General features: G+C 35.6%; 1 protein-coding gene and 1 pseudogene across 1 annotated transcript; both read right to left on the bottom strand.

The window, feature by feature from the left end:
- Positions 1 to 15,987: 15,987 nt before the first annotated feature.
- On the bottom strand, positions 15,988 to 16,620 carry LOC148954747 (ras-related protein Rab-8B pseudogene; annotated as a pseudogene).
- A 20,411-nt stretch (positions 16,621 to 37,031) lies between these two features.
- On the bottom strand, positions 37,032 to 105,019 carry LOC148954746 (mitochondrial uncoupling protein 4-like). Its single transcript, XM_089086498.1, has 9 exons — positions 104,945 to 105,019; positions 103,540 to 103,636; positions 94,544 to 94,626; positions 81,125 to 81,312; positions 65,998 to 66,120; positions 54,051 to 54,248; positions 48,954 to 49,058; positions 47,174 to 47,398; positions 37,032 to 37,297 (listed from the first exon to the last, which is right to left on the bottom strand). Exons 1-8 carry the CDS (start codon positions 105,017 to 105,019, stop codon positions 47,224 to 47,226), a joined length of 1,044 nt encoding a protein of 347 aa, XP_088942624.1. The 3' UTR covers positions 37,032 to 37,297; positions 47,174 to 47,223.
- Between the last annotated feature and the right edge of the window lie 17,103 nt (positions 105,020 to 122,122).

Here is a 122,122-nt window from a genome sequence, read left to right as displayed (position 1 = left end):
ATTTTGGAGGGAAAACCAAAAATACTCAGAATCTAAAATAAATGGGATCTGCCTCAAGGGCAAGGCTCAGAGGCCCCTCCTTCCCCCATGTCTGAGGGCAGGTGAGGGGGGCGTCAATTTTTGAGGGAAAATCAAAATGCTCAGAATCGAAAATAAAGCGTGATCTGCCTGAAGGGGAAGGCTCAGCGGCCCCTTCTTCCTCCATTTCTGAGGGCAGGGGAGGGGGGGGGTCAATTTTGGAGGGAAAACCAAAAATACTCAGAATTGAAAATAAACGGGATCTGCCTCAAGGGGAAGGTTCAGAGGCCCCTCCTTCCCCCATTTCTGAGGGCATGGGAGGGGGGGGTCAATTTTGGAGGGAAAACAAAAATGCTCAGAATCGAAGAAAATTTCCATTCGTCTTAGTTTTTTTTAACGATGCTCCTTATTTCTAGTTGAAAATGCTTATTTTTTAATTTAATTGGGAATGAAAAGTCAAACTCTAACATAAAGAACAAGATATTTTGGAGGGGGTAGCTAACTTCATATACAGCATAATTTCCATTCGTCTTAGTTTTTAACGATGCTCCTTATTTCTAGTTTAAAATGCTTATTTTTAATTTAATTGGGAATGAAAAGTCAAAGTCTAACATAAGGAACAAGGTATTTCGGAGGGGGTAGCTAACTTCATATGCGGCATAATTTCTATTCTTATTATTTTTTAACGATGCTCCTTATTTCTAGTTGAAAATTCTTATTTTTAATTTAATTGGGATAAAAAGTCAAAGTCTAACATAAAAAACAAGGTATTTCGGAGGGGGTAGCTCACTTCATATACGGGATAATTTCCATTCGTCTTAGTTTTTAACGATGCTCCTTATTTCTAGTTGAAAAAGCTTATTTTTTAATTTAATTGGGGATGAAAAGTCAAAGTCTAACATATAGAACAAGGTATTTCGGAGGGGGTAGCCAACTTCATACACGGGATAATTTCCATTCGTCTTAGTTTTTAACGATGCTCCTTATTACTAGTTGAAAATGCTTATTTTTTTAATTTAATTGGGAATGAAAAGTCAAAGTGCCAGAATGGTTGAAATCCACTAGCTCAGAAGTGGGGTCTCAGTCCACCAGCCAGAATGGTAGAAATACACTAGCTCCGAAGTGGGGTCTTAGTCCAGCATCCTGAATTGTGGAAATCCACAAGATCAGGCTTGTGGTCACATACGACAATACGTTAGGGTTAACCTTGACTAGCTCTTTCTTGTTGTCATATTCAAACTGAATGAATGGTGGAAATCCACTAGCTCAGTATTGGGGTCTAAGTCTACCAGCCTGAATGGTTGAAATCCACTAGTTCAGTATTGGGGTCTCAGTCCACCAGCCTGAATGGTGGAAATTCACTAGCTCAGAATTGGGGTCTTAGTCCACCAGCCTGAATGGTGGAAATTCACTAGCTCAGAATTGGTGTCTTAGTCCACCAGCCTGAATGGTTGAAATTCACTAGCTCAGAATTTTTGTCTTAGTCAATGTTCAAATTGGAGCGTTGGGGTCCGACTATCTGGGATTTATTTGTCAAGACCTGAATGCTAAGCGATGGACATGAGCTCGATTGGGACCCCATTGTGAAAATGGAAAACAAAAAACAAAAAATATATTGTTGGTATGTGTGTAGAGCATGGCATGGTTACCGCTAGGGCAACAGTCTAACCGTTGACGGTTTTAGGTATCCGTGAATAAGTTCTAAGGCGAGAGTGGAAGCTGGGACAAATTTTCGGAGGTGCCCACCTCACCTGCCCAGAGTCTCAGGCAAGTGACCCTAAATTTGAAAAAGTGGAAATTGGCTCAGATTTTCTAAACTGAGCTGAGACAATGAATAGATACTATAGGGAAAGTGATTGGAGACGCTGGGTATCTATGAATAAGTGCTAAACTGAGAGAGGAATTTGGGACAATATTTGGGGGCACCCACCCGCCCAAAGTCTCCGGCAGGTGACCCAAAAATTTAAAAAACACACAGAGACGACAGACACAAAGAGACGAATCACACACAGAGAGGACAAACACACAGAAACGACACATAGAGACGACACATGCACAGAGACGAAACACAGACACACAGAGTCAACACACACAGAGAGACTAGACACACACACAGAAATTAGAAACACACATAGAGACGACACACACAAAGAGACGTCACACACACACAGATACGAAACACACATAGAGACGACACACACATAGAGACAACACACACACACACAGAGACAACATCCACACACAGACGACACACACACACAGAGACGACACACACAAAGTCACTACTTACACATAGAGACGACACACACACAGCGACGACAAACACACAGAGACCACACACATAGAGAGACGACACACACAGAGACGACACACTCAAAGTGACGACTTACACATAGAGACGACACACATACACAAAGACGACAAACACACAGAGACGACAGACACACAGAGACGAATCAAACACAGAGAGGACAAACACACAGAAACGACACATAGAGAGGACACAGGCCCAGAGACGATGCACACACACAGAGTCAACACACACAGAGAGACGAGACACACACAAAGAAATGACAAACACACATAGAGACTACACACACAAAGAGACGTCACACACACACACAGATACGAAACACACATAGAGACGACACACACATAGAGCCAACACACACACACAGAGACAACATCCACACAGAGACGACACACACACACAGAGACGACACACTCAAAGTGACGACTTACACAAAGAGACGACTCACACACAGAGAGGACACCCACACAGAGAAGACAAACACACTGAGAGACGACGCACACACAGAGACGACACACTCAAAGTGATGACTTACACATAGAGACGACACACACACAGAGACGATAAACACACAGACACGACGCACATAGAGAGACGACACGCACACAGAGACGACAAACACACAGAGACAACACACACAAATATACGACACACACAAAGAGACGACACACGCACAGAGAGTACAAACACACAGAAACGACACACACACACAGAGACGACACACACATAGAGACAACACAGACATAGAGATGACAGACACACAGATACGAAACACCCACAAAGACGACACACACACACAGAGTCCACTCACACACAGAGAGGACAAGCACACAGATACGACAGACACAAAGAGACGAATCACACACAGAGAGGACAAACACACAGAAACGACACATAGAGACACATGCACAGAGACGATACACACACAGAGTCAACACACACAGAGAGATGAGACACACAAACACAGAAATGACAAACACACATAGAGAGGACACACACAAAGAGACGTCACAGACACAGATACTAAACACACATAGAGACGACAGACACATAGATACAACACACACACACACAGACGACACACACACACAGAGACGACACACACACAGAGACGACAAACTCAATTTGACGACTTACACATAGAGACGACACACACACAGAGACGACAAGCACACAGAAACGACACACACACACACATACACAGAGACGACACACACATAGAGACAACATAGACACAGAGACGACACACACACAGAGACGACAACACATAGAGAGACGAAACGCACACAGTTACGACAAACACACAGAGACAACACACACACAGATACGAAACACCCACAGAGACGACACATGCACAGAGACGACACACACACACATGCATGTGTCGTCTTTATGTGTGTTTCGTATCTGTGTGTGTGTGTGTTCTCTCTGTGTGCGTGTTGTCTTGAGTGTCCTTACTAAAAAAAACTACTGTATTAAAAAAAAAAAATTGATCATACGACCTAAATTATTTCATCAGATACGACATGTCTCGTCTCTCTGTGTGTGTTGACTCTGTGTGTGTGTATCGTCTCTGTGCATGTGTCGTCTCTTTGTGTCGTTTCTGTGTGTTTGTGCGCTGGGTGTGTAATTCGTGTGTTTGTGTCTGTCGTCTCTGTGTGTTTGTCCTCTCTGTGTGTGAGTGGACTCTGTGTGTGTGTCGTCTCTGTGCATGTGTCGTAACTGTGCGTGTGTTGACTCTGTGTTTGTTGTCTTTGTGTGTGTGTGTGTGTGCGTCTCTATGTGAGTGTGCCGTCTCTGTTTTTGTGTCTTCTCTGTATGTTTATCGTCTCTATGTTTGTGTCGCCTCTGTGTATGTGTCGTCTCTATGTGTGTTTCGTCTCTGTGTGTGTGTCGTCTCTGTGTCTGTGTTGTCTCTATGTGTGTGTTTCGTCTCTCTGTGTGTGTCATTTCTGTGTGTTTGTTCTCTCTGTGTTTGAGTCGTCTCTTTGTGTCCGTAGCCTCTGTATGTTTGTCCTCTCTGTGTGTGAGTTGGCTCTGTGTGTGTGTCGTCTCTGTGCGTGTCTCGTTTCTTTGTGTGTTACGTATCTCTGTGTATGTGTGTATCGTTTCTTTGTGAGTGTGTCGTCTCTGTGTGTTTGTCATCTCTGTGTGTCTGTGTGTCGTCTCTCTATGTGTCTCGTCTCTGTGTGTTTTGTCGTCTCTGTGTGTGTGTGTGTGTGTCGTCTCTATGTGTAAGTCGTCACTTTGAGTATGTCGTCTATGTGTGTGTGTCGTCTCTGTATGGGTGTCGTCTCTGTGTGTGTTGTCTCTATTCATTTGTCGTCTCTATGTGTGTTTCGTATCTGTGTGTGTGTGTTCTCTCTGTGTGCGTGTTGTCTTGAGTGTCCTTACGAAAGAAAACTACTGTATTAAAAAATAAATAAATTAAATTGATCATAAGACCTAAATTATTTCGTCAGATAAGCCATGTCTCGTCTCTCTGTGTGTGTTGACTCTGTGTGTGTGTATCGTCTCTGTCCATGTGTCGTCCTTATATTTCGTTTCTGTGTGTTTGTCCTCTCTGTGTGTGATTCGTCTCTGTGTGTTTGTCCTCTCTCTGTGTGAGTGGACTCTGTGTGTGTGTCGTCTCTGTGGATGTGAGGTCTCTGTGGGTGTTTCGTATCTGAGTGTGTGTTGTCTCTGTGTGTCTGTCGTCTCTTTGTGCGTGTCGTCTATCTATTTGGTATCGTCTCTGTGTGTGTGTCGTCTCTGTGTATGTGTTGTCTCTCTGTGTGTGTCTTCTCTGTGTATGTGTGTGTGTGTGTGTGTCAGTTCTGTGTGTTTGTCGTCTCTGTGCATCTGTCGTCTCTCTGTGTTAGTCGTCACTTTTAGTGTGTCGTCTCTGAGTGTGTGTCTTCTCTGTGTGTGTTTGTGTCGTCTCTGTGTGGGTGTTGTCTCTGTGTGTGTGTGTTGTCTCTATGCGTGTGTCGTCTCTATGTGTGTTTCGTATCTGTGTGTGTGTGACGTCTCTTTGTGTGTGTCGTCTCTATGTGTGTTTGTCATTTCTGTGTGTGTGTGTCTCGTCTCTCTGTGTGTGTTGACTCTGTGTGTGTGTTTCGTCTCTGTGCATGTGTCGTCTCTATGTGTCGTTTCTGTGTGTTTGTCCTCTCTGTGTGTGATTCTTCTCTTTGTGTCTGTCGTCTCTGTGTGTTTGTCCTCTCTGTGTGTGAGTGGACTCTGTGTGTGTGTGTCGTCTCTGTGGGTGTTTCGTATCTGTGTGTCTGTCATCTCTATGTCTGTGTTGTCTCTATGTGTGTGTCGTCTCTGTGTGTTTGTGTCGTTTCTGTGTGTTTGTCCTCTCTGTGCGTGTGTCATCTCTTTGTGTGTTTCGTATCTGTGTGTGTTGTCTCTGTGTGTTTGTCGTCTCTGTGTGCGTGTTGTCTCTCTATGTGTGTCCTCTCTGTGTGTTTGTCGTCTCTGTGTGTGTGTCGTCTCTATTTGTAAGTCGTCTCTTTGTGTGTGTCGTCTCTGTGTTTGTGTTTTTTCTCTCTTTGTTTTTCATCTCTGTGTATTTGTCATCTATATGTGTGGGTCTTCTCTATGTGTAAGTCGTCACTTTGAGTGTGTCGTCTCTGTGTCGTCTGTGTGTCGTCTCTGTGTGGATGTTGTCTCTGTGTGTGTTTGTGTTGTCTCTATGTGTGTGTCGTCTCTATGTGTGTTTCGTATCTGTGTGTGTGTGACGTCTCTTTGTGTGTGTCGTCTCTATGTGTGTTTTGTCATTTCTGTGTGTGTGTCTCGTCTCTCTGTGTGTGTTGACTCTGTGTGTGTGTATCGTCTCTGGGCATGTGTCCTCTCTATGTGTCGTTTCTGTGTGTTTGTCCTCTCTGTGTTTGATTCGTCTCTCTGTGTGTGTCGTCTCTGTGTGTTTGTCGTCTCTGTGTGTGTGTCGTCTCTATGTGTAAGTAGTCACTTTGAGTGTGTCGTATCTCTATGTGTGTCGTCTCTGTGTGTTTGTCGTCTCTGTGTGTGTGTCGTCTCTATGTGTAAGTCGTCACTTTGTGTGTGTCGTCTCTGTGTGTTTGTGTGTCGTCTGTGTGTGGATGTTGTCTCTGTGTGTGTGTGTGTTGTCTCTATGTGTGTGTTGTCTCTATGTGTGTTTGTCATTTCTGTGTGTGTGTCTCATCTCTCTGTGTGTGTTGACTCTGTGTGTGTGTATCGTCTCTGTGCATGTGTCGTCTCTATGTGTCGTTTCTGTGTTTGCCCTCTCTGTGTGTGATTCGTCTCTTTGTGTCTGTCGTCTCTGTGTGTTTTTTAAATTTTTGGGTCACCTGCCGGAGACTCTGGGCGGGTGGGCGCCCCCAAATATTGTCCCAAATTCCTCTCTCAATTTAGCACTTGTTCACGGATGCCCAGTGTCTCCAATCACTTTCCCAATAGTATCTATTCATTGTCTCAGCTCAGTTGTGAAAATCTGAGCCAATTTCCACTTTTTCAAATTTAGGGTCACTTGCCTGAGACTCTGGGCAGGTGAGGTGGGCACCTCCAAAAATTTGTCCCAACTTCCACTCTCGCCTTAGAGCTTATTCACGGATACCTAAAACCGTCAACGGTTAGACTGTTGCCCTAGCGGTAACCATGCCATGCTCTACACACATACCAACAATATATTTTTTGTTTTTTGTTTTCCATTTTCACAATGGGGTACCAATCAAGCTCATGTCCATCGCTTAGCATTCAGGTCTTGACAAATAAAGCCCAGATAGTCGGACCCCAACGCTCCAATCTGAACACTGACTAAGACCCCAATTCTGAGATAGTAGATTTCCACCATTCAGGCTGGTGGACTAAGACCTCACTTGTGAGCTAGTGGATTTCCACCATTCAGGCTGGTGGACTAAGACCCCAATACTGAGCTAGTATATTTCCACCATTCAGTCTGGTGGACAAAGACAGCACTACTGAGCTTGTGAATTTTCACCATTATGGATGGTGGACTCAGACCCCACTTCTGAGCTAGTGGATCTCAACCATTCAGGCTGGTGGACTAAGACCTCACTTCTGAGCTAGTGAATTTCAACCATTCTGGCTGGTGGACTGAGACCCCACTTCTGAGCTAGTGGATTTCAACCATTCTGGCACTTTGACTTTTCATTCCCAATTAAATTAAGAAAATAAGCATTTTCAACAAGAAATAAGGAGCATCGTTAAAAAAAACTAAGACGAATGGAAATTATCTTCGATTCTGAGCATTTTTGTTTCCCCTCCAAAATTGACCCCCCCTCCCCTACCCTCAGAAATGGGGGAAGGAGGGGCCGCTGAGCCTTCCCCTTGAGGTAGATCACGCTTTATTTTCGATTCTGAGCATTTTGATTTTCCCTCCAAAATTGACCCCCCCCCCTCCCCTGCCCGCAGACAAGGGGGACCGCAGGGCCGCTGAGCCTTCCCCGGGAGGCAGATCCCAGTTATTTTCGATTCTGATTATTTTTTGTTTTCCCTCCGAAATTGACCCCCACCTCACCTACCCTCAGAAATGGGGGAAGGAGGGGCCGCTGAGTCTTCCCCTTGAGGCAGATTACGGTTTATTTTCGTTTCTGAGCATTTTGTCTTTCCCTCCAAAATTGACCCCCCCCTCCCCTGCCCTCAGAAATGGGGGAAGGAGGGGCCTCTGAGCCTTGCCCTTGAGGCAGATCCCATTTATTTTCGATTCTGAGTATTTTTGGTTTTCCCTCAAAAATTGACCCCCCCCTCAACTGCCCTCAGAAATGGGGGAACGAAGGGCCTCTGAGCCTTCCCCTTGAGGCAGATCCCATTTATTTTTGATTCTGAGTATTTTTGGTTTTCCCTCCAAAATTGACCCCCCCCCCCCTGATCTCAGAAATGGGGGAACGAAGGGCCTCTGAGCCTTGCCCTTAAGGCAGATCCCATTTATTTTCGATTCTGAGTTTTTTTGTTTTCCCCTCAAAAATTGACCCCCCCCCTCCCCTGCCCTCAGAAATGGGGGAACGACGGGCCGCTGAGCCTTGCCCTTGAGGCAGATCCCGTTTATTTTCGATTCTGAGTATTTTTGGTTTTCCCTCCAAAATTGACCCCCCCCCCTCCCCTCCCCTCAGAAATTGGGGTACGAAGGGCCTCTGAGCCTTCCCCATGAGGCAGATCTCGTTTATTTTCGATTCTGAGTATTTTTGGTTTTCCCTCCAAAATTGACCCCCCCCCTCCCCTGCCCTCAGAAATGGGGAACGAAGGGAACGTTAGACTATTTTAAATTGACAACACTGTCCAAACATCACATGTGTATTATACAGTACACAATCACCCCATCTCCCCCAAAACACTTTTCAGTCATCTCTTGTTAAATTTTTTTATTTCTAAACTATTTTAAATTGACAACACATTGAAATATTTGCAAATTGGGTGTTTGACAGCTTTCCCTAAAAAACCATTCCTAAATACGCAATTTGACTATTTTTTTGCAATGTTTAGGAAGATGTGGGGAATCCCCACTCGTAATTGCTAATCACCTTAAACTTTTTTCTCCATCGTCAAATACATGCCCCAAAAATATTTTATTCGGAAATTTCATGTTAAAAAATTATGTTATTGCTAATCACCCCTTTTTTCCAAATGTCAATCAACGCCAAGGAACGTAATTTCCCCGAACACATCAAACTGTTTCCAAGGCAGATTATTTTTCTAAAATGTTCACGCGTAAGTGGAATGTCTCAGGCATGGGTTGCCAAATAACCAGTCTGGTAATCTGCCATGGAAAGGTGCCATGGAATGTGGAATTCCTATACACGCAAGCAAATAACATGGAGATTGCTATACACGCAAGCAAAGTATAAGTTAACATACTACTGGCGCAATATTACAAAGAATTTCTTATTACCAATCCAATGAGTCCCCTCCGAAGTATATACGACCACCCATTCTATAAAAACCATAGATACCCCCAGGTCATAACTTAGATCTCTTGCCATGAGAGCTGTGGGGGTGGGGTATCTCCCTCAAGGCATAGTTTCCGGACGCTTCAACTAAAATTAACAAAATTGCTGTCTCCAAATGTTGACTGGATGCCTTTGGGGAAATAATGAGCATGGAGGGGGGGGGGTCTGGTTTCTCTCAAATCACTTTTGACTCTTAAAAAGGGCAATATAACTTACAATCTTAAATCAAATGAACACCAAATGCGCCTCAGAGATTTATGCAACCACCATTCCATAAAGACTGCCCCCAGGGCATGACTTACAACCCTTTCCCCAGGGCACTGAGGGGTTGTGTCAACCCTAAAGGCATTTTTATATCTTCTTATATGTTATATATAAAATTCTTACATATAAAAAAAACCTTATCCCCCCGGGTATAACTTACAGACCTTTCCCTGAGGGCTCTGGGGGAGGGGAGTTGTCATCCTCAAAGACATAATTTCCAGACCTTTCAACTATGTCAAACATAGTGGTAATATCAATATTTTAGTCGTAAGCTTCTTGGAAAAGATGGACCTCGGGGAGGGGCATTTGCCCTCCAATCACTTTTGGCTATTAAAAAGGGCACTAGCCCTCTCAATTTCCAATTGAATGAGCCCTTTTTGAAGTTTTATGATAAAACCTTCTAAGAAAAAACTTATATTCCCCCAGGACATAACTTACAATCCTTGCCCTGAGGACTTTGGGGGGGGGGGGGGTTGTCTTCCTCAAAGACATCATTTCTGGATCTTTTAACAATGTTGAACAAAATGGATGTCTTGAAATTTTGATTGGATGTGTTTGGGAAAATAGTGGGTATTATTATGGAAGGCCACCACTATTGTAATTGGGTATGGTAATATCCTCTTACGGTATACCCTGTTCTATGGTATGGTAGCGTATTCGAACGATCAAAAGGGCAGAACTCTGGGCCAAGGGGTGCCAAAACCTGGTCACCACTAATATCTTTAGCCATCTCTTTGGAGGAAAAACGGACCGCTCTGTCAATATACTAATTACGGTATTTCTCGCGAACTCTTTTCCTACCCGACCTGGGTTTGGAGAAAATAATCTTACGCGGTTGTAGAAAATACATTACTTGTATTCTTCCAACGGTCACTCCAACAAAACATAAATTTATATGCCCTGGGATCATATAAGTTTTTATTGAAATCTTTGTTGTAGAAACTTGAAAAAGGGCTCATTCGATTGGAAATTCAAAGGGCTAGTGCCCTTTTTAATAGTCTCGAAAGGGATTTGAGGGCAACTAGGCCCCCGCTTTCGCCCACCTTTTCCCCAAACACATCCAATAAAAAATTTTAGATAGCCATTTTATTCAACGTAGTTCAAAGTTTTGAAAATTAGGTCTTTAAGGATGACAGCCCCTGCAAACCCCACAGCCCTCCGGGAGAGGGTAGTAAGTTATGCCTTGGGGGCATATAAGGTTTTTATAGAAAACGATGTTGTAGAAACTTTAAAAAGGGCTCATTCAATTGGAAATTGAAAGGGCTAGTGTCCTTTTAATATTCGAAAGTGATTGAAGGGCAACTAACCCTCTCACGCCCACCATTTCCCCAAACACATCAAATCAAAATTTTGAGATATCCATTTTGTTCAAAGTAGTCAAAAGCTCTGGTAATTAGGTCTTAGGATGATAACCCCATCTGAGCCCTCAGTGCAAGGGTTATAAGTTATGCCATTGGGGCATACAAGGTTTACATAGAAAGTTGTTGTAGAAATTTCTAAAAGGGCTCATTTGATTGGAAATTGAAATTGCACTTTTTAATAGTCGAAAGTGAGTGGAGAGTAATTAACCCCTCTCTCATGCCCACCATTTCCCTAAGCATATTCAATCAAAGTTTAGATAAGATAAGTCTTATTCTTCATTAGATACACATACAATATTACATGTTATTATTCCCCCAAAGGCTCATTGGCCTGTACAAAGGGGGAAGACACATGAATTGCTTCCTCAGAGATGAAAAACAAAAGAAAATTTAAAATGATCACTTACTCACATACGAAGGAGAAGAAAATATAGATAAAATGAAAACTATAGAAAAAATAGAAGAAATAAGCTAAATTAATTAATTAGATTAAAGAGACTAAAAAAAATAATAAATAAATAAAATTAAAACATAAATAAAAATAACTTCTACGAAGCCAAAGAATTTTTAGCAATTTTTTTAAACAAACCGAATGAGTGGCACCCTTGAGCTGATTCAGGCAACTTATTCCAAACAATATGACACGCCATTAGAGGATTAAAATCTGACCTTATGCAAGGAGTAAATGGAACTTGAACAGGATTTGTCATATTACGAAGATTATAATTATTTTGATCAGAGGTAAAAGATAGCGGAACACTTAGGGGCCGGGAGAGGTCACCATGAAGCTGAGCAAAAGTAAAACATGCACATGAAAGAATACATAGTGACTCAATATCAAGTAATGGTATAACTAATGAACGATTAGTTTCCTGTATGAAGTTTATACCTCTATTGTAAACCTTAGTAAGTGGTTTTAACAGTGAAGGAAAAGTTGACATCCACACAATTGGACAGTAAGAAACGCAAGATTGGATCAAGCAGTGAAAAAGTATTTTCAAAATTGATCCTGGAAAAGTATGTCTAAGTTTCCTTAAAATACCGAGACTCCTGCATATCTTCATTTTAATAAAATCAATTAATTATTCCATTTGTCTGGTGAATTTTTGATAACTGGGGATAAACCTGAGAAACCCGTGAAAAAATAGAAAAACTGGACTTAAAAAAATTTAGAGTAAGACAATTAGCATCAAGCCATAAAATCACTCTTTCAAACAAATTTTCCAAATTCAATCGAAGCTCGGATTCGCAGTTTCCCAAAGTGCCAAGTGTGCTGTCATCAACAAAACAAACAAGGACATCAGAAGAAGGCGAACTATAGTTGCCAGTATGGGCAAGGGAAGGCTTAGGATGACAAAGTCTACAGCAATTAATAAAATTCTGCTTTTTTACAACATAATAAAGATCATTTACATAAATCAAAAATAGCATAGGCCCTAAAACTGATCTCTGGGGGACACCAAAATTGACTTGCGAGGGTGACCGGAAAAGTGGATCAATAGAAATTAACCTATCATTCAAATAAGGCTGAAACCAAGAAAATACACTTCCCCTTATACTAAAATGATACAACTTTGATAGAAGAATTTTATGGGTTAAGAAATCTAATGCCTTACGAATATCCAGGAATACAGCAGCCGGAATCAATCTCGAATCTGACGCAGAATGCACAAAATTTAAATAGGTCCTACAAGCCTGTTCAATGGAGTACTTCATTCGGAAACCAAATTAAAAATCCTGAAGAAAAATTTTAGATTTTAAGAAAGTAAGGAGACGAGAAAGCATAGCCTTTTCAAATATTTTACTAAATACTGATAAAATTGAAATTGGTCGATAGTTTGCCGGATCATTTCTTGGTCCACCGAGCACTTATATGTTTATATGCTCAACTCTAAAAACAGAATCTCTAAACAGAGTTTCAACGCAGACTCTCAAAAGAGACTCTAAAAGCAGACTCTCAAAGCAGACTGAAATAAAATCCCCGCTTCTGAACAAAAAAAACTTTGCGTAGGGGTGGACCATAGATTGGCCCTGGCCAATCCTATAAATGACAGATTTAAAACCAAACACTTTTTTAGCCCCACTGACTTTCAATGGCCAAGCCCAGGAAGATAGAAATATATTTTAGCTTGAAGGTTTACTGATTACAAAACTACTAGCTTAGGAACGGGACTTCGACTTGTCCTTGAAAATTATATTATAGACAAATCTAAGCAAATGTAATTACGAAAAGGAAAACAGGTCATCTATCTGAAAAAGGAAAGAAAGAGGGGTGAAAACCAAACAGTGGGCGTGGGAGGGAGGGGGGTAGTTGCCCTTCAATGATTTTCGACCATTAAAAAGGTCACTAGCCCTCTCAATTTTCAATTGAATGAGCCGTTTTTGAATTTAATGCGACAACTCATTCTGTACAAAGTGCCCTGGTCTAAGAGAAACAAAAAAAAAACAAATAAACAAAGTGCCAGCATCGCTCTTTACTTAGGCAGCACAGTTGCGCTGCTTATGATTCCAGTTACAATGAGCTAGCGTTCGTTCTTAATTATAAAATTTTTTTAAAAGATGATTTTATTATATTAACAATTAGTTACTATATGCAATATTATATGAACAATTAGTTACTATAGTTCCGATCGATAAGGAATCGAAACTATACCAATCCCTTATGAAGTTAAAAATGAAATCCCATTTTGTTCTTCCTGTGCAAGATGATGTTAATAACATTTGTTGCTCAAGTGCCATACGAAATTGCAATTTTTCGAAAAAATTGATTTTATTTAATAAATTATTTTTGTTAATTGCAAAATGTTTCTAAATATAGCAATTTCCTTTAAACTGAGCCATTAAACAGCTCTCTATGTTGTTTCAGTGCACCACTGGCTAAGGACGGAAAAACAATCGCTAAGGGCTGAAAAACGGAAAAAAATATGTCTTCGATGCAGAATATCGTGGTTGCAGCCATTTTTATTCATTTACAAACCAATGAATTTTCTTATTGTTCAAGCCAAGGGAGTGTAATCTTCCTGTGTATGGGAACGGACCTGGCGGTTCTTATATTGTGCTTTTTGTTTTGATCTGAAAATACTAACGTTTCTTACTAGGTTGCCAGCTAGTGCTGCAACCCTGATTACTATGGAACATGTTCATCTCTTACTAGGTAGCGGCCAGCTTTTAGAGTTTGTTCTTTACTATGATAATTGCAATGAGCTATATTGATCCTTTATGTAAAGTTTCCCAAATAGGAGTTTCGGAAAAGGTCATTCTAATAGTATACTTTATGTTTTGATCTCACATTACTATTGGCTATAGTTTGTCCTTTAATTGATAATAGCTAACATCATAATATTCCATTTACTTTTACGCCATGTAGGGTTACGACCTATGATTATGACGTCATACTCCAATCTTGTGCATGAAAATACAGTTTTTCATAAGAAATTGATTCTATTTTTAAAATTATTTTTGTTAATTACGAAAGTTTTATAACGTAGATAATTTCGGAGACCCAACTGCCTTTCCTTGATGATAAATAAAAATTCAAATAGAGAGAAAATCCTTCTGATAGACAGTATTTCACAAACAGTGATAAAATTTCACAAAAATACTAAATATTTTGGTCACATATGCAGTGACTGTCATAGTAGTAAAACTCTACTGATGATGGTCACTGCATATGGGACCGAAATATTTAGTATTTTTGTGAAATTTTATCAATGTTTTTGAAACATCTGTCAATTAAAAGGATTTTATCCCTTTTCGAACTTTTATTTATCATAAAGGCTTATAAATTCATTAATTTAATTTCAAATGAGCCATTAAACAGCTCTCTATGATATTCCAGTGCCCTGCTAGCAGCGGAAAAAAAATATAAAAAAATGCCGTCGATGCAGAATATCGTAGTTCAAGCATATTTTCTTGTTTTTCAAGCCAACATATTTTCTTTGTTGTTCAAGCAAAGGGACAGTTAAGTTTCCTATATAGGGGTTTTGAACAAGGCGGTTCTAAAAGTGTACTTGATTCTGGTCTGATTTTAGTTTTAGGCTTTTATGGGCTATTTTATCTTTTACTATTGGGCGTGATGGTCTCTTACTAGGTTTCTCGCTAACGCTGCAACCCGAATTTTATGTAGTCCTGTATATGGTTTTCAACCATGCTGATTCCAATGGAGCAATTTCGATCTGACACCGACTTCAAGGGATTTTGTTAAAAACTTTTATTATTTTAGACTAACGGAAATAACAGTTACCACTTCTGAATCGGCGTCAAATGGCGATTTTTCTCATTTGACAATTTTTTCCAAATTGCCTATTTTTAACTTTTGGTCATTATGGGCTGTGGTTAATCTAATTAACTCGCTCAGTTGAAACCATAATACCGACTAGGCAATGTATTCTAACACCCAATTATATCCTAACGATATAACGTCGTAACATACTGACGTCATCACAGCTAGCCTCATAATATAGCGTTTAGTTTTTACGTCATATATGATTCTGTCCTATGATTGTGACCAAATTTGCTATTTTGTATATGAAAATGTAGTTTTTTTGTTAAAATATCGATTTGATTCAATTTTTGTTTTTTGAATTATTAAAGGCACTAGATATGGTAATTTTCTTTTAAAATCAACCAATATACAGCTCTCTACGATGTTCCATTGCCCAGCTACCTGGGGAGAAGGAAAGGGAAAGAAAAGACCTTCCCGTCGATGCAAAATACTGTGGTTTCAGCCACTTTCCTTGTTTTTGAGTCAGATGATTTCCCTAGTTGTTCAAGCCTGGGGTTTGTAAGTTTCCTTTATAATGATTTTGGACAATGAATTTGTAATGGTCTACTTTGTGTGCGGTTATGGGCTGTTTTTTTTCCTAGTATAGGACGGGATCTTTTCTTACTTGGTTGCCACTATCGCTGCAACCCTGATGACATAATTTGGATGAACAGAATGGGAAGTACTCTGTGGTGGCACAGTCGATTGATCTCTGCTTGGGAATACGTAGTCTGGAGTTTGGTCCTACAGGACCTGAAATTGTAAGGACATCAGTACCTCCAAATAACCAAATAAGACGAAGAAGTATGATATTATAGCTTCTTAAGATACATAACCATATAGCTAAAGAATAGTACATTTTGACCACCAGCCTGTAGTCAATCCTTTTGGCTGATTACTAGGAAGTTGCCTAGTAGTCTGGCAATATTGTAATTGGCAAACATTTAATCTCTGCGTTTTTGTATCTATTTTGGAGCTAATGTCCCTAGTCAAAGTAAGAAAAGCATCTTCAACGTTTGTAGATGCTTTGGCTGAAGTTTCTATAAATTTCACTCCTTTTTCAGTTGCTAATTCCCTTCCACTCTCCTTAGTCACCTCTCTTTGCTCGTCCATATCACATTTATTTCCTATAATTATTTTTTCAGTGTCGTAAGAGTTATGTTCAGTGATGCACTTGATCCAGTAAGCGATATTTTTGAAACTCTTTTTATTTGCGATATCGTAGACAAACATTATACCATGCACGCCCCTGTAATATTTGTGCGCCATTGACCAGAACCGTTCCTGGCCAGCAGTATCCCAGATTTGTAGTTTAATTTTTTTGCCATCAATTTCTATCATTTTTACTTTGAAATCGATGCCTAAAGTTTCTCGATATGAGAAACTAAAACAATCGTCTGAAAATCTCTGCAATAGACTTGTTTTCCCTACGCTATAGTCACCTATCAGAAGTATTTTGAATAAGTGATCATACATTTTATTTCTGTTTTAATGATTGTCTGGAAGTTCTTTGACCTACTTTATTCCATGTTTTACAACGGGATAGACAACATGTTTTTATGGTTAAATCTCAGAGAAAGAGACAGATTACTTTTAAAAAATATTGCTATTGAGAATTTTTTGCTATTTTTACTTGCTTAAATTTTTTAGTCGCTCAAAACTTGACATCAAAACATCTAAATGGCGATTCCAATAACACAGGTTTTATTTTAGATCGCTCAATCACTTTCGGGGTTCAAGATGTTTTTCGAAACTCCCATAAATCTGTTTTCCCAGTTAGCCAATACCATTAAGATCAATTGCAATAAGAGATACCATTCTAGAGTAAAATGAAGGCAACCATGATAAGCTTCATAAATATCGCGATTCGCTAATTGAGAAGTGATGTATTTTAAATCTCATTTTTAAAAAGTAATTACATGAAAATAATCTCTCTTTTTCTCTTTGGCAATCTAATAATACAAAGGAAGGTGTTAACCTCCAATTTGGTGACCTTTTATTCCCTTTTTTATGAGTCTCCTTTCGTGACTTGCATTATGCCACAGTAGAGTGCCTCCAATTCCATCCAACAAATTTACGTTATTTTATAAATCTATAATGTTCTTCTATTTAATATTCTGTAACAGTGCATCTTTTAAAAACAAAAATGAATGCCAGACTCCTAAGCAACTTCCTGGCAATCAGCCAAAAAGATTGAGCACTAACTGGTAGTCAAGATCATCTCCAAATGCAACTCGGTCTCCAATTATGTCACGTTTTGCAGATGATAGTTTCTTCGCAATCCATCTGCGGCCAGACGAAAAGCAGGATCTTCACAATTGAGACGAGAAGAGATCTAAAAAAAGGTTGTGAAGGAAATTGAACCTTCAAGGGAGGGACTAAAAAGTTAAATCTTATGTACAGATTGGGGTGCATGGGAGAGCAGGCACAGTTGTTCTGGCCTTAACTGTAGTCACACGGTGGCATCACTAAGGCAACTTGAGGATGCAATGAGGTGTTAAAGTTAGCAATTTTATCTAGAACAGGTATAGACCCCAACCTCAAGGATATCAAGTGTCCCCATTTAAGGGTACTAAGTAAAGAACGATATTGCCTTCAGTTGCTATCCAGTTGCTATCAGGTGAACATCTAAAGCAGATTAAATATATAACGGAAACTAAGGATTATAAGTTGACGGAATTTAAATTATATTGTGAAAGTTATTGGAATTTATTCGAACTTGACATTTCACATGTGCAGAATTCCAGCTGCTAACATATTGATTGCGACTATGTGTTTGATTGATTAAGCCCTTGCTTGGGGTGCCTAGTGTTTATGACGAGTGGATTTACGATTTTCTAAGTGGCACTTCGGATTGTTTTTTTCTATTTGAAATTTGGATTATTTGGAACAGTTTTTATGAAGAGGGGTGAAAGGCGTGCCCAAATTAACGGTGGCTTAGCAAATTGCACGTAACGGACTCATGTGAATAAAAAAATTGGTCCTTAATGAGGTAAGCAGATAATTAAATTTAATTTTGTTGTCTGGAAATAATGATGGGACGTAAAAGAAAGCAACCTCGTAATATTGGTGATGATACAGAAAACACTCGGAGGGGAGAAGGGGAATAGGATCTCAACGTTACTGCTAGTAGCACTGATTCTACAAATAAATTCATGATTTCAGCAGTTGCGGAGAGTCTAAATACTGTTATCAGTTTGGTAACAGAAAATGGAAAAAATTCTTTAGAAAATAGGATTAAGGGAATTGAAGATAAAGTGGCAAATTTGGAGATATCACATGCGGGATTTGCAAGGCAGCTGACTGAAAATGATGAGCGAGTGAGGCAGCTTCAGCAAGTCAAAGAATCTCTAAAGAATCAAGTAAAAATAATTTCTGATGGTTGTATAGCTCAGAGTAAAGAGTCAAATAATTTGAGTATGAGATTGGCCAGGCTGGAGTTTGATAAACTGGAAAAGAATATTATTGTATGGAATGTCTCTTGTGAATCTGAAAAAAAGGCGAAGGATATCTTCAAAAGTATTCTTACGGAAAGACTCGAAATGGCTCCAGTCCCACCATTCAAGGTAACCCAAGTGAGTGAGCAACAGAAATTTATTCGTGTTTAAGTATCTGATAAATAATCGAAAATTGATATTTTGAAAAACGCCAAGAAATTAAATGGTAAAGCAGTGTCGTTGTTCCGTGATATTTACCTCAGTGATGGTGTCCCAGCTGAAGTTTGCAAAGCAAGAAATTATTTGTTGATTAAAAGGGTGAAACTACGCAAATTCGGAATAGACGCTTGGATCTCGAAAACTTTTCCGCCTGTGTTACTTTTCAATCGCCCCAACGAAACACGTGCTAAATACTCACCAGACGATTTGATTCCTGAACTTGATTATGCACCGAATAATCAATCATTTCGTAACCAACATAGCGGCAATTAGTGAAGCTTACGAGGAAAAATAATTGTTCGAATGCATGTTCCCATTGATTAAGAGGTAGCTGGTGATTAATTGGTGATAAAAATAAATTTTGGCGGGAAATTGAAGGAGTTCATGGTTGGTTCATATAGTTCATAGTTGATTGTTTGTAGCGTAGAAGAAATGTAAATATTAGAAGGCACCCAATATGCAAGGTGTACCCTTTTGAGTCATTGTTGTTGTTGTTGTTTTTTTTTGTTTTGTTTTTTAATATTTCTTTCTTCTTTTTCTGCTGTTGTTATTTCTTTGTATTACTATAATTATTGTTGTTGTTATTGTCATTGCGCAGCATGTAATAAATTTATATTTAGAGTGTATTGAATTTTTTCTCCTGCGGAGTCGTATTCAAATTTGTTTATTTAGCTTTGATGTTGGATGAAAGATTGGAGTCTCCTCCAGGACAAATTAACGTATTGGGGCTGGAAAATAAGAAGGTAAATTTTGAAAACAGGTATAATAAAATTTTTGATGGAAGTGGTCGGCCTTGTAGTTAATATAGGTTGGAGTTTAAAGATTCTAAATATTTATTTGTAAACCAAATGCAGATGGCATGTAGTAATGTTTCGGGTAAATTTAATGTGTTCCATTAGAATTGCCAAGGATTGAATTCAAGTTTAAATTTTATAAATGAAATTTCCAGTTTATCTCTTTTTCAGGTAATTGGACTGACTGAAACTTGGTTAAATGATTATAATTCGGAACTTTACATATTTCAGGTTATAATCTTTACACGAAAAATCGTCAACTTCGCAGACACAGGGGACTTGCACCGTATACACGTTCTGACATACGGGCAAGTGTCCGAGATGATATTTTAATATATAAAGGAATGTGTTTTGAGTCTTATATTTTGCAGTTAGAGCTGTCTGGACGTTGTGGTTATGTTCTGATTGCATATAGGCCACCGTCAGGATCTCTTATTGAGTTTTATGAATTAGTTGAAGAACAATTGGAAAAGATCCCACATCGAAGTCCTATTTTTATAATGGAAGATTTTAACATTGATCTATTGGATAATGGATCAAATACAGACCGATTTTTAAACTTGATGATTTCATTTGGTTATATCCCTGCTATTAATATTAGTACTCGTGTTACGAGGACGTCATCAAAATGTCTGGATAATATATTTTCAAATTATATGTCGGGTGGTCCAAGTGTTCTTATAATTGATACTTCTGATCATTTTGGTGTATTTGCAAGTTACTCGGTATTTGTTGATAATAAAAATTTCACAAAGAAGAGCAGTCTCAAGCTGAGAATGTTACTCGATAAAGATGCACATCTGAAATGTAGAAATGAGCTAGCCAATAAGGATTGGAATACAGAGTTTTCAATCTCTGCGGATATTGACTCTAAGTTCAGAGTCTTTTACCAAATTATTAAGCGATCCCTGGAAAAATGCTCTAAGAATATTAAAAACAATAGAGGAAAGCCTTCAAAGAAGCCTTGGATTACTCCGAGTTTATTGAGATCGATAAATAAGAAGATTAATTTGTATGAGAAAAAGGTACGTCATCCCTGCGATATAAATGAGCAAATTTACATGAGTTATCGTAATGCCCTAAACAGACTCCTGCGAAGGGCTATACAAGATTATTATTAAATAGAATTTGAAAAAGCATCTGGAAATCCGTTGAAAACATGGATTGTGATAAGAAGCACTTTAGGACAATCATTTGGAGGAATCCCTCAGGAAATATTCCGTAAAGATGGAACCAATCTTAAAAATCCAGAGGAAATTTGTGAAGAATTTGCTAACCATTTCTCGACAGTTGGATGGAGAGTGAAAGAGTCGATTATATGCAAACCAGGTGACCAGGCTTTTCAAAAATAACATAAAAATGAGATGGAAAAATCTTTAAATATAATACCAGTTAAAGAATATGAAGTTAGAAACATTGTTTATTGTATTAAAGGTACCGCTTCTGGCTCTGATATTGTTTCAATTAGAGTAATAAAAATACTTTGGGATGTGATTGCTCAAACTTTTGTTTCATTAATTAATCAGTGTCTAAAAGAGGGAGTGTTTCCGAGTTGTTTTAAATCAGCGAAAGTAATACCAATACATAAAGGAGGGAATACTGGTGATGTTGAAAATTATAGACCAATTTCGATTTTACCCATTATGTCTAGGATACTAGAAAAATGCTTTTCGGTCAGAATTTATCAATATCTGGAAGACCAGAGAATATTTACTCCTACACAATTTGGATTCCGTCAAGATCGCACTACTGAGCAAGCAAACATATATTTGACTAGCATTATTACTATGGCGCTGGATAATGGGTATAAAATGGCAACTGTATTTTAGATATTGTAAAGGCTTTTGATACGGTCAGTCATGATATTCTGTTAATGAAGTGTGAAATTTATGGGATTAGGGGTCCAGCTCTTTCGTTTTTATGTTCTTTTTTGTCTTCTAGAAAACAATTTGTTCAAAATGGTAATATGAGTTCTCATGAAAACTGTATTGAGTGTGGAGTTCCACAGGGTTCGGTACTTGGACCCTTATTATTTTTAATTTTTGTGAATGATCTTCCACAGTCTGTTAGTAAACTGGAAACAAGAATGAGTGGGATTGACAAAAAGAATAGTGCGGCTACAGTGCCTATGTCTGCTGATGATACTTCTTTAGTGGTGATCGCAAAGTGTACGATTGCTACTTGAAAGTGCACGAGAATCGGTAAATAAGGTTTAAAGATGGGTGAGAGTGAATCAGCTGAACGTGAAACCCTCTAAGAGTTATTTTCTTATATTTTCGAGGACATCGAATTATTATCCATGGATACAGCATATAGCATATGAAGATGGTATGATTGCTCGTCAAAAGGCAGTAAAGTATCTTGGCATTATTATAGATGAGACTCTCAGTTTCCGATCCCATATTGAGACTTTATCCCGGATTCTGTCGCGTAATTTGGGGATGATTCGTAAACTTAAATATATGTTTCCAATTAGTATACTTAGGCTTCTCTATTTTTCGTTAATCCATCCCTATATTTTGTATTGTTCTTCTGTATACATGGGTACATTTTCTTCAATTGTTAGTCCTGCGCCAATTATCCAAAACAAGTCTATTAGAGTATTATCAGGAAAATCAGAAAGAGAATCGGTTCGATAAGTCTATAGGGATCTTAGGATATTGCCAGCGGCGGGTCTTCATCATTTTTATATATTAGTGTTTATGTATAGATACAATATGAAGCAGCTGCCGGAGTGCTTTAACGGTTGGTTTTACAGCCGATGGAATATACGTAACAAAAATACTAGGGGTAAAAATGATTATTATACTCCACCTATAGTGTCTGCCAGGTCCACGTTTTCTTTTGTTATAAAGGGTATAAATTTATGCAATAATTTGGATAATGATATGAAGAAACTAAAAAATTTTAGTGGTTTTAAAGCAAAATTCAAAGAAAAATTATTAAGTAAGTATGAATTCTAGTTTTGTTTCTTTTGGAGGTGACTTGATTTGATTTGACTTAAGTTAAGTTGTCATTGCTTGTTGGTTTATGAGTGCGATCTCATAACTTGCATATGGGATTTCTTTACTCTCACTATACTATTATTATTATTCTTTATTTATTTTTTTCTCTCTTTTCTTTTCTCTCTTTTTATCTTTATTTCTTATCATATTGTATTTGAATGATGATACATGTATGTATTATTTATTTTTTTACCTGTTTCACCCCACGTCAACCGTTTGGTTTTGGGTGAATCATATTGATTTTTGTATTTAAACTTTTTGTTAATTAAAACTATCACTATCACTATCACTATCACTATGTATTCTTTTTTCGCTTAGCCCCTTCGTGTAGAAGGGTATGAGAAAAGTAGGCGAGGGCGAATTCAATCAGAAAGTAAAAGTTGTAGTGCCCCTTTTAAGAGTCAAAAGTAACTGGATAAAAGTAAGAGGCAATTTTTCAAAACACATGCACTTTTTGATGTCTTTCGCGCATTATTATCGATATGATGTCATGAACATCATGCTGTATTCTAGTAAAAATAGTGGTTCGCTCTTTACAGACCCAGGATTTAGCCAAAATCATGCTTGCCACAGTAGGGGCAACCTAGTGGAGAACGGGCCACAGCCCATAGTAACCAAAAATTCAAAATGCTTTTTGAAAAGAAGACTATCAGGTGAGGAAGAATTGAACTTTGAAGCTGATCCGAGAAGGGTAATTATTATTTGGATTAATCTGAATGATAAGTTTATTGCAAAAACAAATTTATGGGAATTTTTAAAGATAACTTGAAAACGGTCGAAAATGGTGTCGGATCAAAACGAAAACTGTATTAGAATTGTCATTGTCAAAAACTCCTTAAAAGAAAGTTACAGCTCCCAATTTCAAACCGCAAGAAAATCATTTTATTGCATGGATAGCACTGATGTGTCCACTTTTTTTTTCTTTTCCTTTAATTCTTGCTTTTCATTCTTCATCTCTAGCAGGGCATTGGAACAGCATAGAGAGCTGTGTAAGTGCTCATTTGAAATAAAGTTACAACATCTAGTGCCTTTTGTAATTAACAAAAGATAATATCACAATAAGATTCAATTTTTGTCAAAAAAAAACACATCTTCATATATAAGATGATATAAAACACGGGAAAGATATATATAACCCACATATCTTTAGAAAAGTTGCTTCTCTGGGATATGTAGTCATATTTGACCGACTCTGCTGTCTGATTCCCTGGGATTTGTTCTTTAGTAGATCCAGGTAAGAAAAAAGACGAAGGTTTTTTCCTGTGTGTGATGTATGGTTCCGAAACCCACCCCCCTCCCCAAACAAAGAAACTCCCAAGTGATAACGATGTTGAGAACTTTGAACTTTCTCTATTTTTTCACGTTTACTGTAGGAAGCGAGGTTAATAGTTGATTTGGTTTTGAAACAAGAGTTAAGCAACATTGTGTCCTATCCTCATTTACATGGATTACTTTAGTAGATTCTACGTTAAGAAATGGGATTCTGCCCCCAGGATTTTAACGAAATTACGCCACTGTTTCAAACAGTTCGTGGTAACTAATGTATAGTAAAAGCGACTCGTCTCATTAGTAACCGACACTCTAAAAAACGAAGTTTTGATACCAAAAGATACATCAAAAGAATCGGATTTTTATCCTGATTTTAAATTTATCTTTAGCCTAAGGAATGGGAGATGGCACCAAAAGGAATGGCACCAAGTGGGAAGATAAAACTCTCCTAGATTAAGATTATGCAGAAATATCTGATTGTTGTAGATAAATGTTATCGGAAGGAGTTAATATAGAGGGTTCCAGGGGCTAAGAACGCAGGAACAGGTCTGGAAATCAATATTATGAGGACTAAGTCACTTAAATTAGGAAATGTGAGAGTGAGTCTTTAACTTGTCTTAGTTAAGCAGGGTTGTATCCTATCCTCATTTATACGGGTTACTTTGGTAGATTCTGCCTTAAGGAATGGGATTATGTCCCCAGGATTTTGTCAAATTACGCCACTGTTCTACCCTAAGGAATAGAAGTTGGCACCAAAGGGAACGGCATCAAGCTGGAAACTAAAAATCTCTTAAATCTTGTCCCAGAAACTTGTTTCTCTCTCTTAGAACTTGTTCCTGAAGCATGAACACAAGCTAAAACTAATCGGATTATTTCTTCCAGTTATAAGCATAAACTATTACGAAACTGTGGAAGATTGAATTGCCCTGGCTAGCCCAAAGAACGCTGCTTGAAAAAACAATTTCGGATAATAATTTTCGACTGATTGTAATTGCTGAAAGTGGGCCCTGAGTAATATCTCGATATTACGAATTACGGGCCCTTGCCAGTAAGTCTTGTTTCATGATTTTTAAGTCTATTTTGGAATTGTGCGGCATTGTTGTTGAATAATTCAGAGATGAATGCATCACTTACAAAAGAACATTTTGACCGGTGAATGGATGAATTAACTGCTACGATTTCGATGCTACCATAAGAAAATAAGGTTTTGAAGACAGAAAATAAACTGTCAAAATCACAACTGATTAAGGTGAAATCATCTGCAGTTCAAGTGGATTTACATACATGGAGAAATAAAATTCTGCTTCACGGGATCGATACACCAAAATGGATCCGAGAATCTTCGTGATACAGTACAGAATTTCTTCGGAATGAAACTTGGAATTGCGGATCCTGATCAGACAGGTATTCCCGTCTTGTATAGAGTAAACAAAATCCACTATGTCTGATGCTGGTGATGGCCCTAGTATGCCAAGCGGCCGGAAAAAAACAGCGGAGCCTATTTTCGTTCGGTCAATAATTATGATCGCTTGATGATTCTTAAAGATTGTGATAAACTAAAAAGAACAGGCTACAGCGTGTCAACTGACTTATCTGCCAAACTAGGAAAACGAAAAAAGGAAAAATGGGCGCTTGGTTACCAAAAAATGCAAAGGGAACAGAGAAGGTAAGCGAGGCTCGTGTGGTCGAGCGTAACGTGAAAGATTCAAAAAGCTCACTGCAGTGGGTTAAATACGATGATGACTGTTCTGATCAGCTAAAACTATTTGTCAAAAATGAATAAGAGCAAGTTGATTCCGATCAGTAGTTTTTGTCACTTTTTGTCCGATATTTATTTTTTCTCTATGTAATATCACGTGATGTTTTTTGAAATATTGTTGAAGCCAAGACAGTAATTCTATTCTCAATTTGTATGGCGGAGAACGATGTAAAACATAACTTTTTGGTCTCTTTTTTGCTGCATTTTTGTTCAATGTTTTCCACTTTTTGTACATGTTTTCAAAATTCAAGGTATTTAATTTGTTTTGTTTTTCTCCTTTCAGTGTTCCAAGAAGTTTAATCAAAGAAGAAAAAAAAGTGTTCCAACAAGATCAAAGAAGTTCAATTGGGCATGTTCATTGTTTTTGACTCCTCGCTCTTCTGGAATGCTCACGACGGACCGCCGATTGCAGTAAATAAGTCATGACTCGTCCTTCAGCTTCGTCCCGAGAGGTATCAGAGATCTTGACATAGATAGATTAAAGAATTTAGAAAATATTACGTAAATCTTATTTATTGAGGCTTAACGAATCTTAGTCTTAATTTTGATCAAGAAATTGGTGGAGAAAATGATTTCTATATGTTTGATGATAATAATTTTCGTAGAAGTACATACGAAATTTCTAATTTAATAACTAAGAGGTCTCCTGATTCTTTGTTTTTGGTAATTCATCTGAATTGCCAAAGATTATGTTCCTCAATCATATTTCTCTTCTTTGTGGACTGAGGGAGGTTGATCGGATATATCGACCAAGATATTAGGCAGATTTTCTAGTTTTTGCTGGCTAAAGACATATCCTTGTTTATAAGATCTACGCTTTTTTTTGTTTAATCACATAAAAGCCCCCCAGTTACACCGACGGTAAGAATGAATTTATCAAACAGTTCGTGGTAACGAACTGTAAGTAAGGAGCGACCCGGCTCAATAGTAACCGAAACTCTAAAAAACAGAATTTTGATACCAATAGATACATCAAAAGAATCAGATTTTAATTCTGATTTCAAATATATAAGTTTCATCAAGTTTTGTCGTACCCATAAAAAGTTAAGTGCCTGAGAGAATTTGCCTTATTTTAGAAAAAAGGGAGAAAGACCCCCTAAAAGTTATAGAACCTTAATGAAAATCACACCATCATATTCAGCGTATCAGAGAACCGTACTGTAGAGGTTTCAAGCACCTATCTACAAAAATGTGCAATTTTGCATTTTTTGCCAGAAGAAAGATCACGGATGCATGTTTTTTCTTTTCTTTTTTTTTTCAGGGGTAATCGTATCGACCCAGTGGTCCTAAAATATCGTAGGAGGGTTCAATGGAACGGAAATTAAAAGATCTAGTGCCCTTTTTAAGTGACCAAAAAAATGGAGGGCAACTAGGCCCCCTCCCACGCTCATTTTTTACCCGAAGTCACCCGACCAAAATTTTGAGATAGCCACTTTGTTCAGCATGGTCGAAAATACGATAACTATGTCTTTTAGGATGAATTAATCCCCCAAAGTCCCTGGGGGGGCTGAAAACTTTACCCAATGTTATCATATAGTATTGGGAAGTATACAGGCGTTTTCAGGGGGGATTTATTTCTGGTAGATGGGGGGTGGATGGGTCAAGGGTTACATGGGAGGATTTTTCCATGAAGGAATTTTTCATGGGGGAAGGGGCATTGCTATGAAGGGGGCGTCGGATTTCCCAGCATTATTAAAGAAAAAGATCAGAAATTAAATAAAAATAGAACAAGTTTTTTAACTGAAAATAATGAGCAACATCAAAACTTAAAACGAACAGAAAATATTACGTATATGATTGGGTTCACCCCTAGTCAATACCTCGCTCTTTAAGCCAAAGATTTTTTAGTACTTTCATAAGAGCTATTTATTCTAATTAACAGCCTTTGTGATTAAGGGGTCATTTTTAAAAAATTGGAACAAAATTCGAACTTTATCTTAAAGAGCAAGGTATTGACTAGGGGCGAACCCCCTAGTAAAAGTATTAAAAATCAATGAATATAGAAGTTCGTTACGTAAGGTAATTCGTAAGTTACGTATATATATCACTAATAAAAACATTCCTAATTAAAATTCAACAAGTTTCGAGAAAGCCATTTAACCAAAAAAAAGTAAAATTAATATGCAAATTTTGTTTTAATTATTCATGTACGGTGAGCCAAAATCAAAACCTGCATTAATTCGAAAACATTCAAAAATTAAATAAAAAAACAAGTTTTTTTTTAAGTGAAAGTAAGGAAAGACGTTAAAACTTAAAACGAACAGAAATTATTCCGTATATGAAAGGGGCTGTGCCCTCCTCAACGCCTCGCTCTTTACGCTAAAGTTTGACTTTCTCACAACTCTATTTTTTTAAACAGTAAAAAAACTTTAGCGTAAAGAACGAGGCGTTGAGGAGGGGACAGCTCCTTTCATATACGGAATAATTTCTGTTCGTTTTAAGTTTTAACGTCTTTCCTTACTTTCAGTTAAAAAAAAAGCTTGTTTTTTTATTTGATTTCTACCTAGAGTCGACATGCCGACAGCTCAGACCAGATGTTATAGGCCTATATGAAACATTCATTACACATAAACCAAAAGCCTTTTGGATATTTCAGGTTACACTAGCCATTTTCTTCACAGAAAACAGATGAAAAGGGGTGGTATAGTAATATATATTCACGACACACACGGTTCAAACTAGCATGACCTTACATGGAATATTGAAGGAAATTTTTGAGTCTTTTTTCCTAGAGCTGTGGCTGTCCCCAAATAAAACAGTTATTGTGGGTGCAATTTACCGTCTCCGTCGGGGTCAACGCCACAGTTTATGGAACATATGGCTCAAGCCCTGGAGCTAGCAGGGTGAAAAAAATGAACTTATTTTCATGGGAGATTTTAATATTAACCTCAGTACTCCACTAACGACCAAAGCAGTAGATTCACTAAATAATAAGGCAGGTTCAAGCCTATACCCTGCTGGATTACGATCCTGACACGGATTACTGAGAGTACACATACACTTATCGACGACATATTCAGCTCCCTGAGTCTGCGGCCACCCGAAATACATGAAAACAATGGAAGTGAGTCCTGTAACACCTGGTGATCTTGAATTACTCGTAAAAAATTTGAAGGGCTCTTCTGCTTCTGGATTCGACCTTGTCCACACAAAGGCACTGAAAGCAATACTGACGACCATTGCTGAGCCTCTAACTTACCTTGTAAATCTTTCATTAGATAAATGATTTTTTCCTGAAGTGTTAACAGCTCAGGAAATCCTCTTCACAAAGGTGGATGTCATATTGACGCAGGAAATTATAGACGAATATAGATAGATAGATAGATCGTGTATTTCAAAAGCCCAAGAGCCATATACACAGAAAAATTATGAAAAATAGAAAAATTACAACAGAGCAAATTACGAAACACACATTAACATGATACATAGAGAAAAATACCTTCTTGTAAATTACCAAAAAAATTACTTTAATTCCATATAATTAATAATAATTAATTGTAAAAACATTTCCTTCTTTCTAATCCCTTCTCTATGCACGCACCAGTACTAAATATTGTGGTTGGATTACTACTTTGTAAAATTTTTGGAAGCAGCAAAACAATCCCATGTAAGTAATTTTCCCTTAAATCAGAGAGCACCGGGCACTTTCGGAGAAAATGGTCCAAATCTTCGTCTTCATCCCTACAAAGAGGACACACATACCGACCATCAGGATGTACTATCCCCCTGTCGAACACCATTTGCCTGCTCTGGATTGGAAGGCAATTCGCCCTAAGCTGAATCCATCGACATAAAATCATAGCCGGTAAATTGAATTTAAAATAAATTTCCTTTCCAAAACTAGGTTTAACCTGATTATAATGATTCAATGTAGCAGAATTTAAAACCAGTCCTTGCCAATACTGAATTTCTTTACCCTCTAAGATAAATCGTACCTGGCTTACTAAATTTGTTGGTAGATCAGGGGAACCAAGACCATCATTCCATAAGTAAGCCATTCCCACTCTTTCTAGTAATGACCTAATTTGGGATGGCCACGAAGTTTTCGAACCATAGCTCAACATCTGATAATAAGCAGCACTTACTAGTCTATCTTCATTACACCTAATGATCTTCAACCAAAATCTAAGCATCAAAATAGACCTATGCAGTTTTAAGGAAAGCAGGCCCATATCACCTTTCAGAACCTGTGAATGAGTTGTCTGACGTAATCCAAACAGTCTTTTATAATACTGGAGCTGGAGGGACTCCAACTTCTGCACCGCTTCTCCGCCCCAAATCTCTGCTCCATATTCTATTACTGGTAAAGTTTTTGTCTTAAATATTCTTTTATGCATTTTTAGGTTTTTAATTCACATTATCGTCAGATTTTTACAAATTGCAGGCGTGGCCACTTTACCTTTATTATACATCCCATCAACATGACTCTTTAAACTTCTGTTTTCCGACAAAATAAATTCTAAATATTTTGTTCTTTTACTTACTTTCAGATCCTTACAATTGAATTCGACTCCATGATTATTTTTGCTACTTGTTTTCCTTTTTTTTAAATTAACAACTTCACTCTTTTCAACATTCAGCCTTAATTTTTTCATCTACAAATATTCTTCTTTATAGATGATGACTGTAGATGACTCAAAAGCGTCTGCAGATCTTGCGGTGTGCTAGCCACCAAAGCAATATCATCTGCAAATAATAGTAGTGATAGTTTATGGGTCCCTAGACTAACATTCGGAGCCCATCTATTCTCTAGATAATCAACAACATCATTTATAAAAATATTAAACAATTTAGGAGAAAGAGTGCTGCCTTGTTTTACACCCAGCTTAATATTAAAAAACCTAGAAAACCCGTTACCAACTAACACGATTCCATTCAAACAAAAATCCAGTCTCTCAAAACGAAGCTACAAGCCATTCTTGAAGAAACGTACTTCTGGATGGACACAAATCGTCTAGTCATCGATGTTGACAAATTGCGTTTTACTTTTTTCTCATAGAGACTCACTGACTCCTGATTTGATTGGCACTGAAACATCTCGTGGACTTCTCGGAAACCAGAAAAAGAACCCGTTCGATACCTAGGGGATTTTAATCAACCAAAATACCTCGTTAGACACCACATAGCAAGTGTCAAGGCGAAGCTGGAGAAAACTAAGTCACCGATTCCTTATAAAAAAAAAATTCTGACTTACGATTCACTTCTGAAGCCTCACATTCAATGTTGTTCTTCAGTTTGGCAATCCACTTTCAAGACCCATTTACAAACATTAAACTCACTTCACTATAAAGAACTTCAAATTTTTTATCCAACACCAAACAGACTATGAATGGCACCAGATGTAGATGCTAGATGGCATATAATCATCAGAAAATGTAGATGGCATCACAAGATGTAGATGATCTAGACACATATTTTCTTGTAGGTCTGTCAACTCCTTAAAAAATAATGTTAAAAAATATCTAAAGGATTAAATATTCATGTTTTTATATTTATTTATTTTATTATTATGCTTTTGAATATTTTGATATTATAATTATTTATTATATCTGTGTTTGATACTTTAAGGGGTGTGACTGAGGAAGACTCGTATTAAATTTATTGGTAATTGATGACGGTTCAAGACTGAAAATTGAGAAGACAGAGGGCCACGCTGTATTTATAGTATGTATTATCTAAGGGCTCAAACATGCATCAATGCATAAGAATTGTGTTAAGTGTATTTCTATATTCTTGTTTTGAAATCAAAACTCATATTGAACTGAACTGAACTTCAGTTGATGTTACCTAACGAGAAGATCCTATGAGGCGATATCTTCACTTGCCTAGAAGTTATTATTTGTAAGGATGGTGGATGCAGTGAAGACGTAAAACGTAAAATAACGAAGGCCCGTAAACCCTTCTAACGAAGGGAAACATCTGCTTTTTCCTAGGATTTCAAAAGCATTCCACGTGGAGCATTCCATAGAGCGCCAGGTATGAAACAAATTAGACTATTTTGTTAAATATTATAAGTATTTAAAATGTTATAAGATATGACTACAGAATTCAAGCATCCAGAGAAACATATCATTTTTCTTTAGTATATCTTTACCCTTATGGTACTATGTGGTTCTTTCATCATTTACAACTGGAAAATTGGAGGGCAACTTGACCCCCTTCCACGCTGATTTTCTCCCGAATTCACCCATTCAAAATTTTGAGATAGCCATTTTGTTCAGCATAGTCAAAAATCTAATAATTTTATTAGTTAAAAAATCTAATAATTTTAATATAAAATTAAAAATAATTTTAACAAGAACATTTACACAGTTTGGAATAAGAATAAAAAACATCGAAAAGTACATTATATATATATATATATATATAAATAATATTATAAAAAGAGTACAGACAATCTTTTTATGGAAAGATTTGAAAAATGATAAGGCAAATACGATGGCTAATATAATTTATAAGTTTTTGTGTATTATTAGTGTATTATTTGGGAATCTTTGATTTTTTTTTCAACTGGGAATCTAGGAAAAGATATTCAAGCTTTAAATTCCTAGTCGAAATTATCACCAATCTTCTTTGATTTATGATTTTAATTCTACTTATCTGATGATGTGTTGGATATTATTACCAACTATATATTCTAGGTTGCAATATGATTCGATTTTTATACTGTGTGTTTTTTTATTACTAACTATATATTATAGTTATATTATTATAACATATTACTATTAACGATATGTTCTAGATTTCAATATGATTATATTTTTATATTCTATGTTTAGCCTTCTATAGTACAGTCTTAATTTCGAATACCCCCTCCCTGGTATTCAATTAATTAGTTATTAGTTTAGCTAAATATTTAGTTTAGTTAGTTATTTCGTATTCATTTGGTTAAGTAATGTAATTTGTTAGATTAACCCAATTACTCAATTTGTTATTTAGTATTTAGCAGAGTTGCGCTCTTTCCCTATTTATATGCATCTTTTCAAAAGATTTATAAAAAAAAGATGATTTGTCAGCTCCATGTAAGACTATTTCAGTTACTTTCTATGAAAAAATTACTGTAAAGTCAAAAACAGAAATTCTCTTGTGAGTGGGACAAACTTTATGGTTCATACTTTCATTAAAAAAAACTATTGACACCGAATAAGACGTGTTTAACTTTAACAAGGACCTAATAAGCTAATTTAATAAGCTAATTTTCTGAAAGCTATTTAGCTTTCGGTTTTCCGAAAGCTAATTTTCCACTCAAATTGGTTACACTATTCTATTTATTTCATTTTGGTTGCACTTTTAGAAAATTTTTAATTGAGATACGATCTTGCTATCAAGGAATAATTTTATGAACTTTGTCCTAAGCAGCACAGCAAAGACAATAGACGAACACGGAATACAATGTGGGAGTAAACTCTCTTAAACTTAGATTATGCTGACTATTTAAGCATCCTAGATGAAAATGTTAGTAAAACGAATGAACTTTTCGACGTTTTGCGAGTTCAGGGTGCAACAATAGGTTTGAAAATAAATGTTTAGAAGACTAAGTTGCTAATACTATAAATAAGTGTAGGTGAAAAGGTGATGTTGCGTAACGAGAAGATAGTTCAAGTGGACAGCAGTGAAGATGTTAAAACTAGAATAGCCAAGGCCCAGTTTTTTTTTTTTTTTTCACAATGGATTTTTTTTTTTTTTTTAAGAATAGGAGGGTAAGTCTGCAAACCAAGATTAGAATATTGGAAGCTGCAGTGATAAAAGTGGGGAATATGGTTCTGAACCGCAGGCGCTCCAAAAAACAGAGGATTTGCTAGACATTTTCAGGGAAATTGCCTACAGATTGTTTTGGGTATCCGACTGAATCACAAACAGTAAGCTAAACATAAATATGGTTCAATCCTGCTTTCCATGGCTATAATGAGAGCAAGGTTGAGATCGCTGGGACACATTCTGCGAATGAAGGATGACAGATTGCCAGAGGTTGTCCTTGTCGGCAATCTACGGTCAAACTAAAAGCAGGTTATCCCCGAATTTGGTGGGAGAATGTCATAAGGACAGATTTAAAAGAAATGGGAACTTCTTGGAAGGGTTTGAAGAGCAAGGCTTTAATAGACTAGGATGGAAGAGGAGCGTGCGTCGCTCTGGTGGCCTCATGCGATTTGCTACTGAGTGAGTTGTTTGTAGTAGCAGAAGTAGTAGTATTTATTTGATAAGTTATAATCTTAGCTAGTTAAGTTATGTCAATTTGTTAGTTATTTAGTTAAGTTAACTAAAATTAGTTAGTTGATTAAAGTTTCTGGGGTTAATTAGTTTCTCAAATAGGAGGAAGAGGCATTGTAATTTATGAATCCATAAACTTGTGAGCAGGAGTAACGGTGTGAGCAGCAAAATCCGATTTTTCTGTCCCTATTTTCTGCCGGCAAGAGTGAAATACATCATAGCATTGCTTTTCACCGACTGGATTTCTGCTTTATACATTCCAATCATCTTTTTAGCATAATAATAAGAGAATGAGGTGCTACCATTTCGACTAACCGTCACAAGCACTAAACGTCATAACATCTAACCATCAGAACCACTATCCGTCATAACATCGACAAAAAAATTATAAGTTTATATAAAATTAATAAGTATATAATAGTTTAGAAACAAATTTCGACTATATATTTGCAGATCAGGGGGGTAGGGGCAAAGCATAGCATATATTAAATGTGTAACCTAACCTATGTACCTTCCCCCCCCCCCCCTAAACCCCCAAAAAATAAGAGTTGCAGGAAAAGATATAAAGGAAAATGAAAAAGTTTGCGATCCCTTGGATGTGAAGGAAGAATTGTTTTGTGAGGAAGAATTAACGACAGTACTAAAAGGATTAAAAAATAATAAGGCTCAAGGTGCTGATAGGGTGGTCAATGAATTTCTCAAATATGGTGGCTCTGAGGTTAGAAATAAGTTACTGAAGATTATGAATATGATTTTTCAAAAAGGGGGAGTACCGAACGATTTTAGGAAAAGCTTAATTAAGCCACTTTACAAGAAAGGTGATAAAAGTGAGTGCGGTAATTATCGAGGGATTAGTCTGGTCTTTGTATGTAGTAAATTACTTAGTAATATGATACCTTTTTGACTGAGAGATGCCGTAGACAAAGTTTTAAGAGAAGAAGAGTGCGGTTTTAGAAAAGGTAGAGGATGGGTCGACCAAATTTTCACTCTTAGAACTAATAATTGAGAAGTGCCTAAGTTTTCAAACACCTTTGGTCCTCAGTTTTACAGATTATGAGCAAGCGTTCGATTCTGTTGAATAGAAGGGCTTTAGTAAAGGTTTTATCCTTGTATGGTATACCAGACAAATACATTAAAGTGATTAGTGCTATGTATGAGAATAACACTGCTGCGGTTAAGATAGGAAATGAGGTTAGCAGCTGGTTTAGTGTTATATCAAGAACTAAGCAGGGTTTTGTTCTACCCCACTTTAAATGGATCATTTTTATTGGCTTTGTTTTAAGGAGTACAGGAAATGCAATGGGAAACCACAGAATCAATGAGGAGGAAAAAATATCATTGACTTAGATTATGCTGATGATTTAACCATCATCGTAGATGAAAGTTTGAGAAAAATGAATGAAGTTTTAGAGGTTTTGCGAATTCAGGGTGCTAGGATAGGTTTGAAAATTAATGTTAAAAAGACTAAGTCACTAAGGCTAGGAATATGTGAAGATGAAAAGGTGACGTTGGGTAACGAAAAGATTAATAAGGTGGGCAGGTTCACTTACCTTGGTAGTATTATTAGTAAAGAGGGTAGGAGAAGTGAAGATGTTAAAAATAGAGTAGCAAACGCTCAGGGTGTTTTTTCAAAGTTAAAAAAAAGTTTGGAAGAAAAGGAAGATACGTCTGCAAACCAAGATGAGAATATTAGCAGCTACGGTGATGACAGGAGGTCAAATATGGCTCTGAAGAATGGGCGCTCCGAAAAGCGGATGAAGATTTGCTAGATGTTTTCCAGAGAAATTGCTTAAGGATTGTTCTGGGTACCCGGCTGACTGACCGTATTTCAAACAATAATCTATATGAGACATGTGGTTCAATACACGTGGCTCTCTAGGGGTATAATGAAAGAAAGGCTGAGGTGGCTAGGGCACGTTGTGCGGATGAACGATGACAGATTATCGAAGATTGTTTTTTTCGGCCAACTGTCTAGGGCTAAAAGAAAAGCAGGTCGTCCTCGTCTGGGGCGGGAGGAGGTCATAAAGAAATATTGAAAGGAAATGGGAACTTCGTGGGCGGGTGTTAAACGGGAGGCTTTTGAATAGATTGGGATGGAGGAGGAGCGTGCGTAGTTGTGTTAGCCTCAGGCGGCTTGGTGATGCGGTGAGTTGTTAGTAGTAGTAGTAGTATTCCATAAACTTGTGAGCAGGAGTAACGGTGTGAGCAGCAAAATCCGATTATCTTTCCGTATCCCGGCAAGCGTGAAATAAATCATAGCACTGCTTTTCACCGACTTTATTTCTGCTTTATACATTCCTATCATCTTTTTAGCATAATAATAAGAGAATGGGGTGCTACCATTTCGACTAACTGTCACAAGCACTAAACGTCACAACATATAGCCGTTAGAACCACTAACCGTCATAACATCGACAAAAAACTTATAAGTTTATATAATAGTAATAAGTATATAATAGTTTAGAAACAAATTTCGGCTATAAATTTGCACATTAGGGGGATGAGGTAAAGCATAGCATATATTAAATATGTAACCTAACCTAGGTACCTTTTCCCCCTAAACCCCAAAAAACTAAAGTTTTAAAATTTTAGATGTTATGACGGTTAGTGGTTCTGACGGATTTTATGTCGATGTTATGACGGATTTTGTCGATGTCCTGACGTTAGTGCTCCTGACGGTTAGATGTTATGACGCCTTCCCTAAGAGAATATATAAAACCAGGTCACCTTCCTCTATTTGTTCTAGCCCCCTTGCAAATGTGGCCCCACTTTGCTCGGGCCTTCAACCCTTTCACAGTTTACATAGTGTTTCAGTATCATCTTCTACTCAATGTATGACGGTTTACAAAGTTTACAGACATACCCAACTACTATATTGACTTAAAACCTTTCTATTAAATTATTTAAATAGAATCTTGTATTGAATATATTAAAGACGGCAATACATTATTTTTTTTTCTAAATTATTTAAGAAAATACGTAAAAATAAGAACAATTCTAAGATCGGGCACAGAAAAAAATAGGGAATAACTTGTAAGAAACCCTGATGCTGAAAAACTTTTCTTTCTTTTTATTTGCTTAAAATTTCATACAGGAGGTTTCAAAACCCATCAGGTTCAAAAAGGGTGGGGTTCTAGTCCCTCCTGAACAGAGGAGCAATATAATTGGCTTACGAAAATATGATCTAAACCAATGAAACTAAAGCAAACTTTTTAATGTGGAATACTACAAAGTAATCTCTTTTCCTCTCTTTGGTAATGAAATATTTTTTCTACTGACATAACAAAAAGGTAAAAATTGAACGTTCACAGTATCGGGATTATCCATTGTCAAATATATACTACCTACATCACAAATATAAACCTAAATAATCGTGCAACTGCTACATAATCCGTAGACGAAGAACCTCTTGCGAAATTATAAATACGGTTGACCACACAGGAGCGAAACGCATCCAAACTTCTGAAAAAATTAAAACCAAATTAAACGTGTTGATACGAGGCAAAATCGCGTAAATTTGAACAAAACCAGGCATTTTGAACCAACTACCAATTTGGGGTAAAATGAACCACTCTGGTGTATACTTTGTCCCCACTTTGCTATCGACATGACTAAGAGTTGATAAATAAACGGACATTTTCAAAACGATTCAGCTTACCAAAATGTAAATATACTATAAATGTACAATACGGACGAATTATGACGCAAGATAAATTATAATAATATATGACAAATCATTGTATCCTAATATGCTATTAATATTAACAGAAATGATAAATAAATGGACACGAGAGTTCAGTTTACCCAAATGGATGTAGACTCACGGAGTCTACATAACTACTAATTGCTCATGACAAGATAATCTCAAAAATTTGTCAAAACCAAATAAAAAAATTCAATCAGGAAATACTTCTTTACTGACGAAATAAAACAAACAACTCCGAAAATTTATGGCATTCAGAACTTAAGGATACCGTTCCTAAATGAAATATGGAAAATTCCAACTCTAAGACTTGTTTCCCCATTCTGGGTATTAAATTATGCATATTTGTTATTGGTGGAACCAATGTTAATATGCTATAATATTATTGATACATTAATTGTTGATTATTTTTTTTTATTACAGGCTTCACGGTTCCATCACAAATGATGATTTTCCGCTAGTCCTGATAGTTACCTCATTTTCTAACACTGAGGTACTTGTTATACCTCCGCTTGAATGCGTCAAGGGAATGATTTTTCGGGATTACCTCTGCCGGCAATTCCATGTGACAACTGATCGCCGGGCGAAACTCGTTTTTAGATATTCTTGGCGGGGAGTACCCTGCTCAAGGTAGTCCTGACGAGCTGTACTTCGACAAGTTGATCGCAAGGGCTTTGCTTTATCAGGAACGAGCTTCGATAGATCCTCTGATGGAGGGTTATACAAGTACTTATAGAAAACCGACATGGACGCCACATCGAAACGTTCCTGGATCAGCTGTGGGGTTTTGGCTTTTGTGCTGCCAGAGGTTGCTGCACGCACTGCTCTATTTTGGATATGTTGGAGTGGAGCCATGTGGCGTTTTGGTGCAGCAGCGAAGAGAGGACATGCATATTCCATGACAGGTCTGATGCACGAATTGAAAAGTGGCAGAAGAGAATCATCAGGAAGAAGACTTTTGCATCTTAGAATAACACCTAATTTCTTGTTGCAAGAGGATCTAATTTTACTGAGATGCTCAGTCCATGAGAGATCCGAAGAGAAATTAACTCCAATTGTTGATTAAGTTAGTAGGTATTGTATGTTGTTGAAGACAGATGTTTCGCAACAGAAAACTAATCACAAAAATTAAAGACCTATTAAGAGACTTGACACCACTGATTCCCTATTATAGGGAAATCTAACAAATACAATGAACGACTTATAAAATTTAGCATCTTAAGAAGATACTACCAGTATTTAAACAAATAAAAAAAAATCACGGAATTCCCCTTTTCTTGAGGAAATAAACAAATAATTCCCAAAAACCTGCTAGAACTTAAAAATAAATAGCCAGTAGTTGGAATATGGAAATTCCAAAATTCAGAATTATAAATAGAATATTATGTACATGTTTGAGAATTAAGAAGTCTCAACTATTTCTAATTACCATTTAATTCATCAGAAATGTCTGGAGGAATAACTATGATTATTTATCAAAATAATTTTAATTATAACGAATTAATTCCTTTTAATTATAAATTTAATTATAATACTAATTTTAATTATAACGAATTAATTCCTAAAGAAATTTAATTTAAGGAATTAATATTTAAATTATTAGGAATTACAACAGAGAATCTATAAAAATGTATGCTTGTTAGAATTCAAGAAGATGTTGTCTACCCTTCTCAGTATTGCACATTGAATTTTAGCACGGACAGCAACGCATATTTTAGTGAACTCAGGGACCTTTCCACTCCTTTAAAAAAAATGAACTTAAGCTTACGAGAGGGATCTAGAGGTGCAGAGAAACTTCTCATTTTGAAGCTTATGGTTTTTAAATTCAAAGCGATCGTAACAAACCTAACAAATCAGCTATAAGTTTAATAATTTAAAACTAATAGTTGCAAAAATGTATAGACAAATATATATATATATATATATATATATATATATATATATATATATATATATATATATATATATATATATATATATAACTGTTGGATGAATTCAAAATTAGAAATACCATAAATGTGTATATATCTGAATTCTACACCGTAAAAGAAGTTGGTTGTATTTGAAAATATCGGATTTCCATTTCAGTCACCAGTAAAATACCTGTCACCAGTCTCTAAGCATCGTTTTTTTATTTTTAAAAAGCTATCTTGACTCATCAACTCAGAACAAAACCGCAAGAAAATTTAAACCAAAGCACTAAATATGCCTTTTAGAGGAAAAAAATGCTCACTATAGAGATCTTGAATTAGGTATCTCAGCGACGAAACAAAATACAGTTTCCCAGCTGAATACTTTTATAAATGATAATTAGGCAAAAAAAAAAAAAACAAGCACAAATTCTAATTAAAAAAGCACTGGCACACGAAATTCAATATCTGCCTGTCACAGTAATTGCCAAAAAAGGCAATTTGAATGGCTTTGTCAAGCAGTTTATTGATCTGAAAAAAAATGAACAGTTATAGGGCGAAAAGTACTTTTTTTTTTCCACGCAGCTGAGATACTCGAAGCCACGAATCTCTGAACGGTGAACCCTTCGAATGACTGAAGAAAGCAATTTTAAAAAAAATTAAAGAGGAGTTGTCCAAGGATAGTTTTGGGTACTTGTTTCATTGACAAACAACAACAGGTAAAACAATGGGGTATGAATATAAGAGGGTTATATTTTTGCCTAAGTGAATATTTCGGCTCTATATCCAAGAGCTGTCCTCAGCAAAGCACATATAAAAATGAAATAATAAGTAAAATAAAAGGCGATGAAAAGTTGAACTTGCTATTTTAAACGTATTATTTGGTTTGACTGCTTTATAATAGCTTCAACAAGTCTTAATTTATCTTTATTAACTCAAATAAGTGTTTTTTTGGTTTACACCCCGCCCCCCGTTCTTGTTTGAATTTATATTTGACCTAACATCATTTATTTGATAGCGATTCTATACTGATATTTTCCAGCACAGCACGTTAAAAGGTTCCGTTTTTCTCAGTTTTAAAACTAAAACAGTCCCAGAATCATTACTTAAAGGAAGTTCAAAGAAGTTCCAACTAAAGCCTCATTGTCAAACTTAAACAAAAAACTACAAAAATTAGGAAGAAAGCAAATTTGCCCATCAAGAATTCGCAACAAAGTACTTAGTTCAAAGTAAGCCAGGTAATACTGCCGAAAAAAACTTAGTTGCAAAAGTTAGAACTGACGAAAGAATAAGAATGCCGTTCGAAAAGTTAGATATTTGTGTGTTTGAAACTGATCTCTTACATTGGCCAAATAAATTTTTGTTTTTGTTGAAAAATAAATATTTTTCCTAGTCCTAAAGCATACAAAATGTGGGCCCCTACCAGTAATAAGAGTGGAACTGTGTGATAAACTCGTGTAAATAACTAAGCTCAATTATGGCTTTCATCTAAAACGGCGCCAGTGTATTAAGAAGAAAAAACTAACCTGGAAGAGGAAGAAGAAGACGAATAATGACTGAAAAAAAGAAGAAAAAAAGACTGTTTCACATTAGTTCCCCGCTGTTTCATCTGTTTGTATGATGGAAATGCAATGTAATCTTCGTCATCATTGATGTTTTACTGATCGATAATCAAATAGTAAGCTATGCAAAGAATGTGGTTCAATCCCACTTCCTAACACTATAAGGGCTGTTCTTTGACTCATCTTTGTGCAAAGATCTTACATCTTTTAATGAAGAACTCTTAAAAGTGAAATCTTAGCACTAAGATCTTACATCTTATAGCGCTCTTTTGCAAACATCTTTCATAATTCTGCTCTGATCGGCGGTCTAAGAACATTTTCGACATAACACCTTTAATTTCTTCATTATTTTGTCAATGACCCGAAAAGTTATTTATTTTGTTGTATATAAATATGCTAGTTTCAATTTTATTATTTTAGTATTTCTACTGAAGACGGTCCCTGTATATGTGATCGAGATATCTGGACTTTTGTACCTGTTTTTTCACTTTCTAAATAAATTGATTTATCCCCATTTGAAAGTTTATTTGTTGGTCTAAGAACAATGATGAGTACATCATCAAAGTTCTCTCATCATTGTTCTATATGGCAGAGAGATGGCGTCTTTCAAACTTTTTGTTAACATCAGTGAGCTGTAAGATCTTAGAACAAAGATGAGTTAAAAAAACAGAAATTTTTGGAGAAAGATGTGAGATCTTAGATATAATATCTTAGTGCAAAAGAACAGCCCTATAGGGAAGTGCTACAACGCCTCTTAGTCGAAATCCACCCAAGACCAATCAGCTGTTTACACTTCTCCTCCACTTAGCTCATCCAGCCACTTCATCCCTCCCCATGTAGTCCCATTTGCTGATAAACGGTCTGTTAAACCAATACCATCAAAGTGATAAATTTGGTCAAAGTGATAAAAGACTTATTAGGCTTTCTTCGAATGCTAATAGGCCTTATTAAGCCTAATAGGCATAATTAGGCCTAATAAGCTTTCTTAAAAGCCTAATAAGTAGTCATGAAAACTTTTGAGAAAGGCAAAACTGACCCGCAGCTCGAGTTGCATAAAAATAATTATTTTCTCTTATTTTTTATAGTCTATTCTGCTAAACCAGAACTAAGGCAGATAGGCATATGCAATAAGTAGGATCAACTAAATTAAATAGTCTAATAAACAAAATTAACTTAATAATCCTAATTTTGGAATTAGAAGAAAAACAATAAGTAGATCAGATATAATATACCAGATGTCAAGGGCATTCTGATGAGCGTTAACTTCCCGGACGTATTACGAGATTTGGGATAAGAAATTGACGTAATAGCCGAAAATTGTGGTTGGGAAAAATACTAAACAGGGTCAAGAAAACAGAGACATTGTGCCTTTTTGAAGTTGACTGGTACATGGTAACACTAGTACCACACGGTACCACTGTGGTACCACGGTACCACAGTCTATGGAAAGGACAAACTTGCTTCGATTGTAAGAGTTATTTATTTGAGCGTTTGTCTGTAAATCATATTAGTAACATTCTTATTGTACTCTCTAAGCAATATACATATAATCAAGAGATAACCAAGATTTTCCTCGTTCGAGACTCAGCAGAACCTTCGCCAAATAATAACTATTTTAGTTGACCTTCGCTAATTCATGTTTTCAAAATCAGCAAGATAGGAGCACTAGATCAGGTCGGTCGAGACAGTGTGAATATACCCTGACCGGTAAGGTAGCACCAGTTTAATACACAGCCAGTCATAGCGATAGCTTCCGAGAAAGAAGATTACGTAACTAAGATCCCCTTTAAAACGACCATGGGCAAAAAAGAATCATAGTAAGTATACTAAGCATGCATATTAAGTATATACATCATAGTAAGAATCATAGTAAGGCTGATTTTAGCCAAATGCTAGTGGAGGGATAGGGTATGACAGTCAGGAACAAAATTCTTTTCAACAAAATATTTATACATATAACAATAAAGATATATCATAAAACTTATACAAATAATACTTTGTATAAAAAGATGAGTACAAACTTCGATTCAAAAGACAATTTTCAAACAAAATTCCTGATTTGCTCATAACTTAGCCAAGATGCAAGGAACCAGAGATTGGATATACTACTACAACTACTACTAACGACTCATTGCAGCACTAAGCCATTTGCCAACACAGCTGATTATGCCCCTCCTCCACCCAACTCTAAATCAAAATTTTAAAAACAACAACAAGTAAAACAATGGGGGATTGATACAAGACAGAGAAATGTTCCTAGACCTTAAATGAATACTTCGGCTTTATATCCAAGAGCCATCCTCAGCAAGCTTTTTATAAAAATTAAATAAGGCTTACACCAAAATGCGATCATTATAGCCGAAATCAAAAATTTAAAACAGTTCCAGAATCATTACTTAAAGAAATTCCACCAGGTCTAAAGAGAAGACAATACGAAACGAGTCAATTCATTCAAGTAAATACAAATCAAGAGAATGTTTTAATGCTATTCTCGCCGTTTTAGCAGCTAATAACCTAAAAGGTCTTTTGCAGCAGGTTCATTGGCATTAACTATTGGTGTTGTAATGTAATTCACTTTTTGATATATGGTCAGTCGAACCTAGAAATAAACCATAGACCCTAGAAGACCTAAGACTAGACGTAGAACCTAGACCTAGAAATATCTTAGAACAATTCCTCTGGAAAGCATTTAACAAATCTTCCCCAACCTTTCCAAGCACCAATGTTCCGCAGCCATAGTTGACCTCGGTCATGACCGAGGCTTCCAATAACCTAACCATAGGTTGCACAGTTGTCCCTCTATCCTTCGAAACTTTCTTCAACTGAGATAAAACACTAGTGCATTCGCTATTCTATTTTTATATGTTCACAAATATCCATGTGACATGTATTACATACATATTACATTGCTAGTATGGGACAGTGTAAATTCAATAGTACAACCCTGCTAGGTGACTATCAACTCGATCGACTTACTAGTTACCTAACATCAAACCTTCGCCCTCAATTATTCCTAGTCTAATTGACCTAGTCTTCTTTATGTTGGTTTCCAAATCTATTCTAGGACCCTGATCTCTCAAAGCCTCTAAAATTTCATTTATTTCACTAGGAATTTTTTTAGGACCCTCAAATCATCTCATGATCTAAGTCTAGGAGAGTTTTACTTTCCAATTTGACACATTTTTCTCCTATAGCCTGTGCAATTTTCCATAGGCGAGTGTATCAAATAGTTTATAAAAATGGGAATATGATAAAACCCTGCTCAACTCCTGATTCCACACCGAAATAACAACCAACATCACTTCCTAACCCAACCGCAGAAATAATAGCCTCATACTTATCTACCGTACCTTATCAGGAAATAACCTTCACTAAAGCTTTTGTATCCACTTGAATAATTGATTTGTCAATTAAGCAGGCGGGAGCAATTACTCTTCACTTGATTCACGTAAGACTTAATATCCACAAAACATTTAGTGTGATTCTGAACTTAACAGAGTGAAGAACCAAGCCAATTTTTTGTTAAAGATGAGGAATGCTTGCGGTAGACGTTCTAGTGGGCAGGTTTTTAGCATTAAGCAGAAAACTAAATCGGCTTATAAGCATTATCTTCATGCAATTCAGTTTTTGGGCTGAAATTTTTACAGAGCGTTGAAATTCTGACTATGTAAAAAAAAAACTTTAAAAAAGGCATCGAAATTTTGTTTGTATACATTTGTTTTACGTTTTTACGAGTCGTACAAAAACTTTGGGGGGTTCAAATCCCCTATCCACCCACCTCTGGGTGCACCCTTGATGCTCACCGTGTTTTGATACAGCTTAGTAAGGAAGCTACTCTGAATAGCCTTCTTCCTAGAAGACTCCCGACTTGGAATACTCTTCTCAAGGTCTTCGTTTTTGCACGGCTTATATATCTAATTCTAAAGCATTCGATGGTATTTTCCATGCTCAAGCCCGTTAATCTCTAAGTCAACTAGGATTGAATGCGTCTGTGATGCTTGTTCTAAAGTTCTGGTGGTAAAATTCATGTCTAAGATTAAAGTTGGGATTTGTGAATATTTTGGGCATATACCAATTAGGTGTGGTATACGGCTAATACGGCTACACAAGGGCGAATACGGCTTTTCTTGGAACACTGCTAATCAGCCTAGACCACAAGGTACGACCTGACTAGGATTGTTCTCGGTCAGCCAATACTGAATGAGCTACAGGACCCGGAATCTTTTTGATCAGCGCAGACCAGAGGAAACTACCATTTTTGGAACATTGCTAATCCCGCTAGACCAGAAGCTACTGACTTTGAATATTCTCAATCAGCATCATACGTGTATGATACATATTATAGACGTTAAATTCGATACGTATATCAGCATCATCTGCGCACCATATTTAGCATAAACTTAATATAATACGTGAATCCCGAAAGACAAGAACTCTCCTCATATATTTAATGCTTGTATTAAAAACAAATCTGTAGTCTAGTATATGTAGCTCCTGTCTTTGGGGATTTACACTTATATCATATTTAGCTTATGCTGACGACCTACTTCTTAGTACCCAAACTGAGGTTGGTTTAGTGCGTTCTGTGATTCTACCCAAAACTGCATTTCCCTCAACCAAATGCCGCCTGTCCAATGCTTCATTTCCAAGCATTGTATTAAAATAAATGTTGATAAATGTGAATATTTAATTTTTATTTGAACTCGTCTCATGCTTCGGATTGTAGTTCATTTTGTAAACCACAAGCCACTTCTTTTCGATGGCTAGGGATTTCTGTTTGCAATTCTCTAAGTTCTTTGCGTTTTCAGACAATCGAAATATTAGGAACAGTGGGGTATTCTGTAATTGTTAACATTGTGGCAATTTCCGGCAGCATCATTACCAAAGTGAGTTTCAGCATCATTCTGTGTTATTTTATACTAGGGTTTATACGCTTCTGAACAAAGGTGATGTAAGGTTAGGTCAAGACGGACTATTATCACTATTAAAAATTTTAGTTCATCTACAGCAATTATTTCGCAATCGGAAATAAACAGTCAGCATCTAGTTACAGATATTACGGAAATGATAATTTCGACATTAGATGTCGATGCGCCAATGCGTCTTGGTTCTATTGCCTTATCGATTAATCTTTTTAATCTTTTCTTGTGTTTTTGTTTAAGAGGATGCGCTACGTTAAAGAATCGTACTATATCGTCCATTATAAACTTTTTTAGTTAGTTCGCGACCTTGCCGTAGAGCTTGCACAAAAGATCCGAAGAAACGACAGAAAACTAAAAGCCAACATCTACTTGGCGACGGTGATTTTAATTAAACTTACATCATTAGAAAGCACTAAATTGGTTTTTCAATTAAACGAAGCAGAATTTTCTTCTAAGTTTAAGAATGATCAATCCCTAAAAACAGTCTTGAAAACCTACTTGGAAAACGTTAAAAATCAGTTCAATGAAAGCATCATTTGAGTAATTTGACAGCTTTGGAAGTTATCTGTGGTGCTGGGAAAATCTGATAATAGGTCCTTTGTCACGGCTAGCCTACGCTGAGACTCACATAATGGATTTTAGGGTATCAAATAGCCTTAATTCATCTTAGTTGTAGTTTTTTTTTCCACTTTTTATTCTCTCCGTGGAAATGTAAATTTGGAACTTAATTGATGTCTTGGTCCTTAATCCGTCTTGGTCCTAATAATCGTCTCATCCACCTCTTTTACTAATTTATTATATCGTTTCTTGTGTTTCTGTTCTGTCTACTTGTTTGAATCTCGTTTACCTGTCTTGTGTTATGTGTTAGTTGTAGTTTTCGTTTTCTTTCCATTGTATTCTTGTTTTATCCCTTTTGTAAATGGGTAAGCAATAAATTAGTAATATTACTTAATGACAGTCCATAATTGATAAGAGTTGAACGAGAAGGGGTCTAATTTGTAATACACTTGTCATTTATTAATCTAAAAGTGAAAATCTAGTTGTCACGTTCACTCTCGTCCGAAAAAAAAAACTGTTCCTCTCTTAGAATTTACCAACAGCAACTCTTAAACTAATTCCTAATTTGCTTAAATTAATTTTATGAAATTATAATTACATTAAATTAAAGAATGCTAGGATATATCTATGGTACAATAGTAAACACACAAAATAAACACATGCTTTTACAGCAAAATACTTACACACATAATAATTACGACACTTTTGGCAAAAAGAAGAATACAAATTTCGATTAAAAAGACGCTGTTCCCGCCAAATTTCTGATTTGCTCGTAACTTAGCCAAAATGTAAGGGACCAGGGTGCCATTCGTATCCAAGTTGGTATAAATCCTTTATATAATGCAAAGGCCCCTTCATTTCGAATGGTAGCCATAAGGCACTCAATAGATGACTTGTACGTTAAACCTCTGGAAGGAAAAGTTGCGATAAGAAAGCGTTTTCTCTTAACAATAATCAAGATTTTTTTTTTCTTTTTTAATTCGTATCTTTAAATCGTAGTTTAATTTTATCATTATTTTTGGTTTTCTTTGTTTATTTTTTGAACAGTTTTTATAAAGAATTTATGTGACCTTTTAGTTTACGTTTCTGTTAATTCTTTGTTTTTGATTTTGATGTAATAAGTCAAGTTCAATTATCTAATTATAAGTTTTAAAATATTTACTCGTCAACAACCATTTTTTCTTGTGTTTTTAATTTCCTTTTTTTTTTGTTTCAAATTATTCTTTTCGTCTATTGTTGTCTTAGAACTTACTAGAAAATTATCATATTTTAATTCCATTTAAAAAGATTATATGGTGGTCAGGGGCGTCGTTGCAAGGGGGAGGGGAGGCAGTTGCCCCAAATAATTTGAAGAAAATAACTATTATATAGCCCGTGCCCCTTGACAGTCCAGATAAGGAGCCCTCTTGCCCCTTCCAAATCAAAATGCTGGAGCTACTCCACTGATGGCGGGCAAAAGACAAGGAAATCATCTTTGTTGAGACGTCCTTTTTTATATTTTTATCCTTATCTTTGGCAATTTTAATATTACAATTTTTGGGGTTTTCTTTCGTTTTTATTAGCCTTAAACAGTTTTTATTAAAGTTCTATTATATAATAATAAATTAACAACAATTTTCTCCTGTGTTTTTAATTTCCATCTTTTTTTCTTTTCTTTTTTTATAAGTCTCAAAACTGGTCATTTCTGCCCAGTGTTGTCTTAGAACTTACCTGAAAATGATCAAAATATTGATTACATGGTGAGCAAAAGAGAAGAAAATCGACTTTTTAGAGATATCCTTTTGATATCTAGAGAGAGATAGCAAGAGAGAGAGAGAGAGAGAAAGAGAGAGAGAGAGAGAGAGAGAGAGAGAGAGAGAGAGAGAGAGAGAGAGAGGCAGAGATATAGATAACAAGAGAAAGAGAGATAACATCAAAACAACTAAAGAATCCAAGAAGAGCTAATCCTGCCCTTGTTCACGAAAAGATCATCTAATTAAACCAAGAAATAATAGAAAAGAAAATAAAAACTAAAGAGAGAAGGAGACTCAAAATTTACTTAGAGATGAGGTTCAAGATCGACAAAAGAAGAAACTGCCTTTCTCCTGTACATTTCGACATTTCATTCTAGTTTTTTAATTTATTTTTATTTTTGGTTCGTTTTTTTTTTTTTTTAAGAAAATAAATTTGCGACCAGCTTTAAGCTTTTTATATCGAATCTTTCTCCTCCTTAAAAATAGGGCCACATGGATTGCAGTGTTGCGACCTCTCAGCTGAAATTGGCCATTTTTCTTTTCCACATTCTTTTATTATTGTAGAATTTTAAATTTTCGCAATACCAGTTGTGCCATAATTCCCAGTGAAGAGAGAAGCAGTTTTGTAACAAACTACAAAAGAATAACTATGAAGAAATGAGTTAAGAGATAGTAAAGACTGTAGTTTTCCAAACTACAAGTGTAATTGGAAACATTTTTGAAAACATACCCAACAACATACCTCCCTTTACTATCGGTGGGCTGATTCATGATTCTTGACTTAATTACATCAGCCGGAGTTGCCATTGTTGCGCCAACAAAACCAGCACAAACACTAAAAAAAAGAAGGTTTAAAACGACACGAGCTGCGACACTCAAAGTGCGTTCGAGCACCACTTATCCAACTTATTCGCTTAATATTAACTTCGCCGGATATAATACGTAAAAGATAACAGCAAATCCGGCAACTTGTCAACCGAAACGCTATAGACAACTAGGCGAAACAACAACATTAATAGCGTGTACTCCAGTGTAAACTTGGCTCATTTATAAACCCCTGAAGGTGTGCCATATTTCACAATTACTTTCCTTTTTTGTTCTCTGCACATTAATTTCACATCTTTTTTTCATTTCTGTAAAGATTAAATTTCTTGTTTAGATATGACGTCACTTATCCTGCATTTTCCAGTGTTAGTAGGGGTAACTTATCTGACAACTAATCCAGACCGTTTTAAGTAGTAATCCTACTTTCCCCCGACGTCAATTATGTCTCGTGAAACGCTAAAAGTAAATCACCAGAGTTACCGGATAAGTAATATTGGAATGCTCGAGCGTACTATCAAAAATGGCAAAAACAAGGTATCTTCTTCTTGTTTGGATTAATATGGAGACGTTTTCACATAATCTCATCACCGGAAGAAGCCCTTTAGTATGTTCAAAGTCGGGGGGCTTGGAATTAAGATCAAACCCACTGCGCCACTACAGGACAAAAACAAGGCATTAGGCACTTACAGTAAAAACACTTTTTTAGCTATAAAAATCAAGTTATAGAATAAATTACAAAATCTATAAAACTAAAAAATAATATAAAATCTATAAAAAGATATATTTATAGATTAGAGATTATATATAGGTCTAGATTATATATTTATAGGACTATATATATATATATATATATATATATATATATATATATATATATATATATATATATATATATATATATATATATATATATATATATATATATATATATATATATATATATATATATATATATATATATATATATATATATATAATAATTTATTCTATAACTTGATTTGTATAGCTAAAAAAGTATTTTTACTTTCAAAGCTCCCATTCCAAATAGATTTTTTTTGTAAGTGCCTAATGCCTTGTTTTTGTCCTGTAGTGGCGCAGTGGGTTTGATCTTAATTCCAAGCCGAGGAGAATCCTAATAATGTTGAACCAATAAAACGTACATTCGAAAGCCAAGAAAACATAAAATTTATTAAGTTGTCTAACCTATATTGGTCAATACTATTTAAACTCCTTTGATGAATTTGATTAAATTAACTAACTTAAATACTGAACAAATTTAGTACTGTAACTTAAGTAAATTAAACTACTAAACATCGATTTATATACACAAAACCTAACTAAATATATTAAATTTATTTTTAAGTCCCACATGAAAAGTTAAATCAACAAGTCAATGTTTTAGCATTAACATAGTAAAGAGCGAAGTGTCTCTAAAAAATGTTTGTTTTGGTCACGATCATAAAAACTTAAGAGGGGGCTCATTCAATAGGAGATTTAAAGTTCTAGAGCTCGTTTTAAGGGCCGAAAGTGACTGGACGACAAGCACACCCCCCCTCACTCGCCTTTTTTACCTCTAGGTACACCCCTGCAATTTCTTACCACTACGTGTCATTGGATCACAATTTGCAAATAGACCTTTGTCTCATAATAGTCAACAATTCTAAAAGATAGGCCTTAGAGAATGATTAGCGAAAGACTCTTGTTGTTGATAGCGAAAGACTCTTGCTGTTGCTGTTGTTGATGCTATGACAAATGAAAACACAATTAGAAACGCAAATCGCTTTAGCAGTTGGTAAATGAGACTCTAGCATTTAGAAGGCTTAAGGGAGGGGCTTCAACTTATTAATTTGACATGAATTTTTATTTCAACCTCTTTTTGTGTCGGGTTTCTTTTATTCATTAATAGGTTGTATTACGGCAGTTTAATTTTCTTTAAAGACTTCTTTGTTATTTTTGAAAACTTCTCTCTTCAATAATAAGATAAATAAATTCACCCAAAAAATATTTGAAAATTTTAAAGGGTCCCGTGTACGGGTTTCAAAAAGGTTTCAATAAAAAACTTTATAAAACACATCCACAATCTGTTTATATGGATGGGTTTCAGACACGGCAACACCCCTCCCCCCTGGATACAGCCTTGGTTAAGTTATATCTCAATTTAACAAAAATGTAGCATAATTTGTTGATCTCACTATCCCTTTCAACACTGATTAGGCTGACACAAAAAGATTGAGAAACTTGTAAAATTTTGGTCTTCGGCGATAGAAAAGGGGAAGATTAGGATTGAAGCTATCAGCTCTCCTTACAAGGGTGCAACACCTCTTGGGGGGAGGGGGATGAAGTGTATGGGAACTTAATTAGAAAAGTAGAATGTTTCATTATTTATACAATCACTCACAGTAATTCCTATTTCTTTTAAATTTGACTAATTACATTACTTTATTTCTGCTCGTTTTAGGTTTTAATACGAATCTTTACTTTTCTACGAATTTTTTGGGGGGGAATTTCTTTTTACTAATAAAATAAGTAAAGTGATCAGAGACAATCCTCGACTTTTCAAAAAGGACCCGCGAAGGGGTGCTAAAGCTTTTCAATAGACATATTTTGGATATCAACTTAAAAGATAAGGATTGGTATACAGGCCTACTCAACTTGACAGAAATACAGTTAACTATAGTCTCATGCTCCTTTCAGGGCCTGAAATGGAACTTAAAAGGGGTGAATCTAAGGAGTTAAACTCAGAAATAAAAATAATAACACCACTTACAGTCTAGATCTGGTGACTTCATTGAAAAAAAAAAAAATTTCAGAGAAAATTGGATATTATTGTTATTATTCATTTATTGCTCGTCAAAAAAAAGATACAATAGCCGGACTAATCACTAAAGATAAAAAAACAAGACACAAACACACATTGAAAGTTCTAATACACCAAAAAAAACTTCATTACATAAAGTTACTGTTAATACGAACCAACTATTGCGAACAAGTTGATGATCATGGATGATGAAAATTGCTTTGAAATAGATTTATTATTACTATTAAAGAATTTGAGTTTGCAAGGTTATACACATGGATAATGTTACGGTTTCTTTTCCAAGGAGACAAATGTAAAAAATACTTGGCAAATCTGAACAAGATTGATCGTAGGTGCTTTTTATCTGTAACTTTAAAAAATTTCCAGAATGGAGCATTGCCAATCAGATATGGAAGGGCTATGGCGTTGTAGAAGGATGCTAAAAAGTGACGGTTGAAGCAAAGTTTGCTTTTTACAGTTCCAGCATAAGAAATACTAATTTTACGCTCAACATGAGATATCAGAAAACGGCCTGTGTGGCCGATATTTAAGCCGATTCGAAGGCCCAGGTATGTAATGTGATCTGCGGGTTTGATAAGAGAACCGTCCAGATTTAGAAGAGAAGTAGTGGGAATCCGTCAACTGAAAAGACCTTCGCTTTTCTCAGAACTGAAAGACAGTTTGATTTTTGCATATTCATCTTTGAGGATTTTGAAATTCTTATCTATGTGTTGGATCGTAAAGTTAAGATTCAAGATGTCATCAGCATAGCAAATAAGGGACAAATCGATTCCCCAACGAATCCAAGAAGGAAGACATTTGGTATGAGCGTCCAGGACACCGTTATTGAACAGGATTGGGGAAGTGATAGCACCCTGTCTACTCCATTTCTAAACGAGGATGGGATATTGAGGAATCAATGGCATATTCAAGGGGTTCGAACAGTTTGGCCTCACAATTGTATTCGGACTGATGAAGAGCCGACTGCAGGGCTAAATTGGAGCTTTAACCCCACTCTAAGATTCCTACATAAGTCCACGAGAACACGGACAACTGGTGGGTTAACACCTCGCTTTGCCATATGAAGAAGCATGGAAGAATGAACTAAGGAATCGAACGCACGTTTGACGTCATGTCCGGCGAGTAACAGACTTTACCCCGATAACTGAACGTCACCAAGGGCAGTAAAAAACTGCTGTAAGAGCATGGAAACAACCAGGATTAGCCTGCAAACCGACCTGATATGGGGAAATAAAACATGTCAGTCTTAGCTCATCAGTAAAAAGAAGCTCGAAAAGTTTACAGAGCGTAGTAGCGATGGTGATAGGATGGAAGGAAGAGCATTGCTACTCAGATTTTCCTTTTTTGGGAATCTGGGTCAGATTACTTATGCAGAACGAAGAAGGAACAATACCTGTATCAAGGATCATTTGCTTTGTCACCTTGTCTATACCACAAGACGCTTTCTAATTGAGTCAAGATATGGCTTTTATGGTAGCGTCACGTATAACAATATAATCAAGATCAGAAGATTCGTCAATGAAGTTATAAAGCTCGTCAATTCTAAAACAGGATCAGGCTCAGAGAATTCATTCAAAAAATGGGATACCCATTCAGACAGAGGAATGGCATTCGGGTCTGGCAAATTGAAGGAGATATTACGAGGTAATACCTTCCACAATAGATCAGATGAATTCTTGACCTTCTCGGAATAAAGGGTTTGCTTTTTTATGATGAATCAGTCTTGCAATAAAATGAAATTTTAATAATATATATAAAAGGAAATATATGATTTGATAAATCAGTTATGCAATAAAATTAACGCACAAATGTATCCATAAGTGATAAATATCGCCATTTTTATATTTAAAAATAATTTCCTGTCAGTACGAAGTGGCCAAGGCTAACTTGGAAAGATTTTGACACGCTAAGCAACCTGGTTGAACTTAAGCTGTTAGGCCTACAGGAAACGAAATTCTGTTATATTTATCCTCCCCTGCATTTTAAAGAGCCTGAAAAGACAACAGTAGTTTTGGGTCAACAGTCACAAAATACTCGATGGTGTAGGGAATTGTTTTTTTATACAAGCACCAGTTCCCTCTCTTGTAAGGTTCCCATAGTGTTTTGGTTAATCATTATTAATTCCGAAACTCCATACAGCAAAAATGAGTGCTTTAAATAAAAGATAGATTTAAAAAAAGGCACCTTGACATAATATGAACCAGATGACCATCTTTCAAAGAAGTGTGGCTGAGGAAAAAATGTTTGGCTGTATCATATGTGGTAAGGTCTCCTAAATTCACCAGAGCACCTCTTTGGACATTTGGCACCCAGCCTTTCCATAGACCTCGCACACCACCCTCCCGCAGAATTTTAGATGCAGCTTCTATCACTCCTGTCACTCTGAAAATATAAACATAAAAAATTAAATAAATATTAATAGATACATATAGTAAATAAACATTAAAAAAATATAGATAAACATTAAAAATGCATTGAAACCTACTCATTTTCTTCCAAATCAAGTTTCAGTGATAAGACAATTCTAGCGTGTTTTCCATACAAAATCTGGATTATAAACTGTTATTCTTGATTATGACAATTGACAGTATAAACCGACAATCTAGATTAAAAAACGTTATTCCGGCGGTAATCAAAACTGATTTATAAATATCCAGATATTTCGCTCAGGAATATGTACGCGTATTTTTTTTTTTTTGGGGGGGGGGGTCAATGGATAAAAGAATGAATTTACTATTTAAATAAAAATTACCCAAAAACTCGGAAACGTTTAGGATTGACAGAGGACTAGGCACCACCCTCCTCCTCCTCCAACCCCCCTCTCCTCCTGCACGTGTCCCTGATTGCACTGTCGACAATTTTTCTTCAGAGCAAAATGCTGCAGTAATAAGATCAATGATTTTACTGTTTATCAGTATTCTAAGAAAAGATTTACTTATAATACATTGAGCATCCAACAAATATATAGCACTAGTCCCCATAAAAGTTCCTTGGGCTGTAAAGGAGGGGGAGACACACGAATCAATTAAACACTATAAAAACTAACACTGAAAAACAAAGAAAAAAAATTAAACACACACCTAGAAAAAAACTAATAAAACTGAGCAATCAAAACGAGTAAAATCTTCGAGCTGATTCAAGTATCATGTTCCATACAGTATGACTTGTTTAACAGCATTCAAGTCTAAATAAATCAGAATTGATTTTTAAATATCCTAACATTTCACTAAGAAAGAGTACACATTGCTTTTTTTTTGGGGGGGGGGGGTCAATGGATAAAAAAGGAATTGGTCCAAAATATTATTTGGGATTAAACTAACCTTACAGATGGAATCTGAATATGATTTACATTACGAAAATGGTAATAAGTTTGATTAGAAGCAAAAGAAAGCGGGATAGCCCGTCTTCTGTCGGTATTGGCACTGGAAAACACTTATGATGTTCTAGTTTAAGAACGACGAATGGTAACCTCATAAATTGTTTTATCTCCGCAACACTTTTCAAATGCTTTTCAATAGTTTGATTCACCCGCCCTCCGTCGCTTAGTGTATATCCGGGAGCATCAGCTGTTCCACGACACGTGGTTTATTTCCGCCATGCATGGTATACCACCCTGTAACAGGGGCATACTAATTGAGGAAGGAGGTTAAGCCCCTCCCCCCTCACTAGGTGTCGTGTTGAAAGAATATTTCCTAAACATGAAGGGAAATTTTGATTTGATAAATTAACTTGTATTTTGACTTTTTGGCGAGATAAATGTGGAAAAATCACCTATGTGCTGCTTTCAACTAAGCATTTGATCAATTATTCAGACTCCAAACAGATCAAAATCCAATTATTTTTTTTGTATTAGTCAGGATACTTTTTTCAACACTAAACCTCCCAGAAGGAGCGGGAAGTCAGCCCCGCTGAAACACTAACCTAGTGACTTAAGTTTCAAAACGCACTACAGGTCTCAAGCATTAATACAGCTAATGTATTTTATTTTCCGTATAATCATGCATGTACGAGTGGTGAAGAGCCCCCCCCCCCACCGTAATCCTAATGTTTCTAAATTTAAGGGCAATAAATATATAAACCTTGTTTATTTCCCGCGTGCGTGCCTACGCATAATGGAGTTGGTAAGTCTAGGAAACGGGTTATAGCATAGCCTATTACACATTTTTTTTTTTTTTTTGTATAGTATTTTTTTTTTTTTTTCAAATTAATGTGTCATAAGCGTTCCTCGATCTTTGGAAAAAAAAAGAATAAAGCAAATTATTCGATTAATACAGGAAAATCGTAAAAATCTTGAGATTTTGGGAGAAAGAGTGGTCCACAAGCCCCCTTCCCCATGATTACGGACCTGCAACATTACGATTCCATGGATTTTTAATCTTCCGGCAATTTACTATGGTCACATTGTTTGTTTTTTTTTGTTTTTTTTGCGTCATCTAGATTCCCACTCCATTTGAAGTATTTTCTGATGAGTTTAACTTACAAGGTCACTACCTACTGTCTGGTGAGAAACACTGCTGTTTTCGCTGTTTTACGAACAGTAAAACAGATAAATTTGCAGTGTTTCCCCCAACTTCTTTTCAGAATTGGAGACTAACCAAAAAATATCCTGAAATAACCATGTAACTATATTCATTACTTCAATTCGTACCTCCAGTGCAAATACCATAACTGAAAATGTCCAAACAGATCTTGCAGTTAAAATGAAATGAAAATAAATAATAGGGGGGTAGAACTTTTAACTAATACAGAGAAAACTTTCTTTCCACTGTCTAAATTAAATTTTATTTTACTAAATTAAATTAAATTTTACCCGCTATTACACATTTAAAATCCACTTTACTCAAAAATGAGGATACAGTAGCCTACGGTTTAATAATTATTTTAAACAAACATTTTAAAAGAGAAGAATTCATAAAAATTCTTTTTCTCAAAACTACTATCGGTACTTACGTTTTAGCCAAAAAACACGCGAGAGAAGTTTGGTTAATGCTAATGAAATAAAACAAAATATTATCAAAATATAATAGTTTAGAAACAAATTTAGGCAATATATTTGCACATTAGAGGGGATGGGGTAAAGCATAGAATATATTACGTAACCTAACCTATTTTAACTTAACCTTTTTTGCCCCTCCACCCCAAAAGACTAAAGTTTAAATATTGTTCACGGAATGAGAAACCCCTGCTTGCCTAAAGAGACAAAAGAATTGTCATGTTAAAGATGTTGCTTGACTAGTTTTTCGCGATCCAATTCTAGCGTGTTTTCTGGCTAACGCGTAAGTACATTACTATCTTCCAGGGGATGATGTATCTTGATTTACTATAAATGCCTTTCAGATACAATTTTCAGGAATGAAAAAAAAAGTTCACCGCTTAGAAATTTATAAACTGCTACTTAGGAATTAATAAACTGCTACTATATATTTTAGGGGAGGGAGCATGTGATGTTTGTTTTCATAATTTCACGATGTTTTCATTCTTTCTTTTATCATTTGCGTCGGCAAGAAATCAAATGCAAGTTGATAGACTGTAGTTAAAAAGAGACAAATGGCCGGTTCTATTTACAGCGCAAAAAGAACTGGTTCATTGGTCTTATCTTTTTGCGCAGTTGATTCTAACTTGGCAAATAATTATGGTGAACATTCAGAATTCAATGAATCTTCAATTTAAAGAAAAGTCCTAGTAACAGCGCAAAACATATAGTTTCTTATCTGGCTCCAATCGAATAAAAAACAAAATTGTAGACAAGTTTCATTTTTTACTGAGCAGCAATCTTTTCGAGTCTTCAACAACGCATCAATAGTCAGAATCGTGAACAGGCCCCTTTTACCAGCCAGATAAAAAAAAAAGCGACGAAGACCACACTGCCTTTCCCATCATAAACAACAAAAATAAGGGGAACAATAGGGAATTATTTTCATAAGACAGTGAAAATAATTTAAATGAATATTTCGGCCTATATCCAAGAGCCGTCCTCAGCAAAACAAAAATGTATAAAAGAAAAAAGACTCAAAACAACATACGACCAATAAAACTAAGTGCAAAATAAAGCTCTATACACAAAATTTAATTAAAAATTTCCTTACAAAATATTTTAAAAAACCAGTAGACATTAATACAGACCGGTCACAAAAAGACCTTTGAGATTAGCCGCCAAAAAGGCAGGTTTAGCAATAACAACGTGTTTTAATTATTTTTATTTTATTTCAATGAATCACCTTGTTTTACCTCATTTTATTTATCAGTTTTGGTTGAACTTCTCTGGAGTAAGGATGCCAGAACTGTTTTGAAAAAATTTGGCTTACCATAACTTTCGTTTTGAAAATCAATGCTTACCATAACTTTGAAAATCAAAAACATGGACAAGATAAATCGTTGGAAGAAAAAGAAGTGTTTGTCCCTTCACCTGAACACTTAAAAGAAAAAAAGATTCGGCGATATGTCTTTCATAATGACAAAATACAAGCCAAGGCAAAAGAAGAAGTTTTGTCCCACCACCTGAACAATTAAAAGAAACAAAGGTTCGGCGATAAGTTTTTCATAATAACAAAAGTCAAGTCAAGGCAAAAGTTGAAGGTCCAATAAAAAAAAATGTAATTTTACAAAGGCATCACTTCTAATTAAGGTCCATTTGGACGTCGTGACATACAGAAAAAGGCTCAAATTGTCTGCGTTTAGAAGACAAGTGACAATGAGAATCTATATAAGAAAATCAACCTGGACAGCGAGAATCAAAACGCGTCAAAATTGAAAATGTTAGCGACGATGATTGGGTTTGGGATTTTGACATGGATGAGGTCATCAATGCCTAACTTACCTTTGTTAAGAAAAAACAAAGGTCCGGCGATATGTATCTCATAACGACGAAAGATAAGCCGAGGTAAAACGAACCAAACAAATTGAAAATGATAGCGTTGATGATTAGGTTTTGGATTTTAACATGGGTAAGGTCATCACTGCCTACCATGCCTCTGAAAATCAAAAATATGGACTAGATTAATCGTTAAAGAAAAGGAAGTGTTTGTCTCACGAGTCGAACAATTAAAGAAACAAAAGTTCGGCGATATGTCTTTCATAATGACAAAACACAAGTCAAGGCAAAAGAAGAAGCTTTTGTCCCACCACCTAAAACAAAGGCAGTCGTCAATGCCTTCCATATCTTTGAAAATAAAAAACCTGGACTAGATAAATCGTTGGAAGAAAAAGATTATATATATATATATATATATATATATATATATATATATATATATATATATATATATATATATATATATATATATATATATATATATATATATATATATATATATATATATATATATATATATATATATCGTTTCAAAGAACTGTAAGCAAGGAGCAACTCGGCCAATTGTAATTGCAACTCTAAAAAACCAGAATTTTGATAACAATAGACGGTAATTGCCTAGATGGCTACCTGGAGATAAGGAAACGTGTTAAGAAAACAATTCTTACTTTATAATATGCAGAGTATTCATAGTTAACACATTTTGGATGCAGCATCACTATAATCCCCCCCTAATGTGCAAATACATAGCCCAAATTATACATTTTTCAATGTATTATGCACACCTCGTTTTTTCTGGTTTTTGTTTTTTCTGGTTTTTGTTTCATCACAGTTGATTCAATTTACAAGTACATGGGTTGAAACAATTGAGACGCATTGGGCGAATAGATAGGAAATATATAACTTGGGCTATACATTTGCACATCAGGGGGTTGGGATTGGGGGTAAAAAGAAATTGTTTCAAGAGGTTAAAGAGAAGTTTGCAAGAGAAATTGTTTATGAACTGTTTTGGCTACCCTACTGACTAACCATATCTCAAACAGCAGGCTGTAAGAAAAGTATAGTTCAGTCACGCTTTCTACGGTTACATTGAGAGAAAAATTCAGATGGCGAGGACATGTTCTGCGGATGAAGAATAACAGATTTTCAAAGATTGACCTTTTCGGCCAACCGTCTAGGGCCAAACGAAAAGCAGGTCCTCCCCTGTTGGGGTTGGAATATGTCTTAAGGAAAGATTTAAGGGAAATGGCAACTTCCCGGGAGGGATGCTTTGAATAGATTGGGATGGAGGAGTAAGCGTAGATATGTTGGCCTCAGGCGGCTTAGTACTGCAGTTAGTTGTTAGTAGTAGTAGTAATAGTAGTAGTAGCATAAATATTTTAAGGTTGGTAGTATGTTCTATTACCATTTCTATTATATTCGTATTACGAGTATATTAAGTAGTATATGCTTCTGGATGGAAGTGGGGGCAAAACAATGACGTGCCCAAAGCAACACTAATATTTGCTAGGCCACTGCCAAGCATGTTTGCAAAGTTAGATGAAAACTTTTGTAATTTCTGGTGATATCATCAGAGTCTTGAAGTTTAAATATTTATTTGCTTTAAAAAATTCCTTTCCCTTTCACATCATAATTTATTCACCACAATCCAATGTTTGCGAAAAACGAATCTTAAAACAAATTTGAAGGGAAAATATTGATATTATTTTTGTTCTATAATAAATAACTTGACAAAAGACATCAATAACTTGTTTATATGCACTTTTGTAACCTTTTTACGAGACATAAAAAATCCGGGGAGAGGATCAAACCCGGTACACCCCCCCCCCTCCCTTGATAAAACCTTATGTTCATTAATTTTATTACAAAATACATGAAAAACAGTAGATTAGTTAAACTGAACGGCTTGACAGAGGTTTGACTGCTTACTAGCACAATTGTGGAACTTATAAGTTAGGTATTACTGAATATTAAAAATTATCTCTAAATTCCAAGGTTATTAAGATTTACATCCTTTTACATTTTAATTTAACATAATCTAAATACATTAATTGCAGTAGTTTTAACATAATTATTAATTAGCAATTATTGGTGAATTAATACGTAAGTCAAACTTTCATAGAACTATTCATTGTAGCTTGACTATTTACCAGTATAATTGTGACAATTTACAAGTAGTCAAACTTTTACAGGTTGTCAAAAATGAATTCAGATAGCTACTACTACTACTACTATTAACTGCTCACCACAGCATGAATCCACCTGACGCCAACGCGGCAAAACACACTCCTAATCCATCCTACTCAATTCAAAGACTCCCTCTTTACACCCTCCGATGAAGTTCCCAATTCCTTTAAATCTTTCTTTATGACGTCCTCCCACCCCAGACGAGGACGACCTGCTTTCCGTTTAGTCCTAGACGGTTGGCCGAAAAGAACAATCTTCGGCAATCTGTCATCCTTCATCGGCACAACGTGCCCTAACCACCTCAACCTTTCTTTCATTATAGCCCTAGAGAGCGGTATTGAACCACATTTTTCGTATGGCCTATTGTTTGAAATACGGTCAGTTAGCCGGGTACCTAGAACAATCCTTAAGCAATTTCTCTGGAAAACATCAAGCAAGTCTTCATCCGCTTTTCAGAGTGCACATGCTTCACAGCCATATTTGACCACTGTCATCACTGTAGTTTCTAATATTCTAATCTGGGTTTGTAGACTTATCTTCCTATTCTTCCAGACTTTTTTTAACTGTGAAAAAACACCCTGAGCCTTGGCTATTCTATTTTTAACTTCTTCACTGCTCCCACCATCTTTACTAATAATACTACCAAGGTAAGTGAAGCTGCCCACCTGGTCCGTCTTTTCATCGCCCAACGTTACGTTTTCAACTTCGCTTATGCGTAGCCTTAGTGACTTAGTCTTCCTAACATTAATCTTAACACCAATTGTAGCACCCTGAACTCGCAAAACCTCCAAAACATTATTCATTTTGCTCATACATTCATCTAGGATGCTTAAATCATCAGTATAATCCAAATCCAGGAGACTTTTTCCTCCCCGTTTGATTCCGTGGTCTCCCATTGCCTTTCCTGTACTCCTTAAAACAAAGTCCATCAAAATAACCCATATAAAGGGGGATAGAACACAACCCTGCTTAACTCCTGATTTAATACCAAACCAGCTGCTAACCTCATTTCCTACCTTAACCGCAGCAGTGTTATTCTCGTACATAGCACTAATCACTTTAATGTATTTATCTGGTATAACACACAAAGATAAAACCTTTAATAAAGGTCTTCCATCAACAGAATCGAACGCTTGCTCATAATCTATAAAACTGAGGACCAAAGGTGTTTGAAAACTCAGGCACCTCTCAATTATTAGCCTAAGAGTGGCTATCCTCTACCTTTTCTAAAACCGCACTGCTCTTCTCTTAAAACATTGTCTATGGCATCTCTCAGTCTAAAAAGTATCATATTACTAAGTAATTTACTACCTAGAGAGACCAGACTAATGCCTTGATAATTACCACACTCACTTTTATCACCTTTCTTATAGTGGCTTAATTAAGGTTTTCCTAAAATCGTTAGGTACTTCCCCTTTTTCAAAAATCATATTCATAATCTTCAATAACTTATTTCTAACCTCAGAACCACCATATTTAAGAAACTCATTTACCACGCTATCAGCACCTGGTACCTTATTATTCTTTAATCCTTTTAGTACTGTTACTAATTCCTCCTCCCAAAACAAATCTTCCTTCACATCCAAGGTATCACAAACTTTTCATTTTCCTCTATATTTTTTCCTGCAACTCTATCTCGGTTAAGCAAGTTCTCAAACTGTTCGGCCCATCTTGCTTTAGTTTTTTCCTTATCGCTAATTGCGACCCCATTCCTATCTTTAACTGGGACAAGTCCGGATTGACGACTCCCTCTCAATTTGTTAACGTGCCAGTACAATATTTCACTATTATGCCGTCTAGCTGCATCTTCCAGATCCTCGGCAATTTTATCCATAGCCTCCACTTCACACCTCCTTAGTTCATATTTTAATACTTTCTCCCCTTTCTTTACATTTCTTTTGTTTTCATACGATCTATCACTCAGATAATTCTTGTACAAGTCCTTTCTCCTTTCTATTAAACATAAAGCTTTTTCACTAATATTCTTAGCTGTAGTTCTAGCTTTCTGCCCTAATACACCTTCAGCAACTTCACAAATTATTTTTCTAAAATTATTCCAACCATCTTCTACATTATCAAATTTTAAATCCTGAATTTTAATATACAACTGTTCCTGGAAAGTTTCTCTCAAATTATCATCCTGAAGTCTACCAGCATCACAACTTCTCGGGAGGTAGTTATCCTTCGGAAATTTCAGCTTTAAATTAACCCTAGAAACTACTACATGGTAATATTTACGTTTAACATCAATAACATCACTCCTTTATACCCTAGTATCTTGTATTGATCCTCCCAGTCTTCAGATTACTATAACATAATCAATAAGGTTTGCTGTCTTACCATCACGTGAATACCATGTTAACTTATGAGCCATTTTATGACCAAACACCGTATTGGTTATAACTAGAGTGTTATACCTACAAAATTGCAGAAGTCTGTATCCATTACTGTTTTCTTTTCCTACACCAAATTTACCTAGGCTGGGATACCATCTATCCCTATTTCTACCAACCTGGGCGTTAAAATCTCCCAGTAATAACATCATATTTCTACCTGGGACCTTATCTATTTGCTCCTGTAACTGTAAGCAAAATTCATCTGAGTCACTATTATTTCCATCAGTTGGTTCTACAGGGGTATATACTACTATAACTGATGCCCTGACGTTTTTAGTCATAAAATGGGTAATTAATGTTCTTTTATTATCATTTTCCCCAACAAACAAGACTTAGAAGTGCAATTATTCATCGAGAGCCCTATCTCCTCTTAGTGTGCCACATCCTTCCTGCCTGAGTAAATAAATTCTTTGTCACCTAATTTCATGCTTCCTACCCCTGGGATATGAGTTTCTGAAATTCCTAATAAATCCATCGTCTGAATTCGTCAGTCAAAATGTCGATACGATAGTCATTTTTTAATGTCATAACATTCTAAGTTCCAATTTTCATGTTCTTTAAATCATTGAAATTATTTTCACCTCAGGAAAAGCCATGCTCCCGGATACCAACGCAGGACGGGGATCAGATATCCTCCCAAGTCTACATCGAAGTGCTTAAGCCGGCTTAGAACTGGACAGCAAGAGGTCCCTGGGACCTCCATGAATGGAGGCTTTCTGCAATCCTGGGCCCATTTTGGTCACAACATGGTTTTCAGCATTTGGCGATGCTCTTCTATCAACAAGAGTCAAAGTCCTGCACAGACAGTCTCAAGCCTATTACATCCGACTCATTATATATTCATGCCTACAAATATTATGCTACTACGGGGAGGCAACCCATAATAGATAAATTAGCTAGGAAGAGGTTTTTCAGCCCAAAGACGCCCATCAAAACATACCAAGCCCAGAAAAATTGTCCATTAGTCAGAATCCCGTACGAATGCTGTGTCGTTTACTAGGCTATAATTTCCTCGAGGGGCGCCACTCCTCAAGTACGAATAGAGTTGAGCGCAAGGTCCCCAGTCTTGCAGGTACCCCAAAAAGATTGAGGCAGCCATTTGCAGAGGCGGCTGTCTATAAATTTGGATCTTACGCTCTGCCGCAGTTATCCTCCAATAGAGGATCCTCCTGGATGCTGTTCTGCATCAACATGCAATTCCACCCATTACTGGGAGAAGGTTTGTAACTCATGAAACTTATGAAAACACCAGTGAGTACCTTCGAGTATACATTCGAGCGGCATTCTTTTCCTTCCATTTACATGCATAATTCCTGTTGAGGGTTTCCCAGAGTTTTTTACTGAACTCATGGATAAAGGTACCCCCTCGTCAAGTGCTTCCTATGGAAGCATCTTCCGTATATGTAGAGCATTCCCCTATCGCCATTTAGCCACACGCTGAATAACCTGGGGGAGGCCAGATAACTGACAAGTCTCCTAAAACTTATTCTACATTTTTCAACACAGGCTTGGGCCAGAATTCGGTTTATCAAGTTCGGACAAGTTCGGACATAATAAACGAACTTCTACGAAAACTACTCAAGAGTGAAATACTAGGCAACATAACATTGCTTATTTGTTTTTTGCAAACTTGATTTTTTACTTGGTAACAATCTATGTAAATAGTTATTACCCATATATAAAAACCCGTATACACAAATTACACTTCAATGAAAAATATAATAACTTCTGGCAGATTTCTTATTTTTCCACTCGAAGTTTTAAAGTTCTATTGTTCCACTTCCTTTGTTTAATTTAAAAATCACTTTTCCTTTAACATGATAATGTATTCACCGAAATCCAACGTTTGCGAAAAAGAAGAATCTAAAGCAAAAGAAAAATACTTAGATTATTTTTTTAACTTTTGTAAGTTTTCAATCTGAATTCAGGCAGCCAAAAAAAATAAGAAAACAGACAAAAACATCAATTTGATTTAAAAGGCAAAATTATTTTGCTCATTTTTGTTTTCTGCAAATATTTGGAAACAATCTATGTAAATAGTTCTTACCCGCATTTAAAAAGCGTAGACGCAAATTACACGTAAATGAAAATTCTGGTAGGGTTTCAGTTTTTCCCAAGCTTTGAAGTTTTATTTTTCCACTTCCTTTATTTGTGTTAAAATATTTATTTCCCTTTAACGAGACAATTTATTCGCCACAACACATTGTTTGCCAAAAAAAAACCTTAAAACAATAAAAACAAATCTTTGATTATTTTATATTTAGAAATGAAGTCAAATATGAATTCAGACAGCAATGATCTTTTCCTAGATGGGCGTGTACTCACCTTAGTTGAACTCAGCCATATTGAATTCAATCCCATACAACTCAAACCCCATTCAAATCCAATTCGGGCAATTCAACCCCATTCACCTCAGCCCTCATTCAACTCAATCCCCTTACAACTCAGCCTCCATTTAACTCAACTCACCGGGTGAGAGAGGACTTATTTAAGTATGGAAGTTCATGTTTAACGTAACGTCACATAACCGCTTAATATGGACAATTATGTAAGTCATGCGAAAGCCCCTTAACACAGTTGTAAGTATAATATGTTGTATGTATGTATGGATGCAAAGGGATATATATGCATACATACGTACAATGGATGTATGTATGCATGCAGAGGGATAAAGGGGGTGGAGGGGGGGGGGGGTAAAGAGAAACAAGACAGGAAGAAAAGAGAGGATTTTGCAAACCTAGGTGGCTTTCCCTCAAGTCTCCGTCTTCCTTCCATTTGCATTTGGACTTTGATTAAATCCGTAGGATTGGCACAGAATTGGCCTACAGCTCCGGCAGTCATTCCACCCAGTGCGGATTTCCTATAAAAAAAAAAAATCTCAAATTGTTATGATAACTCTTTTGAATATTACTTGAATTTTACATTGTTATTATTTATTTATAATCAACATATGAACACTAGAAATGACACTGCATAGAAATGGAAAATATGAAAGAAAAAAAAAATAATCATTACGAAATACAAAATATTATCATGAAACAACATGGGTATCAATAACCGTGGAAACAATAAAGAACAATATTAATAATCGCCATGAAATATAGGAACGAAGAAAAAAAAAAAAAAAAAAAAAAAAAAGTTTAATTGGATGAAGTGGCTATACCTCTGGGGAGGAAGGGATGAACCCTATCATTCAGGTTAACATAAAACTCTATTATAATATTTATTTTTATTTATTACATTATTATATATGAATTATAATCCACTATTAACCCTTTCAGCCCTGAATATTTTTTCTGCACAGGAAAATTCTGATTTTCTAGTATAGGGCTCATTTCGACCTTAGAAAACTTATGGCTGTGTTAGAAAACCGTCGAGGCACATATTCTTAGAAATCTTGATCCGTGTCAAATGACAGTAATGGGACTAGAAGGGTATACCAGCAAGACCACTTCGTTTATACGAAAAATATAAAAAAGGCACAAAATATATGCACAAAATCAAGTTTCAAACTCAGTGAACATGGTACATCTGAAAGCGATTCCTGTCTTTGTTCAGACACAGCACAACCTCACATTTCTCACAACGAATCTATGAAACCCCCTTTTTTCCTTTTGGGCACTTTTCATAGCGGCACTAGGCTTCCCGACTTTCTAAATGCACAAGGAAGTGATTTACTCTGTCATACCGGACGCTTTCGATCGTGTAAGTTGATCGCGCTGCAGGTCGAGACGGCGAAGGAGCTAGAGAATTCTCGGCATCTTGTTGCTGGTGAGGACGACCAGCTCTTCGTTTAAAGATCCTGCCCTTTGTGATAGTTTCTGTTGCCAAGAAGCCATCTGCTGTCAACTTTTTAAACAGTTGTAACGTTGTAAAGTAGTTGTCGAAATATACTTTGTGATAGACATGCTTGTCAATTTTCTTCAGCAGACTAAGAACAATGGCTGCTCCCGAACCTCCAGCGTTTCTCTGTGCTCCTCCCCAATAGTGGTATCTTTCGCTGATAAACTTCAAAGTCATACATGATACCGGAAGAACCACAGATAACTAAGTTTTTCAGTCCCCACGGTCTTGGCTTTGTCTTTATGCATTGCTTCATCCTCGTCTGGCCTTTGAAGAGGATCATCTGCTCGTCTACAAATAGATTTTACTCCCTTTAAAGGTCCAAACACCGCCCTCTAACGAAGGATAACACAGGCCTGACTTTCCATAACGCATCATTTTCGTTCCTGTCCTCTTCGGTTCCTTGTCGTTCCTGTCCTGTTCTCTTCGGACGCAAAGTGGAGATGATTACTTAATTGATGGTATCGATCTGTTGGAAGTGTTCTTGCGACTATGGGAAGAAAGTGCTTTTTGTTTTAGTAAAGTCGTATCTGCGACAGATTCATGGATCCCATAAGGATTGAGATACCAACCATTTGGCGTATCTCTTGGGCCAGACTTTTGCCTCTGACTGCTATAGTTTTACTGTGTTCCTTCATATGGTACAAGTCCGTCTTTTCAGCCATAGTCTCAAAAAACTCAAGCGGAATATATTTGTAGAAGTATTCGACAGGAGTAAGCCCCTCAGTCTGAGAGTCATTTGACGTACACTGACTTGTGAAAATTCTGATAGCCCACTAGATGGCGCTAGTCACTAATTAGAACTCTCATTGATTAGTTTCGGCTATCTAGTTTTAAATGATATTACAAAAATAGACAAATAAATGATATGTCTACTTGGATTTCTAACTAGAAATGACCCACCTCTAGCAGACCTTTTCCCACTTTTTTTCTAATTAAATTTTCGTCCACTGCAATGTTCCGAACAATACGTGTGATACATCAATAGATTGGTAGATTTCTCAAGAATACATAGAGCATGGTTTTAGTTACTACTTTTTAACACTAGATAGTATCTGGTGAGCAAAATTAGCCAACCGTCATTTGACGGGCTCCGGGGCGAAAGGGTTAAAGAGGAGACGTATGGTTGCGTTAACAGAGAAGTGAAGAGTCGCAGTGCAGGTTAAAAATTTAGGATTCACTTAATAAAAACAGTTTTCATAATTTTGGCCTAGGCCGTAACTAAATTATGTTATTTTTTACAATATCAATAAATTACAAGGTGAACAAATTATGAAGGATTAAATTTAGTGACAAGCAAAAGAACAAGAGTTGGTAAAACGATGGGTGTGGCATCTCAACGGTTCAATTTTATTCCTGCTTCGGGTAGGCATACGCTTTGTACAAGTAGGGGGGGGGGGGAAGAAACAAACAATGCTTCTGACTTGCGAGTAATGAGCGTCCAAACTTGAGGGTAAATACGTATCTACGCTCACGGAGAGAGGTTATTTTTAGCAACTTGAGAGTGGATTTATAAGATACATAATTTGCACAAAGTATGATTTTTAAAGCACGTTTCTGTACAATTTCAATGTCACTATCACTGCTTAGATATTCTGAATTTTGCACTTGAGTGCCTCAGAACGGACATGCGTACTCAAGACCACACATAACACATGTATGCCAGTTTGAGTTGCATTGTAGAAAATCCCAGGCGACCAAAAGTAACCAAAGATCTAAAAGCTTAATGTCCTTCATTCAATAGATTGTAATATTTGGGCTGAAGGAGCAGTCTGAGCTAAAAGTGACACCGAGTGTAACTGCGGTTGAGATAACTGGGTTCCATGGTTCAGGACAGGAGAGGTCACAGTTCAGAGGGTTGAACCTCATCACTTTTGTCTTATTCCCGCTGAGTTGTAGCCCAAATGGGTCGCACTGGCCGATAAAAGTCGATTTCAGGTCACTGCTGAACTGCAGAACAACTTGGTCCTCGTCCACTAGATATTTTAGCAGCATGGATAAGTTATTAACGTATTTAAAACGATCTCCAACTCCCGAAAGCTGGAAAACAAAAAGTCTACAACTAGAAATACTCATGACAAGTGTATACTTTTTGTTTCTTTACTTAGCACTACTTTAGTATCGTCACTTTTATTAAAAAACTTTATTTTTAAGGCATACTCTAAAAATACAAAAAAAAATTATTTGAAGCATTAGTATTTGTACATTGACATTAACATTAACTTGTACTTTGACTGAAGCGTTCATTGTATTGCTGCACAGTAGACATTTCCGGGGCTTTTGATAATGTTGTTCACGCCCAGGCCTTGCATTCCCTTGCTTGTTCCGGAGTCAATTATTCAGTTATTTCTACATTGCGATATTGGTATGATAATTCTTATGTGCGTATTAAGTGGCTGTCAAATACTTCTGATTCGATAGCTGTTAGGAAAGGCGTTAGACAGGGAGGAGTTTTACTAACTGATTCAACCTGTCGATTTGACTGATTAACGAATTGAGTTACCAACGAATTGAATCGACTTGAACAGCTTCTTTGTCGGGTTTGCGAACGGGGTTGGAGAGACTACGACTCGAGTCTCAAAATTGACTGTCGTGATATCGTAAAACGACAAAAAGGATATTTTTAGTAGTTAAATCAAAAGTTAATTTTCCCAACGCACAGCAAAAAGAGCAAATTTCGTGCTGAATCTCCTAAGAAGCAAAATAAAAAAACGACATCGTAAGAACTTTTCCTATTATTTGATCAGTGAAAACGATTTAAAGAAAAATGAAACAGAAGTTAAAAAGGGGGTGTGTTTTTGTAGCACGACTTTTATAACACAGCTTCGTAACAGCGGGTTGATTAAAATACGTCTTTTAAGTAGAGCCAGACATCAATGCCGTTCCCGTGTTACAGCCGTATTGAGATAAAAACGTATTAACGAAAGACCGGGACTCGGGTCTCAGAATTGACAGCCATGATTTTATTTAACAATAAAAAAAAAATGTTTTTATTAGTTAAATAAGGAGAAGGTGCTTTCTAAACACACAGCACAAAAAGAAGTTTTGCTGATATCTATTCAGAGGTACAAATTTAATTATCTATTTATTGGAATGAAAAAATGAAAATATAACCGTAAAAATTTCTTCTGCAGTTTCATAAACAAATTTGGTACTTATCTGTTATAGCGCCTATGTTAAGTTCTTCATCTAAGTAGAGCCTGTTTCTCTGACTAATTCTAATGAAATATCAAAAAATATGATGAAAATATAATATTTTAGAAATAAATTTGGGCTATATATTTGTACATTAGGGGGGGGGGGGGGTAAATTATAGCGGGTTTGCAGGCAAAATGTTTTAGGTACAATTATTCTGCATATTATGAAGTACGAATTGTTTTCTAACTTCACACTATCCAAACACTTTACCCCCACCCCCACCCCTAATATACAAATATATTGTCAAAATTATATATTTCCCATTTATTCTGTTACTTCTCTTTGTCTTGTCTCAAGCTATATATATAATGAGTATTAGTGAAAAGGTTTTATGTCTGTAATAAAACCTTTGTAATAAAGCGAAGAAAAAATTAAAATATGAATTAAGGGGCTGTGAAGTGAAGGCGATGGATACCAATAGATAGATATTTAGATATTTATTGCAAAACGAAAAACTCTTTGGGCCATGAGTAGGGTGTATCTATGGAATTCTAGGCCTTTATGTTCCTTGGCAGCTTTCCAAGGCAGATTACCAGACTGGTTATTGCTATTGATATCAATTGCACATGGAAACAGTTTGACATGTTTGGGGAGATTACGTTCCTTGGCACCTTTTCAGAGCATGTACTTATGGATACCTTTCCAAGCAACGTGATTAAACACGCTTTTACAATCGGAATTGTTTGATCGACATTTGCAAAAAGGGATAAGGAATTCGCAAATTTGAAACTATGAACGATATTAATTAATGTTTGAATAATAGGAGTGTGATTGATTCTAATTAGTGATTGGATAATTTTTTAACAAGAAATCTCTGAATAAAATATTTTTGGAGGGATGGGAGAGAGTTTTGCTTGCCTTTCATTGGTACCTGTCCAGAGCATGTACTTGACGATGGAGAAAAAGGGTTAATGTGATTAGCAATTACGAGCGGGGATTCCCCGACGGTTCCTGAATTGCCTTACGTTCCTTGGTACCTTTCCAGACCATGTACTTGACGATGGAGAAAAAGGGTTAAAGTGATTAGCAATTACGAGCGGGGATTCCCCGCTGGTTCCTGAATTGCCTTACGTTCCTTGGTACCTTTCCAGAGCATTTACTTGACGATGGAGAAAAAATTGTTAAAGTGATTAGCAATTACGAGTGGGGGTTCCCCGCTGGTTCCTGAAGTGCCTTACGTTCCTTGGTACCTTTCCAGAGCATTTACTTGACGATGGAGAAAAAGGGTTAAAGTGATTAGCAGTTACGAGCGGGGATTCCCCACTGGTTCCTGAATTGCCTTATGTTCCCTGGTACCTTTCCAGAGCATATACTTGACGATAGAGAAAAAAGGATTAAAGTGATTAGCAGTTAAGGTAACCTCAATGGCGTTTGAACAGTGTTATCAATTTAAAATAGAGTTTAACATTATAGTATACTAAAAACTTGATACTATGAGAGATGTAGATGGCAAGAAAAGAATTTTAATAATGGATAGCTTTACTTCTTCGATGTGTTCCGTATAATACACAAGTGGCGTTTGAACAGTGTTGTCAGTTTAAAATAGTATAACGTTATAGTATACTAGAAAGTTGATACTAAGAGAGATGTAGATGGCAAGAAAAGAATTTTAATAATGGATAGCTTTACTTCTTCGATGTGTTCTGTATAACACACAAGTGGCGTTTTAACGGTGTTGTCAGCTTAAAATAGAGTCTAATGTTATAGTATACTAGAAAGTTGATACTAAAAGAGATGTAGATGGCAAGAAAGAATTTTAATAATGGATAGCTTTACTTCTTCGATTTGTTCTGTATAATACACAAGTGGCGTTTTTGAACAGTGTTGTCAATTTAAAATAGAGTTTAACATTATAGTATACTAAAAAGTTGATACTAAGAGAAATGTAGATGGCAACAAAAGAATTTTAATAAAGAAATTCAGAACAATCCATAGAAATCCCTACAGATCAAGTAGTGAGGTATACATGAGTTTGAACCATCATGGATCATAAGCACCAACGACCCTAACCACCAGGGACTTCAACCCTCCATAGTTCCCTATCCCCAAACTCAAAGGGCGCCCCCTCCCCTCCAACTTTTTGGCCCCCTCCCCCCCACCCCCATTTTTTTTTTGATTTTTTTTTCTTTTTTTTTGGCAATTGTCAGTTTTTCTGATAACAAGTATCATTCATTACGATCGTAGCTTTCAAATGTGAAACTTAAGTCCATTTTTTTATCGAAAAATAAAACTATTTCCGTAAAATCTGAGCTAATAAGGGTTTTTGACCGTAAACTCGTTTTTTTTGTAAGAAATTTATGGAAAATACAATTCTCTGATTTAAATGTGAAACTTAAGTCCATTTTTGGATCGAAAAAATAAATTATTTTCTATAAAATCTGAGCTAATAAGGGTTTTTGACCGTAAACTCTAGTTTTTTGTAAGAAAATTATGGAAAATACAATTCTCTGATTCAAATGTGAAACTTAGGTCCATTTTTGGATAAAAAATAAACTATTTCTTTAAAATCTGAGCTAATAAGGGTTTTTGACCATAAACTCTAGTTTCCTGTAAGAAAATTATCGAAAATACAATTCTCTCGTTCAAATGTGAAACTTAGGTCCATTTATGGATCGAAATATAAAACTATTTCCGTAAAATCTAAGCTAATAAGGGTTTTTGACCGTAAACTCTAGTTTTTTGTAAGAACAATATGGAAAATACAAGTTGCTGGCTCAAATGTAAAACTTAAGTCCCTTTTTAGATCGAAAAATAAACCAGTTCTCTAGAATCTGAGCTAAAAATGGGTTTCGGCAGTAAGCTCCAGTTTCCCACATGAGAATCATGGAAAATACGATTCTTTAGTTCAAATTTGAAATTTATGTCCATTCTCTGGTTCAAATGTGAAACCTAAGTCCATTTATGGATCGAAAAATAAAACTATTTCCGTAAAATCTAAGCTAATAAGGGTTTTTGACCGTAAACTCTAGTTTTTTTGTAAGAAAATTATGGAAAATACAATTCTCTGGTTCAAATGTGAAACTTAAGCAACATTTTAGATCAAAAAATAAACTATTTCTGTAGAATCTGAGCTAATAAGGGTTTTTGACCGTAGGCTCTAGTTTTTTGTAAGAAAATTATGGAAAATACAATTCTCTGGTTCAAATGTGACACTTAAGTCCTTTTTAGGATAGAAAAATAAAACTATTCTTCAAAATCTAAGCTAATAAGGGTTTTTGACCGTAAACTAGTTTTTTGTAAGAAAATTATGGAAAATACAATTCTCTGATTCAAATGTGAATCTTAAGTCCTTTTTAGGATCGAAAAAATAAATTATTTCTTTAAAATCTGAGCTAATTAGGGTTTTTGACCTTAAACTCTAGTTTTTTGTAAAAACAAATTATGGAAAATACAATTCTCTGGTTCAAATGTGAAACTTAAGTCCTTTTTAGGATCGAAAAATAAAACTATTTCTGTAAAATCTGAGTTAATAGGGATTTTTGACAGTAAACTCTAGTTTTTTGTAAGAAAATTATAGAAAATACAATTACCTAATTTAAATGTGAATCTCAAGTCCATTTTTGGATCGAAAAAATAAATCATTTCTTTAAAATCTGAGTCAATAAGTGTTTTTGACCGTAAACTCTAGTTTTTTGTAAGAAAATTATGGAAAAAGTTTTTTGTGTGTGTGTGTGTAAGTTTTTGTGTGCGTGTAAATTTTTGTGTGCGTTTGTAAGTTTTTGTGTGTGTGTGTAAGTTTTTGTGTGTGTGTGTGGAAGTTTTTAATGTTTGTGTAAGTTTTTGTGTGTGCGTAAGTTTTTTATGTGTGTGTAAGTTTCTGTGTGTGTAAGTTTTTGTGTGTGTAAGTTTTTTGTGTGTGTGTGTAAGTTTTTGAGTCTGTGTGTGTGTAAGTTTTTGTGTGTGTGTAAGTTTTTTGTGTGTGTGTGTAAGTTTGTGTGTAAATTTTTGTGTGTGTGTAAGTTTTTGTGTTTGTGTAATTTTGTGTGTGTGTGTAAGTTTTTGTGTTTGTGTAAGTTTTTGTGTGTGTGTAAGTTTTTATTTGTGTGTAATTTTGTGTGTGTGTGTATTTTTTTGTGTGTGTGTGTAAGATTTTGTGTGTGTGTGTGTGTAGTTTTTTTTTGTGTGTAAGTTTTTGAGTGTGTGTAAGTTTTTGTGTGTGTGTAAGTTTTTTTTGTGTGTGTAAGTATTTTTTTATGTGTGTAAGTTTTTGTGTGTGTGTGTAATTTTTTGTGTGTGTGTAAGTTTTTGTGTGTCTAAGTTTTTGTGTGTGTAAGTTTTTTTAGTGTGTGTGTGTAAGTTTTTGTGTGTGTGTAAGTTTTTTTATGTGTGTGTAAGTTTTTGTGTGTGTGTAAGTTTTTTTGTGTGTCTAAATTTTTTTGTGTGTTAGATTTTGTGTGTGTATGTAAGTTTTTGTTTGTGTGTTAGTTTTTGTGTGTGTGTATGTATTTTTGTGTGTTTGCAAGTTTTTGTGTGTGTGTAATTTTTTGTGTTTGTGCAAGTTTTTGTGTGTGTGTAAGTTAATGTTTGTGGGTAATTTTGTTTGTGTGTGTAAGTTTTTGTTTTTGTGTGTAATTTTTTTTGTGTGTGTGTGTAAGTTTGTGTGTGTGTGTAAGTTTGTGTGTGTTTTTGTGTCTGTGCCCATTTTGAAATTGGAAAATATTAAATGTGAATTTCTTATGTTTTAAGTTTGTTTCATGACATTCTAAGAGATGTAAAAAAAAGTTGAAAAAAAAGTTAAAAAAAAGCACTCTTTCTTGAATTCACCTCTTGGATACACAATACAGAAATTTAATTCAGTAAATTATGAAAAAAAAAATTAGACGGGGTTACGTGCGCGCACGTACCCCGTATAAATTTTTTATTTTCATAATTTCTTGAATTAAACTTCTGTATTGTGTATCCAAGAGGTGAATTCAAGAAAGAGTTTGCTTTTTTTTACTTTTTTTTAACTTTTTTTTACATCTCTTAGAATGTCATGAAACACACTTAAAACATAAGAAATTCACATTTAATATTTTCCAATTTCAAAATGGACATACACACAAAAACTTACACACACACACACACACAAAAACTTACACACACACACAAAAACTTACACACACACAAAAACTTACACACACACAAAAAACTTACACACACAAAAACTTACACACACAGAAACTTACACACACACACACACAAACTTGCACACACACACAAAAACTTACACACACAAAAACTAACACACACACACAAACTTACACACACACAGACAAAAACTTACACATACAAAAAAAATTAGACACAAACAAAAACTTACACACACACAAAAAAACTTACACACACAAAAAAAATTACACACACACAAAAACTTACACATACACACAAACACACACAAAAACTTACACACACAAAAAAACTTACACACACATAAAAAATTACACACACACACAAAAACTTACACACACACAAAAACTTACACACACACAAAAAAAACTTACACACACACAAAAACTTACACACAAAAAAAAACTTACACAAACACACACACAAAAACTTACACACACAAAAACTTAAACACACACAAAAACTTACACGCACACAAAAAAAATTACACACACACAAAAAACTAACACAAACACAAAAAAAACTTACACACACAAAACAAAACCTACACACACACACACACACACACACAAAATCTTACACACACACACATAAAAACTTACACACACAAAAAAAATTACAAACACACAGAAAAAACTTACACGCACACAAAAAAATTACACACACAAAAAAAACTTACACACACAAAAAAAACCATAAACACACACACACACACAAAATCTTACACACACCCATAAAAACTTACACACACACACAAAATTACACACACACAAAAACTAACACACACACAAAAACTTACACACAAAACAAAAAATTACACAAAAACACAAACTAACAGACAAAAAAAAACTTACACACACACAAAAATTTATACAAAAACTTACACACACACACACACAAACTTACACACACACACACAAAAACTTACACAGACACAAAAAAATTTACACACACATAAAAACTTACACACACATAAAAACTTACACACACACAAAAACTTACACACACAAAAAAAAACTTGCACACACACAAAAAAAAACTTTTTCTATAATTTTCTTACAAAGAAACTAGAGTTTACGGTCAAAAACTCTTATTACCTCAGATTTTAAAGAAATAATTTATTTTTTCGATCCAAAAATGGACAAGATTCACATTTGAATCACAGAATTGTATTTTCCATAATTTTCTTACAAAAAAAAACTAGAGTTTATGGTCAAAAACCCTCATTAACTCAGATTTTACAGATATAGTTTTATTTTTCGATCCAAAAAGGAACTAAAGTTTCACATTTGAACCAGAAAAGTGTATTTTCCATAATTGTCTTACAAAAAACTAGAGTTAACGGTCAAAAACCCTTATTAACTCAGATTCTACAGAAATAGTTTATTTTTCGATCTAAAAAGGGACTTAAGTTTCACATTTGAACCATAAAATTGTATTTTCCATAATTTTCTAACAAAAAACAAGAGTTTACGGTCAAAAACCCTTATTAACTTTGATTTTACGGAAATAGTTTTATTTTTCGATCCATAAATGGACTTAAAAAAAATTGAATTAGAACCATCAGTCCTCATTATTATGAGTATCCAAAACTGGACTTAAGTTTCACATTTGAACCAGAGAATGGACCTAAGTTTCACATTTGAACGAGAGAATTGTATTTTCCATAATTTTCTTACAGGAAACTAGAGTTTATGGTCAAAAACCCTTATTAGCTCAGATTCTACAGAAATAGTTTATTTTTCGATCTAAAAAGGGACTTAAGTTTCACATTGGAGCCAGAGAATTGTATTTTCCATAATTTTCTTACAAAAACTAGAGTTTACGGTCGAAAACCCTTATTAGCTTAGATTTTACGGAAATAGTTTTATTTTTCGATCCATAAATGGACTTAAAAAAAATTGAATTAGAACCATCAGTCCTCATTAATATGAGTATCCAAAACTGGACTTAAGTTTCACATTTGAACCAGAGAATGGACCTAAGTTGCACATTTGAACAAGAGAATTGTATTTTCCATAATTTTCTTACAGGAAACTAGAGTTTATGGTCAAAAACCCTTATTAGCTCAGATTTTAAAGAAATAATTTATTTTTTCGATCCAAAAATGGACTTAAGATTCACATTTGAATCAGAGAATTGTATTTTCCATAATTTTCTTACAAAAAACTAGATTTTACGGTAAAAAAAAACCTTATTAGCTCAGATTTTACAGAAATAGTTTATTTTTTTGATCCAAAAATGGACTTAAGTTTCACATTTGAACCAGAGAATTGTATTTTCCATAATTTTCTTACAAAAAACTAGTTTATGGTCAAAAACCCTTATTAGCTCAGATTTTAAAGAAATAATTTATTTTTTCGATCCAAAAATGGACTTATGTTTTAGATTTGAATCAGAGAATTGTATTTTCCATAATTTTCTTACAAAAAAAACTAGAGTTTACGGTCAAAAAACCCTTATTAGCTCAGATTTTACGGAAATAATTTTATTTTTCGATCCAAAAATGGACTTAAGTTTCAAATTTGAAAGCTACGATCGTAATTAATGATAATTGTTATAAGAAAAAATTTAATTTGCCAAAAAAAAATCAAAAAAAAATCAAAAAAAGAGGGGGAGGGGGCCAAAAAGTTGGAGGGGAGGGGGCTCCCTTCGAATTTAGGGATAGGGGACCTATGGAGGGTTGAAGTCCCTGGTGGTTAGGGTCGTTGGTGCTTATGATCCATGATGGTTCATACTCATGTATACCTCACTACTTGATCTGTAGGGATTTCTATGGATTGTTCTGAATTTCTTTATTAAAATTCTTTTCTTGCCGTCTACATCTCTCTTAGTATCAACTTTTTAGTACACTATAATGTTAAACTCTATTTTAAATTGACAACACTGTTGAAAAACACCACTTGTGTATTATACAGAACACATCGAAGAAGTTAAGCTATCCATTATTAAAATTCTTTTCTTGCCATCTACATCTCTCTTAGTATCAAATTTCTAGTATACTATAACGTTAGACTCTATTTTAAACTGACAACACTATTAAAACGCCACTTGTGTATTATACAGAACACATCGAAGAAGTAAAGCTATCCATTATTAAAATTCTGTTCTTGCCATCTACATCTCTCTTAGTATCAACTTTCTAGTATACTATAACGTTAGACCATATTTTAAACTGACAACACTGTTCAAACACCACTTGTGTATTATACAGAGCACATCGAAGAAGTAAAGCTATCCATTATTAAAATTCTTTTCTTGCCATCTACATCTCTCATAGTATCAAGTTTTTAGTATACTATAATGTTAAACTCTATTTTAAATTGATAACACTGTTCAAACGCCATTGAGGTTACCTTAACTGCTAATCACTTTAATCCTTTTTTCTCTATCGTCAAGTACATGCTCTGGAAAGGTACCAGGGAACATAAGGCAATTCAGGAACCAGAGGGGAATCCCCGCTCGTAATTGCTAATCACTTTAACCCTTTTTCTCCATCGTCAAGTACATGCTCTGGAAAGGTACCAAGGAACGTAATGCAATTCAGGAGCCAGCGGGGAATCCCCGCTCGTAAGTGCTATTCACTTTAACCCTTTTTCTCCATCGTCAAGTACATGCTTTGGAAAGGTACCAATGAACGTAAGGCAATTCAGGAGCCACAGGGGAATCCCCGCTCGTAATTGCTACTCACTTTACTACTTTTTCTCCATCGTCAAGTACATGCTCTGGAAAGGTCCCAAGGAACATAAGGCAATACAGTAACCAGAGGGGAACCCCCGCTCATAATTGCTAATCACTTTAACCCTTTTTCTCCATCGTCAAGTACATGCTCTGGAAAGGTACCAATGAAAGGCAAGCAAAACTCTCTCCCATCCCTCCAAAAATATTTTATTCAGAGATTTCTTGTTAAAAAATTATCCAATCACTAATTAGAATCAATCACACTCCTATTATTCAAACATTAATTAATATCGTTCATAGTGTCAAATTTGCGAATTCCTTATTCCTTTTTGCAAATGTCGATCAAACAATTCCGATTGTAAAAGCGTGTTTAATCACATTGCTTGGAAAGGTATCCATAAGTACATGCTCTGGAAAGGTGCCAAGGAACGTAATCTCCCCAAACACGTCAAACTGTTTCCATGTGCAATTGATATCAATAGCAATAACCAGTCTGGTAATCTGCCTAGGAAAGCTGCCAAGGAACATAAAGGACTAGAATTCCATAGATACACCCTACTGCCATGGCAAAAAAGAAAAAACAAATACTTGCACACAAAATTCTAAGTTTCCTTAGCACATGATAATTTCTCACGCTTGACCTTATAAAAAGAAAACTATCAAAAGGAAGAAAAAAAGGTGTTGTGTCTTCTCACAACATAAAAATGAAGAGGTAAATTACTCTACATTAAATAGAATTAAACTATAATAGATATTAAACATGAATAGAATAGAATTAATTATAATAGAATAGAAACAATAGAATAGAATTAAACATGATAGTAACACCCACAACGATAAAAACACATAGTACACGGCAATAACAATTAAATAACATAATAATTATAAAAACAAATATAATAGGACACATAATAGATATTAGATGTTTTAGAAATTTAATGCTCTAAAGCCAAAAGGGCGATAGACACAAAAAAAACGTACACATATACAACATTATTTTCAGCACTCACCCCCCCCCCCTTACAAAAATCTCTCTCTATGTGTCATTCGCAATTTTATATAATTTGTAATCTTTCTTATTGTCCTATATTTATTGAAACCAACCACTCATTTGTCACCACCGCATAACCAAAAAAAAAAAAACAATTCATTCCTTAAATCCTGTAATTCGGGACAAAGGGCCATGAAGTGAAGCAGATCCTCACCATTTTCTCCACAGATAGGACATGAGTAAGGACCGTCCATTACCCTTGCCCTCCCTAAATATTTCCTCCTTTCTTCAAGTGCTAGAAAATTACCCATCCCTGTTATATATCACTTTCTTTTTTCACCATTTAAACCCGCTTAAAAATAAATATAATATCCCCAGACATCCTTCCATTGCCGGTAAACGCCGGGGCACGCTGAGGCTGCGACTTCACACTGCCTTTTCTGAATTTCCAGATCTCCAAGCAGACCCTTTACTAATTTTGCTACATTTCTTACTTCCAGTCCTATCCCCTTCCCTTCATTCCGAACTCCTGATAACCCGTACATATTTAAAATTAATTTCACCTGGGAAGCCCGTGAACTTTTCCTTTTATCCCGCAACGAATCCAGATACGCTGCGTATACTAACCTATTATTCGGTAAACCAATCACCTTTTCCCAGTATCCTATCATTCAAATCCGTCTTTTTACCCTAAAAGAAAACAATCCTAAATCGACATTTAACACCCAACTATTAAATTTCCCGCTTAGCCCTAAAAATCCTCTGAAATGTCCTAAATATATTCTCTCTGTTTTCCCCCTTTTTCAAACCCACAAACTTCCCCACCATAACTCAATACTAGGTCAACTTTCGCCTCAAAAATTATCTTCTGTAACTTAATATCTGCCGGTCTTAGCAGCGTAAAGGAGGCTCTTGAGTAACACCCATGTTACATCCATGTTAAACATGGATGTTACTCAAGAGCCCCCTTTATGGCTGGATGGCCTCCAAAAAAATTGAATTATCTCTAAATTTAAGAACTAAGTTCTAAAACCATACTTACCACAAAGGAAAGCTTCCATCTGATTTTTTCTGAAGAATGTTATCTCTCATGTATTCATATGTGGCCATACGAATTCCAGAATATACCAAATGCCGATATATAGCTGGAGACAACCCCTTCCAGAGATTTGTAAACCCTTCTTCTCGAATAATACCAAGCATTGTGGCGAACATCCCACGGTAGGGGGTCTAAAAGGAAACACAAATAATTAAGGCAATTCATGGTCGATTAAATTAGTTTAAAAAAAAAATAGAGCATCATTTTTTCATGAGCTCAGAACTCACAGAGGGACAGAATTTATAATTTATTTATGAGAAGCAAAAATTACAACATCAGGGCAAGACCGTATCCAGGGGGCGATACCGGGTTCGACCCCCCCCCCACCTCCCAAAAAGTTGTTGTCCGACTCGTAAATAAACTAAAGTACTCCCATACTATATTGTAGTTACTCTTGTCGCTAAAATCAAATTACGCATCAATTACGTATCATGCTACATTTACTCCCATGCTACCTGAAAATTTATTCCCATACAATATTATAGTTATTCTTCTCAGTGAAATCAAATTACGCATCAATTATGCATCATGCTATATTTTCTCCCATGCAACATAAAAACTTACCCCCATGCTATATTGTAGGAACTCTTGTCTATGAAATCAAATTACACATCCTGTTACATTTACTCCCGTGCTACATGAAAATTTACTCCCATGCTATATTGAAGTTACTCTTGTCGATGAAATCAAATTAGGCACCAACTGCGCATCGTGTTACATTTATTCCCATGCTACATGAAAATTTACTCCCTTAATTTATTGTAGTTATTCTTGTCCGTAAAATTAAATTATGCATCAATTACGTATCATGCTACATTTACTCACATGCTATATGAAAATTTATTCCCATACAATATTGTAGTTACTCTTGTCGGTGAAATCAAATTACGCATCAATTATGAATCCTGCTACATTTACTCCCGATTTTACTCCCTTAATTTATTGTAGTTATTCTTGTCGATAAAATTAAATTATGCATCAATTACGTATCATGCTACATCTACTCACATGCTATATGAAAATTTATTCCCATACAATATTGTAGTTACTCTTGTCGGTGAAATCAAATTACGCATCAATTATGAATCCTGCTACATTTACTCCCGATTTTACTCCCTTAATTTATTGTAGTTATTCTTGTCGATAAAATTAAATTATGCATCAATTACGTATCATGCTACATCTACTCACATGCTACATGAAAATTTATTCCCATACAATATTGTAGTTACTCTTGTCGGTGAAATCAAATTAGGCACCAATTGCGCATCATGTTACATTTAATCCCATGCTACATGAAAATTTATTCCGATGCAATATTGTAGTTACTCTTGTGGGTGAAATGAAATTACGCATCAATTAAGCATCCTGCTACATTTACTCCCGATTTTACTCCCTAAATTTATTGTAGTTATTCTTGTCGATAAAATTAAATTATGCATCAATTACGTATCATGCTAAATCTACTCACATGCTACATGAAAATTTATTCCCATACAATATTGTAGTTACTCTTGTCGGTGAAATCAAATTAGGCAGGCTATATGTGCTACATTGCTACATTGCGCATCAAGTTACATTTAAACCCGATGCTACATGAAAATTTATTCCCATACAATATTGTAGTTACTCTTGTCGGTGAAATCAAATTACGCATCAATTATGAATCCTGCTACATTTACTCCCGATTTTACTCCCTTAATTTATTGCAGTTATTCTTGTCGATAAAATTAAATTATGCATCAATTACGTATCATGCTACATCTTATCACATGCTATATGAAAATTTATTCCCATACAATATTATAGTTATTCTTGTCGGTGAAATCAAATTACGCATCAATTATGAATCCTGCTACATTTACTCCCGATTTTACTCAATTAATTTATTGTAGTTATTCTTATCGATAAAATTAAACTATGCATCAATTACGTATCATGCTACATCTACTCACATGCTACATGAAAATTTATTCCCATACAATATTGTTAGTTACTCTTGTCGGTGAAATCAAATTAGGCACCAATTGCGCATCATGTTACACTTAATTGCATGTTACATGAAAATTTATTCCCATACAATATTGTAGTTACTCTTGTCGGTGAAATCAAATTACGCATCAATTATGCATCCTGCTACATTTACTCCCGATTTTACTCCCTTAATTTATTGTAGTTACTCTTGTCGGTGAAATCAAATTAGGCACGCTACATGTGCTACATTGCTACATTGCGCATCATGTTACATTTAAACCCATGCTACATGAAAATTTATTCCCATGCAATATTGTAGTTACTCTTGTCGGCGAAATCAAATTACGCATCAATTATGAATCCTGCTACATTTACTCCCGATTTTACTCCCTTAATTTATTGTAGTTATTCTTGTCGATAAAATTATGCATCAATTACGTATCATGCTACATCTTCTCACATGCTATATGAAAATTTATTCCCATACAATATTGTAGTTACTCTTGTCGGTGAAATCAAATTACGCATCAATTACGCATCCTGCTAATTTTACTCCCGATTTTACTCCCTTAATTTATTGTAGTTACTCTTGTCGATAAAATTAAATTATGCATTAATTACGTATCATGCTACATTTACTCCCATGCTACATGAAAATTTATTCCCATACAATATTGTAGTTACCCTTGTCAGAGAAATCAAATTACGCATCAATTATGCATCCTGCTACATTTACTCCCGATTTTACTCCCTTAATTTATTGTAGTTATTCTTGTCGATAAAATTAAATTATGCATCAATTACGTATCATGCTACATCTAATCACATGCTACATGAAAATTTATTCCCATACAATATTGTAGTTACTCTTGTCAGTGAAATCAAATTACGTATCAACTACACATCCTGCTACTTTTACTCCCTTAATTAATTGTAGTTATTCTTGTCGATAAAATTAAATTATGCATCAATTACGTATCATGCTACATCTACTCCCATGTTAGATGAAAATTTACGGGAAAATTTACTCCCTTAAGTTATTGTAGTTACTCTTGTCGGCGAAATCCAATTACGCATCAATTACGCATCCTGCTACATTTACTCCCAAGCTAAATGAAAATTTAAGGGAAAATTTACTCCCTTAATTTATTGTAGTTATTCTTGTCGATAAAATTAAATTATGCATCAATTACGTATCATGCTAAATCTACTCACATGCTACATGAAAATTTATTCCCATACAATATTGTAGTTACTCTTGTCGGTGAAATCAAATTACGCATCAATTACGCATCATGCTAATTTACTCGATTTTGCTCCTTACTTATTGCTACTATTCTGTCGACAAAATCAATTATGATTAATTACGTATCATGCTACATTTACCCATGCTACATGAAAATTTATTCCCATACAATATTGTAGTTACTCTTGTCGGTGAAATCAAATTACGCATCAATTATGAATCCTGCTACATTTACTCCCGATTTTACTCAATTAATTTATTGTAGTTATTCTTATCGATAAAATTAAACTATGCATCAATTACGTATCATGCTACATCTACTCACATGCTACATGAAAATTTATTCCCATACAATATTGTTAGTTACTCTTGTCGGTGAAATCAAATTAGGCACTCAATTGCGCATCATGTTACACTTAATCTCGCATGTTACATGAAGAAAATTTATTCCCATACAATATTGTAGTTACTCTTGTCGGTGAAATCAAATTACGCATCAATTATGCATCCTGCTACATTTACTCCCGATTTTACTCCCTTAATTTATTGTAGTTACTCTTGTCGGTGAAATCAAATTAGGCACGCTACATGTACGTATCATTGCTACATCTGCGCATCATGTTATATTTAATCCCATGCTACATGAAAATTTATTCCCATGCAATATTGTAGTTACTCTTGTCGGCGAAATCAAATTACGCATCAATTACGCATCCTGCTACATTTACTCCCATGCTACGGGAAAATTTACTCCCTTAATTTATTGTAGTTATTCTTGTCGATAAAATTAAATTATGCATCAATTACATATCATGCTACATCTACTCCCATGCTACATGAAAATTTATTCCCATACAATATTGTAGTTACTCTTGTCGGTGAAATCAAATTACGCATCAATTACGCATCCTGCTAATTTTACTCCCGATTTTACTCCCTTAATTTATTGTAGTTACTCTTGTCGGTGAAATCAAATTAGGCACGCTACATGTGCTACATTGCTACATTGCGCATCAAGTTACATTTAAACCCATGCTACATGAAAATTTATTCCCATACAATATTGTAGTTACTCTTGTCGGCGAAATCGAATTACGCATCAATTACGCATCATGCTATATTTTCACCCATGCAACATGAAAATTTACGGGAAAATTTACTCCCTTAAATTATTGTAGTTACTCTTGTCGGCGAAATCAAATTACGCATCATTACGCATCATGCTACATTTACTCCCATTCAAGATGAAAATTTACTCCCATGGTATATTGTAGTTACTCTTGTCGATAAAATCAAATTACGCATCAATTACGCATAATGCTACATTTACTCCCATGCAACATGAAAATTTACGGGAAAATTTACTCCCTTAAATTATTGTAGTTATTATTGTCGATGAAATCAAATTACGCATCAATTACGCATCATGCTACATTTACTCCCATTCTACATGAAAATTTACTCCCATGGTATATTGTAGTTACTCTTGTCGATGAAATAAAATTACGCATCAATTACGCATAAGGCTACATTTACTCCCATGCTACATGAAAATTTACTCCCATGGTATATTGTAGTTACTCATGTCGATAAAATCAAATTACGCATCAATTACGCATAATGCTACATTTACTCCCAAGCAACATGAAAATTTACGGGAAAATTTACTCCCTTAAATTATTGTAGTTATTCTTGTCGATGAAATCAATTTACGCATCAATTACGCATCATGCTCCATTTACTCCCATGGTACATGAAAATTTACTCCCATGGTATATTGTAGTTACCCTTGTCAATAAAATCAAATTACGCATCATGCTACATTTACTCCCATGCTACATGAAAATTTACGGGAAAATTTACTCCCTTAAATTATTGTAGTTATTCTTGTCGATGAAATCAAATTACGCATCAAGCTACATTTACTCCCATGCTACATGAAAATTTACTCCAATGGTATATTGTGGTTACTCTTATCGATAAAATCAAATTACGCATCAACTACGCATAATGCTACATCTACTCCCATGCTACATGAAAATTTATACCCATACAATATTGTAGTTACTCTTGTCGGTGAAATCAAATTACGCATCATTACGTATCATGCAATATTTTCACCCAAGCAACATGAAAATTTACGGGAAAATTTACTCCCTTAAATTATTGTAGTTACTATTGTCGGTGAAATCAAATTACGCATCAATTACGCATCATGCTACATTTACTCCCAAGCTACATGAAAATTTACTCCCATGGTATATTGTAGTTACTCTTGTCGATAAAATCAAATTACGCATCAATTACGCATAATGCTACATTTACTCCCATACTACATGAAAATTTTATTCCATACAATATTGTAGTTACTCTTGTCAGTGAAATCAAATTAAGCATCAATTACGCATCATGCTACATTTACTCCCATGCTACATGAAAATTTACGGAAAAATTTACTCCCTTAAATTATTGTAGTTATTCTTGTCGATGAAATCAAATTACGCATCAAACATTTACTCCCATGCTACATGAAAATTTACGTGAAAATTTACTCCCTTAAATTATTGTAGTTATTCCTGTCGACGAAATCAAATTACGCATCATTACGCATCATGCTATGTTTTCACCCAAGCAATGAGAAAATTTACGGGAAAATTTACTCCCTTAGATTATTGTAGTTATTCTTGTCGATGAAATCAAATTATGCATCAATTACGCATCATGCAACATTTACTCCCATGTTACATGAAAATTTACTCCAGTGGTATATTGTGGTTACTCTTGTCGATAAAATCAAATTACGCATCAACTACGCATAATGCTACATTTACTCCCATGCTACATGAAAGTTTACGGGAAAATTTACTCCCTTAAATTATTGTAGTTATTCTTGTCGATGAAATCAAATTACGCATTAATTACGCATCATGCAACATTTACTCCAATGCTACATGAAAATTTACGGGAAAATTTACTCCCTTAAATTATTGTAGTTATTATTGTCGATGAAATCAAATTACGCATCAATTACGCATCATGCTACATTTACTCCCATGCTACATGAAAATTTACTCCAATGGTATATTTTGGTTACTCTTGTCGATAAAATCAAATTACGCATCATTACGCATCATGCTACATTTACACCCAAGCTACATGAAAATTTACGGGAAAATTTACTCCCTTAAATTATTGTAGTTATTCTTGTCGATGAAATCAAATTACGCATCATGCTACATTTACTCCCATGCTACAAGAAAATTTACTCCCATGTTATATTGTAGTTACCCTTGTCGATAAAATCAAATTACGCATCATGCTACATCTACTCCCATGCTACATGAAAATTTAAAGAAAAATTTACTCCCTTAAATTATTGTAGTTATTATTGTCGATGAAATCAAATTACGCATCAATTACGCATCATGCTACATTTACTCCCATGCTACATGAAAATTTACTCCCATGGTATATTGTAGTTACTCTTGTCGATAAAATCAAATTACGCATCAATTACGCATAATGGTACATTTACTCCCATACTACATGAAAATTTATTCCCATACAATATTGTAGTTACTCTTGTCGGTGAAATCAAATTAAGCATCAATTACGCATCATGCTACATTTACTCCCATGCTACATGACAATTTACGGGGAAATTTACTCCCTTAAATTATTGTAGTTATTCTTGTCGATGAAATCAAATTATGCATCATGCAACATTTACTCCCATGCTACATGAAAATTTATGGGAAAATTTACTCCCTTAAATTATTGTAGTTATTCTTATCGATGAAATCAAATTAGGCATCAATTAAGCATCATGCAACATTTACTCCCATGCTACATGAAAATTTACGGGAAAATTTACTCCCTTAAATTATTGTAGTAGTGGAGGAAAAATACGGTTTGACCTCGGGGAAATTGCAACAGAATTTTTTTTCACACCAAAATGTTCAGAAAAATCAGCTTAATCACACAGCAAAATAATCCCCCCGAATCCCCCTTGCACAATTACCCAAAATCCCCCTTGAAGGGGGAAAATAAGGGGGGAAATCAGAATTTCTATTTGGACGTATTTTTGGGCTTAAGTGGTCGTTTTCTATCAAATCAAGCATGAAGAATCCGAATCCGACGTCAGAAATCACGTTTTTCGTACCCCAGTATGAATTTTTACCTTCACGAAACGGGGGGGGGGGGTAAAGTACGCAGATCATTATTTGCCGGATTCCTGCGGCTAAAGGATCATTTTATATCAAATAAAGTACCTTATTGCCAAAAATGAGGTCAAAAAGTAGTTTGTTTTTTTTACTGTTTACCTCATTTCCACCTTTAAGGGGCCTGTAATATGAGTGGTTGCCAAGTATAATATCTTGAAAAACCACTTTTTTAATCGAGATCAAAACTTCAGATCAATCAGTTATAAAAGAAAACGTTTAGAACTCAGGTAAATTAATCACAAGAACATTTTGATTTTAAAGCACAACCTAAAGCTAATTCTTCTTCCTGCTCGTATTCATTATCGTCCTCATCCTGTCTTGCTGTAGCGTTAGTACATAACACCCCTTTACATTCCCCTCAGGCAAAGCTGCAGGGCAAACCGTTCCGACGGCAGCTGCATCTGAGTGACTCGCACCCGCTGGTGCACTGGCACCACACCATCTTCAGTAGACTCTCCAGTGCTGGGGAAGCATCTGTCATAAAGGGAAGATACATATTCCGTGACGAAGAAAGGCGCCAACCCCACTCTTTGGGCTTTAATGAATTTGACGTGTCTTGCCACTTCATTATTTGAAAATAGCACCTGCAAAAGGGATACTTTGCGGCACCCAAAGTCGGTGGAAGCCGCTCTGCCTGAAAAAAAGCATTTGCACTTGCAACCCGCATTGTGAATGCTCGCACCCGTACATCCTTCAGGGTCTTCTCATTGCTTTTCCCTTTGCATATGCGGAGCAAAGCTTTCTCTCCAGCTTCGGCAATCTTCTGGTGGTTGGATCCTGGTGTCATGAAGATCTTGCAAGCATCCTTAAAAATCCCATCTTTAAGTGACAAGGAAATCACTGCTGGTTTCCCTACAACGTGAAGTCTAAATGTTGAATCGCAGCCAGACATTGCTTGGCAAACGAGTAGATTTTATGCTGCTTCAGTTCCTAGTTTGTTCTTGATCCTTTTTATGTCGTACACTCATCCATTATTTCCATGTGTGTCTGTCTGTATAAAGATATCACATGCATCAAGCTTGGCATGGTACAGCAGAAGGACTAACAGGTCGGTATCATTCCCAATCAAAGTGGTCGATGAAGTTTCAGCGCAACTGACTGCAGTTTGAACAACTAAGACATCGGCATCATCCTGAGCATGTAGAACCTTGCATCCTGAGTTCACCAGCCTCTCAGTAAGTAGGTCGATGAAGCGTTGTTTATTTTTGGGATTTCTCATAAATTCCTCCTTACTTTTGGCGATCTTCATGTTAGGAGAGAATTCAATCGTTGCACACGACAAACATTTGGTTCTCTTCAGCTGTGTGCAATTTTTCGTCGTCGGTGTATCAGTGTAAGAGTCAAAACTACCGCTGCCTGGCCGAAATGTCTTGTGACGTAATCTACGTAAGATCTGGCCATCTCAGAATATGTGGATACGGCAGTCCACGGGATTTTATGGACTAGCCAGCCACTGTCCAAAACTCTGTGGAAGGATGGCAATGTCATTCGACCCTTAAGTCCCTCAGTTTTTCTCAGTGCATTTGTTAGAGAGGCTTTGTGGGCTGTCCTCATCACCTCGAATGAACTAAAGAGCGATGGTGGAAAAGTACAGAGCTCGAACGATAGAACCTCATTCAAGTCAGAACCATTATTGCTAGCCACTGCAGCTAGGCGTTGAAAGATTAGAGCAGGGTCGACCATTACCCTCTTGCTGTCTATCACCACAGATGACTTCTCAGCCATATCTACAGCTTTCTCTTACCTCCTGAAAACATATTTGCCAATGTCTTTCGCTTCCATATCCTTCAGAGTCGTGTATACCAGATTTTGCATTGTCTAAGTTTAAAGACAATGAAGCACGGACACCAGTAACCCCGTTCAACAGCTGTAAATACTGCCTGAAGGGTTCTAGGGGCTCAATGTGTCGAGCTATCTTTTCAATGTCCGCCATGTCTCTAGCTCTCCTCGAAGATATCACTTCTGCGTGATTTTCAATAGTCAACTCCGCGAGGCCAGTCAGTTTCTGCATGCGTCCGTTAACTAGAACCAAAGTAGGCATAGCAGATGTCCAAAATGTCTGCTGTAATTCAGTCATGCCTCTACCTCTCGTCGGACCGCCACTCGTTTTCATACTTCTCATTAACGTCTGTTCGACCACCAAATCACGAGAAAGTGCTGCCCAGTAGTTGTCAGTTCTTCGGATGAACAGGTATTCCTGTAACGTTCTGTACTGCCCTGGATTGTCTTTCCTCAACTCAAACATCGACTGCACTAACAGCCAAGTATACTTCGTGTAAATATTGTGGCCGTAAGCAGAAAATCATGTATGCAATTCCAACAACGACTGTAGATAAAGCTCAAGGTTGCCACTTCGTTCACCTCTCAGGTTCTTTCTCAGGATTCCAAGTAGGTCTATATACTGAAACCAAAGACGGGCAGTTCTGGACTCGGATAATCGTTCTTTTGCCCTTTGAACTATTTCATAGATAAGCTCTGCTGCTTCCGACACCTGCACTCCGTCGATGTCATCTCCTTCAAGGAGAGACTCGTACGCCGTTTTGCTCTGGTAGCATGTCATTGCCATCAAACGCTCTGTTACCGAGTTCTGATGATAAAAGGTTCGCATAAAGGGCTACCTCCAACAGACCATGGCCTTTCACTGCACGAGAGTCAGCTTTGCCTTGTAACATACTACGCCCAGTGTTAGGCGCATATACTTGACTTAGGATTTCCAAATGTCCCGGGTCCACCCTTAAGGAAGCCAATGGCTCCTAGGAAACTAATGCGTGTGTGAAATCCACCCAGGAGAACAATAGCATTTCTTAAAGCTCTTGTGGCAGGCTCTGCATCGACGATACACTTCGCCTTCCAGTAAAGCGGTTGGTCAAAGATAATGACTAGAGTTTTTTCCAGCTCGATTAGCGCGCTCGTTAGCATACATAAGTGTAGAATAAACACAGGAGATATCGCAAGGGTTGTGGTTAATCCTTGGTAAAAAAAACGAATATTCGATGTTCCCGGATGAGGTAGCTTTTGGTGTATTGACCATATAAAGGCCGACCAGCTCATGTATGAGCTTTTGAAAAAGCCAGAGATGCGCCAGAGCGTTTCAACCTCCATTCATTGTCATAAGTGTCACCATTTTTTGTCAAGCAAACAAAAGTCCTTGGGACTTGGCGGGTTTTTGGTAAGTGTAGAATGGCATGGTGCCGATTGACTTCATCTCATTTCCACTTAGTTCTTTTCTTGGCACTGAAAGCTCCGTTGCCGGAAACTCAGGTGTAGACACTTCAATAAGACCCATTCCATGAAAAGTATTCAGGCCGTCGATAGTAGCAATATCATAATTGGCGTTGTCTCCTACATACTGAAAAAAAATGTGCTTTCTCTTTGGACTCTTCCAACAACGTTTGATATACTGCTCCACATATCTCAAATCTTTTTACCTCTGAGTAAGAAGAGCAGAAGCCGAGATTGTGCAGTTTGTCAATTAAAAACCACAGATCCCATTTTATTCTTTTTTCTTTTTTTTGCGTAAGTAAAAAAAAAAAAACAGCACAAACATTGTATATAGCCTCGAACACGCCAGTCTTCTATCAAGTACTATGTTAGATGTCTCCACTGACTATAAAGAATGACACTAAGGAATGGAAACCACAAACTGAGGGGGAGTGGAAGGGTATTCTGGAATACTGGTTTGAAATTAAACTGTTCGAGACTCGTATTCTAAGGTGCCATTCCTAGCTTGATTGGAAATGGTGAATCAACTGATAAGTGATTAAAATGACTAGTTCATGTTGGTCAACTTTCACAGTCGTTTTAGGTAAGATTAGGTACTTGACCACGTAAAATCAAGTTTTTAGCTACATTTTGGAATTCGCCGCCAATGATTTCATAGGAAACGACCAAATAATCCAGCAGCCTCATAATTTCAAGTTTTACCCCGCCACCCTCCGCCCTTTATGGATGGAAATCAGCATTAGGGTACTCAAAAATTAAAATCTGAATTCATATTTGGATTCAGCATGCTTGATTTGATAGGAAACAACTATTCAAACTCCAAAATATTAATAACCAGAAAAATCGATGTCCCCCCTCATTTTCCCCCTTCAAGGGTGAATTTGAGATACTTGTGCAAGGGGATTTGGGAGAATTTTTTTTGTGTGATTAATCTGTTTTTTCTGAGCACTTTGGTGTAAAAAAAAATTATGTTGCAATTTCCCCGAGGTTTGACCATTTTTTTCCGTATCTTTCCTCCACTATAGCTATTCTTGTCGATGAAATCAAGTTATGCATCAATTACGCATCATGCTACATTTACTCCCATGCTACATGAAAATTTACGGGAAAATAAATCCCATGCTACACTGTATAGCATATTAATAGCATATTAGTAGCAATTGATATCGTTGTTTTGCGTTAGAATATTTGAGTTTTTAGTATATCCTGAATTTTCAAACTGAAAATGCACTAACAGCCAACAGTTTTTCTTTACTTGATTTTAAAGACACTAAGTACGAAACACTATTGGATTTAGGGTGCTTTAACTATTTAATTAATACCTAGGGCCTTCTTGAATCAAAAATGGTCTCTAAACGGAGCTAGAGCCTTATACATTGTTGTTACTTGCTTATTTATGGGAGCTGGGCCTTATATTTTAAAAGAGATGTGCGCCTTTTAACATAGATACATAATCTAAAAAAACTCAAATTGAATAATATGAAATTGGGGCCTTTTGACTTATGGGGCAGTTTAGTTACACTTCTCGATGAGATCAAATTACGCATCAAACACAACATCGATTATGCACTTCTTTGGTAATGCATCGAGTTGATCATTTCTCAACTTTTAATCATAAAATTTGAGACTGACCATTCCAAGTAGAGATTAAAGGCATAATTTTTGGAAACTAGAAAAAATTTAAGCTTGGAATAGGAATTTTCCTATCTGTAACAGAAACCTGGCAAAAGATACAAAGACATGGTATAAGCAAAAATGGTTGGGAACCAACTAGTGTTGACGCAGCAAACTATTAAAACCAGTTTTTTGTCAAATCAATTTTCCGGTGTTGTAAATACAAATTTAAAATCAAGAAAAAACCATGTCACACATAAATCTCGGCTTTTTATAGACAGGTTTGCCTATGGTTTGGCTTGAGCTTTACTCTCATTTGGGTTGTGATCAGGGGCGTAATTTGCCCCCCCTCCTTATCTGAGATTTAGCGTTTTCAAACATCTTGTCAAAACTAAGGTAGACCTACATTATTTTAGCATCTATAGTAACAAATTAGTTTCTTTAGTATAGCTTTGACTTTATGCTACTATATGGATTATTTTTCATTTGGTCATTTCACTTGGCTTGAGAGAATCGGCTCCAACTTTGCCCCCTCCTGGATTTTATCGAATTACGCACATAATTGTGACGGTATTTTTTTTAGAATAATGAGGAAATAGAGTAGACTAATGGCAAGGGCGTATTCAGAAAATTTTGTTCACGGGAGAAGGTATTTTTTGGGGGAGAAAGTAAAGAAAAAACTTTACAAAGTCTTACTTAGGCATCACAAATTTATTTATATGCATTCTTTTTACTGTTTAACGGGTCGGTCAAAAATTTCGGGAGGTTAGGGGTGTTTAAACCCGTTAACTCATTTCCCCCGATACGGCATTGATGAACTGCGTTTTTTTATGCTTTGTTTTTCCTTTTTCTTTTTTTACTGTGAGTTTTACCCATGTACGGTCCACTTTGGGTATGTTGGTAATTTTTTTTTTTTATGAAACCACTACCTTCAGAAATAAATGGAGTTGGAGAGGGTGTGCTTTTCTACGTAACTGACTCAAAATTACAGTCCAGATTTGAGTACAAACCATATTATTCAATAAAACAAGACCAAAACTGCTACACTATAAATCTAACTTAAAACAAGAAACTGATATTTACATGTTTTAAGCCAGATTCAGCGATCTTGGCCCTTTCCCCTTGAATTTGCAATCTGGTTTTTGTGAGGTCCAGAGGATACGTCACTGCAAAATACAGTTATTCAAATAGGTCAATACAAAAAGTAAATAAAACAGCTAAACTACAACGAAATCAAGGTGCTAAAAATAAATGCACATAATTTCCGCGTGAAATACAACCCACATGAAGAGCTGTCAATTGGAGGAGAGAGGTATGTACCTCCATTAAATTATTTTTGCCACCCCTCCCCCACCTTTAGAAAAATATATTTTTTGCATTTACACAAACAAAAATTTAAAATAAAATTCCGCCCGAGATCTTGGAAAAACATTCCTCCCCACCCCCATCCATAACCTACGTGTGCGTGAATTAACGTCACTGCCCACATGAATACCATTGAAATATTAGATGTCTAGAAATATCTAGTTAGAAATATCTAGAAAATATGTACTTAGAAATTTATATGTATAATCATATCTAGTTAGAAAACATGTAGCAAATCTCTTTAAATTAACTCCGTCAAAAAATGCCAAGAGAATATTTACTGATTTTGTTTGGAAGCAAACGTTTAAGTTAAACTTCATTGAGTTAAACTTCATTAAGTTAGACCTCCTTAAACTTCATTGAATTTCTGGTTTTCTGCTTTTTTTCTGTGTTGTGCTTGTAGCGATGATTATGTTCCGAAACAATTCCCGTAAAAATTTCGAGGAGAGGTGGGCAAGGAATTTTTATGATGTCTGTTTAATGAGAACATAAAGGAAATAGATTTTCCAATATCAAGGTGGCAATTGCTCCACCTCTTCTGCCCCCCAAGGCACCCCCGTTTACGCCACTGATTGTTTATTGTCCTTTTTTCAACAATTCTCAACTAATTTCTTAAACTTGACTCTAAAATATAAAAAACAGTGCACGCCAAATTCCAAAGATTTAATTCTAAATGGCTAGAACTGAAACTCGTCTATGAAATGATTGGAAAGTTTTCGTTATTCGTTGATAAAGTTAAAATAATAACTTTAAAAGTACACTGTTTTGACGTACAACATATACTTAAAACTGTAGGAGAGCAGACAAGTTGTATACCAAAGGTTACGCGGGAACCATAAACCTCAATGCGTTTACTTAATTTAATTTATTTAATTTAATTACTTAATTTAATTAATTAATTAATGATAATTTAAGCGTGAGTGAGATCATACCCCAACTCTTGTTTGTGGCGATTTTTGTTCATTTCAAGCTTAATTTGCATATTCAATTTAAGTTTCACTCTTTTTAAGATATATTTATTAATTTACATTAAAATCTATTGTATGTTTGTTTGCATTGATTATTTATTTAATTTCTCTTCGTTTTAAGTTTCATTTATACTTCAATAGGAAAATATTTTTTTTCGTTTTAAGCTTGATTTTCATATTCAATCTAAGCATTAATCGATTTAAGATCTATTTATTCATTTATATTATTACTTGTTGTATGTTTTTGCTTATGATTGTTTATTTAATTTCTGTTTGTTTTGGGTTTCATTTATTCTTTAATAGTAATTTCTGGTCGTTTTGAGTTTGAATTTTAAAAGGTATTTGTGTCTGCTGAGCTTAAGTTTAAAATGACCTTTACTTTTCTTTGAAAAACTTATTTTCCGGAATTTTTTTTTAATTCATTTTTGTTCGCTTTTGATCGCAAAAAATTTCAAATTTTTAACAATTCCTTTAAAAAAAACTTTAAAAAAAATCAAATATTCATCAAAGTATCAAAACTGATATCAAAGTAACAATATCAAAGTGAAAAAATTGGTTTTGTGTCAACCTCGGACTTTTTATTATCTGATGTTTGAACTATTTTTAACAAAATTGCTATCTCAAAACTTTTATCGGATAAGTTTGGGGGAAAAGGGCGTGGGGGACTAGATTAAGCTTCGGTCTCTTTTGACTCTTTAAAAGTGAACTAGAACTTTCAATTTTCAATCAAATGAGCCCTCTCTGAAGTTTATACGAGTATCCCTTCTATAAGAACCATATATATCCCCAGAGTATAACTTACAACGCCTGTCCCTGGGCCCTGGGGGGGGGTGTCGACCCTGGAGTTTCAATATCTAATGGTTGAAATATTTTTAACAAAATGGTCACCTGAAAGTTTTATCGGATGGGTTTGTCCATCCGATACACCCGAGATCGTGGAGGATGGGAGGGGCTAGTTGCCCTCCGATCTTTTTTCACTCTGAGAAAATGAACTACAGCTTTTAATTTCCATTCAAATGAACCCTCTCTGAAGTTTATACGAGTATACCATCCATGAGAACCATATATGCCCCCAGAGAAATACTTACAATGCCTGCCCCGTCCCTGAGGGGGGGGTGTATCGAAACAGGAGTATTTCTTATCTGACCTTTGAACTATTTGTAACGAAATGACCATAGTGTTTTTGTTATATGATCTTTGAACTATTTTTAACAAAATGGCTACCTCAAATTGGGGGGGGGGGCAGTTGCCCTCTGATCACTTTTGACTCTTAAAAAAGGCGCTAGTACTCCGGATTTCTAATCGAGTGAAACATCACTCAAGTTTATGCAACGACCCCTGCGATGTAAAATGCCTCTGGGAAAAAAATAAATCTAAAGTGGGGGGTGGCTAGCCGCCCTCCAATCCCTTATTTCTCATAAAAAGTGCATTACAACTTTCAGTTCTCAACCAAATGTACCCTCTAGGAAGTTTATACGAGTATCCCTTCCATAAAAACCATATATGCTCCCAGGGCATAACTTACAACGCCTACCCCCGAGCCCTGGGGGGCTGTGTCGACACCCGAGTTTTTTGTTATCATAACTTTGAACTATTTTTTAAAAAATGACTATATCAAAATTTTTATCTGATGCATTTAGGGCGTGGAGGAGGGGGGCTAGTAGCCCTCTGATCTCTTTTGATTCTTAAAAGTGAACAAGAATTTTCAATTTCCAATCAAATGAGCCCACTCCGAAGTTTATACGAGCATCCCTTCCATAAGAACTATATATGACCCTAGAGCATTAATCATAACGCCTGCCTCCGGGCCCTGGTGGGTTCCGTCGACGCAGAAATTTTTCTTATCTGACCCTTGAACTATTTTTAATGAAATGGGTATTATAAAAATTTTATCGGATGGGCTTAGGGAAAAAAGGGTGTGTGGGGGGGCTAGCTTCTCTTGGACATCTTTTGACTCTTCAAAATTTAACACTAAATTTCAGTTCCCAATCAAATAATCCCATTTCGAAGCTTGAACGGGATTTTCTTTGAAAATAGCCATTTACACCTCCAGGACATAACTCAAAGTACCTTCTTCCTGGGCTCTGGGGGGCGTGCTTGTTATCTAATTTTTGATCGGTTTACAAAGAACAGGCTATCTCAAAATTTGTAGCGGACGGGTTTGGGGAAAAAAGAACGTGGAAGGGGGCTAGTTTGACTATCTTGACTCTTAAAAAGTGAACTAGAACTTTCAATATCCGATCAAATGAGCCCTCTATGAAGTTTATACGAGCATCCCATTCATAAGAACCATACATGCCCTTAGGGCATAACTTAGTACGCCTTTCCCTGTGCCCTGGGGGGTCTATTGACACCGGATTTTTTCTTATCCGACCTTTGAACTATTTTTAACAAAATTTTCATCAGATGGGTTTTTAAAAAGAAAGCGTGGGGGGGGCAGATGCCCTCGGATCTCTTTTGACTATTAAAAAATGACCTCGAATTTTCAATATTCAATCAAATGAGCCCTCTCTGAAGTTTATACGAGCACCCCTTTCATACAAACAATATATGCCCCAGGGCATAGTTGCCCTCCAATCTCTTTGGACTCTAGAGAACTGAACTAGAACTTTCAATTTCCAATCAAATGAGCCATCTCTGAATTTTTACGAGCATCCCTTCAATAAGAACCATATATTCCCCCAAAGCATAACTTACAATACCTGCCCTCAGGCCTTGCGGGGCTGTGTTGACCCCTAAGTTTTCGTTATATGGTCTTTGAACTATTTAAAACAAATCTATCTCAAATTTCTTATCGGATGGGTTTGAGGAAAAAAGGGCGAAGAGGTGGGGGGAGCTAGGTGCCCTGCAATCTCTTTTGACTCTTAAAAGGTGAACTAGAACTTTCAATTTCCAATCAAATGATCCCTCTTTGAAGTTAATACGAGCATCCCTTCTATAAGACCCATATATGCCCCCAGGGCATAACTTATAACGCCTGCCCTCGGGCCCTGGTGGGTTGTGTCGACACTGGAATTTTTTTTATATGATCATTGAACTATTTTTAACAAAATAACTGTCTTTAAATTTTATTGGATGCTTTTGGGAAACAAGGGTTTGGGGGGAGCGCTAGTTACCCTCCAATATCTTTGATGCTTAAAAAGTAAACTAGAACTTTCAATTTCCAATCAAATGAGCCTCTCAGAAGTTTATACGAGCATTCTTATAAACCTTGCCTTATGCCCCAGGGCATAACTTATAACCCTTGCCCTTGAAGACTGTGGGGGGAGTGTCCTGCTCAAACATGTAATTTCCACAACTTTCAACTACGTTGAACTAAATGGCTGAATAAAAATTTTGATTGGATGTGTTTGGGGAAAAGGTGGGCGTGGAAGGGGTGTCAGTTGCCTTAGAATCACTTCTGACTATTAAAAAGGGAACTAGCCATTTAAATTTTTAATAGAAAAATTTCTGAAGTTTCTACGACAACGTTGTCTTTACAAAACCTTATATGCCCCAAGGGCATAACTTACAACCCTTGCCCTGAGGGCTGTGGGGGAGTTGTCATCCTCAAAGACCTAATTTCCAGAACTTAAAACTACGTTTAATAAAATGGTCGTCTCAAAATTTTGATTGGATGTGTTTGGGGAACAGGTGGGCGTGAAGGGGGGGCTAGTTGCCCTCCGATCACTTTTGACTATTAAAAAGGGCAGTAGACCTTTGAATTTCCAATCGAATGAGCTTTTTTGAAGTTTCTACGACAACGCCTTCTATAAATACCTCATAGGCCCTCAGGGCATAAATTAAAATCCTTTCCCTGAGGGTTTTGGGGGAGTATCCTTCTCAAAAACATATTTTCTATCTGGAAATCAACTACGCTGAACAAAATGGTTATCTCAAAATTGGGGGAATGCGGGGTGGGGGGGCTAGTTACCCTCCAATCGCTTTCGACTATTAAAAAGGGCCCTTTGAATTTCCAATCGAATGAGCCTTTTTTGAAGTTTCTACGACAACGCCTTCTAGAAAAACCTTATATGCCCCCAGCCCATAACTTAAAACCCTTGCCCTGAGGGTTGTGGGGGACTGTCCTCCTCAAAAACATATTTTCTATCTGGAAATTGACTACGCTGAACAAAATGGCTGTCTCAAAATTTTGATTAGATGTGTTTGGAAGAATGATGGGCGTTGAGGGGGGGGGGCTAGTTGCCCTCCAATCACTTTTGACTATTAAAAGGGGCACTAGAATTCTCGATTTAAAATCGAATGAGCCCCCTTTGAAGTTTCTACGACGACCCCTTCCATATGAAGTACCTGAGGGGAAAAAAATAATAAATAATAAAACATTAGAGCCGTATGGCCTTTACTATAGACAACACTATAACGTTGCCTCTGATTTGGATTAACCTAACTTCTTGTGTGTGGTCGGTATAATGCACAAGTACAAATTTATACATTGATAGTATTTATATAAATTTATTTAATTCGTATTTTATAAAATTGTAGTAATTTTATTATAATAAATAGTATAATTTATAGTATGGTATATGAAAAGTGTAGCATAATATTATGGTTACAATATTATGATTATTATAATAATTTATCATAAGAAATAAAATATTTATTCGTTTTAAGAGATTATTTAATTAGATAATTCATGGATTTATAATGAATTAAATAATAGCATTTAAACAAATAGATTTATTTTATAATAGCTGTTTAAATGAATTTAAATATACTTATAAGAAATTTATTTAAAAATTATCAAGACCTACCACAGTCAAACCAAAACTGAAAGGGTGGACAGACGTAGCGCGACACAAGTGTATAAAGTTTTTAGATAGCTAATTTTGATTTTTCCATTGTTGTTAATTTTAAAACTTTTAAACAGCGAGAACTAACTGAAGGTACTTATTCTTTTTTTTTCTTTTAGAAGCAAAGCCATTGATCAACTTTTGACTTCGCAAGTGTATAGGAATTTACCCTAGAAATTAGACCTGACACTAAAAAATACATATGGAAGATAAAATAATCTCGAAGCCAATTTGACAAAATCTACATAGAATATAAACATACTCCTTACTCATACCAATATAGAATACCATATATAATGTACACATACTCATTATTTAATCACTTAAGTCAACACCAACAAATCCTGAATATTATGTGTGATTCTTTTATATCCAGTCAAAGGGCATTTAGCTGTCAGAGCTTGTACCAGAGCAGCAAGTTTTGAGTTTTGAGTCGTTTTCAATTCACCCCAGGGCACTAGTTCACAAAGTTTAGGGGGAGAGGGGCAAGAATTTTTTACTTTTTTATGAAAATACCAAGAAAAAGAATTTTGCAAAGCCTATGAAATGGCATTTTTTCATGTTTTTAAATAAAAAAAAAAAAACATCAAAATACGTATTTTTCAAATTGTGAGGGCCCATAGCCCCCCCCCCCAATAGGAGGCTCTGGATTCACACTATATATATTTATATATATATATATATATATATATATATATATATATATATATATATATATATATATATATATATATATATATATATATATATATATATATATATGTGTGTGTTGGGGTTCCACCCCTGTTTCTTTTCCTTTCAGATAAATGACCTGTTTTCGTTCCTTAATTACATTTGCTTAGATTTGAGTATAGTATAATTCTCAATGACAATTTAAAAGTCTCATTACTAAGCTATAGTTGTGTTGCAATAAGTAAGCTTTGAAGTAAATTCTATTTTGGACTTCCTGGTTTGGAGTCATTGAATAATAAAGCTAAAAGGTAGAATTGGTTTTGAATGGGGATTGGGAGGATTGGCTGGGCCAAGCGAAGGTCCACCCCTATGAACAGTTGCTGTAAAGAATATTATTTTTGAGTTAGTCTGCATTTAGACCCCGTTCGGGGAAGCATATGTTTTTGGTTGTTATAGGTGACCGTTTGGAACAATACAAGTAAGGTATTTTCTACAAACTGTGTACTAGTTTTCCCGGAACCCAGGCAGGGTAGGAATAGAGCTACGAGATACCGTCATTATTATATTGACAGGGGGGTTTGTTACCTTCAAGGAGAGAGCTAGAGATTTTCAGTGGTAGCCCAGGGCCGGTACACTTGGCTTTAGAAAGTGGCCATTTGACCAGTCGATCACGTTATCATACCCTGGGACAGGGTATACTGTAAATAGGGTAGTAGCAAACCAGATATTTGAAGAACCGGTGTGGCAGACGCGGGCACCGCATTATAATATGAAGCTGGTGCTCTCCCGTCCAATAAGCGGTGACACCCGTACTTTACCACTCCAAATAACTGGTGGCAGCAAGAAATGGTCATATCATTAAATCTTATCAGTAAAAGAATTCCGCGTTTTCGAAGAGACAAGTTGAGTTAGCCTAGATAGTGGCCTATTGTGATTACATATAAAAAAAAATCGCAAAGAGAAATTTTTTTATTATCTGGGCTGTGCCTAGTTAGATAATAATAAGTAATAAATTTACGAATCAATATATCGCGCAACTAATTAGTGTGCAAAAATAACAGGCTAATTGACACGCGTTAATTTTTCCTGAGAGACCGGAAGTTACATTGGTGAGAGAATTTTCATTTAGACTGAAGAAGTATTTTGACGTTAACGGAATTTTGAAATAATGTCGGACAGAGATAAGATTAACTCAAGACCGAGAAGGGCGAGGGAAGCCCATAGAAAAAGTAGGAAAATAGAAAGAAAGGCTAATGTGGAGGCGTTTAGAAAGAATAGAAAAGAGAACGAAAGGGCTAGAGTAGCCTATAAAGAAAGAGACATGAAAGAAAAGAAACGTAGAAATGGAGCAGAAAAGGCCCATATGGAGGCTTTTGAGAGAGATTGACCGAAAAATTTCTGGTTTCCGGACGTATGGAGACCAATTAACCTTAAAAATGCTAGCTCTAGATTGAATAGTCGTTCTAAGATATTTAGCAACCTAGAGTTTCTAAAATTAATCTTGTCTAAAGACATTAATCATAGCAATATGGAGTTTTTGATAAGAGTAGCAGAATTCAACGGAGCTAGCAAGGCAGAAGATATTGCTTTCAAAATTCTTACGGAGGCCGATAAAAAGCACTTACAAATATTTGAAGAAATTGTTAAGGAAAACGAAAAGGAACGGTCGGCAATTGTTGACATGATTCAGAGTCATATTTACATTTTAAGAGAAGGGATGGAGGATGAAAAGACTGTTCTTAAACTTAAACAGATTATTGAGGATCTATACAAGGAAAAGGATGGGGTTCGTCCCTCTGGTGAAAAGGAAAACATTGCTTACGGGGCGTACACAACAGCACTCAAAGAAAATTTTCAACACTACGAAGAGTTAAATAAGAGGGTTGACAAATTTCAGATGGAAATTATTGGTAGGGTTCTTCTACTAATTAAGAAAAATTCTAGACCACGAAAAGTATACACCTCTACTTTACATAAAATAGTAGAAGAGAAAATAGAGGAGAAAAGACAAGAACGCATAGAGGCTGGAAGAAAAGCCAGAGAGCAAAAAGAGGAGGAAGATAGAAAACAAAGAGAGAAAGATAAAAGAGAAAGAGAGGAAGAAAGACAGGCCCGTAGGGAGGCCGATAAAAAATATTACCAGGATGTTGCAAAAACAATTGACAGACTAATGAAAACTCGTTGGGGAAATTCACAAAGGGATGTTTCATTACTAGTTACTTATAGGCCGTCGGACAGCCATAATAACTTGTCTAATAATAAACTGCGAGAAAATGGAAATTACCGAACATTAAACACTTTTTTACGGGAAAATATACAACTTCACTGACTACGGGGGGAGGTGGGCTGGCCCATACAACAAATTCGGTGGTTCCGTCGCCCTGTTAGAAAAACGAAATGCTTGATACTAAAAATGTTGATAATCCGCTAAAATTAGATTCCTTACAGCCTTTTTTTAAAAATTGCCATAATAAAGATGAGATAGTAACCTATAAGAGAACAAATTGGGCTATATACCATAATGAAGGAAACATTGACGAGTTTGTGAAATCACATAAAATAGAAGGAAAATTAAATGGAAAATTGACCGAAATGGTAATTGACTCAGGGAGTGAGCAAACTTTTTTGCGAATGAACCTAATTAAGAAGACAGAAATAGACCATAAAAATAATACTACAACAGTGTGTTATTATGGAGATAAGCACCAATGCCCGTCTGATTGGGTAAGAATAGAAATTGCAAAGAGAGACGGTACGGTCTAGAGAAAAACGATAAAAGTAGGCTTACTACCTACTCTAGCAGTGGATGTTTTAGTAGGAGGAGACTTTGGAGATATCAGAAATACAAATTTCCAGAAAATGGAAAACTTGAAAACACTTTTAACGAGTGCGAGACGCCGAAAAAAATTTGCCAAAATGAAACACTGATTGTACCAGAGAAAAAGGAGACGAAATTTATTGTACGCGCTTTTCCTCGCAAAGTTCGGGAAATTTTAGAACAATACGAAAAAACAAATGTCGGAGTTCAGTTCCCATTTGATGACAAAATATTTGTTTCTGCGGTAAGAATAAAGAAAACTAAGAAGGAGAAAAGAGATATTAAACGGAGCTACAATAAAGTAATGCAGTCAAAGACGGTGGACACTGGAGTCCAAATTCAGATCTAAGGATGATTTATTATTTTGCGCCATGGAAAAAACTGAGAACAGTGAAAAAAAACAAATAAATGCAAAAAAAGAGACAATATTTGGAGATTCAGCCTGCAGTGGCGAAAAATAAAAAAAAATTGGATGGGCTGTGCCTTGATAGCATAAATAATAGGGAGAAAAATTGGATGGGGTGTGCCTTGATAACATAAATAATAGGGAGAAAAATTGGATGGGATGTGCCTTGATAACATAAATAATAGGGGAAAAAAGAGGTCCAAGATCCATGGGGAATAAAACAAGATGATTACAAAATAAAGCTGAAGGACCTACAACGGGTTGAGGGAAAGTTGGGAGATATTGAATGTCGAGTCGGATTGAAAAAACTTGGGAAGGAATCTGAGATTAGTGCTATAAACTCAAAAGATATGTCGGTCCTTTATGAGGGGGAGGAATCCCTTGGGGAAGATCCCCTGTGGGAAGTAATGAAAGATAGCCCTTTTCCTCAATGCACAACTGGCAGACAAGTTGTGATCCCCTTACCGATGTTTTTGCTCTCTGATGTGGAGTCCTTGGGGGATCCTCTCTCCCAGTTCCTTCATATGTCACCCAAATCATTGTCTAGTAAACCTATTCTTAGTTTTTAATCTTCATGGGAACCAAAAATTATTGCCGGCAAATAGTATTCAGAAGGATATTTATCCAAATTTAATCTTCTATTAGCATCAACGCATATTCTACATCTGATTATCCCAGGGGAGGGAACCCAGAAAAAAGGCGATTCATGGTTCGCTCAAAATTTTACTACATTCCCAGTACCCTTATCGTTTTCACAGGCCTTCGCATGTTCGGCCTTGGAAATTAAGAGGCTAGTGCAGCCAATTTTTCACGATGGCTGGCATCATCATATGTGCCAGAAACTGATTCTCTGCTCCTCTCAAATGTAAATTCGTGAGAGCGAGAAAATTTTTGTTTTTGATTGTGCTGCGCACAATCATTGTCTACGAATCTGAGGGACTTCAACTTTGAAAACCAAATGCGGATGCTATACGATCTAGACCATGGTGGTCCTACAGTAGAGACGTGTTGATGACGACCGATCCAGAGCCAAGCGGTGGAAGTAGTAGCACAGACAGTGGTGGAAGAGAGAAGGCAAATGGGTTTTGTAAAGTTGAAGTTATTTGTTTATGTTTGTAAGGGTGGAACAAGGTAGCGCGTGGGCGGTCATTTATCTTATGGGGAGAGTTGTTGGGGTTCCACCCGTGTTTCTTGTCTTCTCAGATAAATGACTTGGTTTTGTTCCTTAATTACATTTGCTTAGAATTGCCTATAGTATAATTTTCAATGACAATTTAAAAGTCTCGTTGCTAAGCTAAAGTTGTTTTGCAATATTGAAGTAAATGCCATTTGGTACTTCCTGGTTTTGAGTAATTGAATAATAAATCTAAGGAAGTAGAATTGGTTTTGAATGGGGATGGAGAGGATTGGCTGGGCCAAGCAAAGGTCTACCCCTATGAACAGTTGCTGTAAAGAATATTATTTTTGAGTTAGTCTGCATTTAGACCGCGTTCGGGGAAGCATATTTTTTGGTTGTTATAAGTGACCGTTTGGAAGAATACAAGTAAGGTATTTTCAACAAACTGAGTACTAGTTTTCCCAGAACCCAGGCAGGGTAGGAATAGAGCTACGAGATACCGTCATTATTATCTTGACAGGGGGGTTTGTTACCTCCGAGGAGAGAGTTAGAGATTTTCAGTGGTAGCCCAGGGCCGGTACACTTGGCTTTAGAAAGTGGCCATTTAACCACTCGATCACGTTATTATACCCTGGGACAGGGTATACTGTAAATAGGGTAGTACCAAACCCAATATTTGCAGAACCGGTGTGGTAGACGCGGGCATCACATTATAATTTGGGGCCGGGGCTTTCCCCTCCAATAAGTGGTGACACCCGTACCTTACACACAAAATAATATATATATATATATATATATATATATATATATATATATATATATATATATATATATATATATATATATATATATATATATATATATATATATATATATATATATATATATATATATATATATATATATATATATATATATATATATATATATATATATATATATATATATATATATATATATATATATATATATATATATATATATATATATATATATATATATATATATATATATATATATATATATATATATATATATATATTATATATACAACTGATTGAAAGAATCAGTTCTAATATTTTATTTCACTGTAATTTTTATTTTCATTTTCAATGCTGTAATAACTGGAAAAGTAAATAGTTGTAACATAATTGGTTTTACAGTTATTTGCTTTAGACTTTTACAGTTAGGGAAGCGGGCAGTATCCAAACTCTTGTTTGTAGTGAAACTAAATATGTCTTTAATCGCCTTGGAAAGAACTAATAAAATGAAACTGAATATTTGATATATAATGAGATTAATTGCTGAAAGCTCATCAGTCTAAAACTTAATTTTACTGCAATTCTTATGTTTATTTTCATTGTTTTAGTAAGTACAAAAGAAAATATTTGTAATATAATTTGTTTTCAGTAAAGCGCAAATGACGCAGTAGGCTTTAGATTTTTGTAGTGAGAGAAGGAGGCAAAACCCAAAATCTTGTTTGTAGTTGATTTTTGTTCGTTCCAAGCTTAATTCGCATATTCAATTTAAGTTTCGCTCGTTTTAAGATTTATTTATTCATTTATATTAGTACCTATTGTATGTTTCTTTGCTTTGATTGTTTACTTAATTTCTGTTCGTTTTAAACTCGATCTGCATATTCAAATTAAGCTTTACTCGTTTTAAGATTTATTTATATTAGTAACTATTGTTTGTTTGTTTGCTATTATTGTTTATTTAATTTCTGTTCGTTTTAAGCTTGATTTGCATATTCAACTTAAGCTTTACTCGTTTTGAGATTTATTTATTCATTTATATTATTACCTGCTTTTCGTTGTTTTTTTTTGTTTTTTTTTTTTGCTATGATTGTTTATTTTAAGTTGTATGTTTGAATTTCTGTTTGTTTTGGGTTTCATTTATTCTTTAATAGTAATGTCTGATCGTTCTGGGTTTGAATTATTGTAGGTTTCTATTTCTTCAGATCTTAAGTTTAATAAAGCCTTTACTTTTCTTTCCAAAAGTTATTTTTCGGAAAGTTTTTTTTTAATTAATTTCTGTTCGTTTTTGATTGCCAAAGTTTAGAATTTTTTCAAAATTCTCTATTTCAAAATAATTTTTTAGTCCAAAATAAATTCTAAAATAAAACTATATGTGTCTGGGAACAGTCTTGGCAAGAACTAATAAAATTAAACTGAACATTTGATACATAACGATATTAATTGCTGAAAGCTCACCAGCTCAAGATTTTATTTCACTGCAATTTTCATTTTATTTTCAATGTTGTAACAAGTGAAAAAGAAAATACGTGTAATATAATTTATTTTAGAAAAGTGGCAAATACGCAGTAGACTTTATGCTTTCACTGTTAGGGAAACGGGCAGTAGCCAGACTTTTGTTTGTAGTGAAAACTATAGGTGTCTAGAAAAATTCTGGAAAGACTAATAAAATTAAACTGAATTCCCATGATTTTTGAAATCAAATATCGTTAATAAGTGTTTTTGTATGTATGGGGGGCGGGCCGTGGAAGGGGGCCAGGGGTCAGCTCTCATGATTTTTGAAAAAAATATCGTTAACTCGTTTTTTGAGGGGGGCGGGACATGGAGGGAGGGCCAGGGGTCACCTCCCATGATATTTGTAATAAAATGTCGTTAATAAGTTTTTTGTCGGGGCATAGGGGTCGGGCCATATGAGTTGGGACAGGGGTCAGCCCTATGATTTTTGGAATAAAATATAGTTAATAATTTTTTGAGGAGAGGGGTCAGGTCATGGAGGGAGGGCCAGGGATCAGACACCATGACTATCAGAACAAAATACCGTTAATAAGATGTAGTTGTTTTTTTCTTAGGGGGGGGGTACATGGAGCGAGAGCCAGGGGTCAACTCTCATGATTTTTGGAATAAAAATTTGGCCCATTTTGATTCTCGCTGACGCTTATCTTAAACCCTATTTTTCTTTCTTCTTCATTTTGGATTTTCATTACTTCAGACAATTTGCCAATGCCCCTTGCTATATCTGCCCTTATTAGTTTAGTCATACATAACGGTCCAGGTTGTAGACTTGTTAATTGTTCAGGTGGTGGGACATTAACATCTTTTTCTTCAAACGAATTATCATTTATAACAATTGCAAATTTTCGTTTTTTTGGTCTTGTCTCATTTGATATGTCCAGGTTGTTGATTTTCACCCATTGTGAAATTACTTTGTCTGGGATGTTCTCTTGGTCTTATCACGTTTGATAGTTCAGGTGGTTCCAAAGAATCATCATTTGTATTCTCCTCGCTATCATTTTCTATTTTGACACGCTTTAATTCTCACTGTCGCTTATCTTTTAACCCCATTTTATTTCTTCTTACTTATGAATTTTCATTACTTTAGAAAATTTCCCAATGCCCTTTGCTTTATCTGCCCTTATTGGTCTAGTCTTACATGATGGTCCAGGTTATAGATTTGTTAGTTGTTCAGGTGGTAGGACAAAAACTTATTTTTCTTCCAACGAAAGTAAATTTTTGTTTTTTTGTGGTGGAACTCAATATAATTTTTTCATACTTAAATGTCTTTTCATACAGAAGTCTTTTCAAAGATATTTGATTATCGAAGCAAGTCCGATTTCTAACACCAATTGTCTGCTAAGCTTCAAGCTTTGGTTTTCTTTTTTAAGGTTTTTGAATTTTTTTAAATCTCTTGTTAAAATATATACAAATATTTTTGCAATTACCAGTTTTTGCTCTTTAAGCAATTTAATGTCTTTTCATATTGCAGTTTTTTCGAAGATATTTTAAGCTTTTTAAGCAGTATAATATAAACTTCTCCATGCATGAAAAACTTTAATTTTCCACAGAAAGTGACAAGTGAACAATGTGACAACGTCATTGCAATACTGATCTACACAAAAATGACGTCACTGGCATGAATCTTTTTTCCAAAATTGAGGCTCTTAACGTATTTTCTCAAACTTCTGACCTATCTAGATCGTTTTTTAAGACCAGAAAATACCAAACTGCCAATTTTCCCGAAAAATATGGAAACATTTTCGAGAAAAAAATAAATACATACATACATAAATACGCAATTATTGCTCACTTACAAAGAATTATAATATATATATATATATATATATATATATATATATATATATATATATATATATATATATATATATATATATATATATATATATATATATATATATATATATATATATATATATGTGTGTGTGTGTGTGTGTGTTTGTGTGGGTGCCTAACATAGCAAAATAATATTATGGTAAATAGACCATAAACCACTAACGGAGTGATTCACTTATATCCTGTCAAAAACCGAAGAGCACAGCAAACATTTTCCTTTTCTGTTTTTAAGATGAATCTACTCAAGTGATTTGCTACTTTGAAGTTCAAAGTTAAATAAAGGTTAATAAAACATTACGATCCACTCCAGTTGTGTTTATCCACACGTGCAGGGGTGTTCTACTTTATAGAATACCAGTGAGACCGTCCACGTTTGGAACCAAAGTATAATCACCTACGGAACAAGTACTGACAAAACTCTCCAAAAGTGACCCCGTGTACCTCAGCGCCTCTAGACGCAAAATGTTGTACTACTTAATCGCTCCGAGCCAAAGTACTTTGCTCCGGCCAATAATTATGCTAGAGCGTGATTCAGGCGACGAGTGACCGGGATGAATTGTGTAACTACGGTTTTTAGTTGCCAGGTTCGCATAGGTATACAAAGGGTCACTTTTCTTGTGTGGAGAGGATAGGTTTTGTCAGTACTTGTTCCGTAGGTGATTATACTTTGGTTTGGAACCACTATGTTTCAGTACCCTCAAAGACATACGTAAGTCATTAATCTAGTCATGCCTAGCACATCAATCCAAAACCAAACTCAATTCCTTAGAAATGAAAAAAATATATATTGTTAGCAATTGCAGTTTGAAGCTGTGTAAGGCTGTGTTGAAAATGATGCTATAAATTAGAATACAAATTCAGAAAAATGTCTTGTGTCCTCAGCCTTCATAAATCAATACAAAAAGATCGAAAGCAATTCGATATTAAAATGAATTTGGTTTGCGTACATTTTTCCGATTCTTTGCATATGTAACCAAAACAAACTAATTAGTTAATTTATATAAACGAAAAGTAAACTACAAGCTTGTTCGGTCAAATTCAGTGCATTATAGTGTTTTTCGATTTATGAACTCGATTTCCTAATGAAGGAGATTGTCGGGAAGGGGAGGGGGGGGCTGCAGGGGTAGTTTTCGCGGGGTTGATTTTCTCGCGGGTGGGGGGTAGTAACTTTCCCAGGAGAAAATTTTCACGGAGGAGGAGGAACTCGCATAAGGGTAATTTTCATTTTTTGGAAAGAATTGTCCGCACAAGGGATTTTCCGGGGGGAGATTTTTTCAAATACTATGACATTAAAAACGTGATCTTTCATAATACACGGGGTGATTTTCCGCGGGGGGTGATTTTCCGCGGGGGGGGGGTGATTTTCCGCGGGGGGGGGGGGTGATTTTCCGCGGGGGGGGGGTGATTTTCCGCGAGGGGGGTGATTTTCCGCGAGGGGGGGTGATTTTCCGCGGAGGGGGAGTTTTCTATGGGAAGGAATTTTCTGCGGATCGGGAATAAGCCGCAGCGTGGATTTTTCCTAGAATTTTCTTTCTTTTGGGATCGCAGCAATGCGCAGCGGGTATGCTAGTATTGTTTATAACTGAGAACAATTAAAATACAAAAAATTTATTTGGATCTTGGACTCCCAACCAGTAAGTAATCGTCAATTCCCAAGCGAAAAGTAGGATATCACCACAACAGAAAGATCAGGGACGTACGCAGGGGGGGGGGACTCAGGGCCCGCCCCCCCCCAAAATCTCACGATTTTTTTATTTTCCCATAATGTTCTGATTTTTCTCACAGAATAATGGGTTTGAAGGATTTGGCCCCCCCCCCCCGAAAAAAATTGGGCCCCCCCCCGAAACAAATTCCTGCGTACGTGCCTGAGTAAGATGAATAGTCATAAATACCTGTACATACATACTTATGCATACAGAATACCTAAATATTATTCCTATCTACCCTTTTCTTTCCCCCTTTCTTTTTTATGTGACTTTTGACCGGGAAGATCTATTTCAGGGTTCAAAGGGTGTTATTCCCTGTTTATAAACAAAAAAAAAATAGCTTTGCTGGCTCTTTGCCAATTAAAGGGACCATAAAGTGGGTGTAAGCGGAATTGATCATCTTACAGAAATGAGTTGTATCCTTAAAACAACATTGGTATCTGGGCTTTGAAGCAGGCTAAGTCCAAGAAACCAGATCAAGTCTTTTTTAGCAGGCTGTGGGGTTTTCCCAAGAAAATAATTTTCAGAGGGGGGGGATTAAAAACAAATCAACAACAGAACTAATGCGACGAAAAATCTTGAGATGTTATTTTGTGGTTGTATAGCATAAAAACGTCATCTAAGAAATACATTTGCCATTAAGATGTAGTATATAACTTTTATACTATACATTTTTGGTGTTTTGTTTCATTTTTTAAAGGGGGCATATGAGAGGTTCAGCTCCTAAACATTTTAGTATTGTTTTCGTTTTTTTTTGTTTTTTTACTTTATACTTTTTTCAGCGATTTTCGTAACATTTTTTCTCAGCTGGCTTAAAATTGTTTTTTTTTTTTTTTCAAGAAAAATTTGGTTACAAATCTGTACAAAATACTTTTTCAGACCTTCATACACAAGAGAACAAAGTTCAAATATCTGCATTCAACACATACAAATTAAATAAAATCCCCCTACACAACATTAGGTAACTATTAATTTACTACATTACAATATGTAGCCCAATAGTAGAGAAGAAGGTACCATTTCCCCGAGACGTATAGCAAATACCATGTTATTCTACGAGACGTATAGCAATTTCCATGTAATTTGCTTTCTGGTAGGTATTCTATTCTACAGGTCATTACACTCTTTGCCAAGAGATTTACGCAATTAATTAAACCTGTATTATAAAACCACCGCGTCTTGTTTCGAGTTTTAACGGACAAGTTTTTGAAAAGCAGACAGTTTTTATTTCTTGTTTAGCATTTGCAAAAAAGGGGTAATTAGTGAGTGGAAAATTTTTTAATGCTTTTACAATCGGAGATGTTTGATTAACCTTTGCAAAAAAAAGGGTAATGGGATTTGTGAATTGGAGGAGATGCCATGATTATGTACTGTATAATACACAAGTGATGTTTTGGAGCGTATTGTCAATTTACCGAGAAAATGACTGAAAAGTGTTTTGAGGGAGATGGGTTGCATGGAGGGCTGATTTGACTGAGAGTTCAGTTCAAGGGGGTACAGTTACACGGGGGATTCGGTTATACAGGGGTCCAGCGACAAGGGGGTGCAGTTGCACGGGGGCTGAGTTAAATGGGGATTGAGGTCCACGGGAGTAGTGCTTTGTCGTGGTTTAGCTTGTCACAGTTTTAAAAGAGCTTTACGGGGATTGAGAGACTCAGTTGCCGGTTTTTCTTTACTTGCTGGTCATTAAAAACGAAACTTGGTGGTCATTTGTTGTATCTTTTAAAAGAGCTTTACAGGGTTTGAGAGACTCAGTTGCCTGATTCCGTAGAGCTTTACAGGGTTTGAGAGACTCAGTTGCCTAATTCCGTGTGATTTTTATTTACTTGGTGGTCATTAAAAACGAAATTTTTGTGTTAAATCAGCAGTTTTTGTATCTTTTAAAAGAGCTTTACAGGGTTTGAGAGACTCAGTTGCCTAATTCCGTGTGGTTTTCCTTTACTTGGTGGTCATTAAAAACGAAATTTTTGTGTTAACTCAGTAGTTTTTGTATCTTTTAAAAGAGCTTTACGGGGATTGAGAGACTCAGTTGCCGGATTCCGTGTGGTTTTACTTTACTTGGTGGTCATTAAAAAGGAATTATGTGTGTTAAATCAGTAGTTTTTGTATCTTTTAAAAGAGCTTTACGGGGATTGAGAGACTCAGTTGCCGGATTCCGTGTGGTTTTTCTTTACTTGGTGGTCATTAAAAACGAAATTTTTGTGTTAAATCAGTAGTTTTTGTATATTTTTAAAAGAGCTTTACGGGGATTGAGAGACTCAGTTGCCGGATTCCGTGTGGTTTTCCTTTACTTGGTGGTCATTAAACACGAAATTTTTGTGTTAAATCAGTAGTTTTTGTATCTTTTAAAAGAGCTTTACGGGGATTGAGAGACTCAGTTGCCGGATTCCGTGTGGTTTTCCTTTACTTGGTGGTCATTAAAAACGAAATTTTTGTGTTAAATCAGAGGTTGTTGTATCTTTTAAAAGAGCTTTACAGGGTTTGAGAGACTCAGTTGCCGGATTCCGTGTGGTTTTCCTTTACTTGGTGGTCATTAAAAACGAAATTTTTGTGTTAAATAAGTAGTTTTTGTATCTTTTAAAATACCTTTACGGGGATTGAGAGACTCAGTTGCCTGATTCCGTGTGATTTTTCTTTACTTGTTGGTCATTAAAAACGAAAGTTTTATGTTAACTCAGTCGTTTTTGAATCTTTTAAAACAGCTTTTCGGGGATTGAGAGACTCAGTTGCCTAATTCCGTGTGGTTTTTCTTTACTTGATGGTCATTAAAAACGAAATTTTTCTGTTAAATCAGTAGTTTTTGTATCTTTTAAAATAGCTTTACGGGGATTGAGAGACTCAGTTGCCTGATTCCGTGTGGTTTTCCTTTACTTGGTGGTCATTAAAAACGAAATTTTTGTGTTAAATCAGTAGTTTTTGTATCTTTTAAAAGAGCTTTAAGGGGATTGAGAGACTCAGTTGCCGGATTCCGTGTGGTTTTTCTTTACTTGATGGTCATTAAAAACGAAATTTTTGTGTTAAATCAGTAGTTTTTGTATCTTTTAAAAGAGCTTTACGGGGATTGAGAGACTCAGTTGCCTAATTCCGTGTGATTTTTCTTTACTTGATGGTCATTAAAAACGAAATTTTTGTGTTAATTCAGGAGTTTTTGTATCTTTTAAAAGTGCTTTACGGCGATTGAGAGACTCAGTTGCCGGATTCCGTGTGGTTTTCCTTTACTTGGTGGTCATTAAAAACGAAATTTTTGTGTTAAATCAGTAGTTTTTGTATCTTTTAAAAGAGCTTTACGGGGATTGAGAGAGTCCGTTGCCGGATTCCGTGTGGTTTTACTTTACTTGGTGGTCATTAAAATCGAAATTTTTGTGTTAAATCAGTAGTTTTTGTATCTTTTAAAAGAGCTTTACGGGGATTGGGAGACTCAGTTGCCTAATTCCGTGTGATTTTTCTTTACTTGATGGTCATTAAAACGAAATTTTTGTGTTAAATCAGTAGTTTTTGTATCTTTTAATACAGCTTTACGGGGATTGAGAGACTCAGTTGCCGGATTCCGTGTGGTTTTCCTTTACTTGGTGGTCATTAAAAACGAAATTTTTGTGTTAAATCAGTAGTTTTTGTATCTTTTAAAAGAGCTTTACGGGGATTGAGAGACTCAGTTGCCTAATTCCGTGTGATTTTCCTTTACTTGCTGGTCATTAAAAATGAAATTTTTGTGTTAAATAAGTAGTTTTTGTATCTTTTAAAAGAGCTTTACGGGGATTGAGAGACTCAGTTGCCGGATTCCGTGTGGTTTTCCTTTACTTGGTGGTCATTAAAAACGAAATTTTTGTATTAAATCATTAGTTTTGTATCTTTTAAAAGAGCTTTACGGGGATTGAGAGACTCAGTTGCCTGATTCCGTGTGGTTTTACTTTACTTGGTGGTCATTAAAAACGAAATTTTTGTGTTAAATAAGTAGTTTTTGTATCTTTTAAAAGAGCTTTACGGGGATTGAGAGACTCAGTTGCCGGATTCCGTGTGGTTTTGCTTTCCTTGGTGGTCATTAAAAACGAAATTTTTGTGTGTTAAATCAGTAGTTTTTGTATCTTTTAAAAGAGCTTTACGGGGATTGAGAGACTCAGTTGCCGGATTCCGTGTGGTTTTTCTTTACTTGGTGGTCATTAAAAACGAAAATTTTGTGTTAAATCAGTAGTTTTTGTATCTTTTAAAAGAGCTTTACGGGGATTGAGAGACTCAGTTGCCTAATTCCGTGTGATTTTTCTTTACTTGATGGTCATTAAAAACTAAATTTTTGTGTTAAATAAGTAGTTTTTGTATCTTTTAAAAGAGCTTTACGGGGATTGAGAGACTCAGTTGCCGGATTCCGTGTGGTTTTTCTTTACTTGGTGGTCATTAAAAACGAAATTTTTGTGTTAAATCAGTAGTTTTTGTATCTTTTAATAGAGCTTTACGGGGATTGAGACTCAGTTGCCGGATTCCGTGTGGTTTTTCTTTACTTGGTGGTCATTAAAAACGAAATTTTTGTGTTAAATCAGTAGTTTTTGTATCTTTTAAAAGAGCTTTACTGGGTGTTAGAGACTCAGTTGCCTAATTCCGTGTGGTTTTACTTTACTTGCTGGTCATTAAAAAAAAAATTTTTTTGTGTTAACTCAGGATATTTTTTATCTTTTTAAAGAGCTTTACTGGGATTGAGAGACTCAGTTGCCTGATTCCGTGTGGTTTTCGTTTACTGGGTAGTCATAAAAAACGAAATTTTTGTGTTAAATAAGTATTTTTTGTTTCTTTTAAAATAGCTTTAAGGGGATTGAGAGACTCAGTTGCCTAATTCCGTGTGATTTTTCTTTACTTGATGTTCATTAAAACGAAATTTTTGTGTTAAATCAGTAGTTTTTGTATCTTTTAAAAGAGCTTTACGTGGATTGAGACTCAGTTGCCGGATTCCGTGTGGTTTTAATTTACTTGATGGTAATTAAAAACGAAATTTTTGTTTTAAATAAGTAGTTTTTGTATCTTTTAAAAGAGCTTTACGGGGATTGAGAGACTCAGTTGCCTAATTCCGTGTGTTTTTTCGTTACTTGCTGGTCATTAAAATCTAACATTTCGTCTCAATTCAGTAGATTTTCTATCTTTTTATATAGCTTAAAGTGGATTGAGAGACTCAGTTGCCGGATTCCGTGTGGTTTTCCTTTACTTGGTGGTCATTAAAAACGAAATTTTTGTGTTAAATCAGTAGTTTTTGTATCTTTTAAAAGAGCTTTACGGGGATTGAGAGACTCAGTTGCCGGATTCCGTGTGGTTTTTCTTTACTTGGTGGTCATTAAAAACGAAATTTTTGTGTGTTAAATCAGTAGTTTTTGTATCTTTTAAAAGAGCTTTACGGGGATTGAGAGACTCAGTTGCCGGATTCCGTGTGGTTTTTGTTTACTTGGTGGTCATTAAAAAAGAAATTTTTGTGTTAAATAAGTAGTTTTTGTATCTTTTAAAATAGCTTGTCGGGGATTGAGAGACTCAGTTGCCGTATTCCGTGTGGTTTTACTTTACTTGGTGGTCAATAAAAACGAAATTTTTTTGTTAAATCAGTAGTTTTTGTATCTTTTAAAAGAGCTTTACGGGGATTGAGAGACTCAGTTGCCTAATTCCGTGTGATTTTTCTTTACTTGATGGTCATTAAAAACGAAACTTTTGTGTTATATCAGTAGTTTTTTAATCTTTTAAAACAGCTTTACGGGGATTGAGAGACTCAGTTGCCTAATTCCGTGTGATTTTTCTTTACTTGATGGTCATTAAAAACGAAATTTTTGTGTTAAATCAGTAGTTTTTGTATCTTTTAAAAAAGCTTTACGGCGATTGAGAGACTCAGTTGCCGGATTCCGTGTGGTTTTCCTTTACTTGGTGGTCATTAAAAACGAAATTTTTGTGTTAAATCAGTAGTTTTTGTATCTTTTAAGAGCTTTACGGGGATTGAGAGACTCAGTTGCCGGATTCCGTGTGATTTTTCTTTACTTGATGGTCATTAAAAACGAAATTTTTTGTGTTTAATTAGTAGTTTTTGTATCTTTTAAAAGAGCTTTACGGGGATTGAGAGACTCAGTTGCCTAATTCCGTGTGATTTTTCTTTACTTGATGGTCATTAAAAACGAAATTTTTGTGTTAAATCAGTAGTTTTTGTATGTTTTAAAAGAACTTTACGGGGATTGAGAGACTCAGTTGCCGGATTCCGTGTGGTTTTACTTTACTTGGTGGTCATTAAAAACGAAATTTTTGTATTAAATCAGTATTTTTTGTATCTTTTAAAACAGCTTTACGGGGATTGAGAGACTCATTTGCCTGATTCCATGTGTTTTTCCTTTACTTGTTGGTCATTAAAAACGAAATGTTTTTGTTAAATCAGTAGTTTTTTTCTCTTCTAAATGTGCTTTACGGGGTTTGAGAGACTCAGTTGCCTAATTCCGTGTGTTTTTTCTTTACTTGATGGTCATTAAAACGAAATTTTTGTGTTAAATCAGTAGTTTTTGTATCTTTTAAAAGAGCTTTACGGGGATTGAGAGACTCAGTTGCCGGATTCAGTGTGGTTTTCCTTTACTTGGTGGTCATTAAAAACGAAATTTTTGTGTTAAATCAGTAGTTTTTGTATCTTTTAAAAGAGCTTTACGGGGATTGAGAGACTCAGTTGCCTAATTCCGTGTGTTTTTTCTTTACTTGATGGTCATTAACATCGAAATTTTTGTGTTAAATAAGTAGTTTTTGTATCTTTTAAAAGAGCTTTACGGGGATTGAGAGACTCAGTTGCCGGATTCCGTGTGGTTTTCCTTTACTTGGTGGTCATTAAAAACGAAATTTTTGTGTTAAATCAGTAGTTTTTGTATCTTTTAAAAGAGCTTTACGGGGATTGAGAGACTCAGTTGCCGGATTCCGGGTGGTTTTCCTTTACTGGGTGGTCATTAAAAACGAAATTTTTGTGTTAAATCAGTAGTTTTTGTATCTTTTAAAAGAGCTTTACGGGGATTGAGAGACTCAGTTGCCGGATTCCGTGTGGTTTTCCTTTACTTGGTGGTCATTAAAAACGAAATTTTTGTGGTAAATCAGTAGTTTTTGTATCTTTTAAAAGAGCTTTACGGGGATTGAGAGACTCATTTGCCGGATTCCGTGTGGTTTTCCTTTACTTGGTGGTCATTAAAAACGAAATTTTTGTGTTGAATCAGTAGTTTTTGTATCTTTTAAAAGAGCTTTACGGGGATTGAGAGACTCAGTTGCCTAATTCCGTGGGATTTTTCTGTACGTGATGTTCATTAAAAACGAAATTTTTGTGTTAAATCAGTTGTTTTTGTATGTTTTAAAAGAACTTTACGGGGATTGAGAGACTCAGTTGCCGGATTCCGTGTGGTTTTCCTTTACTTGGTGGTCATTAAAAACGAAATTTTTGTGTTAAATCAGTAGTTTTTGTATCTTTTAAAAGAGCTTTACGGGGATTGAGACTCAGTTGCCGGATTCCGTGTGGTTTTCCTTTACTTGGTGGTCATTAAAAAAGAAATTTTTGTGTTAAATCAGTAGTTTTTGTATCTTTTAAAAGAGCTTTACAGGGTTTGAGAGACTCAGTTGCCTAATTCCGTGTGGTTTTCCTTTACTTGTTGGTAATTAAAAATGACATATTTGTTTTAAATACGTAGTTTTTGTATCTTTTAAAAGACCATTACGGAGATTGAGAGAGTCAGTTTCCGGATTCCGTGTTGTTTTACTTTACTTGTTGGTCATTAAAAACGAAATTTTTGTGTTAAATCAGTAGTTTTTGTATCTTTTAAAAGAGCTTTACGGGGATTGAGAGACTCAGTTGCCTAATTCCGTGTGATTTTTCTTTACTTGATGGTCATTAAAAACGAAATTTTTGTGTTAAATCAGTAGTTTTTGTATGTTTTAAAAGAACTTTACGGGGATTGAGAGACTCAGTTGCCTGATTCCGTGTGTTTTTCCTTTACTTGCTGGTCATTAAAAACGAAATTTTTGTGTGTTAAATCAGGAGTTTTTGTATCTTTTAAAAGAGCTTTACGGGGATTGAGAGACTCAGTTTCCGGATTCCGTGTGATTTTCCTTTACTTGGTGGTCATTAAAAACGAAATTTGTGTGTTAAATCAGTAGTTTTTGTATCTTTTAAAAGAGCTTTACGGGGATTGAGAGACTCAGTTGCCTAATTCCGTGGGATTTTTCTTTACTTGATGGTCATTAAAAACGAAATTTTTGTGTTAAATCAGTAGTTTTTGTATCTTTTAAAACAGCTTTCCGGCGAGTGAGAGACTCATTTGCCTGAGTCCATGTGGTGGTCCTTTACTTGTTGGTCAATAAAAACGAAATTTTTGTGTTATATAAGTAGTTTTTGTATATTTTAAAACAGCTTTACGGGGAGTGAGAGACTCTTTTGCCTTATTCAAGGTGGTTTTCCTTTACTTGGTGGTCATTAAAAACTAAATTTTTGTGTTAAATAAGTAGTTTTTGTATCTTTTAAAAGAGCTTTACAGGGTTTGAGAGACTCAGTTGCCTAATTCCGTGTGGTTTTCCTTTAATTGATGGTCATTAAAAACGAAATTTTTGCGTTAAATAAGTAGTTTTTGTATCTTTTAAAAGAGCTTTACGGGGATTGAGAGACTCAGTTGCCGGATTCCATGTGGTTTTTCTTTACTTGGTGGTCATTAAAAACGAAATTTTTGTGTTAAATCAGTAGTTTTTGTATCTTTTAAACGAGCTTTACAGGGTTTGAGAGACTCAGTTGCCTGATTCCATGTGGTTTTTCTTTACTTGGTGGTCATTAAAAACGAAATTTTTGTGTTAAATAAGTAGTTTTTGTATCTTTTAAAAGAGCTTTAAGGGGTTTGAACGACTCAGTTGCCTGATTCCGTGTGGTTTTTCTTTACTTGGTGGTCATTTGTTGTATCTTTTAAAAGAGCTTTACAGGGTTTGAGAGACTCAGGTGCCTAATTCCATGTAATTTTTCTTTACTTGATGGTCATTAAAAACGAAATTTTTGTGTTAAATAAGTAGATTTTGTATCTTTTAAAAGAGCTTTAAGGGGTTTGAGAGACTCAGTTGCCGGATTCCATGTGGATTTTCTTTACTTGGTGGTCATTAAAAACGAAAGTTTTTTGATATATCATTAGTTTTTTTATCTTTTAAAAGAGATTTAAGGGGTTTGAGAGACTCAGTTGCCTGATTCCGTGTGGTTTTTCTTTACTTCGTGGTCATTTTTTGTATCTTTTAAAAGAGCTTTACAGGGTTTGAGATAATCAGTTGCCTAATTCCGTGTGGTTTTCATTTAATTGTTTGTCATTAAAAACGAAATTTTTTTGTTAAATAAGTAGTTTTTGTATCTTTTAAAAGAGCTTTACGGGGATTGAGAGACTCAGTTACCGGATTCCATGTGGTTTTTCTTTACTTGGTGGTCATTAAAAACGAAATTTTTGTGTTAAATCAGTAGTTTTTGTATCTTTTAAAAGAGCTTTAAGGGGTTTGAGAGACTCAATTGCCTGATTCCGTGTGGTTTTTCTTTACTTGGTGGTCATTTGTTGTATCTTTTAAAAGAGCTTTACAGCGTTTGAGAGACTCAGTTGCCTAATTCCGTGTGGTTTTACTTTACTTGTTGATTATTAAAATAGAATTTTTTTTCTTTTATTAGTAGTTTTTGTATCTTTTAAAAGATCTTTCCGGGGATTGAGAGACTCAGTTGCCTAATTCCGGGTGATTTTTCTTTACTTGCTGGTCATTAAAAACGAAATTTTTGTGTTAAATAAGTAGTTTTTGTATCTTTTAACAGAGCTTTACGGGGATTGAGAGACTCAGGTGCCGGAGTCCCTGTGGTTTTACTTTACTTGGGGGTCATTAAAGACGAAATTTTTGTGTTAAATAAGTAGTTTTTGTATCTTTTAAAAGAGCTTTAAGGGTTTTGAGAGACTCAGTTGCCTAATTCCGTGTGGTTTTTATTTACTTGGTGGTCAATTTTTTAATATTTTAAAAGAGCTATAAATAGTTTGTTAGACTCAGTTGCCTAATTGCGTGTGGTTTTCCTTTACTTGTTGGTCATTAAAAACGAAATTTTTGTGTTAAATCAGTAGTTTTTGTATCTTTTAAAAGAGCTTTAACAGGTTTGAGAGACTCAGTTGCCTGATTTCGTGTGGTTTTTCTTTACTTGGTGGTCATTTGTTGTATCTTTTAAAAGAGCTTTACAGGGTTTGAGAGACTAAGTTGCCTAATTCCGTGTAATTTTTCTTTACTTGATGGTCATTAAAAACGAAATTTTTGTTAAATAAGTAGTTTTTGTATCTTTTAAAAGAGCTTTAATGGGTTTGAGAGACTCAATTGCCGAAGTCCGAGTAATTTTCCTTTACTGAATGGAAATTAAAAACGAAGTTTTTGTTTTAAATCAGTAGTTTTTGTATATTTTTAAATAGCTTTAATGGGTTTGGGAGACTCAGTTGCCTAATTATCAGTGGTTTTGCTTTACTTAGTGGTAATTACAAACGAAATTTGTGCGTTAAATAAGTAGTTTTTGTATCTTTCAAAAGAGTTTTACAGGGATTGAGAGACTCAGTTGCCGGATTCCATGTGGTTTTTCTTTACTTGGTGGTCATTAAAAACGAAATTTTTTTGTTAAATCAGTAGTTTTTGTATCTTTTAAAAGAGCTTTAAGGGGTTTGAGATACTCAGTTGCCTGATTCCATGTGGTTTTTCTTTACTT

Source organism: Artemia sp. Qi Xiang Cuo, chromosome 3 (genome assembly GCF_049724085.1).
Source record: "Artemia sp. Qi Xiang Cuo chromosome 3, ASM4972408v1, whole genome shotgun sequence".
NCBI classification, from domain to species: Eukaryota; Metazoa; Arthropoda; class Branchiopoda; order Anostraca; family Artemiidae; genus Artemia; species Artemia sp. Qi Xiang Cuo.
Note: the sequence above shows the minus strand (reverse complement) of the source record. Positions and strands in the feature narration are given on the sequence as shown.

What these genes read in the sequence shown, in the direction of transcription:
- LOC148954746 (XM_089086498.1), bottom strand. Translation starts at nt 105,019, where the DNA reads ATGATTTGGGTGACATATGAAGGAACTGGGAGAGAGGATCCCCCAAGG. An exon ending in ATCAGAGAGCAAAAACATCG is followed by an intron (nt 103,637 to 104,944) that starts GTAAGGGGATCA and finishes TTTTTCTAACAG; the next exon opens with GGCGACGGAACCACCGAATT. An exon ending in GATGGAAGCTTTCCTTTGTG is followed by an intron (nt 66,121 to 81,124) that starts GTAAGTATGGTT and finishes TTTTTTTTATAG; the next exon opens with GAAATCCGCACTGGGTGGAA.